The sequence below is a fragment of the Nannobrachium achirus genome (genome assembly GCF_963921795.1).
Source record: "Nannobrachium achirus genome assembly, chromosome: 5".
In the NCBI taxonomy this organism is placed as follows: Eukaryota; Metazoa; Chordata; class Actinopteri; order Myctophiformes; family Myctophidae; genus Nannobrachium; species Nannobrachium achirus.
This window is the reverse complement of record NC_137814.1, coordinates 36,520,015-36,641,910: the sequence shown is the minus strand read 5'-3', so window position 1 is coordinate 36,641,910 and position 121,896 is coordinate 36,520,015. Positions and strand designations below refer to the sequence as shown.

The 121,896-nt window shown below is 41.0% G+C and overlaps 1 protein-coding gene across 1 annotated transcript; it reads right to left on the bottom strand.

Moving 5' to 3' along the window:
* Positions 1 to 496: 496 nt before the first annotated feature.
* On the bottom strand, positions 497 to 112,244 carry asic1c (acid-sensing (proton-gated) ion channel 1c; the record flags this gene model as incomplete). Its single annotated transcript, XM_080726469.1, has 11 exons — positions 497 to 575; positions 1,909 to 1,961; positions 4,477 to 4,548; positions 4,998 to 5,077; positions 6,968 to 7,059; positions 13,295 to 13,448; positions 14,416 to 14,472; positions 15,184 to 15,334; positions 22,920 to 23,047; positions 26,415 to 26,565; positions 111,690 to 112,244. The coding sequence occupies 11 exons, from the start codon at positions 112,242 to 112,244 to the stop codon at positions 497 to 499; spliced, it is 1,572 nt and encodes a 523-aa protein (XP_080582595.1).
* Between the last annotated feature and the right edge of the window lie 9,652 nt (positions 112,245 to 121,896).

The following is a 121,896-nucleotide window of genomic DNA, read 5'->3' as shown; positions in this document are numbered from 1 at the left end:
GTAGTCACTACCGTCACTCACCATGGCACTATTTAGATACCTTGAGACTTTCCCATTTAAACTGATCATAGACTATAGTGCTATGTAGACTAATCCATGGCTATTCTCTTTGATTGATATACAGAAAAGAAATCTACAATTGATCTATGTACTGTAACTTATTTCACCACAGATTAGAATACCCTTTTTCTTTTACACTTTCACTTGAATGACTCAAAAATACTTGAGAAAACTAAGAATCCACAGCATGAGACACAAATGAATTTAAGTCAATGCCTTAACATGGCAGTTAAACCTGAGTTCTGTTTTGGAAGTGGTCATTTTCTTTATGATAGTATTCTATTTCTATTCAGGCATTGATAAAGTCTACTAAATGTTTGAGTACACACTCACCCTTTTCTGTAATACATAAATTATTTCACAGTTTGCTGTCAATCCCACACCCGCCCACCCGCCCCTACTTTATGTCGTCAACAAGCAAATTCCTCAAAGTTGCCTAGAGTCGGGTGACGAGGTAACATGTTCGGCGTGAATCCGAGACTGTCCGAGTGACTCCGGAGGGTGTCACAGGTGCTCTGCAAAACAAGGGAAGGGAAGGAGGGAAGACGTGTTCAACCATATTAAGGGAGGGGTGATGAGGGGGATGTTGGTGAAGGAAAGACATGAATCACAGATAAAAAATAGAGAGGGCAGAACAATCATAAATGGATATGGAAAGATTGATCAAATTCAGCCGGGAACAAAGGTGTCAAGACAAGATAGGCAAAGAATGAAGAAGAAACAATTCAAAATATGATTGTTGAGCATGGTAAACAGACAAGACGCAAGTTCAGAACATATCATTGGAGACAATGAATGACATAGAAATGTGTGTGATACCGATGGGCAAATGTTATGGAGATGATTATGATGGATTTGGAGGTTAAGAAGAGGGCAGCAACGTCAGATGAGTTTCACAGGTAGAGGTAAAGAGTGCAAAGAAAATGGAGAAAAGATAGTGTAAGATGAACAGCAGGAGGGAGAAGGAAGGAAAGAAAACAGCACATTTTAGTCCTGATTTTTATATTAGTATGTTTAAGTCTGTATAGGTACAGACATTATAACATCCACATGTCTGCATACCCTATCTGTGCAAAGGTGGTTGTTCAGTTGAAAAACATATTTTTGCCCTATTTGTGGAGATAAGAGACCTACGGTCGCTTATCTCCCGATTAGGGAGTCTTACTGGTATTGCTGATACAGTATGTGGATAAAAAAGCGATGCTACCATATCGTATGTATAGTCACATTGGTGTAATGTTTATTCCAGCAGACAAAGAACCATTTAGTTGACTTTGTAAACTCATTGCATGCAGTCCTGTGATAACATCACAAAGTAATGCATCTAGTGATGTTATTGGGCACAGCCTCTAATGCAGTCCCTCTAAAATGGACCTTTGTGCTGCGGGAAAACAAATACAATGTGTTTAAGATCACCACTTAAAATAAAATGTGTGTTTATTTGTTTTCACAGAGGAATACTGCAATTTATCCTAAAGGAAAGAAAGCATCATTATTCAATGAAAAGATGGAAGCAAGTTTTGTGTAGTGCTGCTGCCAAGAGTCAAAAGTTATGTTCTTGGAGAATCCAACCAACACACTTCTGTTGTTAAGCCAAGAAACACACTGAACTAACCTAGCCTGACGTTGTGGCAATCATTCAATTCAAAAAAATAATTCCACTGCATCCGGCTATGAGTCATATAAAGCACCCAATGTTTTGTGGAGAAGGCAAACTACGAAAAACCCAACCCAATCAGCTTCAACCCCATGTGACCATAGAGGAATGATGTATGAAATGATGTCTAGAATGTCTGAAAAAGAGGGACAGCATGGTAGGGAGGATCTATTAGCAATGGGGTTTGCTACCTGGGGGCATGATTAGGCGTGACACCAGGGCTGGTTGGGTTCTCTGGAAACTCCTGGAATAGACATGATGAAAAGAAAGATGGGTGAGGGTGACTGAAATGAAAATAAACACAATGCAATGCTATAGGGCTGCAACTATCCATTATTTTCTTAGCAATTATTCTATTGATTACTTTAACTATTAATCAAATAACCGAGAAGCATGTTTTTTTTTTTATATAATAATTTGTTTTAGTTTTTAACACAAAAAAAGTTTTTTTTATAATAATCTGCTAAATTGATTACTCTGACTAACACTTAAGTCCTATTTCATAATCTTTTGTACAACAGTGTCGCACAAATATTAGTCCATCTACAAGATCATAATACGACTACGAGTGAGCTTGTAGATCTGCCATTTTTGCTATTTTAAACACAAATTGAAAGAAAAAAAGCTAGATTTGAAGTCGATTACTAATTAAATCGATTAGTTTGAATAACTGTTGAATCTCTACAATGCTACATAACTAGAGGAAAAAAAGAAAAAAATATATATATAGGTCAGGGCACTTAAAAAAAATAATGTAGGATCTGTGAGAGCACTGTTAGACAATGCTTTTCAGATTACTGTCATCCAGAAACGTTGACAATCAGTGATGACTGATAGAATGAAAGTCAAACTCGCATAGTGTTAAGCAAGCATGAATGACTTCATTGCTGGGGTTGTTTAGATGTGAATGTCTCAGCAGAAATACGATTAAACCTATATGATAGCAAAGCCTAAGAGGCACAGACGATGATTCACTAATATGCAGATGATAATATGGTATGAATGATGAAGGATACTGTACATAATCACACTACATTAACTCCTTGTCCCTTGTAAAAGCATAGAAAACAATATTCTAAACACCCGACTTCTCAGAGAATAGTTTTGCTACTATGGCTGTTCTTAACTTCCTTACCAATTTAGTTTCTTCCATGAAATGAAATGCAAAACCGTATAATTACTGAATCACTAGTAAATAAAGAAATCCAATTAGTGTGTGCGTTTAGATTTACATATTCACTCATATGAGGCTGAACTTATTTCAATCTTTTCTTCCACACCAGCTGCTGAACCAAATTCTGAAAACTGAAGCAACCACATGCAACTACACAAATACTCATGCAGAGACAAAACCCATGGCCTTTTCGGTAACTTCAAGCAAAGTAAAAGATTTTAGGGTGTCCAATGCAACACATGGAATACTTTAACACTTTATTGTTATAGATGAAAAAACATGGGTTTGTCTGACACATAAGGGAGTGTCACTCACAATTTGATTTGTTTGGTTTAGTAGGCCAGCAACAAAATAATAATACATATATTTAAGGTAAAAAGAAAAAAAGAAAATGCCTGCACTCACAAATTTAAGTTTCAATTTTTTAAATGCACAGTAGCAGCAAAATCAAATACTGTCTCACAACAGCGCTTGTACATCCTACGTTAGCTATGACTGAAAGAGTTCACATATTTCATAATCTTTGGAAGTGGACAGAATCAGGAATACTGGTTTAATGATGGGGCTGGTTTAAGTGGTCATTACCAACAATTGGTAATTCCTGGACAGCTTCCCATGGACAGCTGTAATAACAACTGTAATATGGCAAAGAGTTGTGTTTTTCATATACATCTGGAAATGGAATCAAGGCCAGAGTTAAAATATGTAGTTAACATAATTGTTTATCTATTCAAATGCTCATGTGTGTGTGTTTTATTGTGGGGCGGAAACAAAGGGGGAATCAATTTCACATTCTCTGAACATAGACGTGGAATCATAATGAAAAGTCCTGAGGGATCAAGCTTTTAATCCTAATGGTCTGTTAGACTGAGGTTTCAAGGCACTCAGGCAGTAAATTCCCCTGAAATAGGATGAGCACAGGGGTCTGCTTAGCCTTAACCACATTAACCCTGGCCTCCCTAGTGTGGACAAATTAAATACATAAATAAGTGGATTCACAACATGTCAAATGTTTTCAATTATTATTATTATTAACAATTTCAAAAGTCTGCTCTGCAAGATCTCAATGTTTGTAGAGCGGCTATTTTTGCTATTTATCAAACAACAAAGTATATAAGGCATAAGTGGTTAAGGAGACACTTGGATGCATGTTTACAAGCATGGTTTCCAAGTCTTGGTTGAAGAGATGCTAAGCTGGTACGTAGGTTAAGTATCCACTAGTATAGTTTGGAAAGTTAAACACTTTCCAAACTATTGTGGCTTGTTGTTATCATATGGAAAATATAACAACCAGGGGTTTGCTTACATGTATGTGGATATTATTACATTACAAATATTGATTTGTATGAGTAATTGTGTAATGTGGCAGGTTACTGACGATAAATGAATGAATTTTGCCATCTCAAAATACGGGTCCTCTTTGCTCTGGGGGATGAAAAGTAATACAGCACTGCAGCGCTGATGCATATTTGTTTACTTAATTTCAAAGGCTTTACTTTAAAATTCACTGTGAGAGCAAACACTTTTCTTTTTTTGTGTGTGTATTCTTTTGTTTCAATAATGCAATGCATTGAGACAAAATTACCAGATTGTCGCTCTGACAACGCCGTGGCCGTTTCTTGCGCAAGAAGTAACCCAAAACCTTATCCTTAAACACCTAAATACAAAGACATTAGATTAGCACCACAGACAAATATGGTATCCGCTGTTCATGATTCAAGTGTGAGCAATACACTTACATATCCTCACTGTCGGGCAGAAACCTCTTATCTCCAAGTTTCATATTAGATTTTTTTCCCGCAAAGTAAAGTCCTGCTTCATCATACAAGGCCGTCGCACAAAAGTAGTGAAAACAGCAGATCTACAAGCACACAACGCCTCGCGGTGCGAGGCATTGTGTGATTGTAGATTGGCTGTTTTCACAAATTTTGTCTGTTTTCACTAAATTAAATCATTTTTAAAATGATAAATGCAAAACGAACGGTTTTGGACATACAAGGTTTTCACCCGACAACAACGATATCTTATCCATATCGAGGGAGAAATGTAATCTAATTGGATATATTAGTGTTTAATAAAAGGGCTCCAAATTTACCAACACTTTACCTCGTATAGATAGTCAAATATTTCCAGTATTGTTAGAACACTGGCTCCAATAAACAGCCCCATCTGACCTCCAATGTCACCTAGCCGAAGACAGATGGACAAATATGGACAAGTCATTTAAAGGACCACTTCACCCAGTTTAAAACCCATCTTCGTAGGATTGGTCCTCTCTAAAGCTAATCACAAGATGTTCTGTCTGATGTTCTGGCTGTGGACATTTCAGCTCAGGTATAAGCAGGTTTGATGTATTTATTTATTATTAACATTTCAAAATAAATAAAAAATACATATATTATTCTTTATTAATGCAAGAACAATGGCATCTATTTCAGCATGCTAACTTTCCAGGAAGAGGAATGGGTAGACAGCTAGGTTTCTGAACTGTCCATAGATAGCCCACCAATGAGACGCAGAGGGAGTAGACTAGACATTAATGGTGCCATCTTTTAATAAGCATTAGTGAGGACCAATTATACTAAGATAATATTGAAAATGGGTGAAGTGCTCCTTTAACAGTGATGAATTAAATCGTTCCATGCAGACAACTTTCTCACCAGCTAAACAACACATTGCCACGGTATGAAATCACCATAATGCATTATGTTTAGGTTTCACAGCTTCAGATGGATGGACACAAAGAGAGCTGACAGTACAGGTAATAACAGTACGGCAGTGGTTCTCAAACCATGTGCAGAGGCACTCAGGTGTGCCTTGAAACGAGTCCAGGTGTGCCTTGGGGTTTTGTGTCAACAACTCATTATTATTGCAATATAAACTATACAACAATACAAAAAACATAGGTGAATATTTTCATTTCATTTTATTAGGAGGCCAAGCACAAAAAGCGCAGGCACCCTATAATATCTATATATTATATAGTAACGCATTTTGAAGTTCTGGCATACCCGACTTGCTTAAGAAACTTCACAGAATGGTAATGGGCAAGAAAAAAATCTTACTCCCATTGGCCAAATGGGGGCGCTATAGCAATCAATTGAAAATGCAAATTTGAACAGGCATAACTCAGTCCCTGACCTGCTACAACCATGACACTTCATTACAAACGTGCATTCATAGCTTCATGGAGGCTTCTTTTTTAATGTACCAGGAGTTTAAATACTGGTATTTTGTGTTGAACCTTTTGTGCAGATTGCTCAAAAGTCCTTGGAGGAATAGGGATTTAAGTGCTATTCATAAAACTCATAATGTTAGAAAATCATAAGAAGCTTAGTTTATAAGCTCTTGAGGCCTCATCTGCCTAATGGGGAAAACATTGTGTAAAACATTGTGTGTATTTTTGACAAACGGGGCACGAGCTATGCCTATTCACACCTTGTGTTTTCAATCGATGGGCACAAAAGGTTTGAAAACCACTGCAGTACAATTTATGAATCTTTGAAACCGGGGCGGAGCTTCAGGGAGGACTGGAGGCTGCCCCAGCCACACTAACCATTATTTGGTTTATTTATGTTGGGCAAACCCATCACATGTAATACTGTGTTTGAAAGCTGATAGTACATTGTCACTTGTGAATTTTAAGACATTACGACCATACCTTCAAGTACTGAATGCAATTTTGACTTGTGAGAAAAATGTAATAAGGCTCGTAAGTGTTTGTTGTAAAGCAATGCAACATCAAGCTGTGATGGGGTATTATTTAGCACCATAATGCAACTGCATAGCGCTTTTCTGAACCTGGCTTGTCCACCACGCACTGGGACTGTATAATACAGCATGGTGCGCCGTCATGCACTCTGCCCCCCGGCCGATCGATCATGCACCTGGCCCGGCTTTGATCTTTTTCCGCCACTGAAAAGCAACAGTAGGCCTAATGCTTAATTCTTACTCCATCGCACAATGGTGTTGCTTGCCGTCAAGAATAGATTCTCAAATTAACAACCAAGATGTAGCGGCAAGCGGCACCGTCATACTACGGAGTATAAATTAAGCTCATGCAGCGTGAATCTCACCAAGGAGCCCTGCAATTTCATAGGCCTTCTTCTGCTCAATCTTCTCATAATTCAGTGCTTCAAAGAAGATGTCCAAAACCAATAAATTTTCTCTGGAGAGAAGACAGACAGCAGGTGTGTTACTTCTGATGATATAACATAATGCCAAATGACACCATAAACATTCCCTGCACAGCTAAATCCAGAGTGGTCATTAACTGTCATTTAAGCACAACCTTATGTCTCTATTTTGGGCATGTCACTCATTATAGCCTATGCCAAGTCTTTTCTTTTTATTGTAATAATTTTCACTTTCAAAATAGTGAAACTAGCCAATCTACAAGCTCAAAACGCATCGCTTCACGAGGCCTTGTGAGTTTGTAAATCGGCTACGTTTTACTATTTGTGGTACAACGTGCATGTATTTAAGTATAAACAGCTTTTAACTCATTTAATGTTAAATGAACCCTCTGGATGTAGGTCTATATTGTCTTTCATTTTTGTTACATTGAAGGTGAACGATGGAGACCAAAGTCATGCTACTGTATGGTCAGGGTACTAAAGTATCGTTCGATTTTCAATAGGAATTCAATTTTAAAAAATCATTTTTCTCTCAATTTTCTAATTTTCCAGCTCCCCATAAAATCAAATATTGGTTCATTTTTCCAATTTTCTAGCTTGCAAAAAAATCAGGAAAATGCTTCAATTTTGCTTCAATTTTTTAAATGTGTGATTCGTCTTTGTCATTATTTGATTTGGAACCGACAAAGGAAAAACATCTTTAAAAAAGGTATTTTTCATTTTTTACCACATTACGAATATCAAAAAATTGACCAATTTTTTAAATTTTCTAGCTTGCAAAAAAATCAGGAAAATGCTTCAATTTTTTAAATGTGTGATTCATATTTGTCATTATTTGATTTGGAACCGACAAAGGAAAAACATCTTTAAAAAAGGTATTTTTCATTTTTTTACCACATTACGAATATCAAAAAATGGACCAATTTTTCCAATTTTCTAGCTTGCAAAAACATCAGGAAAATGCTTAAATTTTTTAAATGTGTGATTCGTCTTTGTCATTATTTGATTTGGAACCGACAAAGGAAAAACATCTTGAAAAAGGTATTTCTTAATTTCTTACCCCATTACAACAATCAAAAAATGGGCCCATTTTTCCAATTTTCTAGCCCACAAAAAAATCAGGAAAATGCTTAAAATTTGCTCAATTTTTTGAATGTGTGATTCATATTTTGGCATTATTTGATTTGGAACCGACAAACAAAAAATAGGCCCATTATTCAATTTTCAAGTCCAGGAAAGAAATCGTCATCATGAATGTCACGTGACCACGTGTCAAGTCACATGGTACACAACTTCAAAATAAAAGCTGTAGGCTAGTCTAACATCCAAGTAATAGGATCAACATGCAGGCAGGCAGGGGGTCCATGAGGGGTTTACAAGGGGGTCCATGGCTGGTTCCCAAAGTGTGGTTTGCGGACCCCCAGGGTTTCTATGGCTGGTTCACAACAGCCTGGTACACGTACAGCCATGGCTGGTTCCCAAAGTGTAGTTCGGGGACCTCTTGAGGTCCATGACGGATTTCCAAGGGGGTCCATGGCTGGTTAGCAATAAATGTGGTTCGGGGACCTCTGGGGGTCCCTGAGGGGTTTCCAAAGGGGTCCATGGCTGGTTAGCAATAAGTGTAATTGCGACCGTAGGTCGCTACTTACTATCACAGCCTGCACAAACTGTCCGTCTGTCTGTCTGTCTGTCTGTCTGTCCCTTTGTCTGTCACACCTCACACGTCACACTATTGCCCTGCTCATATCTCCGCAACCGTTGGACCCCCGACCTCCAGGGACCCCCAGGTCCCTGGGGGACCCCCAGATGTAAAAAATGACCAAATATGCAAAAATGACCAAATGACCACCCCAACGGGGCTGCTCACGGGGAATTCCCGGGGACCACCGACTCCTGCTGCTCCAGAACGGATGCCAAAGTGGTGGCGCCCCCAGTGGAGGACCCCCTCCACTGCAGCTCACATAAAATGCCGTAACTCGGGCTAGGAGCGTCCGGGAGAGCCGGGGCCGGTACCTATTCGTCCGCCAAGGCAACGCGGAGACCCCACCCCTCATTTCTCACATGGCCCTCTTCTAGCGCCACCATGAGGCCGATTCTTGCTAAACACATTTTTGGACACTGCTCCTACAGATTTTGCCCTAAAATCACGCACATCGGTACACAGTATGTCTACACATTGCCCACACAACTAGGAACCAATGGCAGTTACAGCCCTCTTTGTGTATACATGTGACCTACGGTCGCTTATCTCCCGATTAGGGAGTCTTACTGGTAGTGTAATAGGTGAAATAGTGTAATAGTGCATTACTTGTAATATTGAAATAGCATAAATGTTATTGCGACCGTTATGTCGCAGTTACTATCAAAACCTCGACCAGCTGTGAGTCCGTCCGTCCGTCCGTCCGTCCGTCCGTCCGTCCGTCCGTCCGTCCGTCCGTCCGTCCGTCCGTCCGTCCGTCCGTCCGTCCGTCCGTCCGTCAGTCAGTCAGTCTGTCTGTCTGTCTGTCACACGTCACACTTTTGCCCTGCTCATATCTCCGCAACCGTTGCCCAGATCCATGCCAAATTTTGCACACATACTCCTTGCCTGCCAAACCACAACCTCCACCCATCAATTCACACATGACCCTCTTCTAGCGCCACCATGAGGCCGATTCTTGCAAAACAAATTTTTGGACACAGCTCCTAAATTTTTTGTCCTAAAATCACGCAAATCGGTACACAGTATGTCTACACTCGTGTCATCAACATGGATCTGTCCCATATAGCGCCACCTTCAGGCCGATTTTTGAAAACACATTTTTGGACACTGCCCTAAAATCACCCTATTAGGGAGTCTTACTGGTAGTGTAATAGCGCAATAAGGGTAATAGTGTAATATTGTAATAAGTGTAATAATATAATAGTGTCATTGCGACCGTCAGGTTGCAGTTACTATCAAAACCTCCACCAGCTGTCAGTCTGTCAGTCAGTCTGTCAGTCAGACTTTCAGTCACACTTTTTCCCTTCTCATAGTGATTTTGGCTGCCAAACCACTACCCCCATTTCTCCCTCTTCTAGCGCCACCATGAGGCCGCTTCTTGCAAAACACATTTTTGGACACTGCTCCTACAAATTTTGCCCTAAAATCACGCAAAGCGGTACACAGTATGTCTACACTGGGTTGACACTGTCCAAGATAGCGCCACCATCAGGGCGATTTTTCAAAGACATTTTTGGACTCTGCTTTTACAGATTTTGCCGTAAAATCACGCAAAGCGTAAAATCACAGCAAAGCGTGATTTTAGGATGCCCTGATGGTGGCGCTATCTCGGACAGATCCATGCTGATGACATGAGTGTAGACATAATGTGTACCGCTTTACGTGATTTTAGGGCAGAATTTGTAGGAGCAGTGTCCAAAAAAGTATGTGTTTTGCAAGAAGCGGCCTCATGGTGGCGCTAGAAGAGGGAGAAATGGGGTAGTGGTTTGGCAGCCAAAACCACTATGAGAAGGGCAAAAGTGTGACTGAAAGTCTGACTGACAGACTGACTGACAGACTGACAGCTGGTGGAGGTTTTGATAAGAATGCACTATTACACTATTTCACCTATTACACTACCAGTAAGACTCCCTAATCGGGAGATAAGCGACCGTTGGTCGCTTATCTCCACAAAAAGGCCAAAAGTTTGTTTTACCAAAATCGTCCTGATGGTGGCGCTGGATGGGACAGATGCGTTTTGATTACATGACTGTAGAGATACTGTGCGATTTGTGTGATTTTAGGGCAAAATCTGTAGGAGCAGTGTCCAAAAATGTGTTTAAAAAAATCGGCCTGAAGGTGGCGCTAAATGGGACAGATCCATGTTGATGAGATGAGTGTAGACATACTGTGTAGCGATTTGCGTGATTTTAGGGCAAAGATTGTAGGAGCAGTGTCCAAAAATGTGTTTTAAAAAATCGGCCTGAAGGTGGCGCTATATGGGACAGATCCAAGTTGATGACATGAGTGTAGACATACTGTGTACCGATTTGTGTGATTTTAGGGCAAAAATTTTAGGAGCAGTGTTTTGCAGAATCGGCCTCATGGTGGCGCTAGAAGAGGGCCATATGAGAAATGAGAGGTGGGGTCTCCGCGCTGCCGAGGCGGACGAATAGGTACCGGCCCCGGCTCTCCCGGTCGCTCCTAGCCCGAGTTAAGGCATTTTATGTGAGCTGCAGTGGAGGGGGTCCTCCACTGGGGGCGCCACCACTTTTGCATCCGTTCTGGAGCACCAGGAGTCGGTGGTCCCCGGGAATTCCCCGTGAGCAGCCCCTTTGGGGTGGTCTTTTTTGCACATTTGGTCATTTTTTACACCTGGGGGTCCCCCAGGGACCTGGGGGTCCCTGGAGCTCCGGGGGTCCTTCGAGGTTGTAGTTTGGCAGGCAAGGAGTTTGTATGGAAATTTTGGCATGGATCGGGGCAACGGTGGCGGAGATATGAGTAGGGGGAAAGTGTGACGTGTGACGAGTGACGTGACGGAGGGAAGGACAGGCTGACGGCTGGTGGAGGTTTGGATAGTAGAGAGTGTAAAAGTAACTGCGACCTACTACGGTCGCAATTAAACACACTTATTGCTAACCAGCCATGGACCCCCTTGGAAACCCCTCAGGGACCCCCAGAGGTCCCCGAACCACACTTTGAGAACCAGCCATGGACCCCCTTGGAAATCCGTCATGGACCTCCAGAGGTCCCCGAACCACACTTTGGGAACCAGCCATGGCTGTACGTGTACCAGGCTGTTGTGAACCAGCCATAGAAACCCTGGGGGTCCCCAAACCACACTTTGGGAACCAGCCATGGACCCCCTTGTAAACCCCTCATGGACCCCCTGCCTGCCTGCATGTTGATCCTATTACTTGTTGGATGTTAGACTAGCCTACAGCTTTTATTTTGAAGTTGTGTACCATGTGACTTGACACGTGGTCACGTGACATTCATGATGACGATTTCTTTCCTGGACTTGAAAATTGAATAATGGGCCTATTTTTTGTTTGTCGGTTCCAAATCAAATAATGCCAAAATATGAATCACACATTCAAAAAATTGAGCAAATTTTAAGCATTTTCCTGACTTTTTTGTGGGCTAGAAAATTGGAAAAATGGGCCCATTTTTTGATTGTTGTAATGGGGTAAGAAATTAAGAAATACCTTTTTCAAGATGTTTTTCCTTTGTTGGTTCCAAATCAAATAATGACAAAGACGAATCACACATTTAAAAAATTGAAGCATTTTCCTGATTTCTTTGCAAGCTAGAACATTTGAAAAATTGGTCCATTTTTTGATATTCGTAATGTGGTAAAAAAATGAAAAATACCTTTTTTAAAGATGTTTTTCCTTTGTCGGTTCCAAATCAAATAATGACAAATATGAATCACACATTTAAAAAATTGAAGCATTTTCCTGATTTTTTTGCAAGCTAGAAAATTTAAAAAATTGGTCAATTTTTTGATATTCGTAATGTGGTAAAAAATGAAAAATACCTTTTTTAAAGATGTTTTTCCTTTGTCGGTTCCAAATCAAATAATGACAAAGACGAATCACACATTTAAAAAATTGAAGCAAAATTGAAGCATTTTCCTGATTTTTTTGCAAGCTAGAAAATTGGAAAAATGAACCAATATTTGATTTTATGGGGAGCTGGAAAATTAAAAAATTGAGAGAAAAATGATTTTTTAAAATTGAATTCCTATTGAAAATCGAACGATACTTTAGTACCCTGACCCTGTATGCTATACTGTTACATCTTTTCATTTAATAATAAAGAAAAGAAAAAGAAGATTCATTCATCTACAATTACCTGACTACTAGGGCTGTCACGATATGACATTTTATATGACGATTAATTGTCACTCAAATAATTGCGATTAACGATTTAATTGTGTTTGTGTCGTTGATAATTACATTTCTGTTCGGCTTTAGGCTTTGAATTTGCACATGGTAGATATGACCTAAATATACAAAGAAATTAGGCTTACTAACATATTTGACAACTTTCTACTTAAAAAATAACATTGATAGTGGAAATAGCCGATCTACAAGCTCACAACGCGTCGCGATAAGACGCGTTGTGAGCTTGTAGATCTGCTATTTCCACTATTTCTGAAAATGTTTTGTAAATGTATGAACATTTTTCAACATTCACGATTATGACGATTATGACAAAATATTTGCGATTATGTCAAAAAATTGCGATTAGACGATTATGTAATAATTGTGACAGCCCTACTACTACCATTAAATACTTACCCAATATATTGCTCGGTTTTGTTGAATTTCTTAGCCAGATATTTGGCAGAGGCCTTACTGGGGATCCTAACCATGGACAGCTCCTTGCCATAGCGAGTCATGTTGCACGGGGTCTCACACACACAGTAATCGTTGTCTTTCTCTACCAAAAAGTCTGTGGATGATTAAAGTCATGGAAATGTTGTGACCACTGAAACACAAGGCTGCACACAGACGGTCTGGTATAATAGGAAGAAAAAGAACGAACGAAGGAAAGAAAAGAAAGCTACAAATCTGGGCCATGCACTCGACATAAAACTATTTGCTGCCATCGTTCACTTTCCATGAAAGCAAATAATGACTGAAATCGGAATTGAGGAAAAAGAAACAGCCCTAAAGTATATTATTCATTTGACATGAATCAAAAGCAAAGACAGCTCATAAATGAGCTTACCCTAAGTTTATGCATTTAGTTCTATAAAAAGGATGAGACTCATTAGTGTTATGCCACTACTGTGTGCAGAACTGACTTGGTTGACTGCAATTCAGAAATGTATGCAAACAATAAGCATTACAGCACTTCCATAAAGGAAGAATGAAGTCAGTGCATCCAAGTCCATAGAGCAGGGTTCCCCAATTAGTTTTCCCCAAGGGCCAAATTATGTCTAGGGTACCAAGCCGAGGGCCACAACATTGCAGGGGGCGACGGTGGCGTTCCTGCTCCTCCAGCGACAGTTCAGATATCGTCGGTGTCGGGTGAAAATCTTGTATGTCCAAAACCGTTCGTTTTGCATTTAACATTTTAAAAATGACTTAAACTAGTGAAAACAGCCGATCTACAAGCACACAACGCCTCGCGGTGCGAGGCGTTGTGTGCTTGTAGATCTGCTGTTTTCACTACTTTTGTGCGACAGCCTTGTTTGATGAAGCAGAGATTTTGAGATACGGGTTTTCCACCCGACAATGACGATATTGTTGCTGCTCTTATACCACCATTATTACCGGGGTTGGTGGGAGCCAGACAGTAGCCCGCGGGCCGCCTATTGGGGAACCCTGCCATAGAGTGTACTGCAGTGACATGTGATGTTCATCTGTGACATTTAATCAAAATGCAGTGAGTGCTGTATTGTTTGTTGCCTCACCTAATGCTGGGTCAGCACACTCTTTGTACTGCTCCGGTGTACAGACTGTGGAGGTCCCTGTTCCATAGAACACAAAAGAGATCATAATCATATTATATACAGTACCAGCCACATCAAAAAGCACTCTCTTTATTTCATCCATTATAGCGGTGTCATCTTGTTTTCTGATTGTTTGCTCATGACAGAAAACTAGGGCTGTCCCATCTTAGTCAAATAATTGAATGAAAGATACATCCTAAGATGTTTTGTTAGTTGATTGGTCTTTTTTTCCATGCTCAATGTATTTATTTCTAAATGATGAGCACATATCTTGTAAATAGATATATAACACTTTAATTCTACCAGGCTATACAATATGTCAATATCCAGTAACCACTGTTAAATCAAATTAGAATGTTCAGTTCTCAACCTCACCAACCTGAAAAGGCTGTTGTTGCAGTCCAATTGTTGCATCCATATATTGAGCATAGGTGAAAACAATTTCAACACCTTTTCAAACAGATTCCCCCAAATTCCCAACATTAAAAATAGCTAAAATAGCAGATCTACAGCTAATAATGCTGTAGATCTGCATCGTCTATTTTTGCTCTTCTTCCCAGGGCTTAAGTTTCAGTAAGTGGTTAAATCAACTCAATTCTAATGACTATTAATCGACTAACAATGTCTTGTTAGTCGACTTCTTGCCCTACAGAAAACACAATCAGGTTTTCTCTCTGCTTTATCCAATCAGGAGGAATCATGCTGGCTGAAGGTAGTCTGCGTGTGTACCGGGCATATGAACCATCCTGCAGTTGCAGTTCTCCACCAGATACCGCGTCTCACAGTCGATGCGACAGGCCGTGATGCTGTACGTGGAGAAGAATTCGGAGTCTATGGGAGTAGACTTGCAATCTCCCCAAGGAGGAGGGAGGTACTGAAGCTGAAAGAGAACAAGAGTGCATGTTTCCTCTCATGGGATTGCAGTCAATCGCACGTCACTCAAACCCAGCCCGGCGGAAAAACCAACACAACGGACGACCAAAAGCAGATAGAATCCAACACAAATATATGTCATCCACAATAAAATACTGAAAACATAATCAAATGAGAATGTGCATCCGGGTGCTACTGCAATCTCAACTCAGACAATACACATCACAATATTGCAGGTAATAAAATGGCTCACGAATAGCAGCAAGCAAACATCATGCATAAAATTACTGATGCAGCTCTAGTCCTGGGGAGGAAGCAGAGTACCATGGGAAATGGAGACAGACTTAATATATTCTATAAAATGCTGTATGTAGTTTCAGACAGGACACCACAATCACTGGACAAATTGTTTCGAATCCCTGACAATGGAAGATTGTTTTTCCTAACAGATTTTATACACAGCATACTTTCCTATTTAAGGTGAAATAAAGTTTCAGGTCGGTCACAAAATTAATGGATATTAAAGTTGTTGTCTACAAAACTTTATATAAAAATGTATTTAAGCTTACTTAGACAGAATTATCTATTAGCAACACGTCCCAGAGAGTTTTCCATGAATAAATAAAAAACTCTGATTGTCCAAAGCCGAGCAATTCAGCAGAATAAATGGAAGATATTGTCTCAATTTTCAGTCTCATTAGAGGTAGGAAGAGTTTCATTAAAAGGTGAAGTGTGGGTCAATTCATTCATGAGTACCTCAGGGAATTATAAGAGCGTCATCTAACTGAATCTTAAAATATACTTAATACGTTTTCTCATGACATGAACCCACAGTACTTGAGTTACACTTACAGGGCCATGATTCACAGTATACTTGACATTATTGCCAAAGCATTCCGTGGCTTTTCGAGGAAGCCATTGGATTTCATTAGTTTCAACACAGTATGTAAACACACTTTTTAAACTTGCTTGAGATAGGTCATTTCAAAAGTGTAGGCAATAAGGCAAATTAATCCCTGGAGAAATTACATCCATGACTTGTTTTTCTGAGCAATGGCATTTGGCCAACACAGACTCAGTAATTCAGGTACGTTTGAAACAATGTAATGTCTTTAGACTGATAAAATGTACTCTAAACATACGATAAATCTAAAAATGAAGCAACTAGTGGAACATTTTCTCTATTTAACGGTATTTATGTATAGTACTGCTAACCACCACCAAAACTTTCAGTTGCTGCTTGAAACCTTTGTTACTGCAATCTTTTGAAATAACAGATGACAGGACAAAAACTAAACAAAAAAACTATTATTTATAAAGACCACTATCACCAGGGATTGTGAGCATTTAGCACAAGCCAGCAATTCTTAGTGGAGCTAGCCTATAATTAGTGACAGCCCTGTGCAGACATCACAAACAAATGGTGCTGAGAACCACACTGAGGTCTCTTGTATTGTAATTCTTCTCAGTCATCTTCAACAAAATGTGGCCTCGCCAGCTCTAATAAACTAATGGACATTTACTCAATATCAAGTGACAGAGATAGAATGTAAGTCACTGAAGCAGTGCACTATAATACCAAACTTGATTAAGCCTTTTTGAACTCCTACAGTAGCTGCCCATAAACTTTCATAACCAGTCACATAGGAGATTAAATTCCATGCCTCATGCCGATGGCAGGTTCGAGCCTCATCCTTAAATGGGCAATACATGTTAATATAACATTGCCTTGTCCCACTAGACGACATTAACCAAAAGTACAGCAGATTGTCTTCACAGCACTTAAAGGTTAATTGCAAAACAAACAAAAACATGTTCAGAGAACTGCATGTTACTGAAAGCCTGAAGCCATACAACAGCACCGATGCCACAGGTCTAGGATGTGTTAGCTGGAATGGAATGTGTTCCAGGATCACTTTAACACATAAAGGACAATGATGACTAGGAAGGGATATCTGTTTTGCTTCAGTAACATGTAACAATGCAATACTTTATACTTTGTCTTATGGCCGCGTCGTTCACCTGATAGAAACCATTATGTGCAGTGAGCGACATCAGGGGCGTCACAAGGAGGGGGAAAGTGGGACTGGGTTACTAGGGCCCAAGGTGGAGGGGCCTTAATTATTTTATACTTTAGCTATTGAAAAATAGCAGACATACAAGCTCGGTGCCGCGCTGCGAGCTTGTAGATTGGCTGTTTTTGAAAAGTTGTGAAAAATGTGAGCAAATCTTTGAATATATGTATTTTTTAAGAGAACATTTTGTAACTCAAATTTTGCTACTGGGGGGTCCCTGGAACTAAATATTTTGAGATGGGGGTCCGTAGCCAAATACATTTTGGGGATCCTTCAAATGAAAAAGTTTGAGCACCACTGACATAGAAACAGTTTTTTCAAAAAACCTTAGAAGGATTTGAAATATTAAAGGACACATTTTCACGATCTTTAAAAAATAGCAGATCTACAAGCTTGTGAGCTTGTATATCTGCTATTTTTCAATAGTTAAAAGTACCCAGGTCCCAGAATTTGTTGCGACACCCCAGTGTGCAGTGAGCGACATGGTCATACGGCAAAGTATCAAAGTATAATGCATAATGAGTTATACTTGGTTGCGTGCCATGCAACTAAGTACTGTATTATCTTAGCTAAAGTGATGTCACACCCTAGCACTGTACGTGTGAATATGGCAAATGAATCGGCGTCACAAGTGTATTAGAGGTGCAAACAAAGGTTTTTCTTGAATGGACTTTTTTGCTTGAAAAATGAATACTTGCATGTCTCATCTTCATTTTTCATGTTGCAGGTCCCTGCGCTATGATACTTAAAGGGATGTATGGTCATATCTTGTTTGTTGATTTGTGTTAAATATCTCTATATTCCAATGGTAATCATTGCTATAGTGTTTTTGGTCAGTAACAGGTGCTTCACTACACCTAGCTCTTTAGTAAGCAGAAAATACATGTTCAGGTGGGGAGCATGGGGGAGAGATAACCCATACAGGATGCTGATACCGTTTCCCCAGGATGAGCGGGATACAGATAAACAAGTGAAATTGGAAGTGATGAAACAAAACAAAAAAAAACATGCAGACAAAATTGGAACACTATAAAATTTAAGCTGAAAAATGGATTCTCTCTCCTGAATGGATGATTGGTGACCGACCTGGAAATGTATTTTCTGATTATTAAAGCACTGGAGAGACAGGCAGACCAGTTGCTAAGCAAACTCTCTGTAGCAATGATTACAATCAGAATATAGAGCTTTAACTTTTGAACAAAACATAGTTTTGCGCTAGGACCGAAAAATACATCACTTTAAACTATCTAACTCAATGCTAATACCTGTGTTGTTTGCACCTCCAAACCAATGGCTGACTCGGCCACACTTCCAAATACCCGTATGTGTTTGTGTGTCAGGCTTAAAGTATAAGCCTAATGGACAGATGGATCCATTCCTAGGGGACCACAGATGGAAACGTGGGATTGGAGGGAGGGTGTATGTGAGTGGCTATTTAACAATGTGTCTTGGGGCATGCAGGCAGCAAACTCGGGACAGACATACGGTACCCTCTGCACTTGGGTGGAAACGAACGTTTGGAAACCGGGGGAGACCCCGAAGCCCAGCTCATGGAGGAACGGAGGCTCTGCCTGAGTGTGAAGTTGTACCTTTATCCCGGCCTCATAGGACATCTCATCTAGGCGGAGGATGAGGGAACATGAGGGATCATTACCATGATCAGCGTATACACCGTCACACAACGAAGTATAACCCAGGCTGCAGAGTAGCAACAAGCTGTGCAAGGGAGACATCTGTCAAACCCTTTAAGCAACCAACCCACCTGTTGTCTTCCAAACAGAGGCCAACAACAACTAGAAATCCCAGTGGCAGCCGGGATTTGACAACTCATGCAAACTTGAGCAAAAGGCTTATTGATTTAATGTCGTTCAGCCATGGCCCAACCACGTCCACTCGAGCTCGAGTAGAATTCTATTATAACGATGTTCCAAACCAAGGCATACGGTAGTTCTAGTCCAGAGTTTGCGTGGTCCTGCTGTCATCCCTGCAGGCCACAACTGTCCATAAGAACATTTAATCCCTCTGAGCATCTCTGTAGGAATGACAGGTCATCAACTCATAAGACAAATGATCCAGTGGTGTTTTCAGTATCATTTCAAGCATAGAAAATTGATAAATGTATTACATAGAGGTTCGCGGGCCTTCGGCCCGCTCACATCTAGTAAAAAAAAAAAATAAATAAATAAAAAAAATTAAAAAAAAAATTAAAAAAAAAAAAAAAAAAAAAAATGGGGCGGAACTATTGTGCCGCAGCGCACGTTTCCGGTCGGACATATTTGACCGCCGGACGCACTTCCGGTTTGGAACTCCGTGTGGCACGTGATCAGTCCTAGCCAATTGGAGTGCTGCATTTGGTCTGTTGGTGACAAATACCGCTGGCTGCAGTTCTAAAATGTAATATAAGATTTGAGATTGCCTCATTAAACACTTTAACCCTTTACTTGGTTGACCAAGTCCCTCTGGGGACTCACTAAATATCTACTCTGAAAATAGCACATCTACAGGATCACAAAGCATTGCGTTGCAATGTGTTGTGAGCTTGTAGATCTTCTTTTCTGCAAAGGCTACACCCAGAATACGGATGCTGGGGTTCAAGTGGTTAACCACTTCAACCCATCCCTATTATGAGCATGTCTTTATATAGATTGAACATTTCAGAAATTGTAAAACAAAATGTTTTGAAGAATTTCATACGTTTTCACTATTTTCAAAAATAGCAAAGATAGCTGATCTATAAGCTCACAACATATCGCTATTTACTTACAGTAAGTGGACAACAATAGACCGTTTGTCAGCCTTCTGATTGGTCCCTGAGACTCCCTGACTGGCCAACCAGAAAAAAACATTCACTTTTTGCTATCGGGGGTGGAGTTTGTGCAGTGGAGAATGTTGCTTCAGGCTTTCAACAACTGTCCGCAGTGCGCGACACGGAGATCGGCCGGTACGGTGATAGCGACGGCAAGCGTCAAGCGATCTCGCTCATCATAACGAATAAGCTTCAACAAACTAGTTCACATGTACCTTATCAATGGTCTAAGAGTCACGATTGGGTACATATAATTTAAATGGGCAGAATTACGAAAAGCCAGCCTATTATGTGAGGAGAAACATTCTCTCTGTCCTCTTCCTAGTACCCAAGATGCAATGCGCTTCTCTTTCTATCTCTGATCCAGAGGATTAAACTAATTAAAACAGTTATTTTTCGGGGGAAAACTACTGTTTTGCTATGTAATTACTGTACCTTTTTCTTCCCTTTTTATTAATATCACGTAGATGTGTTTTTTGTGGTACTTTATATAGCTGTAATGAGGCTATGAAGGGAAAAAAAATCGCATCCACTACCACTATAAAAGAATCTGCAAAGAGGATTCTGTCCCACTGGGATTAAACAAATTAAAACATATATTTTCGGGTAAACCCCCTGTTTTGCAATGTAACTACTGTACCTTTGTCTTCCCTTTTTATTAATATCACCTAGGTGTTTTTCCTTGGTACTTTATATAGCTGTAATGAGGCTATGAAGGGGGAAAAAAATCCCATCCACTTCCACTATAAAAACAATCTGCCCAGGGTTAATGTCCCATCATAGTAACAGGGCAGAATGGGGCGGGATTTGCAAAAGGGTTTATTACCTTTAGACTCAAATTACAGCCAAATTGATTCATTAAACCTTCAGGTTGTAAACACATTGTCATCACTGTCACATTCGTGGGTCCTCATGTCAGGATTACAGAGAACTATCAATGGCTTGCTCCCTATCAAAAGTAACTTAATTATAACGATTAATAGACCTACATCACATGAATTCAAAATAGCTGAACTAGGCTAACAGTTTTCACAATGTTCAAGTTTACAAAACGGAAACATTGTGTGATTTGTGGTGTCCAATATGTTGATTTATAAGCTCTGCCTCCATCACCCCATGTTAGTCTGTTGAATCAAAAATGAAAAATGTCAGTGTTCCAAGATCGTTCTATTTGGGAGCAAAATCTTTTCTTTTCTTTTTTTTTACCAGTTCAAGTTCAGACTGTCGTTTCTTTTGGTAAATAATTCATTTGAACTACCAAGGTATGAACGATTATTACATCAGATACTGTGTACAAGTGGAAATGCTAATGAGGAGCGTGTAGCCTGGCAACACACTGACTGCAGCAATATCTGAAAGGTGAAAACTCACTGCAAGAATGTATCCTAGTGATTAAAATGAGACTCAATGAGATATCAGCCTGTCTTTGGTTTCCCTTAAGCTAGTAGTAGTAGTAGTAGTTTAGTAGTAGTAGTAGTTTTATTTTGGTCATTGTTATAATGCAATGCATTTTCATTAATTTCATTCACATAAACATAAATAATAAACAGACCTATGGCATAATTATGCCATATATCTGTATAACATTATGTGTAGTCTACGATACTAAAACGTCACTGCTACCATGTATTATAAATAGATGCACAGGCCCTATGGTTTGAAGAATATGCAATCAGGTTAGTGTCCAAACTAGATGAGGAATCAGTGTTACAGGCCTGCACACAACACATTAATAATAATAATTAAAGCCTGCAGTATTTATTCCTTCTTCTTCCCCCTCCGGTGATTACAATTAAACAACGACCTCATCTAAGAGGTCTAATCATTTCCTTCTTACTATATGGTAGTAAATAGAAACCTTTTGCCTTCCTTTATAGCAATCAGTAGTTTATTATTCCGTAATAAACCTTATTTATTATATAAATGTATTATTCCATAATAAACCAAGGGAGTTGGTTTGGTTTTTAAATAATGGTTGTGGATCCTGCAGTTCATCACATGGTACTACATATATTATTCACAGTGAGAGGATCCTTTAACTGATTATTTTTTAAACACTTTCCGCAGTGGGAGTTAAGTCCTGGGCAACAAAATTTGCTCAGTCATCAATAGTCTGCAGTTTTATATTGGGGGGGAAAGCTTTGATGTGTAATGTAGGGTAAATACTGCTACCAGAAGATCATTTTAGCTATACCGCTGTGAAGAAAATAATTCACGTGCCTTATTGGACATTAATGATTTGATTTCTAACAGTTAAAATTATAGTGCCTCTAATGTTTTGCCCAAACCAAATTATAGGGTTTATCTTTTCACTTAGAATTCACTTGCTGTGTGACTTCTGTTAAATGTCCCTAAAGGTATAACTCTGCCTGTTGCTATGCACCACTGCAGACAATTTTCACCACATTACCAAAGCTAAAAGTAGTGATGGCTCAAAAATGTGAAAAACAAACTGTCAGATATTTATGCATCCTGTCTAGCCAAACTGTTGTTTGATGCTATGCACCCGGAATCATTGGATGATTCCGCTAACATCTAACAACTTGATTTCACATTTCATGCACAGTAAATTTCAACAGAACAGATTTTGCTCCAGGATATGAGACAAATACGCAATGGGGTTTGGAGGGGTAAAAACACAGGATGATGCAGGGTGAAAGGTTGAAGTTGAAGGGAGGAGGCGTCGGAGTGAGAGGCTAAACATTAGGTACCAGTTGCTGCTGACATGACACAAAAGTTTGAAAACCAGGGGCCACACCAAATCCCAGTTGATCAATGAAGGGCGGCTCGTCTTGGCTGTGTATCTGAACCTTGATGCCTGCTTCATATGATGTCTCATCTGTGGATACAGTAGGCCAGACATTGTGGATACAGTAAACCAGAAATGTGGATACAAAAGAACCAGACATTGTCACTTAAAGGAACCCCCTTTTTCTCTCTATCCATTCCAGGGTCAGTTCTGCCCTTCTTCCATTCCAGGGTCAGCTCTGCATTCTTTTCCCCTCTTCTTCCTTTTCTCCCCAATTATCCATTATGCCAATTCCTGCATTTTCCCCACACACATAGTAGCCTAGTAGTCATCACTGCTAACCCCTATCTATAGTTGGTCTTGTGGGAGGGTGTACGTGAACACTTGTCCGCTCTGATAACACATCCAGTCGCTTCTTTTCACTGCGCAGTGACGAGTTTCACCGGGGAGGACGTAATCGTGTGGAGGAACACGCCATCTTCCCCAGTCCCAGCCCGTGCTGAACCAACCTGCAAGAGTCATTAGTGCAGTGATAGAGCTGGCCTCCCTGCCTTCACACCCTCGAACACGGCCAATTGTGTTCATTGGAGTGCCGAGCCAGAGGCACCGCAGAGGATCTGTAGTGGTGTGCAACTGTGCACTACCCAGGTGCCCCTGGGGTCAGCACTGTTGAGACCAGGCTAGTGTCAGGAGTGGAAAATGTATTAGAATACTTGAGTAGAAGAGCAGCATATAGACTAGAGTTAGGGTTAGTCTTACTTCAATATTACTCAAGTAGAATTACATTTAATTACAGTATTTTCTGGACTATAAGGCGCACCTGACTATAAGGCGCACTGTCAATGAATGGTCTATTTTCAAACTGTTTTCATATATAAGGCGCACCTGACTATAAGGCGCACATAATAGACGCTACCGTTGCGTTATGCATCCAACAGATGGAGCTGTGCTAAAGGGAATGTCAATGTCAATGAATGATCCATATATAAGGCGCACTGGACTATAAGGCGCACTGTAGTTTTTTGAGAAAATTAAAGGCTTTTAAGTGCTCCTTATAGTCCGGAAAATACGGTACTTAAAACTACTCAATTACTCTGAGTAGTATGAATTACGCATAATCGCTGCTGCACAGTGCGCACAACCCTTGTATCTCCATTTCTTTTTCACAAATGAATGCCCTATTTTATACTTCCGTGACAGTGTTGTGCAAAAGTAGCAAATATAGCTGATCTAAATCACCTATTCATATTTTAAAAGATTTCATCTACAGTATAATAACATTCCCAAAATAGGGACGCCAGTTTGAAAGCGGTTACGTTTGTCTCTGGGTTTTATAAATATTTAACCAATGAAAAGTATTGACAACAATAATTACCATAACTAATTTTATGCATTGGAACACAGTTTTTAATTTTTCCATTACCTGAAAAGTAGCCGTTTAGGACATACAAGGTTTCTGCTAACAACAATGCTATGGTCACCATTAGAGGCCCAATATAATAGTCTTTATAAGAAAGATTTAAAGAAGTTCAAAGCTACATGAAAGTACATGAAAAAGCTACACAATTACAGTAATAAGAGCACCTGTAATTAGTCACTTTCCACCCCAAGGTTGCATAAGGGTAAAGCACACGGACAGTACCTCCACAGTATAATATGTACTGAATATTAAGAGTCTTGGAGCCTACATTAAATAGATTCATAAGTGTTATTACACACAAAGATGGACAGTATAACTATATTAATGCTGTACTGTAAGTGGGGGGTACATCAACATTGCAATCACCAATAAAACATTACCGCTAGCCTTGCCGTATCAAGTCAACACTTTTCTGCTGACGTACAACATTACAGTGAAGGATGAGATCTACCTCAAGTCTGGAAAAGGCCCAGGAGATCTGTTATGGCTCTAAGCATGCACTACAGGACAGTACATCAACACCGATGCTGCTCTTGGCTAAGAAAAGCTATTCAGACAATCCTAAAATGATGTTGGCATTTCTCACAATTGACCCCACCCGCCAACAGGGTATGAATTATGGTCAACAGATATAGATACTCGGGGCATGGGAATAAAACCTGCTCTATACTTTGTCTTACGAAGGTGTCCTGTGTTAAAATAGCTGTTCTAAATAGCTGATCAGTGCATCCAACGTGATGCATTGTGATACTTGCGACATGGAACACTCGTAAAGAATAAATTAAGGCATTATCGCAGGGCAATATTTAGATATTATATGGATATTGTGATGAGACTAGATATCGTCTGGGATTTTGCATATCCTAATATTATGATATGACGTAATAAGTGTTGTTTTTTACTGATTTTAAACCTTATTGCGACCGAAAGTCATCCTGCCCATATATGGAGGCTGACATGCCCATATATGGAGATCCCTGATGTCATGGACCTCCATACTGTATATGGAGCTGAACAACACTGACATCATCAACTCTACATCACCCGGATCTCCATATATGGCTATGGCTGACTCATTCTGACATCACCAGGATGACTCCCATATCTGTGAATGGCAATATACATACATGCCAGTCTAACCAATATGCCCATATCTCCATATACATGGATCTCCATATATGGGCATCAGGGATCTCCATACTGTACATCGCCCTTAGGCATCTTACTGGTTTTAGACTATGAAAAATTTCAAAAAGTTTCAGATGTGTGTTTAGTTTCTTGTCAAAAATAGCCAATCTACAATGATACTAACATACTGGACATGATACTGACCAGAATACTGATATGATAGGCCTACTGACATACTGTAATACTACAAGATCTGAGCTTGTAGATCTGCTTATTATTATTCACCATTTTTGAAAATGTTTAAAACATTTCATATGTCAAAATAAGGTATTATCTGGGCCCCCGCTGACCTAACGTTCCAGGCGCATACCACATAGGCTCTGATGCCTGACAGGGCGTCGCGGGTTTGAGTCCCGTTCCCGACGACCTTTGCTGCCTGTCACTCCCCATCTCTCTTCCCATTTCCTGTCAGTCTACTGTCCTATCAATAAAGGCATGAAAGCCCAAAAACAAATCCTAAAAGAAATAAGGTATTGTACTCTTAATATCAATTTAGAGGTATTTGGTCAACTCACAGCGCTGCACCAGGTGCCACGCTGAAAAATTGTGAATTGTTTTGCATTTGTAACTCAAATATTCGCTTCTGGGGGTCCCTGATACAGAATATTTCGAGATGGGGGTCCTTGACATGAAAATGTTTGAGAACCACAGACATAAAAACATGCATTTTTCAAAAACCTTAGAAGCATTTAGAAGACACTTGTAGACTAGGGTCAAAAACATTCAGATGTTCCTGATTTTTCAAAAATAGTAGATCTACAAGCTCGCAGTGCGGCACTCGGTGCCGCGCTGTGAGCTTGTAGATCTGCTATTTTTCAATAGCTAAAGTATAAAATAATTCACACCGACCTGTCTCTCCCCACACTGGCAGGTACTCGTCCTGCTGGATGTCCATCATGATCTCCAAGCCATTCCCTGTGCCACCCTTTAACGTGGTCAGCAGTGGGTTGCCATCCAGTCCCGAGTTGAAGGTGTAGCATTTTCCATAGCGAGTGTAAATCTGCAAAAGAACACAGAAAAAGACATTGTGATGTGTGGGGGGAATTAGCTCAGGGGTAGAGAAACTGTCAGGGGGTTTCCAGTTCGAATCCGGGCTTCCCCTGAGTTAATGTCGAAGAGTCCTTGAGCAAGACTCTGAACCCCAAGTTGCTCCCGGTGAGCAGGTTGGTGCCTTGCATGGTTTCCAGCGCCATCGGTGTATGAATGTGTGTGTGAATGAGTGAATGTAATGCACAATCTATGTAAAGCGCCTTGGATAAAAGCGCTATATAAATGCAGTATGCACCATTTACCATTTAATTTAAAAGAAAACTCAGAGATCTCGGGATTCATTTCAGATGGCTTCAGTGTAGATTTTGGACTTCATGTGGCTAGCCTGTCACAGTCAGTAGTCTATTATGATGCTGTTTCACAAACAGTGGGTCGGGACCCATTTGTGGGTCAGAGACCAATTTTTATACTCGAGTAAAATTCCCATTTTCTTTTCCTACATTAAAAAAATCTATCTATCAAAAGATGTATTTCTTAAATATTTTTCAAATACTTTTAGACATTTTAAAACACACATTTAAGAAATAGGGGGAAAAAGAATAATTAAGAACTAGTGAAAATAGACAATCTACAAGCTCACAATGCAGCGCGAAGCGACGCGCTGTGACCTTTGTGATTTGAAGTTTGACATTAGCTTTGGGCACACAGACACACTCACAGACGCTCTCATAGATGGCTAATAACCTCTTGCAGAACCATGTTGTGAAAATAAATTTGTGAAGTGTAATTTTCGATAAAGAACTTATGTACAGCCACATGATGTATTGCTTGACAGTCAGTACAGTACTGGAGAGGTAATTACTGTAGTCTTGTGACTATTTACTATATTGGAAACAGCACACAAACTTAATACATAATGCTGATCCCATCAAATGAATGACCTTTTCCTTGGCCACAACTAACAATCTTTACCCTATTCCAGTCAGAAATTCCCCTGAGAAACTTTGGAGTGTACTGTACAGTATGTACACTTTAGTTTTCTTTATGAGAACCAGACCTAGAACAAACAAATTAAATTAGCATACGGTGTCTATGTTAATAAAGCTCAGCGGTATTTAAGTATGGATGTCCAATAGCTACTCTACGATTTTCCAGCCACAAATGTTCACCTGGTTTTCTAATGCATCTCTCTGGAGTTATTTATGCTTCTTGGTTCAGTTCTCACAGGTTACATATTGATGCTTCTTGCCTTTTTTAATTGGATGGATCTTCTGGACCGGAATATGTTCCATCATTGTTGCCAAAGCAGAAACAAACTATAATCTTGGATGTTTCTCACAGTGTATCATCTGATTAGAACAGTCAATGTTTTAAGCTCAAACTCAGGCAACAAGTTTGGAAAGGCTATGAGAGAAATTAAGTTAAGCTCTTTGAAGCCTTGAAGTCAATTTGAGATAAATCCCAATATGCTGGGCAAATAGTAAGCAGCATTTCACCAGAACACTGCATTGGTAACAATTAAAATTTGCAAACGCGCAAGCGTGCGTGCGTGCGTGCGTGCGGGGCATTAACCAAAAAGTCGACTTTATTACACAAGTCGACTCCCACCAGGGAAAGTCGAAAGTTGAAAAAAAATGAAAAGAAAAAAGAAGAAAATCCTTTGCACGAACTTTATCCTGTTGGATCCAACATTAAATAGGAATCAGGATTATTATTATTCAGTGATGCTGGTTGCAGTGGAATCTATAATCAAAAGCCTTATTAAGGGAGAAAGGATCGCTTCAGGCTATTCTATGAAGTCCAGGGGTAAGTCATTTTTATGTTTTGTCCCCCGTCAATGTGATGATGTCATCAAACGATAAAGTCGACTTCAACTCAACTTTTTACTGAGTCGAGTCGACTTGCAAAAATCTCAATCTCAATACTAAGCATAACAACATAGTCTCACGTATCCAGATGATTAGAGCGCTCTGTTAAGTCAGGGTATATCTAAATTCCATGTATACCGCGTTGGCTAGAACGGCAGCAAAAACCACCACAGACAAACCTATGCCCACTGCTTTGAAAACCAATACTAATATGGTCCCAATATGAATGACCACCCTAAAGTCTTTGCATTGGTTCTGCAATGCAGTCATTTTTTAGATTTCATAATTGTGTCTACCCACTTAACCCATTCAGTGAATTTAGATGTCCCCAGACATATAAGTAGGCAGAGAACTATGATTATCTGAAGAGAATAATAGAGATTACTAACGACGTCACCAGTCTGCATGACAACAGTGCAGATACTGTAATGCTGATTGTGTACAAGACACAGTTGTATAGGTTCAACACACACTGAGTCAATACACCAGGGGTCTTCAACAGTGTTTCCGGGACCCCTAGGGGGTCCTCAGAGTTACTACAGGGGGTCCTCCAAATCTTTGTGTGAAACCTTTTTTTTTTCTCCTTTTTTATATTAACCACCCTGTAGTGTCCATATTCAGAGAACTTTAGCCAAAAATAGCCGATCTATAAGCTCACAACGCCTCGCAGCGCGAGGCGTTGTGAGCTTGTAGATCGGCTATTTTCGGCAAAGAGCTTTGGTGTAGAGGGGAAAAGAGCAGACTAAGTACAGAGTGAAAGGTACATTTTTTAAGTATTGACGGTTCAAGTGGTTAAATATCTGAAAACACAAATGTACATGAATCCAAAATACACTGATGAGTGCTGTCAAACGATGAAACAATGTGGAATCTCTGAAAAGGTTGTGGGGGTCCCTGCTTCATCTCTCTCTCAACTAAGGGGTCCTTTGCCTGAAAACGTTGAAGACCCCTGCAATACACCATGAATACATCCACATACATCTTTTTTCCAATATCTTATTTGGTGGTAGTTTGGACAAGGCGGCAGATGGTTCAGAGTCAGACAGTGTGGAAAGGCTGCTCTCTAAAGATCAGATGCAGTGTTCCATATCCAGAGTCAGACAGACCCCCATGCAGCACAGACAGACAGACATGACGGAGTGTCAGCTCCTCTCTCCTGCCACCCGTAATGAGACCCTTCAAGCAACTGGCTCATGACAGCACCTTCAAAGATTTCAATTTGAGCACAGAAAATATGCAAGTTTAATGCACTCTCTCTCTCGGAAAGCTGCACGGTGCATTGTTTTGAATTATGCCATAGAATCAATGTTTTCAAATCTGCTTGTGACAGGATGTCACAATATTGTTTCACATTCCTCGTTAGGATAGAAATATTTTCAATCTCCTTTTTACTGGAAATGGTATGAAGCTATACTATTTCGATGTTTTTTCTATAACCTGTGCTGTATATGTACTATGCATCATAATGCGATATTGCATTGTGAGGGGAAATAATTATGTTGATTAACAGATGAATGTACCTAAACAGAAAAGCCATTCACGTTTCGGGAGAGTGAACATAAATGGAAGTGAAGTATACAGTCTATAAGAGCCTCTAGATGTTTAATTAGGGATGCTGAAATTTTAATTTGCAGTGATCTACGACGTCTGAATTATTAATGTCCTCATCTATCGTCTCTGGAGTTGTTATCACGGAGACAAAAAGAACTAGGTGCTTTGGATGTTAAAGGATAGAGACAAAAAAGATGAAAGAGAAAAGCCACCTCCTAATGTGCTCATGTGCAAAACATCACATGAGTGAACATTATTTGTTGTTTTGAATGCCTTGTTAAACAATCAAAATGTACAATAGTATTGCACATAAAACAAGTCATGTGGTCATGAGATCAATTTTTACACTCTCTGAGTTAAATTAAAACTGTGCAGCGTACAATTCTGTAAACCTTTTACAGCCTATTAATGCCTGTTACAGAGAGGATCATTCAAAGCCTTACATTGTTAACCTGCCTTGTAAACAACATAACATTTCCATCATCTCCTCACAGACTCTCTCTCTCTCTCTTTACATACTGTGCTGAAGTTCTTGTAGGTGCAGTTTTCCCCACGGAACTTGCATTCCAACAGCATGTCCTCCAGTTGGTGGCCTAGTCTGCCAATCATCTCGGTGGTGTTTACGCTGTCACCAGGGGGCGGAGAGTAGCCGTTGAAGTCCAGGAGATTCAGCAGACCCTGTTTGTGGCTGTCCTTTAGGATAGCCAGGCTCTGCTCCATCACTGTGTGGTTAGGATACATCAGGTCCATCCAATAGCCGCTGTAGTAAAGGTCGGCCTTGGTGAGAGTCGAAATGCGGAACAGGTTTTTGTTGCATAAAGTAACAGCTGGGAATGACATGTTCTGAGCCCAGACCATGTAGATCTTGGTCACAGCCGGGTAGGACATAAGGTAGAGAATGCGGTTCAAGGACCAGGTGACCAGTAGCCCAACACATACAAAGAAGGCCAGAATCCAGAGGACCCTCTGGGGTCTCGACTTGTCCGGAGAAAACACAAACTTCAGGCCGTGGATCTTGGTCTTTCTCATGAAAGCGACTGTGATCTCTTTCCATGATGGCTGGGCTGTGCGGGTCTCTGCCCTCTGGACAGGGGTCTCCTGGGCACCATTTGACTGGCATGACCCGAGGGTGATTGATTCTGATATAGGACCTGCTGTAACCATTATTACTTATCCCCAGGCAGGTGCTTCTTACCCAATACAGTCTCCTCAGGTGTCAACCTTTGTCTTGTTTATTTTACACACAGGAATCATGTTTTCAGGATCATTCAACAGTACATAATCCAATGCAACAGCGAGTAAATGTGCCAGATGCGCCGCTATCCCTCTGCTCAGGCTTGGTAAACTGCCGTGAAGATCATAACAAAGGATTTTCACTCCTTCGGGGATGTAAAACTGATTTACATAATGATTCCTATAGGAGAGAGAAGAAAAAAAAAGAAGCCCTGAATCACTCCATTTAACAAAAATCATCAAGCGTAACTAGCGGCAGTCCTCCATCAATGGATAAATGGATGAGGAAATTGCAGATGTAAGCGACTGCTTCAGTTCCAAAGGCAATCACGTACTTTGAAAAGCCGGAGACCTGCCCCTGTTGCTCAGATCTTTCAGTCCACCATGTACAGCTCACCGACAGACAATACTTGCAGATTTCGTCTGGGTTTCTTTATGTGCTGTAGCTGCCCAGAACCCAACTCCTTCTTCTCAGCTGTTTAGTCTGTTGACTTGCAGGTTGCAGAGGGGAATATGGAGCTAGTTTCCCCCTCCTCACACTCTCTCTACAGTCGAATGGAGAATGAGGTGGAGCCAGTGGATGAAATTGTTTTCCTCCAGTGATGGAGTAGACCTCCTGTGGTACAGGATAGATGAGAGGCAGGGAGAGATTCCCAACTTATTTGTCAAAACTGAAACAATCTTCATAATCTTCATTCAGACAGCGACTAATGAAAACGCCTCTGATTCTTTGGTAAAAAATATGCTGTTTCCCCAGGGATTGAGGGGGAGTGAACTTGCAACTTGAAATAGAATACAGCAACTTGAACATGTATCTTATGCTATTGTTTCTGATTATTATGCTTGTGGTAGACAAAGTCAGTGGAGACTTTGATACAAACTTCATGCTATTGCCTTATTCCACCAGCGAGTAGGTTCTGTTTCTTGTGGTTTGTAAACACGGCAACATTCAAAGTTGGCCCCTCCCTCCCTCTATCCCTCCCTCTCTCAACAACACCTGTAGAGTACAGTATACTGTATGTAGTGCTCCGGTTCCCAAACACTGGGTCGAGAGACTCGAGACCCATTTATGGGTCCCTTTATTTTTTATTTTCTACATTTTTGTAAAAACATTTTCCAAAACTATTCCCAAAAAAAGCTAAAAACCCTTTTTTTTAAGTGATTTCGTGAATAAATCAGAAATTAGAAAAACACATTTTTAAGAAGTAGTGAAAAGAGCCGATCTACAAGCTCACAACGTGGCGCGAAGCGCTGTGAGCTTGGAGCTTGTTTTCACTAGTTTGGGTCTAATTTCTCTTTTGGGTCTCGAGCTAAAAAGTTTGGGAACCACTATAGTGCACAGCTACTGTCCAAAGGCCAGAATCGTTCCCAAACCCTACAGTTAGTACCAGCCATGAACCAGCGACAACAGCCCTGCTAATTGGGCTAAGCCCTATTAGCACGACTGGTTGTGCGTTGGACTGGCGAGTGGGAATCCCGGGTTCAATCCCCGCTTCCGCGCATTACTACATTATGCGCGGAATATTATTGAACTCAAGTCTCCATGGTGTGAGTAATCAATAGAAAAAAAAGTCATTTTGGGGGTGAACTACTCCTTTAAGTGACTTTGATGAGTACTTACTGAAGTAAAGTGCTATATAAAATATAGCACTTTAGAGATATTATTATTCCTATAACTAAAACCCTCCAGGGACAGTCACACTGACACTTTAATAGCCAACAGTGTACAGAGACCTTCTGCCTATCATCTATGTGATGCTTTCAGATCTGTTTTATTATGATTTTATTACTGGTATTTACCCCAGATTTTCACTTATAATTTATTTAGGTGTCTGTTTACTTTTCCCCCCTCTTTACCGTTTGTTTCAATTATTTCAATTTACAACATTTTGTAACAATAGTACTGTTACAAAAGGTTTGTACAGTAACTGTATAAATAAATACATATTATTATTATAATTATTATTATTGCCATTGTTTACTTAGTGTTTACTGTAGGCGTCCAACTAATGATTACAAAAGTCCACAACACGTTTGACAATGACATCCAAATGTCTTATCTTTTTTCATATTGCTTTTAAAGGAGTCTTAACATAAATAATAACATAATCCTAATAACACTCCTATAGAGTAATGCTATTGTGGAAAAGTAAGTAGGAAAAGTAGTCTAGTTCATGGTAGGAACAACATGATGAGCGCTAATCACGTCACCCTGACTCATTACAGGGTCATGGGTATGCCCACAAATTGTATGTCAAAGAGACCTCACACGTTGACAGTAAGACTCTCTTACTGTTTCATTGTGAGGTTCAATTTGAACTGTGCTCTCCAATTAGTCATCACTGAAAAATACAACTACTCCTGGGATGTCCATTTCAAACTCAATAATAATGAAAAGCAAAATACTATTTCAGAATGAGGACCATGCAGGCAAGTAAATTACTTGAGCAATAGCTTCTCAAACGAGTGAAAAGCTTATTGCCTGGTTCTTTATTGATCACCTGCCTCCATTTCCTTAGTTCTCAATTTCTTGGGAAAAATGTCAATATGCAGCATGGAAGGAGCACACTTAACTGCTATGTTAATTGCTAAAGCTCATTTGCAGGGTCAGGGGCCCATAGAGAGCCATGGTCTCAGAAATGTCTCTAGTCAGCAGCTGGAGTCAAATTGCTAATCTGTTTCTGTCATTCCCACCACCATATATGTATACTTTACTGCATTCTGTAAATCTGGATATTAACCCTACCCCATATATTCTACAACTGTGCCATTGTTGCGAAATGCACGTTTCCTTATCCCTAAATACGGAAACATTATAAGCAGAGGACAAAACATGAGAGCCTTGCACTGCATTTGTTTGTGAGATATGATTTCATTGATAAGCCATTTTATCGCCTTGAACAATCAAAGGCAGTGTTGGATGTACACAGGAATATTAACAGCTCTGGGCAACAGTTAATGACTTTTCTGGTCTATAAAATCGCTGCTGTGCTTATTAAGCATTTTTCTTGCCAGCACATTTCCACTGCTATCATTTCTGCTGTCATTTCTGCTTCATCTAATTATCCAAGCATCTAACTAGAAGGTTAGAGGATAATACGATTATGAAACGAACAGTTAGCTGTTGTTTATTATAGAATAAGAGAGAGAAAGAGTAGAAATATTTGAAATGTGGAAAATGTGTCTCATTTGTACATTTCTATCCAGAGTTTCAAGACTAGACTAGTAGTTCTGAAGAACAACAAAGACAGACAAAACCCTTCCTCTTTCATATCAAATCTCTGTTGAACCCCCAGAGGTCTCATTAGAGGTTTTGACTGAGTGGAGAGAGCTCTTTCAAGGACCAGTGAGAACACCAGGCACCAAAATATATCGTCACTGTCGGGCAGAAACCTTGTATCTCCAAGGTTCAAATGTATACGTTTTTTCGTAAAGCCGTGCTTCATCATACAAGACTGTTGCACAAAACTATTGAAAATAGCATTGTGAGGCATTGTGTGATTGTAAATTGAATATTTTCACTATTTTAAATCATTTTTTAATATGATAAACACAAAAAGAATGGTTTTGGACATACAAGGTTTCCACACGACAGCGACGATGTCTGCCAATAATTAGACACACCTCAGAAACACGCATGCACGCATACAGTACGTACACACCTACGCACTCTGTATCAAGGGCTGGATTGGGGTAAGTGTCCTGTGACCAGGGGGTGTACTATACAGTACATCAGGAGATATACTCCTGACCTATGGGCCACATGGCTCGGGAGTCTGGAACCATCAGTATCATGTATTTGAGTGTTTTCTTTGTTGAAAGGTGTAAGTCATAGTGTTCTCGCTCGCTCTCTCTCTCTCTCTCTCTCTCTCTCTCTCTCTCTCTCTCTCTCTCACACCCCCCCAACTGACACAGTGGGAATGTTACTATTTTGTCTGGATAAACTCCAGTCCCATGCACATACAGTCTACAGTACACATACACTCCATGTATTGAAGAGATAGTCACATTTAAGTAATTAGTGCTTATTATTAAACATAACTCTTTTGCTTCAGTCATCACATCAATTTCAGTAGGCTTACTTTTAGCTAAGTGAAATAATAATATTAGTATTACTAATAATAATAATAAATAATGTTAATTAATGACACACACACACACACACACACACACACACACTCAAAATACATGAAGAAACAGTGCTTTTTGTGGGCAACATGGCTTGGAGCAGTTGTGCGTGTGTGCATGTGAGCACGCGAAGCGTGCGAACACTAGGATTCGCCCGCCAAAGGCGGGCGATATTCTAGTACAGTACATCAGGAGATATACTCCTGACCTATGGGCCACATGGCTCGGGAGTCTGGAACCATCAGGGGAGTCTGGAACCATCAAGGCTACTTCTCTTCCTTGGTGGAGGGAGACATCTGGTGGCTTGTTTAAAAATGAGACAATCCTCTCACTGCACTCAGTATGCTACACCAGTAATGCAAGCAAAGCAAGAATAGATTTTCTGCTAAGAGCGTTCATACTGTGATATTAGTCATATAAAATGCATCAAAAAGGGGCAATACTGCCATATACTTCGGTCTTTAAGAGAAAAGAAAAAATGAGATATTTAAGGTTCATTAGTGAGTGCAGTCGATGCAATCATGTTTTGGAGTATTACACAATACTAAAATGGACCAAAAACACTTTGCTTTGAGTATGTCATTATATGCTAAAATGTATTATTAGCCTATACAGTTATATTATATTTACTATTTTACAAATATTTTCCAAGAATTAAAAATCATTCTGTGAAAGGAAATCATTAGCTTGTAGATCTGCTATTTTAGATCTACTATTTTCACTATTTGCCGTACAACGTACAATACAAAGTATATTGTAATATCAGATAAACCACCAAACAACTCACTCACTCACACACTCACGCTCTAACGCTCTAACGCTCACGCTTATCTACGTTTATCTATTCACTCGCTTCAGCAACTGATCCCAAAGTTCACATGGTATTGGCCATTAGCATTATACCAACGGTGACGGAGCCCGAATTTCATTTCTCCCAAAGTAAAGCTGTTTATTAGCGTTTTCTTAGCCTGTTGTCATGGTTACGGTCCGTTCCTCCAGGCCATGGGATCTGTAGCCCCACACACACACCCCTCTCTCACAGTTAGGAATGTGCATTCTCTCTCTCTCTCTCTCTCTCTCTCTCTCTCTCTCTCTCTCTCTCTCTCTCTCTCTCTCTCTCACCAGGTGCGTTTGATGTGTGTCTCATCTTCCAACGGGTATGAAAAAACTATGTGGAGCAAGCGCATTCATACTTCTATTCACCTAAATTTGCTGTTAAATTATTTGTTATCATAAATATACACTCCTCCATGAGCTGCTCCTTACGTTATGATGCTCTCACATATTCTCACGCACGCACCACAGTAACTTTCCCCACAACCCACACTCTGCACATATTTTGGAGCACATATCTTCGAACGGGTAAGGTCTAGTATATATTATAGTGTAATAGAGGTATATAGGTGTATATTGACTTATAACCTGAAATCAAACTGAAACGTCTCTGTGTCTGCCAGATTCAACGGAGAGCAGAGGCACTCTGTATCAATAAATAACAGATGGTGTCGCCAACACCCTCTTCTCCCCGGTCTCCAGTGCAGACCGAATCCCATCTGAGAAAACATAAGTGTGCTGTCACTCAAGTATTTGTTGAAGAGCAGCCTGCTTTTGCACTTTGATATATCCAATCCTTACATTCCTCCCTAATACCACCATTTCCTGGGATAAAATGTCATCACTTCGTATCCCCTTATATGCCCTCATTCATTCAGCTGAACATTTTAGGGATGTTGTATCCATTGTTGAAACCAATTTATAATTTCATAATTTGACTGAAATGAAACAGAGAGAGAATGCCCTGCAGTAATTACAAATGTATGCTTCATCTTACGGTAGTGTCTCTCACCGAAAAGAACTGATTTAAAAATAATCTATAATAAGAAAAACTAAGAAATCAATTATTTCCAGTGAGTGACATGGTTTATTGACGAAGTAATTTATAAATCAGGTTTATTCGATCAATAGACTGCCTCATGTCTGGTGAAATCTGGAAGAACTTGATGTGGACGGACATGTGATGTTTTTTTGTGGGAGTCTAGTTAATGCTATTTCAGTTGGCTCATTTTAGATTTAATTGTAACTGAAGCTTGTATTTACTGTGCTACTGTTTCCAATTTGTGGAAAGTACACTTTATATGAAAATTGACCATGTGCAGAATTATTTGACAAGGATAACAAATCAAATAAAGATTGTAAATCCACCATTGTGTAGATGGGTCATTCAACGAAAACGTGCCATTTTCCATTTTCAGTGTTTTTAACACGTTTCTTTTGGATGAAGTAGATCCTTATCTATCAGAAACAAACCGTGCCATCTCAGGCTATTTTTAGTATTTTTCCACACTTTTAATCGCCATGCATCTATGTGCATTTTGTCAACCCTGTTACCAACATTGAAACATGTTTTATATTATATTATATTTATTTAGAACACATATATGAAAGATCCATTCCTCCTGTTAGACTGTGTTTTTTATTCTTTTCTCACAGATCAACCTGCATTTTTGCAATTGATACCCCTACAGTAGCCTACCTTATCCTTTAAGAAAAAGTTATCAAAACAAAATATATTATATTACAAAAAATTACTGTTCACGTTTAACATATGAGAAGTATTGATTTTACATTTGCCTTTTAATTTATTAAGTTATACAATTTATAAAAGTAACAGGACTTACTCCTCTGTAACAGGGTTGACAACAGGATAGGAAAAGGGATGACAGGATAGTAACAGGGGTGATATAGGATTGTAACAGGGGTGACAGTAACAGGGTTGAGGGGAAAAGGCTAAGATTCATGTCCATTTTATTCCCACATGATGGAGATCCCTGATGTCATAAATATTATCTTGGAATGCCCATATACAGTATGGACATAAAGGGCTCTATTTTGATTGTCTTAGGTACCAGCTCTTATGCCTTAACTTAACTTAGGCCTGTCCATACTGTCTCTGATCACCGAACTTTTCGTCGGAAAGGTCCAGTTCAACTAAAAAATTACGTCACTCGCATCTTCTGAAAAGCATTACCCCGAACTAGAGTCGGAAAGTCGGAACTCTCCGTCGAAAGGTTTGTTGGTCGGAGACAGTATGGACAGGCCTTTAAGTTATGGCATAAGAGCTGGTACTTAAAGGACAACTTTGTTTTTTTACAACAAGGGTTCATATTTTAGATTGTAATTAAGAATATAAAAGATGAGTGTTAAAATGATTTCATTTACTTCTTTCTGTTGTTTAAGAGATTTTTATTTCAGTGGCTGGGGCATGCGTACAAGTGGCTAAATATGTAATTTTACACAGAATAAGCCCATTACCAAGATACAACACAACCTTTCATGGTTGGATGTGACCTATGGGGGCTAGTAGTGTTACTGTAAATAGCAATAAAGAAACTGCTGGCTTATTGTGTCTAAAAAGACATATTTAGCCACTTGTACGCATGCCCCCCATGCGTACGCATGCCCCCACATTTTAGCACGGTAAACGTGATAAAACGATAGAACGAAGCAAATGAAAACATTTTAAAACTCACCATTTCTTTTCCCTAATTACATTCTAAAATATGAACCCTTGTTGTAAAAAAACAAAGTTGTCCTTTAAGACAATCAAAATACAGTCCACTGTGTCAGTCTCATGTGGTCTATGACGTCATCTCCAGATTTGGGAAAAGTACATAAGATATTCACTAATAAATGAATATAATTAAACTATATAACATATCTCTTAGCAAAATGCAAGCAGACGAGTCCAGATGAAGCCGGTCGATTTAATATATGGCCCAAGTGCGTGCCACCATAACTGAGGGAGGAGTAGCGCGGCAAAATACAGTTTATCCGGAAAGATGGAACGAAAGAAAGTCGGACAAGGACGAAAGTCTGGTTGCCATGTTAGGTTAAACACACGAATGAGTCCTTTTCTAAAGGATGTTCTCTTTTTCGTTCAGGGAGAAAAGTGTGGGGGCGAGTCATCTCTGTAGGCCAGCAAGCTCTACAAGTCATTGGCTTGGTCAGCAGGGCTGCATACTCTTGTGCAGGGGCGTCACAAGGGGGGGGGGGGGGGGGGGGTAGTGGGACTGAGTTACTAGGGCCCAAGGTGGAGGGGCCTTTATTATGTTATACTTTAGCTAATGAAAAATAGCAGAAATACAAGCTCAAAGCACAGCACTTTTGAAAAGTTGTGAAAATGTGTGCAAATCTTTGAATATATGTATTTTTTAAGCGAACATTTGTAACTCAAATTCTGCTTCTGGGAGGTCCCTGAAAGTAAATATTTTGAGATGGCCAAATACACATCAATTTGGGGTCCTTCACATGAAAAGGTTTTGACCACTATAGAAACCTCAAAAGGATTTGAAATATTCAAAGACTTGCACACACTTTTAAGATCTTTTAAAAAATAGATCTACAAGCTCGTATTGAGCTTGGATATCTGCTATTTTGGATATCTGCTATTAGTTAAAGCACAACATAATGCGTTCCCAGTCTAAATGGGCTATGAAGAACATTCATGGGGGGCCCGCATGCAGTGAATCCTTGTACCCAGGGCCCAGAATTTGGTGTGACGCCCCTGCTCTTGTGCGCCAAAGCAGAGATAGACCACCTCCTCAGTCCAGGACCAGGTTGATGCGCGCTGCGTACCCATGATGCCATGTGACACTCATAGTCTTGTTTATCCTGTCTGTACAGCGTGTATACTTACTGCATCCCGCATTTGGCAAGACCCAAATTCAGAGTGAACATTTTTAACTCAAATATTTGCTTCTGAGGACCACTGACCCCCAAAACGAAATCCATTTAGCCGCGGATCCCATCTCAAAATATTTTGTTCCAGGGACCCCCAGAAGCGTGGGTTAAAAATGTTCACTCTGCGCACAGGAAAGAATTTCACTCAGGGGGCACTGTGGAAGTGGCTTGGACTCCTCAGGCATAGAAGGAAGCATGAGATCAGTCCATTGCTCTCCCCAGGTGGGCAGATACAGTATATAATTGTTTTTACACCAGTCGGCCTCATGGGGGCGCTATAACAGGCCACTTTATGTTTTGCTTATAACTCATTAACAGTAGGTCATAGAAAAAAAGGCGACAACAGCCGGCTCATTTGGGACACAAACACTGTGGAGAGTATTTGGTCCTTATAATGCAATCAGAGCTGCGGTGGACTCTGAAATAATCCTTTAAAACGAAATAAATGGCCATCCTGATTATCCAGGCCCTGAATCTGATGGCTTCTCACTGAGTATGGACAGTAACAGTTCCTCCACTATGAGTGCAAGAGCTACACTTTTATTTTTTGCGTAAGAGACATAATTGCAATTCAGTATTCAAACCCAAATACTGTCTTGTCTTCCAGCATGAAAAGGTACACTTAAGCTCCCAGCTGTCCATTTTCTAAATGTTAATGACTTCAGTTTAATTTATACTTCATAATTTGTAAGATGCTGTTGCTCTATGTTGCTTGGCAACAAGAACTGATCTACAAGCTCACATGTCGCATCATAAAGTAATAAATCAGCCTTTAAAAATCTCAGAGTGGGTTACATCACAGCCAAATTGAAAATGTATTTCAGCTTACCAGCAAATGGTTATTAAGGTCTTCCCCAGTTCAAGAGTCAGGGCGCCAAGGGGAATCTCAATTTACTTGAAGAAGGATACGCAACACCCAGGGAAGGTGCAGAGCACTTTTTCTATTGGTTAAGACTAGAGTGCATCATGTGCTATGGATCCCAGGCGCCATTAGTGAAAACCCAAGCTATCGGCATCGGATGCAACTCTAGATCAGACGATATTTGATATTAAGCCATTACAATTAACTAAGACTATATAGCATTATACATTACAAAGTTTATTCAGTATTTCATAAGGTATAACAAGGCTTTGCCCATCAGGCCATGGCAGAATACAGGTAATGTATTGTAATGTAATGTAATGTGTTGGTTTTGGCCACACAAGCTTACAGTATGCTCAACATCTAGCTAATTAGGTTAAGAGGTTCTGTCAACTGCCACCTCCAGTGTCTGCCTCTGAACTCGACAACTCCCGAACGTGCAAAGTCAGCAAAAATTGTATAAAAAAATACACCTCTGTATGCGGTGGCCTCCAGCCACAGATTCCTTCACTATTCCTCCTCAGCGCTATCGATTTGATTGCCAATATTGCACTTACTGTAACTGCGGCTCCGTGGCCCGGACCTTGCTGACATTGAGTAATGGGACAAACACATTAGGTATTTGCTATCCGGACTGCATGTCATCCACTGTCTCTGCTGTGGGATTTGTCTACTTCATTGTTTGCCCTATAGAGATTTATTCCATCTCTCCCCTTGTTACGCTCCAGGCGGCATTCTAATTGCTGAGCCCCCTTCGCACGTCTCTTCCCTTCAGCTCTCCTAATGCCCCGTTTCCAGCTGTGTGTTCGGGCTGCTGGCTAGGCTCCAAGTCAGGATGAGTCATAGCCGTGGTGTCACTCCTCAGCTAAAAGTCCTGGGCCCGCCTCTGTCTTAAGTCCCATTTATACTTTGTCGTATGACGCTGTTGTTCAAATTGAAATAAAAGATTTTCAGACAACCGATTTTCGGGCCACCATACAGTACACTGACGCATAAATCGGCTTAAGGCTCATACAGCTTCTCCTCCTACTCTTCCCCTGTATCTGTATCTCTTTCTGTGGCTGCCTCCATCACTCCCTAAAGCATGTTTTATACCTAGTTGAGTGCCAGGGTTGCACGCCGAAAATAGCAAGTCACATTGCAACGCGCTGTGAGCTTGTAGATCATCAACCCAGTATAAATCAGTCATAAGCTCTACTGACTCCACCAGTCTCTCTGTCACCCTGTCTTCATATCTCTCTAATACCACTCTATTTGTTTCTCCCCGTCCAGCCCTACTCCACACCACCATTCATCCCTGCCTTGAGTCTGCAGCCCAAGAGTCTTTCTCTGATCAGACATGTAATTCTTGACCTCATCTTTTCTCTTCCAACTCGCATTCCTCACTTCCTCCCCCCTGGGCTTCCAAAAGGCAGCACAAGCCTCTAAAAAGGGCAACAGAGACGACAACCACACAATGGGTGAACTGACAGAACACCCTGATTTGATTTTGGCAGACCTCAACCGGGGCGACAGAGAGTAATCTTTGTTACAGAGAACAAATCCACTCTCCACAACAGACAGACCTTAATTAAATTTACAAAAGCTCTCTCTTTGGCCTCCACATAGCCATCGGACAACACCGATCCCACACAGGAAGCTTAATCATGACACACAATATCAACCATGAAGGGATAAACGTGTTAGTATCAACCACCTACTGTGGTGCTGGCACACTGACACGCTAACTTGCTGATCGATAGCAATGATATTATGCCAACTACAGCATGCATCCTGCATATGCAGTAGCATTCAGTGACAGGTGATTTATTTGGCCGGGACCAATCTTGCAGGTTTAATCCAGAGCAGGGAGTAAGGCTAAGCTGGACACTTACGCCTTGTGTATTAATGAGGTTATCAATCATGCACTAGCTCAAACAGACGCTGTGTAAGGCGGGTGGGAAGCTAAAGATTCACTTTGATAATCAAACAGAACCTCCACATAGAAATTTGCTTAGCCAAGATTCTGATGAGGTCTGAAAACTCAAGTGACATGTTTTGTTTTCTTCTGTCTACTTTTGAGTGTCAAACATTGGAGAGGAAGATTAGACATTTCACACAGAGGTATAGTAGGGTTGAAAAATCGTACAATGACAGATAGATCGACAGATAGAAGGGGGCAGGGAACAACAATAGGCTACAATACAAAACAGGGGGGAAAAAATAACTAAACATAAAATAAATCTAAAATTGTAAACTATACGATCAATACCGGGTTGAAAGTTAAGTGATATCATTGGGCATAGATTTTTTGTTCTTGGTGCCCTTATACGTCTGATCTAGAGTTCTCATTTGGTGCACACAGATCCATCAGATATCACACACACACACACACACACACACACACACACACACACACACACACACACACACACACACACACACACACACACACACACACACACACACACACACACACACACACACACACACACACACAAAGGGCAATTTTATAATGCATATTGTATCCTAACAACTACAGTGTTTTTTGTGTGTAGTATCGTAATTCACAAGCAACTGCCGTCAGTCGTGGCTAGCACCTGTCACCAGAGTACTGGAGGCCAGTCTCTGACGCCAGGCATCGTCAGTAACATGACGTAAGCTCCCAGTTCCCGGTATTATCCCCAGTTCCCCCTAGCCTCGTAAACCAGCCTCCTCCTCCAGAAAGCTACATTCCAGAAATCGAATCAGAATTTCAGGAGGAGGCTGTTTTACGAGGCTAAGTTCCCCCTGGGTTAGTGTCGAAATGTCCTTGAGCAAGACACTGAACCCCTAACTGCTCCCGATGAGCAGGTTGGTGCTTTGCATGGTTTCCTCTGCTGTCAGAGTGTGAATGTATTCATGAATGGGGGAATGTAATGCACGTTGTAAAGCGCTTTGGATAAAGGCTCTTCGGATATGCACCATTTACCATTTATGGCATCATTCATTTCCATATTTGGGCATATCAAGAGACACATGCACACACGCATACAGTAATATTCCTGCAATTATGAATGTTAGGCACACAGTATGAGCCAATATGTGATGTGATATACAGGGAATTCACATAAAATAAGAATATTGAACTCATTTGTGTATAGAAATTGTGATAATAGGACAAAGTCATTCATTATTTGGGGTAATGTTGAATAATTTTGTGCTAGCAAAATATACATTTCAAGTATTTTCTGGAATAGTTTCCCTCCCAGCCCTACCGACTGCACAAACCAACACATCAGAGGATGTCTACATCATGAGTCAAACTGGTGCTGATGTTGTTACGACTACATAACGGTAATCTGAATTCTATCACATCTCTAGTCAGACCACATAGCTGTAAGCCTCCCACAGTCATAACAGGCCGAGGAGGGGAATTCAGGCAGCACCATGAATCTTTAATTAGACGCCTCTATACTTAGGCCCTCCAAGCTTCTCCAATTTCTGACATTTAGCTGAAATTTATCCTTTGTCCACGAGGACGTGATAAGTCAAGGTCAGCCAAGGGAACGCATGCAGCATCCAGCCTGCTTGCTGTTATTAGAATTTCATACTAAAATGTTAACACCTTGGCAGTAGCAAGTACTGTGACTGTTCCATCTTCATTGTTCGGCAATTCTCATCTTTCTTAACAGAATTTTGTCTTCATAAATTAGACGGATAGGGAACCACTCAGGATTCGTTTTGTCAGAGCTTGAATAACCAAACGTTATTTTTCAATTTAAAACGTTACGTTCAAAATAATTGTAACGGCCATTTGGTAACTACTGTGAAATATTATTCTTAGTCATTTGCTTCTCAATTTCCCTTTCTGCTGGCTTCTAAAGAGATGCAGTGTGACAAGCCCATCCTGGGGCTGGGTTTTCATCACTCAAATCAATGGCCCATTTCATCGAAATACAATCCTTCCCCTGTCTCTGCAGCAGGACGATTAAGTTCCATTCAAATTCTGCTGACGTGATTTCTATCTCTTCGGTAAGGGGGCAGGGAGTGGAGGAAAACCTAAACCTGAGCCCACATACCAAAATAAATGACGTCCCAATAGATGAGATAAATGACCTTACCTCTGCAAAAATGACAATGTTATGCTTTGTCTAAATCAACAATGCACAACCATGCCCCCACATTGTGAGACAAAAAAAGAAAAAGAAAAAAAAGAAAAAAACGTTTAGAGTGCCTGGCTGTGACTAATGCAGCTTTGTTGAGGATGAGGATGGGTTTCTGGTATTTTAAAAAGAATAACAGTAATGAATTAAAATCTCTATTGGTCTGGAAACCAGCATATGTTTGCTTCATAATGCATGAAGCGAGCGCTCAGTGGAGATTTGCTTGCACCAGATGGCATCTTTCTAGTGTACATTTCACTCAAGGCACATTTTGAGGAGATAGCTGTGATTTTGCCCTATAGAAAAAAGGACTGATGTGAGAAAAAAAACCAAACCTGGCAGGAATTAGCAAAAGTATAATATTGGCCACTAAGTTCTTAATGTGCCTCATTATGACAAAGCACATTTTTACAAAGAGACATGTCAGTTTCAAAACAGCTGCATCCAAACGCATCTCCCAGGGTGCATGATTACTGGAATCATAGTTGTTATGATACGTACCAAATGAAGCACTCAAATTATAGCCTTTAATAATCATTTGATGGTTCAACCTCAGTGTGTTTTTGGCACATATTCAAAACCTTCTAATTTTCCCCAAATTACCCAGTAAATTATGGTTTATCCTCAAAAAGAAGCCTTGGAATATTGCATGTGTAAATATCTACTGTCTAACAATGGCATTTGTGATGTTAATGTGTTATTTATTTATATCTAACTTTTTATTTATTCCATGAAATTCATCATACAAAATATTTCCCTATTTGATGATTCACAACAACAATTTCATGGTTAAAAAACTAAATTGAAAACGTAATTTATATTAAATGGCTCAGATTGTGGAACTTGTATACTCTGTAATTCCACAGGGCTACGCCTTACCAGCCAGCCAGGGATCAGTGACTTTACACAGCAGCAGCTGTCACTAGAGTATAGAAACCAGACAGAGCCACATTATGGAACCATACTTACAGTGGTGAAATTCTCAGGACCACACTCCTTGCCTCTATATCTGCAGTCCAGTAGCATTTCCTCTATATCGTGGCTTGCCCTTTGCACAAGCTCTAGCATGTTGAAGGTCTTGCTGGGGAAAAACTTGGTGTTGTCTGTGGGCTGTCCTATGGCTGCCAGGAAGTCATCAAAGTCCCCTTGCTCGACCCCCAGCATCGAAGCCATCCAGAAGAGGTCATTTCTACGAATCTGGGACTTTCGATAGCTGTTGTAGTTGCAGATGGTGATGGCCGGGAAATACATGATAGGGCTGTCCATCTCGTCCAAAATGGTGACATGAGGGTACTGGTAGTACGTAATCACCATACCGGCCACTTGATACAGAAAGCAAGAGAGGGAGCTGCTGAACGCAATGGCCCAGAGTATCCGTCGGAAAGTCACACCACCGGGCAGGAAGATGTGGCTTAGGCCATGGAGTGTGCAATTGGCACCGAAGACTGTGATGTCCGAAGGTGGACGTTCAGCCTCCTCTTCAGGGGTACCCATTTTCAACGGAAGGGAAAGGAAAAGGCTCCAAGTAAACTCCGTGTTCACCAGATGCCCTCCCGCTGCTGTCTGTGGAGACTGTATGAGTACTGATGCAGAGAGGTTTCGACCAACCTAATGGGGGCGGATATAGGATGAACCAGGAAGAGTGTAGTTTCCCAGAGAACCAGGGTGGAGGAAGAGGTGGGAAGATGGACTGTTAACTCAGCCAATCCTCGTCGAGATCTTAGAGGGCACATTGAAGCCAAGAGATTGGGTTTCAGTGGGATCTGAGACTTGGTCCCACAGTGGGCTGAGAGAAAGGTTCGATCAGAAGGGTGTAAGGGTGTGTATAGTATACACACTGAAGCATCCTCAATAGCCCATTAAATGTCACCCAACAAACGTAAGAATGAAACTAGAAAGATGGAATTGGAAATTGCAAGTCTCATGTGGTCTATATGACATCAGACATAGACCATTCGTCAGACATTTTCCCATTCAAGTCAATGGAGAAAATAACATATCAAATGCACCCCTGAATGTCCTGATGAAGCCGGTCAATTTGACATATGGCCCAAGTGCGTGCCACCAAAACTGTGGGAGGAGTAGCACTGCAGTGCAAAATAAAGTTTATCTGACATGGATGGAAACTAGAATAAAGTATGTACTATAGTCTGATCTTGTAGATCTGTTATTTTCACATTTTCATCTCTGTTGAGCACAGATCCTTTTTTCTGCTTCACATTCTTAGAGTTACAAACGTTTACAATGGGTACTGTTAGTAGCTCAGTAGTTCCCAATCGCTTTAGCCTGTGACCCAAAAGAGAAATTTGATGTTTACAGTACCTGGGACCCAAACTAGTGAAAACAGTAGATCTACAAGCTTTGTGCTGTGTTGTGAGCTGGTAAAGAAAAAAAATATAAACATTTGTTTTATAATTTATAGAATTTCTTAGATTTTTCTTTTATTTTATTCATGAAATTGCTTTTTTTTAGGAATGTTTTTAAATAATAATAATTAAAAACAAAATGTAGGAAACATAAAATTAAGGGACCCATAAAAATGTGTCCACGACCCACAAATGGGTCCCGAGCCAGTGCTTGGGAAGCAGTGCGTGTAGCTGATGAGTGACATTCACAATTTCTAGTCCAGGTCATCAAAGCTGGGCCAGGGATTCAAGGTGACCCTCTAGTCCTGCAGTAAGTCCACTTCTGTACACCTGTTCCGTCGTGATTATAACATAAAATATACTGCCAATAAAACACAATACATGGCAGTTAATAGTAAAGTGGAAATATCCCACAAATACAGTATATCTGCACATTCTCTAACCTTCTTCCAAGCAGCATCCATTCATCCAAAAAATGCAGCATCACAAGAATTTGTGAAAATATGTCAACTAGAAGGAGCTCATAAGTCTGCAGAATTCCACCGTATCTTCTCCTGCAGCAGCTCTAACGCAACAGTATGGACTATTAATACGTTTTCTTCATTGCAGCTGGGGTCATTTGGGGATATTTGCTGAATATAGGCACTGAGGTAATGGTAGGCCATGCTCATCAGCAGCGTTCTCTAAAAGACATTGATTGTGCATGCAATTACTAGTTTTATGCCTCTTTATTGTGTCATCCCAGGAAACAGAACAGCAATGTGCTCTAATTCTGCAAATAAAAAATCAGGCATCTGTTTAATTTCAGGATTATTTCTCAGGAAATTACGTTTTTAATTTGACTTTCGTTTTGGATTGAATTGAAATGACCAACTTAAGTATTATTGATGCATATTAATTGACTGCCATGAAAAACAACGCTTTTCACGTACCTTTGAAAAATCTATGAATATTCGGTGTTGCGCGGAAGCGCGCAACACCGAATATTCATAGATTTTTCAAAGGTGCATTCAAAGTCGACCGCGGGTCTTGTAGAATCAGAAAATAAACCCTGTCCACTCACGATGATACGCTCCAAAGATACAGGCTTCTGAGTGCAGCATGCGCACAGCCCTGTCTCCCATACACATTCATTTGGGCTATTTTTGAGCGGAGGGTCACACCGTCTCCTAAGAGTGACTTTGTCCGTAAGTATGTTTGTTACCATCTATGCATGTCTGTCCGTAGCATGAGCTGCAATACCGCTGGTGACTGACCAAGTGGCGCTGTTGAGTCACAGCACACACACACGCAACCCTGAAATGAACTGCTACACACACGGCCACACACACAGCCACGAACACACACACACACACACAAACGCACCACCGCTCACTTCAAACTTGGTTAGAACCTTTTCTTTTTATAAAAAAAAGGCTGTTTGGGTTCCGGTTACGTCATAACAATCCTGTAGCCATTTTCATCCGGGTCTTTTTCATCACATGCACAAACGTGACCATGCACGTCACTGCTACATGAGTCCCTGTATGTTGCAACGCTCCTCTATGAGAGGGACCGTGGCCACTCAACAGACTTTGGCGCCCCCAAGTGGCCCGGCACAGTATGAGTTAAGAGTACTGTAAGTAACTACTCGACACTAGTAGTCTTTGGGTATTATAGCGGGGAGATTTAATTATCCTAAACAGATTATTAACATTTGCATTATTATTGTCAACGGAGACTTGCCAAAATGTTGGGCTGCATGTACCATACTGTACCTTGGGTGGAAAAGGACAGATGTTTTTGTAACACAGTGGCAACCGACAATGGTGTTTCTGTCCACAAACAGGGAAAGGTATCGGCATGATTGAACACATTTTGAGAGATTTACTTTGATCCACCGCACAAGCAAATAATCATGCAACCTATAGGACCGCTAAACTCGATGAATTCAGAACCGGTTATGTAATAGAACCAGGTTTCGATCGCCATCACTAGCTAGTTATGATATTATAATATTATAATTAGATTTTCTTTTCTTGGCTCTGTCCAATTAAAACTAAGCTTCTAACACATATAGACACAATTACAGTTACAGTCAGAGGTGCAACATTTTAGAAGACTTTGGAAATCCCAGGCAAGATGGCACAGAAGACTGTGGTGTTGAATACTGGACTTGGATGTTCCTCTCCACATGTAAGCTCTGCTGCTGAAGTCTGTGGTGAACATAATAAGTATTGACGGATTCAACCAAACAAAGAGAGACAGATATAGAATGAACAAGGAAAGGTCTATAGATTCCAAGGGACCTGAGGCAGAGGAGGGGGTGCGATAAGGCCTGGGAAGATGGTTTGCATTAAAGGTGACATGGCATTCGAAAAGGTCTTAAACTTAATTTGCCCAAGGAAATACATTTGACAAGCACTATACACTTAAATAACTTCTGGCGACACAATTGTATAGGCTTTCAATTCAATACTTGCTTCAATTTATAATTGATCTCTCTGGGCTTGATTATATCTCTGCCCCCCACCCCCCAAAAAGGGGAAAACAAGTAAAGAATTGGACTGCATTTGAATAGTGAATAGTGCCTTCTCTTCAAGCAGGGTTTTATCGATCGTGATTGAGGACCCCCAAGCTACATATCGATCACGGGTTTCCATTGATTATGGCTGTGGACTGTTATTATAGCCATTATGGTAATACAGTAGTTGTTGCTGTGCATCATTGTGTCTCCTTCCCTCCCCCTCTCATTCTTTCTCCTCTGTCCTTCTCTGCCAACCAGTCATGGCTTGGGGAATTGTTGGGTCTTTGTGTTTCTCAAACGGGGCACTACAGACCTCTTAATTAGGGGGGTGCTAGAAGCAATATTTGTTAAAGGGGGAGCTTGGGGGTTAATACTGACCATGATACCGACCTTGATACTGACATGATACTAATAGATATTGCCATGACAATGACATGATACTGACATGACACTGACTGACCATGATACTGAACATGATACTGCCATGATACTGACCATATTACTGAAATGATACTGGCCATGATACAGTATCCAAGGTGTAGTAGAGTAGAAGTAAAAGTATATAGAAATACAAATACCTCAAAATAAAATGGGTACTGTCACCTAAAGAGGTTGAGGGACAGATTACACTGACATGAGCTTCTCTGAAAACGGTCTGAAACAGTCTGAAGCTCATGTCACAGTGTAATCTGCCCCTTGCCCCCCCAACAACAGCTGACCAGTGCAGTAAGTAGTCATACAGTCAGGCTATACAGACAATGTATTTGCTTGGCTTATAATTGCACATCCCCACAATGACATAAAAATATTAACTTGTTTTAAGCCGAAATAGAATGGGGGTTGGTAGATTAGCCGTGAAATTTCTATTATTGTATTGTGATCGAGACATAATATTATGTTTATAAACATGAGCCCGCAGCCCCTCCATCTTGAACAGCGCCGTTGTTTTTTCTTTTTTTTTTTTTCCCAGGTCAGTAACTCACCGTGATTTTCTCGATCTCCGTTGGGATAGAATGGGTGTTTTGGCCGATCATCGATCTCCCCGTGCGTTTCGCGTGCGCGATCCGTTCACGTAAATGTCCCCGCAAATAATCCATGTGTGACTCAAGAGCAGAACTGAAAATTTTCGCTAGCATAGCCCCTAGCATGGCTGCTGTAGAAGCACCAGGGTACAGACAGTAACCGAATGGGATAATGTGCCTTGGAAAAGGACATCACTTCTGCTTCATCTCAGCCCAGCCATGAGCTATCGATGCACGAGTGGTGACTAGGGAAGGTTAGACGATCGCCGATTTTCGGATGAAAATCATTTATTTCGGTAAATACGGGAAAGTACGGGAAAAGACGATTGGCTGCCCCTCCCCCCCTAGGAAGTTCGATATAGTACGGTTTTAACATTAAGGGGCTCCCCGTGGCTTGGAAAGGGTTAAGATGATTCTTAAAGTGACAGTAACCCTTTAGGTGACAGGCCCCCTTTTAAGTACAGTACTTACAGAAGTTAGTACAGAAGTTACTTTACACCACTGAAAATGAATGTGTTTCACTGGGATAACCAGTCAATAGGGCATGCAGTTTTTCCACATGCTTTAAGTAAGGTGCAGTGGTTAATATGCCCAGCCCTGCAAACATCAGCAATTCAGGATTTCCTGTTTGTTTGTTTGTTTGTTTGTCTGTTTTTCTTGTGGCCTGAGAATACTTTTTATTTTCCTCTACAGTGTGAAGCATTTGGAGATGCAATCACACGTGTCACGATTACTGATCTCTTCTGAGACTATAAGTATACCTTCTCAGCAACCACTTTGTATCCCAGCTACGTCTGTGAGGGAAATGTCAGAGCCATCATGCTGGGTGTGATGATGACATGTGTTGTGGGTATTTAAGGGGATTCCAATGACCTCTCATGTTTCTGAAGGCTTGGCTGCATCTAGAAAGCCACCCAACATGAGATATTACAATTACAAAAGAGGTGAGAACTATTTTCAATCATCGATGCGGCACAGACCATGTGAGTGACTGTTACACCAAAAGTGTTACTTACAACTTTTTGTGAACTGCATTCATGGATGGAATGGGAGGGAGGAACTATGGGAGGAAATAAAGTCGATAGGTAACGGGTAACGGAATGTTGTATTACCGTGACTCACAGTCACGGACATGTTGTGTATTAGCGTGACTCACGGACATGAGCCTAAGTCACGGACATGAGGTGGACGTTTTGTTACTAAGTGTGACCTGGCGGTCGCAATGACCAACAACTATAAACATAACTTAGACCTGAGTAACCAATCTTCTTTCCCTTTCTTACCACTTAGCATGGCAGCCAAATGGCTGCCGTGTTAAGTGGTAAGTGGTGCGCGTGCATCATAGCATGTTATGATCAATCAATTGCTTGGATTGATGGAGCTAAAGTAGTATACTTTAAGTTCCTTCAGTAGAGTCACAATGCATGAAAACTTAATTTTCAACAATTCTGTTCAACTTTTTTTTTTTTTGTGTAAAACAGGAACTCTGTGTGGCTCCTCCCATTGCTTAGTCAACTTCCACCCGATTACTTCTGTGGTATTCTTTCTTACTAACGTACATTAGGTGTTTAAGGCAGTGTTGCAGAGACAGTATACCCCTTAAACCTAGCTGGCCTGACCAACATGTAGGAGTCACTAGCAGCGACAGAGATTGCCCTCCCTGCCATGCTTCCCACCTTCAAACACGTCCAATTGTGTTTGTCAGAGTGCCCGGCCAAGGATTACCCCTGTGCTACCCGGACACCCTGGATGCTAAGACATTTTAAACCTCCGGACTTTCCCTGCCTATTAAAATGTGAAACTCTAAAGCACAGCCATGTGTATTTTTTTCCCGACCACCTGAAGGCAATGAATTACAAAATATATTGCTTTCTTTTCCTAGCACAACATTTCTGGATGTGTTCCAGAAGTGACTTCTCCTTGCTTAGGGCTTCTGCAATGTTTCCAAAAGGTTTAAATTGGCTCCCCCCCCCCCCCCCCCCCACCATCCACCCGTTGGTGACATTTTCACCTATAGGTTCTCTACAAGCATTCTTGAAGCATAATGTTACTTTTTATATACTGTAATAACTGCTGTCATTTCACTATTATAGATTTTCTGTTCACAATGATGATATTCTAAAAGTTGAAAGGCAGATAATTTTACTTCGGACTCTTTGTCAGGCCTCTGGGAATGCAGTGAGGGTAGATGGAAGCTAGCAAAGTAGTATGGAATGGCCAACAAATAGTCACTCAATATTTCAGCGTTTAACTCTAGACATGAGAATCCTTGATAAATAGGGTACTATAAAAGCCTCCTGAGGGCTGATGCAGGGGATGGTATACCATGTGCATGTACAGAAGTGGCATATAGATTTGCTTTGGTGAGAGCACTGTACATTGTTGTGCAAAATAAAACCTTTGTAATGCTTCAATTCATGATGAGAGCCATAAATTAGGAAAACAGTGACTTGATAAAGCTGCCAAAATAATACGACACAAGTAAAAAGTCTGGAAAAGATTCACTTTGAGTACTTCACAACATGTCCTTTTAAGGGCCCAATTAGCTGTACAAAGGTGAAAAGGGTGACTTTTTCCCAATACTAAGAGAGAGAGAGAGAGAGAGAGAGAGAGAGAGAGAGAGAAATAAAGTCTTAAAACCCAAAACCAGATATTTTTCTTATTTCATTTTATCCATGGACTGCAGAAACCTGCACTCTCCAAAGAATGAACTTTTCAGAAAAGCTAGTGATTTTATTGGCTTGGCTAAGACCTAAGGATCAATTGTGAAGCACTATCTTACATATAGCAGAAAGTGTCCAAGACACGAAACACCAACACCCGAGCCAAGCCTCCAATCTGCATTGTCATCAGGTGAACTCCATTACGAAACCTTACTATATCCACGAGTTTCCAACGCCCCATAGTGCATTGCGCAGACGTCTGTACCGAGCTTCCGGCGCCGATTTACAAGCTCACAACGGGTTGCATCTGCGACGCGACGTGAGCTTGTATGTCTGCTGTTAAACCCGGAAGTTTGGTCCCGATAGTCTCCAGTAAACTCCTGCGGAAACTTGTGGATATACTTTAGTTGACCCAGAGGTCTATACAGGTTCCCTTCCTTGCTTTTTTCCGTCTACACCAAATCTCAGACAAAAATAGTCAATCTACAGGCTCAGCTTGTAAATCTGCTATTTTCACTGAATATTCACCTATTTTTCAATGTTTGCCTGAAATTGAAAATGTTGACAATGTTTACGCCAAGTTGTTAAAGGAATAGTTCACCCCTTTTTTTCTCATGCCATGGAGACTTGAATTCAATAATATTTTAGTTTTTTTGTCGCATTCCTAAGACAAAAACTTTATTAAAATACATTTTAAAAAGAAATACCCTGATGGTTTCCGCATCCAGTGCCATGCATTTGGGTCCCCATCCAGGGACATGCATTCGGGTCCCCATCCGGAATCAATGGGGGTAAATTTACCATATTCACATTTTAGGATTCGGGTCCCCATCCGGAATCAATGGGGGTAAATTTACCATATTCACATTTTAGGAATGCGACAAATACAAAAGAATATTATTGAACTCAAGTCTCCATGGAATGAGTAATCAATAGAAAAAGTATTTTTTTCAACTACTCTTCCTTAAGATGAATGAATCATATACCATAATTTTAACTACACTAGCCCTTACCCGTTCAAAGATATGAGCTCCGAAATGATGTGCAGTGTGTGGATTATGGGATGTGCACTGTGCACACAGTATATGAGGGATGGAAAGTAACTTTAACTGGTGCTTGCATGCTAATATGTAGGAGCATCAATGTAAGAAATACCCGTTCCATTTAACGGCTACAGAGATACTGTGTACCGATCTGCATGATTTTGGACAACATCTGTAACAGGGCCAGAACCCCCCCCGCCCGCCCGCCCGCCCGCCCGCCCGCCTGCACACACCACCCCCCCCCCCGTGTGTGTGTGTGTGTGTGTGTGTGTGTGTGTGGGTTTGTGTGTGATTGTGCATGGCCTGAACAACAGCGCCCCTCCCTTAACATGTGTGGTCACAAAAGGTACTGTAGGCTAAATAGATATAGATACACCATAAAAATGCTAATCTACAGCATACGATTTGTGAAAGTGACAAACGGGCTTCACAGTTCTGTCAGGTGTGTTCATATGCTGATGGTGATGCGATTTCAGATCAATCGCTCCAGCCACCGAGGAGAAACGCTGAGACAGACAGACACTCACTCACTCACTCACTCAGTCAGACATTCGCAAAATTATAGTATAGATTGATTCAAGATCATAAAACTTTATGTTAAATGTCAATTTCACAGGGGCACGGTGGCACATCAGTTGGTAGTGCTGTCGCCTCACAGCTAGAAGGTCCTGGGTTTGATTCCCACCGGGGGACACTGTGGGCGCTGGGGTCATGTTCTCTCCTCCTTGTCATCAGCGCCCACACCCTAGTTGGCCAAAGGGCCTTTCTGTGTGGAGTTTGCATGTTCTTCCAGTGTCTCCTAGGCTAGGTACCCTCACAAAAACATGCAGTAATCCTGGTCTCTATAATGCCTCCCCCTGGCCAGCCGCCTCCCCTGGCCAGCCGGGGCGCCTGATGGTGGGGAAAGGAACTGGTTGGAATAACGTGTTCCTTCCACGCGCTACCAGCTGGGGAAACTCCCTCTGGTAGGACGATGATACACGAAAGAAGAAGAAGAAGAAGGTGATGAGAAGCGGTTTGCTCACTCCTCATGCACTGAACGAAGCATGAGCTCAGTTCGGGGCTCTCCCCAGGTTGGCAGAGGGAGCGCATCACCCAGGATTACAGCTTAGGCAATTGGCACTGAGTGAAAAATGGGTTACAAAATCGTGGGATAAAAAGTTAAGAGAAAAATAAATAAATGTCAATTCAATGTAGTGACAAGGAAACATAGCTTTAATGCTCCTAAGCATATAAATGAGTCAGTATATGCTTAAGAAGTATGGGCCTTAACCAGTGGTGGACAGTAACAAAGTACAACTACTTTAGCAATTTTTTTTGTATCTTTACTTTTTGTATTTGTATACTTTTGAATTTAACTCCATTATATTTCAAAGGCAAATATTGTACTTTTGTGAAAAAGTATATTGTGAATGAACCACTTAAACCCTGTTTCAAATAAGTGGAAAATTGCATACCGGTATGTACAAGCCCACAACGCGGTACAATGCCATGCACAGCTCGCACTCACTTTGCCGTCCTATCCTAAAAGGACCTTGCTGGATTTGCAGTGACGAGTGAAAGCCACAGCACACTTTTTGTCAATAAAAAAAGAATCCCTCTCATCGCCTCTTCATCTCATTTCCATCTTATTCCCTCATTTGCACAGCCATTAATTATAACTGCTTTGACCAATTAACAGCCTACAGTATCTGGCTTGATTGTTTTGACAGCTTTGGAAAAATAAGTTTCAGCGATAAAACAGCGTAGGACGATGAAAGGGGTGAGTCTATTACTTTGCCAGAGGCAATGATCACATTGTTGGATTTGAATTGCGTGATCATACAGTAGGGGTCGGTCCCAGTACACAAAACAAGAAAGATAATGGTATAAAAGTTGCATTTGACCTAGTGATCCTCAAGGTCAGTTTGCTTGCGGTCAAGTAAAATTACATTTATTTGGAGTTAACAACTTAAACCCTCTTAGTAAACTGGACCTTAGCGTTGGCGGTTGGAAGTTAACGCTGTACTTGGACCAAAGCTCTTTGCGAGAAGTAGCATATCTACAAACTCATAACATGTCTATTTTTGTCCAGAATATGATAAAACAGCGGAGGGTGCAGTTTTTCCATTTTTTTTACGATGGGGCCTCAGAAAGGTCGGAGTGATAGCTAGTGCTGAAATGTTGAATGCAGTTCCATTGGAAAAAGTAAGTAAAATCTACAATATCACAAGAACAAGAAAGATTTGCTCCTCGGAGCACTGGTTTCCGCTAGGCCAGGGATCAGATGTACATTGTACAAGAGCACAAGGAGAGTTGCTTAGGTTAAGTGCTATAAATGTTTTACTGCTGACAGATGGTATATTGCTCATTATACACCGTTGCTGTTGTACACTGTTGCTGTTAATTGACTGCAAATACACCGTATTATCCATGCACTCTGTGCAGGCTTGGTGACACAGTAACATATCAGCCTCATATCTAGTCTGTACACATAGCCTACTATATATTGATTTGACTAAATATGTATATTACTGGTAATAATTTGTACATAATGCTGAAGGCTATATTATTTAATAATTAATAGTTTATTCATTATGATAACTTGATAGTCAACCTCTTTTTTTACTTTATTCTTGTATTTTGACATTTCTGTATTTGCATCAATCTTGTTGTATCCCTCTACTCTTACAGTACCCTCAGGATGAAATAAAGTCTATATATCTACTTGATGAGCCACTGAGGCGCCAATTGCATTTTATTCTTCTTTATTCTTTATTTTTAACATCACTTCCTCTAGTGTAGTAAAGAACTTTTACTTTGCTAAAGGCTTGAGCTAACTAATTAGGCTATGCTCAGCCCTTAATGGCTGAGTAAATGGCATGAGAAATCCAATTAAAGTGGGCAAGTAAACATCCGCTTAGTTACAACCTGTGACATTAATCCATGGTACCACCCGGATGAGGCTCGCTTCCTTTACTCCCTCAGGATTTACTGAAATCAATCTTTCTCTTGGTTTAGCTAGCTGACATTCGGCACTGTAGGTACTCGTATGAGACATAATGCTCTAAACATATGTTCTACTGTGAATTACTATTTTTTTAACAATAAATCAATTGCTCTGCTTTTGAGACTAACCCTAACCCTCAGAAACAACAGGTCATTGCTTTGATAAGAATCAGCAATCAAACCAGACCTTTCCCCTCACATCAGCTTGTTGCAGCAGTGTATGCAGCAGCCCTTAGACACACCGCAACTCGTTTTTAATACATACTGTATTATGGTGGCCATGTACGATAACAGTTAACACTGTGTGTGAACCAGAGCAAGTTATGATTGCACTTACAGATGACCCCTCTTTTCAGGAGAAAACAAAACATTTGCCATAGCCTATATGATGAAGGCTTTCATGCCAGGGCCCATTGTGTTGGGTTTGATAATGGAACAATTATCTAGAGACCTGATAGCAACTGTTGAGGTAAAAGGCATTACATTTCTTCACTGTGCACACGGGCGTCACAAGGGGGGGGAAACGTGGGACTGAGTTACTAGGGCCCAAGGTGGAGGGGCCTTAATTACTTTACTTTACTTTAGCTATTGAAAAATAGCAGATATACAAACTCACAGCGTGGCACAGAGTGTCGCGCTGCAAGCTTGTAGATCTGCTATTTCTGCTAGTCATGAAAATGTGTGCAAATCTTTAAATATGTACATTTTTAACTCAAATTTTGCTTCTGTGGGGGTCACATGAAAAAGTTTTAGCACCACTGACATAGAAACATAGGTTTTTTCATCAAACCTTAGAAGGATTTGAAATATTCAAAGACACATTTTCAAGATTTTTCAAAAATAGCAGATCTACAAGTTCGCAGCACGGCACCGAGTGCCGCGCTGTGAGCTTGTTTATCTGCTATTTTTCAATAGTTAAAGCACAAAATAATGTGTAATAATGCGTCTAAATGGGTTAAACTCCCTCCCCCTATGAAGAACATTCACGCAGTGAATCCTTGTACCCAGGGCCCAGAATTTGGTGCGACACCCCTGACTGTGCATCTACCAAAGACTCTCCAGGGACAATCTCTCTCTGCCATCTTCAGTAACCCACTCTACGTCCATCACCTGGGAGACATTATTCCAGTCAAATAGTGTAGTGTACAGTAGATGCACTCTCAATATATGCCTGCATAATAATTTAAGTGCTGAAAAGGATGTTTTAGTTAAGTTTAAGCATTACTAAATGTGTGTTTAGTAGACCTGAAGTGAAAGGTATTGAATTCCCTAAGTATGTGCTTGGCATTTCTTTTGGTACAAGTAAATTGGCTACATCTCTCACTGTGAGGCCAATCAATACCTTTACACTAAACAAAAGCTAATTTAAAAAAAAAATCATGTTATATCTCTACCTGAATTAATATTGCCTGGCAGCAGGTGGCAATGTTTATTTAATCAGAGACCTAGAATTGTTGAGGACCTCTTTTGAGTTGAAAACACACTGTGGGGTCCCTTGGACAATTTATTCTAATAACTAATTCATTTTCATTACATTTCATTTCCCCTTCAAAACAACATTCAATCAGAATTCAAGATAACTATAACTCATTAGCATGTCACATCTACAAAACAGAATGAAACCCATCTAAAGCAGCTGTGTTACCTGGCTGTACACAGCTTATGGGTGAACATACTTCTAAAAACATATTATGGTATCTGTGTGATTAATAAGATCCATTTCATTCTTAATAGCAAAGCAATGCACAAACAAACACCACACAAGCATACACACCGCTCTAGGACCAATAATACTGTATTCATCATACAGCAAGTATTGAGCAACAAATCATTGTGTTAGAATTCACAAACACGCTATCTATCCTTGCCCAGAATGGGCTCATGTCAGCAGATGTGTAGATTAGACTGAAGCGTGCTCTGTGTGTATCAAAGCAGATGTTACAGATATATAATAATGTGAAATTGTAGTCTGTCATTTTTCTTCATTTTTATTTGGACAAACAATATTATTGACAAATTAGCTTAAACCTACTGACCTTACAACAAATCATTGTCTAAACAATTTCTCATAACTGACTACTGCCATTTGTCTTTTGAGAATCATTTTAAAGCCAAAGAAACAGTCTGGTGTGATGAAACCATCAGAAGCATGCAAAATTATTTAGCTATACTGAGGTGAATCCTGACATAAAGAAAAAGGGCCTGCAGGTAGTTAGATTGGTAGCTGTGGAGAGCACGCATTGATTCCTGACACAGAGGAATTTCAGTTTCATTTGAGTTCACTCATCTGGGAGATTACAGTGGGGTCTATGCGCCTGTGAGATTTGCTGGTACATGGGAGTGGAAGCGGGTTAGACTTTCTGCCTGTTCCTCTCAAGCCTGTGTGACCAATAGCATATAGGCAAGAAAACAAGCCTGTCCACGCTTGATAAATGCTCTGGGTGGAATCTCTGGGTGACAGAAACGACTGCCATTTACAGGACCCTGTCCACATGAGCACAGTCTGCAATTTGAAGGGTCCATCATTTTTCTCTTACACTACAGTATGTTCACTTCTCCTGAAGTGTGAAACCGTAAACACAGAATAGCTGCTGGGACTTGGTGCTTCGGCATGCATCTTTAGTTGCAGGCATGTCTGCACCTGATTGTTAAAAATGGACCCATTCAATCAGGACTTTACTGTGTGTCGCCTATAAATAGCCCTTGTAATACTCATAGTGAATGTCAAACATGCCACATCTTATGGTAAGCCTGTTCAAATTAATGATCCATTGGCCTTCTGATCGCTTTGTCTTAACACACAAATGACATGACTGGGCTGCAGGCAGAGCTGTCCTTGTCAGGGCAGAGACAGACAGAACTGGGGCCTATTTCAATACAGACTGGACCTGTGATAGACAGGCTCTGATGGATAGGAGGAGGATGTCTTTGGTCGCAGAGCTGCAGCTTTTTAATTTGTGGAGGATCATTAGTTGGAGATGGTTGTCGCCTTGGCTGTGGGGGCGGGGGAAGGAAGAGAAGCAGCACAAAGCGGAATCTCCTCATCCATCCATCCAGACAGCCAGCGTTATGACAAACAGAGCCAGCTAGGAGAGAGCAGTATTTCTCATGCATTTACTGTTAAATGCAAAAATCTGAATATTACCAGGAATACTTTTCCTGTGTGAATTAGTTCTTTCAAAATGCAGAGGAATAGCAAATGGGCTCGAGAACATAAAAGTCCCAAAAATGATATACACTGGTCTTGTCATCCGATCCTCCACCCACACACACTGCAAGGTGTGTGGGCATGAAGTGTCAAGCTGGGGTCTCACTTACTGCCGCAGTCACTATGCAAAGTAGACACACATGCAGTGAGAACAATTGATTTTGACGCGTCAAAGCGGCACAAATAAACATTTACACTTATAAATTGTGCATTATTTATGTTACGTGACTGTGATACTTTGTCATTGTCATTATCCACGTATACATGCATTTGTTTAGTTGCTGAGCAGATGATTTTAGCACAAAGGAGTTTATTCTAAACATTTGAATATACAGTAATACGATGAGTCAAGGCCAATTCTCATTTGATACAGTACTTTAGAGCATTGTAAGTTGTATATGATTTTAGCATCCACTCCACTGCTCCCCCTTCCTCAGTGAGTCAGTGACAGATATGCTAACTGCACTCTTCAGTTTATCCCCAAAGAGCGTAAAAATGTAATGTTACATTTGCACACCATCAGAATTACATTAACACTGATGATTTTTACTGTGTACTGTAAATGTGCATGGGGCTTTGTGGAGCACTGTATTGTGCAGTGAAGTACAGTAGGGATTAAAAGGAAGTGTTAACTTTTGCTTCCCGTTTTGAAAAGTAAATTATGCTTTGAGTCCATGCCATGGAAGTGTTTTTTTTATCCTCAAGCCTGCTCATTGGATAACTTTCGATTTCCCCCTAATCGATAGAATGGAAACACAACCAAATGCCCAAGGCTCCCCGCTCATTTTAATGAATCCAAGTTCTTCACAGTGATAGCTCTTGGAGCTAGAATGTATTCATACAGTAGCATAGCCAGGGTTGTTTTATAGCCAAGACCATCGCAAAAGGTATTGCAGTGTATGTGAAAAGGGTAAACATTTAATAATACTGTATGTTATGACCCTCTTAAAAGAAGGTCTTCTGAGGTGGTTCACTGATCAATGTGCTAGTTAGTGAAAGTAAGATATTCACCCATGTCTTGCAGGCTGTCCAGCCATCAATGTAAAGCCTTGGTTATAAAACCCAGTGGGCTATTTATAGAAACATAGTGATGGGCGGGTTGGTGATTTAAGACAGCATAGTGCAGAAACCCTTGGAGCAGATTTACTAGGGGTTGTTTCCAAAGGGTTTTCTGTGCAGAGCCGATGGGATAGGATTTTGCTGTGTCAGTCAGATTAGATGTAAATTGAAAATATGATGACTTGGAATAAAGGTACTAAAGTGAACAGACCTATGGTTTAGTGATAATCTTTAATGCTTTTGGCTCCTACAGCCACTTTTTAAAGGCAGATAGGGGCCACATATTATAATAAGGCACAATTAAGCCTAACAGATAATGATTTTTAACCAGCTACATGTGCTACTGTAAATGGCTTTTACTGTAGCTAGCAACTGAACAATAGAATATGTATAAATGGATTATTGTCTGAACAACAACTGAAATGAGTGTAGCTCAGGATTCATACATGCCATAAATTGCACATCGACAATCCAGCCATTACTTAATAATTTGTTCTTGTTCAGCTACTTTATAGCCGCTAGTCTCAATGTTTTTTAAAACCTCGGTCAAATATGTCTGTTGATTAAGATAAGACGTTTGTACAGTAGCTTAGTTACTCTCAAAGACGTTGGGTGATATTATTTTCTCCATACATTTTAGTTTCAATTTAGAGCCTATTCAGCAATTATTCAGCCCATAACCTATTAATACTCACAACAAAAAGCTAAATTAGTTATTCATGAAGAGGAACATATCCCCCAAGCTGATAACCCCTCTGAGGCAAAGTAATTATGCAAAACTCATGATTCATTAAATTGAACCTCAACAATTTTCACTCTTCTCCTCTTCTTGTGTTACCGCGGTTACAATAAACTTCCCACCTTATCTAAGAATTTACTTATCATGTTTAAACTATTGCCCTTTCATTCTCCAGTGAATGAGTCATTATTACCTTCTTGTCTGACACCCTTGACCTATCACTATAAACACTTTGTCTTTGCGAACTTCGTTGTTTAGACCTGTGTAGTTACTGCAAGTTACTGGCAGTAACTTGCAGTAATAAGACCAAGAATCACTCATCTTCAAATGCACAGCAACATTCTTAGTGGTAACTCAACTCCCAGAATGCACAAATGAAATTAAATGAACCTATGTGGGTCCATTTGGGCCCATTAGTACGTACCATTGGTCCTACAGCGCGCATTATAACTAAGCCTAACCCTGACCTCATATTAAACTAATATTTGTCTGACTATTGGGACATCAGAATAATGGGCTGTCTGACTAATCGCCCCCATTCATGTCTCCCAGACTAAAGAATACTGTGCTTCCCTGGAGGGCGGTTGCTACTGTGTCTGAATGAATGAATGCATGAAATTAGCAGTGGCCTTTACACTCTGCTTTAGTGGGCGATCTTTGTATTAATTAGATGATAAATAAGCCTAAGCCAAAGATTCACGACAGCCAACGAGAAAATATTTTTGAGCCTGATTTATACATTGTAAAAAATAAATCACAGGGGTCTAAATTACCACTTACAGAGAGAGGTAAGCTTTATTTTGGCCAAGCTACATGATTTCTAGTATAAATGAGGTTCAAGACCACAACTTAAATACAAACTGCGCAGGCAAATCATTATCATCATGATCAATTATAGAAAGATTATGTGCAAATGGTATGCCACAGCAATGCATTCACTGCGATAATTCTGATACCAAAGATTCACAGTCAATGCTGTGGAGAGGGAAAAGGTCATTACCATGGTAGCAATGGATGAATTAATTTAGGAAGCACCAGTTTAATCTACACAATGTGACATATGATGCAAATCCACTTGTTGTAGTGGAACAATTCCCACATGTCAAATGTGAAATGTGCAACAACAAAACCTAATCCTTAAGAGCAACAGCTAACAATTTAATGATTTTTCGTCTCCAATAAGCAGTAAAGGATCATTTCTATGCTCATTCCTCAGAGAATGGGTCAAATTTATGCTTTTACCTTAGATAACCATATTTGAAAAATCACTTAATAGTCAGCAGCAGAGCCACCATCGTGACCTGAATTTTGATCTTGGAGGAATTGTAAGGACTTGGCATTTGAACAATTAATTAAACTCGCACAAAATGTATGCCTACAGTATATACAGTATATGCATTCAGCTAAATATGTGCAACATAGTCGTTATTTAGACCTCATTACAATAATTATTTCATCACTGTGAGTGAAATTGTTTCTCAAGCTCTTCCTAATTATGAAGCAGGTCTCGTCCATCCTGTTCTCTCAGCACTACTTGATTGAAGGTTCGGGAAAGAATAGAAGCTCATTTTCTGATACAAGAGCACGTGGTGCTTCCATTTACTCCTCGACATTGAGGGAGAGCAGTGGTTTAATCAATTCTGGAGTAATTAAATATTGTTGAAATTTGACATTCACAGTCATACAGGATACACATTTAATCTGTTGTTCTATTGGCTGCGTGCAGTGGAACGTGTGTGGCTTGGAGGTGCGTCTATGGAAGAGAACAGTGTGATTTACATATGAAAATAGCAGATCTACAAGATCAAAATACGCTGCGACATGTTGTGAACTTGTATGTATTTTTGGTGTGCTACACGGCAGGTAACCAACTATAAATCAGGCTAAATGGTTTCGCTTCAGTGGAGCACAAATCTTAAGCCAGGAGGTGCTTTTGCTTCCAATTCTTGCTGCAGAGATAAACCTATAGAATTCGCCAGTCCCACACTCTAATTTAAATGCAAAGCTCCCAACAAGTGACTCAATGTACATCTGGAATGTAATACTAATGGATTATGGTCTTTTTTTTATTATCCCATTCTCATCACAGATGACAAAATAAAAAAGGTTAAACATGAAAAATCATCAGGCACAGCCTCAATATCGGCAGTCAGTCTTGACCTGTGGTGTTGTGCTGATGGATGTATTCTGTATTAATACACAGTCCACACTCACAATGAACTAATGAGCCAGCTGACAGTGATCCCATCTGATATGTGGTGGGCTGACTCATTCATATGCAAGACAGTAGGAGTATATCAGGTAGTCTGTCTACTAGAGTTGCTGAACAGAGAAGAAACAGAGTGAGACTCAGTGAGTTGATCAAGTGTTTGAAACACCCAGAAGAAAAAATATATATATGCAATGCACGGAGGAGGGTGACTCAACGCCCTTTGCAGTGTAATGAATATAATGCCCAAATACAGGTCATGACATGCAAAAGAACATTTGATATAACTGTAAAATTGCCATCGGGGGTTTATCTCCATTCTTTTGTTTTGTTTTTCCCGAGAGCAAACATAATCTTCCCACTCGGCTGACACACATCCTGTATAGTACGTATCCAAACACTGATGTGACGTCCCTTCGGAACAGCTATGAAATAAAATGAAATAGAAGAGAAAGGAGGGGGGAGGAAACAGTACAATGGCCTTTTCCATAGATTCAGTTAACTTGAATCCTTTCAGTTTTGACTAGACCTTACCCGTTCAAAGATGTGTGCTCCAAAATATGTGCAGAGTGTGGGTTGTGGGGAAAGTTACTGTAACTGGTGCGTGCGTGAGAGCATCATAATGTAAGGAGCAGCTCATGGAGGAGTGTATATTTATTTACCCGTTGGAAGATGAGACACACATCAAACGCACCTGGTGAGAGAGAGAGAGAGAGAGAGAGAGAGAGAGAGAGAGAGAGAGAGAGAGAGAGAGAGAGAGAGAGAGAGAGAGAGAGAGAGAGAGAGTGCACATTCCTGAGAGAATGCACATTCCTAACTGTGAGAGAGGGAGCTGTGTGTGTGTGTGGGGCTCCAGATCCCATGGCCTGGAGGAACAGACCGTAACCCTGGCAACAGACAATAGAAAACGCTAATAAACAGCTTTAATTTGGGAGAAATGAAATTCGGCTCCGTCACCGTTGGTATAATGCTAATGGCCAATACCATGTGAACTTTGGGATCAGTTGCTGAAGCGAGTGAATAGATAAACGTAGATAAGCGTGAGCGTTAGAGCGTTAGAGCGTTAGAGCGTGAGTGAGTTGTTTGGAAAATTATATGTTTGATGGGCTGCAGCCTGTATCACAATGCCAAAGTCTCTTAAAGGGGATTTAACTGAGTTGTGTTCTTCCTTAGCCTTAGCACTGTCTGTTTTAGTTGACATTCTGGTATGTAACTTTTAAAGGAGTCGTTCAGACCAAAACACATACGAAAATAATGATGCAAAATCGCAAACATTTAACTATCAATGTGGTGATGCCTCATTCATAAAGGTTGATGCTTTTGTGTGTGTGGATATTCACATGTATACAAAGGTTTGTGTCTCCATAGGGAACCACTGCTGGTCATCAAATTATTAGGCTTAGGAATGTGACAAAAACAAAACAATATCCATGACTTCAAGTCTCCATGGGATGAGTAATCGATAGGAAAAAAAGTCATTTCCCCGACCGGCTTCCCTCCCGCGAACACCAATTTGTGTTTGCATAAACGTCTGACAATTGCACCACGGTGAATTTGAACCCACACCCTACGTGGTGGTGGGCAGGGACCACTGCACGACCCGAGGGCCTCCTGCGGTAGATTCCTACAGGGATCAATTTGCTTCATCAGGTCAGTTTGCACATCAGTCTAGAATGGACATGGAAACGGTCTGGTTCAGTATGTTTGTGTGGAAATTGCCTGACAGTGATGACAGCATGAGGGCTCTAGACTGGATATGAACACTGAACAGGAACCCAGGCTTTTCACAGACACTGATGTGCAGTGCAAAGCCAAGTGACACCACAAGGTTATTTGATTCATCTCTAAATACAGCTAACCAAGTCAAGTGGCTGCTGATGCTGTAGCACCTCCATTGTGATAGTTGTCTCCACCAGCCGAAAAGAATGGGAGAGACTATGTTTTCGCCCCTGTCCGTCCGTCTGTCTGTCCGTGTGTCTGTGTGTGTGTGTGTGTGTGTGTGTGTGTGTGTGTGTCCGTGCGTCCGTCTGTCTGTTACCAGCTAATCTCCGGTGCCGTTGGCCTGGTCGCTGCCAAATTGTGCACACACACTCCCTGGATACCAATTCAGAACCTCTGCACCAAATATTTCACACGGGCCTGTTCTTGCGCCACCAGGAGGCCGATTTTTGCAAAACTAACTTTTGCCAGTACTCCTACAGATTTTTTCCAAAAATCACGCAAATCGGTAGACCTCATCTCTACAGCCTAATACACATGCACAATTGCACATTCCCACTAGGTCAAGGAACAAATGCCACTCTTTTCACATTGGCCTGTTATAGCGCCACCAGCAGGTCGACTTTAACCAAACTAATCTTTGGAACAAAATGCCTTAAATCATACATGCAGCGGCACATTGCCGTTAAAGGCCAAAGAAGACATGGCACCCTTTTCACATTTAGCACCACCAGGACCTACCTGACCTGGTGAGCATGTGCTCGGAAGAGCACTGCTTCTAGTTTAAGAATGCAGTCAACAGATCAGTTGTTTATACTGAACGCCAATTTAAATTCAACTCCAACTTAACTTTATTTGTCACATGACAAATATAATTTGTAAATGAGTGTGTGAAAATGTTTTTTTTTATACAAGCTACCCACGTACTGCAGTTACATAAATAATAAAAATAGAGGAAAGAAAATCAAACATCAGAACTGTATCAAATATAATTGTGTACTCAAAAAACAAAACGGCATACCTCTTATGCAAGTAATACGTCATGTGCTGTGAGCAGCAGCTGGTATCAATATGCAATGTGTGGGACTCTATCTATCATATGATAGCTACAATGTCAATTTAACATTGTAGGTGTAGCTATAATTCTTATATAAAGGTTAAAGTAACATCATGATACAAATGGTCCACGTCAGATGTGTGAGAGACATTGATCAAGAGATCAGGTGGCGTGGTGGACACACAGAGACTGCTTGTGTATAGGGCCCAGAATTCTGTGCACATCCTTGAGAGGAGATCAAGCATGCGTGTTTGTGATAGATGTCATAGCAATGTAGAGTGAGGTTATGGCTCAGGAGGTAAATTGGCCGTCCCATCCCTGTCTCCTCCTGGCTTTGCGTCGAAGTGTCCTTGAGCAAGACACTGACTGAACCCCTAAAAGCTCCTGATAGCAGGTTGGTGTCTTGGGGTGCGTAGCGTTGTTCCGACGTGTCATTAGTCTGAGGTCGCGTTCGCCCGTCTTTCCCCATTGACTAACACTATCTCTAACACTAACCGCACGCCGCCGCCGGACTAAGGAATCATGTTCTTTGATTTACATTTTTGATCACCATTGTTGCCATGCTATCCCCAGACAGGTATTTGTCAATAATACAGCCCATATCAACAATGAGGCTACACAATAAAATCCTGAATGTTAACGTTACGGCTTAAGCCATAGCTAGGTTTTAAGCGCAAAGGGGAGGTATAAAGCCTCTGAATTCATCATGGTGGTGTTTTGGGCATAACATAAATCAGATCAACCATGTCTTCTCGTTGGAGTACGTTTGAACCTTGGCACATTGGTATTTATATGACGGATTGGAAGAAATGCTAACAATCTTCTGAGGAAAAGTGAGTGTGTCTAATTATTTCAGAAGACGGAGGAAACTGACATTTTGTGCATGCAAAGAATCACACCTTCCTCTAGCTCATAACATCTCCTCATTTATGTCCAAAACACATCCATGACATCTTGACACATCAAGTTAATAGTTATGTTCTTCTTTATTTAAACCACCAATTAAAGCATGACATACACTGCAATACAGTATGTGCATGCCATTCGTCCTTGCATCGCAACTGTATGGATATTAACGACTGTTGACTACTGTCCATTGAACAGAGACAGATAAAGAAAGAAAGATATTATCAGTAATAAAGTGCAGGCACTTTATTACTGATATAATATATTTTTAAAATAAGGGCAATGCAAAGAAAACAGACACTTGCAATGCAATCTATTGATAATCTGAACTAGATCATTACGTTTTTTTTTACCTCAGAAATGTCATGTATCATGTTTAAAATGAGTGTTATTGTGTTGAATTCGGATGGAAATGGGGCCATGCTGTAACGTTGGTCAAAATTCACATCTTCCTAATAGCATAATGGCTAATAGTGTAGCCTAATATCTCCTCATGTCCAAGAGGCATAATGTGAAATCTTGATATATCATTATCAAAGTAATAATCATATACTCACTTTCAGTTACAGTAGGTTGTTTTTAAACCACTTATTAAAGCATGATGGACAGCTGCACACTCAGAGGACTTCCCATGAATCAGAAGTCCGAGGTTAGGTTTAGGCATAGTCTTAGTCTTACTGAGGTTAGGGTTAAGGTTAAGGTTAGGTTTAGGCATTGTTTTACTGAGGTTAGGGTTAGGCATAGTTTTACTGTGGTTAGGGTGGTCGGACCAACGGGAGGTCGAACCAATGCCATGTTACCCACACTCATTGCGTCAGGAAGCCACGAATTTGATGGAGCTAGGGCTGTCACCATTATTACATAATCGTCTAATCGTGATTATTTGACATTATCGCAATTATTTTGTCATAATCGTGAATGTTGAAAAATGTCCGAAATAGTAGCAGATCTACAAGCTCACAACGTTGTGAGCTTGTAGATCTGCTATTTCCACTATCAAAGTTATTTTTTAAGTAGTAAGTTGTCAAATATGTCAGTAATTTCTTTGTATATTTAGGTTATGTGTCATATCTACCATGTACAACTTCAAAGCCTAAAAGCCAAACAGAAATGTAATTATCAACGACAAAAACACAATTAAATCGTTAATCGCCAATTATTTGAGTGACAATCGTAATGTAAAATGTCATATCGTGACAGCCCTAGATGGAGCATTGAGCGTTGCACTGTCAAAATAGCAAGGAAAATATAATTGTGTTGGTCGGAAGATAGCAATGATAATTGAGCTGCCCTTTGGTGCCATCTTGCACTGTAACTATTAACGTAACTGCAACATCCTGGGTTAATTGGTTTCTTTCTCAAGGACCATATGTTTCATGTCATTCCTCTCCTCTTCCCTCACATTCTGTACTCTGTATCCAGTCCAAAAAAAAACACAAAAAAGCCTTTAAAAGTGTTTTGAGAGCTTCTCATGTCCACAATACTCACTGGGCATCTTCCCAGGACTCTAGGGTAGTACCATTGTATAGTCAGCCACAAACGTACTGAAAGAATGGTGTTCCCAATTCCCACTCATCTTGTGCTTTAGACTGACTCAAACCAGATCTCTCTTGACACCGGTCTAAAGTTCACCTCTGTACAGGGACGGACTGGGACTAAAATTCAGCCCTGGCATCTTGACCCAGACCAGCCCCCACAACCAGCGCGCGCGAAGATACTCTACCGGTTGAGGGCGGCACATATAAATACACAAGTGTTTAATACCACAACTTTTACAGACAACATAAATGATAACTACAGAATTCATAAATTGTATAAGTTAGCGTACAGTTCTCACCACCAACAAGTGGAGTATGAACATGATTAGTGCCAAAATGTGTCAGAACTTTGGCTATAGCTAATGAATGGAAAATAAGCATATTGATCTGAGAATTGGACAAACAAGTTGTATTTGATTGCTCAATATGCAGTAGGCTTGCCACCAGCCCCCCCAGCCCCCTAGCCTACCAGCCCACTGGGCAAATGCCCTGTATGCCAGATGGCCAGCCCACCCCTGCCTCTGTATAAAGAGTATACTGCATACGTGCGGTTCAGGAAGTATCATTGTTATTGGCCGATAGCCTTTTATTTTGGCGATTGGTGAGTAAAAACCCATTTAACTTGGGATAGTGGTCTAGCTTTGGGCCAATCAGGGGACAGGCACCATAAACCTGTTTGCAAAGCATGCTGGGAAAAGCATTTGTCTAGGTTTCTAGAGACATTTTCTAAGCTTTTAGGAGCTAAAAATGCTAAATATGTTATATCCATGTGTCTGCCTCGGCAAGCTGACTGTCATTATGTCTGAATTTGATTTGTCAGTATTTGAGCCTAAACCCTAACCCAACTGCTAGGCTGCTAGCTTAGGGTTGAGCTCCCTCCCCCTGCTAGTCTGAAAGAACACTCTGGCTCATGGTAATTTTGAGATTATTTTGTTAATCTTCTCTAAACTATTCTGATTATAGTATTATCAACATTATTGCATATTCAATTATGTACTTTTATGTTGATATTACTAAACTTTGAACAAATCATCTGAGAAGAAAACCTGAAACATTCCTGATCTTATGTTAATGTCAGATAATATTGACATGGTCATTCTCCAGACCATGCACCTGCACATTTAGGTTGTATTCATTTAGCCCACTCAACCCAAAACTTGGGTTATATTGACTACAATCTTGGGTCATTTTAAACAAATAATTGGGTTATTTATTTAACCCAGATTATGGGTGAAAATTTATTAATAACCCAATTCCTTGCATTAAAATAACCCAACAAGTAAATCGGTCCCTATTTGACCCGGGGCTTGGGTTAAAAATAGGTTGTTTTTAACCCAGTAGTTTTTAGTGTGCAGGAAGAACTGACCTGAATCCCTATGGGGGCATGTCTACAGCAGTGTGCAGAAGTTCCTGCTATGCCTCAGTGCAGCAACAAACATCCACCACAGTGTTAGTGGACAGGACACCAAGAAACAATACAGTTACAGTATTCTGCATCATCTCACGTACACAGCCAAACTTCCTTGTAGTGTACATTTGCATCCAAGTGAGCTTTAGTCTGTAACCGCAGCCTAACGCCATCGATATGTATCAATCAACAGTCACTTTTGGTGGAAACCTTCAATCTCCATCTTTTTATAATTTTATGTATTTCTTTTATACACAAAAGTAGCAAAAATTGCAGATCAACAAGCTCACAATGTGTCACATCACAAGGCGTTTTGAAAGATTTCACCTATAATAACAAATATGGATGCTAGGTTGAAAGAGGTTTAAGTCTGTCTGTTAGTTTTATAAATATTTAACCAATGAAAAGTATTACCAAGCACTAAGTAATAACCCCATTGTCTCCTATTGGAACATTTTTCTTTTTGCATTCCCTTAAAAGTAATTTATGGATTTATAAAAGGTTTATGGATACAAAAGGTTTCCACTCAACAGCGACAATATAATACATAATGTATTGTAGAATTTCTCCCCAACATCCACATTTGAATGCTCATACAATATGAAGAGGGGTGATGCATGGGGTGGAAGTAAAAGTCTCCTGGGCCAACAAAGAAAACCTCGTCACATAATAATGAGGCGGCGAGATGTGAGAAATAAGTGCTAAGCCACAGTGTGAGCAGAGAACAAGGGACAGCTGCTCACTAGATCGGCTTCAGCAGGGGTATCTCACTCCATCACCACTGCATCAGTGAACACATCACCCAGACGGAGAGAGGCTCCATCAATCACCATGCTACAGTTTCAGCCCCTAGGGGGAGAACTCTGGAGACAGTGCAAAAAGCCACAAAACATCAACAAATGAGTCTCGGGCTCCAGCAGATTTGGAATATAGAAATACTGAAACCAAGGACTTCCCACTGAGACTTGTGGATGTGTACTGCAACATGCAGTGACACTTCTTTTCCCGGCTTAAAACCACAACTGTGCGATTCTCTAACAGAGAGAAGAAAAGAGACAAGGTGAACAGTTTTTAAGTATCGATTGCGTGGGTAGGTGGCAGTGTAAAGTAGGATAGATAGATGGATGTGGTAAAACAGTGGGGCGCTGGTTCGGTTCCACCCGTAGAATTAAGATGATTCATGGGGACCTGTCTCTGTGACACAGTGGCTGATTAACAAACGTTTCTGCTAAACAGAGATAGCAGATAGAGCTGCCTGCGCCTCCAGCAGCTATAGAGGGTAGGTGAGGCCCGCTTTTGCAAATGGTAAGTGGTAGTCTTGAACCTCTGAACTCTGCACTCTTAAACCAGAATACAAATGACATACCGGCTTGCATCTAAATGATAAGTCATTGCCAGTCAGACAAGAGGCCTTGGTTTCTCCTGGAAATGCTGAGAGAAAACTGCCACGGTTCATAATATTTAACTCATTCACTGCAAAGAATATTTAACCAAACAACTGACCAATACCAGCTATCTTTAGTTTTTCAATACCTTTTGAAGTAGTCAGAGAATATTACTAGTAAGACGCCTCAGGGCAACATGCGACCTCGCCAGTGATGTATATTGGACCAGTTACCCAATCTCAACAGTGCCTGTTGAGATTTGCAGAACATGCCCATATATGGGCATTCCCAGATATGTCCCTAATTATAATATGGATGACATCGGGACAGGGATCTCCATATATGGGCATAGAACGGACAAGGACGTAATTAATTTGCAAGTGTGATCTGGGTATGCCCATATATGGGCATGTCAGAACATGCAGGTATTCCCAGATATGCCCTTAATATGATGACACTGGAACAGGGATCTCTATATGGGCATAAAACGGACAAGGATGTAATTAATTTGCAAGTGTGATCTGGGAATGCTCATATATGGGCATGTTCTGACATCACATTGTCGTCTATATATGGGCATAAAATATATGGGCATAAAAGGGACATGAAGCCAGAGTGTGATGTCAGAACAGCAAACCCATTCTGTTAAGAGTGGTTCCCCTACATCACAGTGACATCAGAGCATGATGTCAGAGTGGTGTCACAGTGACAAGGGAACCAATAGACTGTAAAAATGTGTACTGACTGAAGGAAGGACAGAGGCCGCAATCACACATTAAACTATTTGCACTTAATGATGCGTGCTCTTTCAAAGTTGGATCAAAGTCTCTTCCAAAAAAGAATCCATTTCCCACAATGCTTTGTGGGAAGTGGGCAGTTCCACTAGAGGAGGAAGCGGATGTGGATTTTGGCCATGTAGTTCTCTTGGAGTTGTCATCGGGTGAAGGCAGAGTACTACTGCTTTTTGGTGACACATAAAATGGATCTACAAGCTCACAGCGTGCCGCCATGCGACACTTTGTGAGCTTGTAGATCTGCCATTTTAATGTTGGCAGTTACTTATCTTATTATCCTAAAGCTTTTATAATGTCAATCAAATAAATATGTCATTCTAATACACCTCAAACATGATGACACTGAGGGCCCTATTATGATCCAGGTCTTATGCCTTATGCCTTAACTTCTTTGCCTTTTTATTTAAAAATGTTTTTCAAAATAGTGAAAAAAGGGTAAAGAAGTTAAGGCATAAGGCATAAGACCTGGATCATAATAGGGCCCTTCTGTTAACCTCTATTAAAGCACCTCTTTGGAACCAATGTCCTCCAAAGCTACTGTGTTGTTTAGGTAACATCATTTACTCCAGGTGTCATCCTTGCAATTGTAATCTTTATATCTCAGCATGCTTTGTCACAAATGTGAGAGGCAATTGCCTCCTTTTAAATGTATTCAGTGGCAGAAACGGACTTCAATATAAGGGAGATACAAAACAAATCATTTGTTTAAACAGTGTAAATGGCAGAAAATCTATATCTTTTTGCAGGCATACAGGCAGAAATCAACACAGAGCTCAAACTGCTCAATTAAGCTTCAACACTATTGAACAAATGTTTAAAAAATAATAATTAAGACTTTCACTACGTAACCCTCTTCGCACACATAACCTCAAAAGCACACAGAGAAACACATTAACTTAACAATGAAAATAAATGAGAAATTATTCAATAAGGTCTCACTTTTAGTTGGCAAAGACCAGCAGAGCTTTCTTTGAAGAAAGGAAGAAAGTGAAGCTTCAAAAGGCTCTCTGATCCAGGATTTAATGACACGTTGGAGTCCGCTATATGAAGGTTCAGGACGTGATGGCTTTGCTGCTGTGCATACATTTGTGTGTGTGCGTGCGTGCGTGTGTGCGTGCGTGCGTGTGTGCGTGCGAGGTTTAAGAATGGTTTTATTGTCAAAACTTTTTAATTAAATTGGATAATTGACGATAATCGCGAATATCAAAAATATTCGCGAATATGAAAAATAATCGCGAATAGACGATTATGTATTAATCGTGACTGCCCTAGCTGGGGCGCCACCTGTCAGCTGGGATTGTTGGATGGAAGGAGTAGGACGAAGGCTCTACGTCCTCCCGATGGGGGCTCCTCACCGACAGGAGAGTCAGTAGGCTAGAATACAACAGCAGTGACAACACATAATTTGTGAGGGGAGGAGCCATACCGACTAGACATTCTGTACAGTAATCTTGTTGTAAAGCCTAACTTATATTTTGTACGGAATGCATTAGGGCTGACCCCGTTATTATTATTCAGACTTATACAGTACAGCTCTTTTCTAGGTAGGGTATCTTATAGAATAGAATAATAAAACCTCAGTCAAACTACAAACCTGTCCATATACTTCAGTTTTGCGTCTCACTGCACGCAGGTGTTGTATTTGTTTTAAGGCACTGGAGGCACTCAAGCATTTAACCAAGATAAAAGAGGCATCAAAAGATTTGACCAAAGTGTTATAATACCTCTGTTGTTTGCAGAGCTTCAGTCAATATTCCACTTGGTTTTATCTAAACTAGCTGAATGGCTGCAGCTGACTTATAGCCCCATTTTAGCCACAGAATGCAGCTCAAGCTACTCCAGTCTGTACCAAATTTGTACACAAGGACATTCTGGCAACAAGCCACAGAGAAGGTACAGCAAATCTTCTCTGGGCCACCACTCTAAATTCTGTCAACAGGTAACAGCTGTCGGCATGTGAAATAATCCCTCATGCAGTCATCATGGCCTGTCCTTCTTTAAAAGTCTTGTACACGCGCGCACGCGCGCACAGTCACAGTCACAGTCACAGTCACACACACACACACACACACACACACACACACACACACACACACACACACACACACACACACACACACACACACACACACACACACACACACACACACACACACACACACACACACACACACACACACACACACCTTAGCTGTCTTCATCACTAGAGCATTTTATTTCACTTCTTTACTATGACTATGACCATAAATAAGAAGCATCCTGTGTCCTTGTCTTTGATGATGGATAATGATCATTTAATCCATTAATTCACAGGAGTTTTCTGAAGCAAAAAGCCATCCTTTATTTCTGCCACTGGGAAAATGAAGAGGCCAGTCTATGATGTCAGTTACCTACAGTATCCATCCATATTTGCAGGTCATGGTCATGGAGTTACTTCCTTGGCCTACTGGCAGCATGCAAGAAATCTATTGGTAATATAAAGATCTTTGTTACTGTTTCTGTACAAGCTACTGAAGCTAGTATGTAGCTACTGTAGGAGTTTATGTTAGGACGGTTGGCAGCTAAATAAAACAAACTTCAAAATGGGTGCTGTAGATCAGCGGTTCCCAAAACGTTTAGCCCGAGACCCAAAAGAAATTAGACGCTCGCCTGTGACCCAAACTAGTGAAAACAGCAGATCTACAAGCTTGTGGATGTTTACAAACTATGTAAAGTAGATTTCAGAGGAAAAGTTAATCTAAGATTATTATTTTCTTGTTGCAACAGCATGATGTAACTCACAACTCAACATGTTTGTTGTTAGTTATTCATTTGAGAGTGGACACAAAGTGCCAAATAGAGTTTTACAGAGGATAAAGGGGTGTGCTGCCAAAATGGTGTTCTAGTTTTGGTTGAATAAGATTGTGTTAATCTTACTGTAGATGAAGATGAGGCCACATTTCCACAGAAGTTAATGCAGAAATACAGGCAATTTCAAAGGGCTCACAAGCTTTTTCTAGCAACTGCTGCACAAGTTCTTATGATTATATACAGTAGGCCTACTTTCACAAACAAATCTAGGATACATATTTTATTTATTTATGTCAGGTAGACTGCCAAACTGCATGCAATGAATAAAGTGAATAAATACATAAATGCAAGGCAGACTAGAGAAACAACGATGGCTGCATGTGGTATCCTGATTTGAAAATCAGGGTTAAACTAGAAGGTGATGCTCTAGAGCAGTGATACTCAAACTCCGGCCCTTTTGACTGGGCCACCAGCTTACACGATGATGGGGTTGCGCATCCAACAAGCTTTAAACTGAGCAGATTGGACCTTGCGTTCCAGAGATAATGGCCAAAACATTTTGAAAACTGCCATAGAAATTGCCGATTTTCGCAGTTTTTTTTTCTTTCTCTCTTTTTTTTACCGGTGTCTCTGCCTCTGCCCGTCAGTGCCCGACTAATTAGCATACCCAAAATGTTATTGTAGGCCTAATTCAAATGAAGAGACGTACTGTAACAACTGCATCATTAGCCATTTGGTAGCTAAACAGTCTGGGTAATCTATTTTAAGTAGATTGTTTTATTTTTTTATTTTCCTTAGCTATCAATTTTCACAAGTTTATTTTCTGTAAAAAGCCATTTGTGCTGAATGTGGCAACATCATACATGACATTGTGAAGCAATTGAAAGAGTTGTGCTCAGCTATCTTTATGTTATCCCACTCGATAGCAGGCAGACAGATATCAACCCAGACAAATAGCAGACAAACGTACACTAGTTTGTTTTGGTGTTTTTGTGGAATATGCTAATTTCACAGAATTATTAAAAAGAGAGAAAATGTAGCAAATTACTTTGATTACAAATGTTGTCATTGACAGAATATAAATGGAATTCCAAGCCATAAAATAATGCACATTGCACTTGTCTTGAGTTATATGGAAATAAAGTAAAACGTTATCAAGTAATGTAATTTTATCAACTGGTCCGCGGCCCCTTGTCATTTTTGTAATGTGGCCCACCGGTTCAGAAGTTTGAGTATCCTTGCTCTAGAGCAGCTCTAAACCCCCAGCACAAATCTTTGACTAGAAACAATAAGTTATGGAAGCTAAAATGGATGACTTGCGTGCATTTTTTGCAAGTTGAGGAGCACATTACTTTCAACTTCCCTTCCATTTTCTGTGTGGATTGTTGACAGCATGCTGGTGGTTATAGTGCAGGCACACACCACATTGTAGTGCAGGGGTGTCGCACCAAATTCTGGGCCCTGAGTACAAGGATTCACTGCGGGCCCCCCATGAATGTTCTTCATAGGGGGAGGGGGTTTAACCCATTTAGACTGGGAACGCATTATTTTGTGCTTTAACTATTGAAAAAATAGCAGATATACAAGCTCACTGCAAGCTTGTAGATCTGCTATTTTCTGAAAAATCACGAAAAGTCTTTGAATATTTCAAATCCTTCTAAGATTTTTTTTTTCTTTTTTTAAATGTTTCTATGTCAGTGGTGCTCAAACATTTTCATGTCAAGGACCACCAAAATGATATGTATTTGGCCACGGACCCCCATCTCAAAATATTTGCTTCCAGGGACCCCCCAGAAGCAAAATTTGAGTAACGATTGTTTGCTTAAAAATACATATATTCAAAGATTTGCACACATTTTCACGACTTTTCAAAAATAGCAGATCTACAAGCTCGCAACGCGGCACTCAGTGCCACGCTGTGAGCTTGTTGCGACCGTCAGGGAGCAGTTTACTATGAAAACCTCCACCGGCCGTCCGTCCGTCGGTCGGTCACACGTCACACCTTTGCCCTGCTCATATCTCCGCATCAGTATATAGGGCTTGTTTGTTTATTGTATGACATCACGCCACATCATCAGCTGTGGACTCTGTGATGTCATCGTATCGCATCAGTATATAGGGCTTGTTTGTTTATTGTATGACATCACGCCACATCATCAGCTGTGGACTCTGTGATGTCATCGTATCTCCATATATGGCCATCTCCGTATATGGAGATATAAGTCGTCCATGCCCAAGTATGGGCTGGTGAGGTCAGACTTTGTGTGATGCGTAGGTTATCTCCATATATGGAGATTCAACATTCCAGGCAATGCTCTCTTCCCTGGTGAGAATTGCCCCTTTATATAGGGCTTGTTTGTGTATTGTATGACATCACGCCACATCATCAGCTGTGGACTCTGTGATGTCATCGTATCTCCATATATGGCCATCTCCGTATATGGAGATATAAGTCGTCCATGCCCAAGTATGGGCTGGTGAGGTCAGACTTTGTGTGATGCGTAGGTTATCTCCATATATGGAGATTCAACATTCCAGGTGTAACTATGGCTACCCGTATGACGTGAGAGGTGGAGGTTGTGATATTTGTGGAGATAAGCGACCAACGGTCGCTTATCTCCCGATTAGGGAGTCTTACTGGTATATCTGCTTGGGCCCTAGTAACTAAGTCCCACCCCTCCCTGCTACCTTGGGCCCTAGTAACTCAGTCCCTAGTAACTCCTCCCCCCCACCCCCCCGCTCCCCCCCTTGTGACGCCCCTGTTGTAGTGATTGTACACAGTGTACACATCCTCTGTGTTTAAGCCAAATAGCCCTGAGCCGTGTCGCCATGTCAGTCTTGGCAGCACAGGCCGTCACACGGGGCATTATCACTTTATGTATTGTACGTACGGTATATGACTAGGATTACGCTACATTGCTGCAGGCAGTGGCACTATCTATGTATATGACTATGATTACACTACATTGCTGCAGGCGCTATCACTTCATTTGATATCTGCTGCTAAGAGATGTCTCTACCAGCACAAGTAACTGATGCTATTTATATCTGCTGCAAATGTTTCTCTACTTGCACAAAAAGCATTCTCTGCCTCATTTTATTTCTAAATTATGTTTCCAATCTATATTTTTACATTGTATATTTGACATTATGTATTCTTTTTTATCTGGCTTTGTTTCCCTTGTTTCTTTCTCTACTCTTTACCCTTATACGTCTTCTCTTGAAACAGCAAAACATTGATTGTTAAAAAATATATGTAACTGTTATACACATAAAGTGTTGTGATGTGACATTAAAGTGGACGTTTGAGTTGGAAGTAAATTTTACAAACACCCCATCATCATGTCATCTTGTACTCTACTCTGTTATGTTGATGCTCAGGGGTGTCGCACCAAATTCTGGGCCCAGGGTACAAGGATTCACTCACATTTTGTGCTTTAACTATTGATAATTAGCAGATATACAAGGTCACTCACAGCGGCGCTGCAAGCTTGTAGATCTGCTTTTTTTAAACATATTTCTCTATATGTCAGTGGTGCTCAAACTTTTTCATGTCAAGGACCCCCAAAATGATATGTATTTGGCCACGGACCCCCATCTAAAAAAAAACATTTAGTTCCAGGGAGTGGGACCCCCCATAAGCAAAATTTGAGTTACAAATGTTTGCTTGAAAAATACATATATTCAAAGATTTGCACACATTTTCACGACTTTTCAAAAATAGCAGATCCACAAGCTTGCAGCGCGGCATTGAGTGCCGCACTGTGAGCTTGTAGATCTGCTATTTTTCAATCACTAAAGCATAAAATAATTAACGCCCCTCCACCTTGGGCTCTAGTAACTCAGTCCCACTCACCCTCCCGTGACGCCCTTGCTTGCGATTAAGGCCACCAACGGAGAGAAGTGCTAAACAGTGAGATTCATGTGAAATAAGGTACTCTCATGTGTAGCCTGACTGAAATATACAAAAGCACCTTAATGGAACAGGTTACAGAGTGAAAGTAGCTCTTATGCCTAAGGCCTCTGTAAACAATGGTGACACCTGAAGACAGATTGACGGTACAGGCTGGTTTCAGCCGTGTGTCCACTGCAACAATACAGTCCATCACGAAAATAACAATGCAGCATCACAGCTGGGGCGAGTGCATATAAAATGCATCAAGTGTAGTGTCAGTGAAATCCTGCTACCTTACAGTTCACCCGCCCACTCGCACAGCACAAACACACATGCAAAGACCCACCCACACGCGCACACAGCCACACACACACGCACGCACGCACGCACGCACGCACGCACGCTGTTCTGATAATGACATTGCTACAGTGTAAACACTAATGCTTGATTTGTCTGAGAGTATCTACTCTATTCCCCATTGCCACCTGGGCTATTTTTAACCTGATCATAATTCCACCTACAGCAGCCTAGGTAATTACTGATGTTACAGCAGTGGGTCCACACACTGCAATATAGCAGGAGAGCTGAGCCGAGGACCAGCAGCATTATGTACTGTGTCTGTTTGGACTTCAGACTGGAACAAAGGAAAAATCCTGCTGCCTCACCATTTGTTCCTTCATGCTGTTCTATGTCTGATAGTGTTCGGTGAAATGAATGGCGCAGTGACTCAACAAGACACCCTGGATTCTTCTAACCCCATAATAATAATATATATATATATATATATATATATATATATATATATATATATATATTATATCACAGAGGACTGACGTTCTTAGATAGATGCATTTGGATTTTGTTGCATATGACAGAGGCATAAGGAGTATTGTATGGAATGAAATCAGCGATTCATTTCCATGACAATGCAATTCACCATCATCGTGTTTGTCACGTCAAGTGTCAAGTGTTTGCTGGAAAAAAAAAAAAAAAAAAAAAAAGGTTCTTCAACCTTTTAAAGACTGTAGGTAAATAGTATAACTACAAAAAGAGTGATCCATCACTGGAATGTAGGTGACAAAGAACACATGAAATATGTTAGCGTTGTTCTGCAATTTGTTCAGAATATGTGTTACTTAAACACCTTCACTGGGCACCCAAACGGTCCATTAATCTGGTGAGTGTGTTTTCTAACTGGCTGGCTGATAACTGATAGTGGTATCTCTGTGATGGATTTTGTGTGTGTGCGAGCGCGTGTGTGTGTTTGTGCATGTGGCGAAGCAGTAAAGCAGTGCTCCCCAGGCCGTGCCAGACCCCAATGGCACAGAGCCCAGAGAAATTAGTTAAGTGTGTCACAGATTTGTTTTTGTTTTTTTTCAGGCGAATCTGCAGGTCCACTCCCTGAAACAACTCAGATTGAGATGAGAAGCAAGTGGTGTGACTCACCATTCTTTGCTTCTCTTAACGGAGCTTGGCAGCGTTACTGTAGTAGCCTGGGTGACCTGACATGCATGGCTGCTCCACAATCAGAGAAAAGAGGCAATGGATGGATATTGCTACAGGGACCTATTCTGGAATTAACATTTAATTAAAAGGAAAACACTATTTGAAGCCAAGTGTGTTTCCTGAATGTGGGCATGTTGTTTACAATATCATCCAACCAAATGAGTGAAGAAAGCCAACCTAAATGGACGATTTAAAACTTGCCAGTGACATTTTTCAAACCGCTTTTGCCTGTGGTAATACATTTGTAATAAGACTTGGTGATAAATTAGGTTTCAATTTCAATAAGACTTGCATACGTTGGTCATTGATAATCCACCAGATTGGGGTAGTTTGTGTCAAGGTCAGTGACAGAAGGCTCAGCTCATCCATACACAATGCTAATGTTCTGTGGTCTCACCCAAGACAGTAGGGCAATTTACAAACACTAATATACTGCATGCTTTTAACATGCTGCTGAGAAAGACAGGCTACCTGCACTGGGAGTCCGGGACAATGATTTAGGCAAATGCTGTGGCCGTTTAAATATCACCTATCATTTGTATTCAGCTTCTGCACGGCACTAAAGCGAGGCAACAAAAGTAGGATGATGGCCGGGAATCAACGGCTCACTAGGTCCCCGTGCTTGACGTTTGCTCAATCAATGAGATAAACATAACGGCTCTGAATGTCAGAGTTTACATCTACAAGATTGAGGACCTAAATTTGTTTGAATGTGACCGCTCTCGGGGAAAAATCCATTTAAAAAGGTCAGCTTCAACTCTCTTGCTGAATAACTAAATGTCTAAGTCCCACTGCCGCTGCTCTGGCCTCCAATACAAATACACTGACCTGGCTTGAATATGATTTCCCTAACAACAACTGAAAGATCAAAAATGATCATGTCATTAATGATGCCAGCAATAATCTATAATATGACTACTGTATCTAAAAACTATGTTTTGTTCAAATCTAGTGTATACTTCTTTATGGTAAATACAATAGGCATTCAGCATTGAGCTGGAGGCACAATCTACACTAAATTAATCTGCTGCCCTTTCATTACTGTAATTCAGACCCTCCTGTAAAATGCAGATTAGCTAAAAACTTGGCATTGCTGGGGGGTTATCCATATGAGCTCTTGTCAGGGTCAAGTCTAAGGTCTAACAGTGGGAGTATAGTATCAACCTAATAGTAGGGTGATTGGAGGGACGGATGGGACATGGGCAACAGTGGGCCAGGTGGCTGTACGGTGGGAGGCTCTTGGCAGGAGATGGTGTAGTGAGACTGGAGGGAAGGAGATTGTTATATCGCTGGCCGTGGAAGCAGTTTCTCAACCCCCCCAGTACAAGCTGAGCACCACTGTGCCAAATTCATGCCTGTAGTGTGTGGGCCTGTGTCCAAGTCTGGAAGGGACTGAGAACTTCTGTCTTATCAGGCAGATACATAGGCTTTGGTGACACTATAATTTTTCTTCCAACATGCTTAAGTATCCAAAAAACAACAAAAACTACTAGATGCCCGAACCATCTAAGCTGACAGAGACTCTGTGGGTTCCTTTAAGTCTGTAACTCTGACAGTGTACAAATGGAACCAAATGAACCCTGACAGGTTCATTTAGTTCCATTTGTACACTGTCAGAGTTAAGGGGAGACCTTTTTGAAAGTTTGAGAAACAGTGATGTACTGTAATAAATCGTTACCCAGGTAATAATTCGTATTATCACATACCCAGCCAGGCTTCATTCGCCCTGGGTGAAGACGGTGATGAAAGGACAGATAAGCCATATCAGCTGTAGGACTGGTAAAGCTATAGCTGACCAATCAGCACAAGCTAAAGTGCCATTGTGCGCCGTCACTGTGAGCGACCTTGTTTGACACTTTAATAGCAAGAATTAACTCATCATATCAAAGTCAAGAATTGTGCTCCCGAACACAAAAGCTGCAGATGATGTGGTAGAATTCACAGCTGAGGAGACCTAGAAAAAAAAAAAACCTTTCTCACATTATTATATTTTCACCAAACTACTAAACAAATATTATACCAGCCATTACAAATAAGTGGCTGCAGTGCATCAATTTAATTGCTCCCTTTTACATTCATTGCTTCGTCCACACAGGAACACTGAGGCCAACTCTACAAATTAGTTCCTGTCTGCTCAGGCAAGTCTGCGGAAATGTAAGTCTTCTGTTTGATTGAAAAAAGCTGAGGTTCTTCAAATAAAATATGAGAGAGGACAGATGTAATGTTACCCGTCAGAATTCTTTACACGCAGCTTGAAAAATTGACTCAAGCCTTTTTGACCTACAATCCTTCAGCAGATATGTAGCAGTCTAGACACTCCAGCTTTAAACTGAACAGAGACAACTAGGTGTCCATTTCGATTCTGACCTCAATCTTGAACACCACGTCAAGAGGGTCATTCAATCTTCATGTTATGGGTGTTCATTTGAGAAACATTTCAAAAATAAAATGGTTCTTGACTATCTCTGATCCAACAAAAGTTGTTCATGCCTTTTCACGTCTATACCAATGGGTTTCAGGGACTCTCTAGGTTCCTTTATGGGGGTCTAAATTGACCCTTTAAGTCAGTAAGTCAGAGTGTGGATCACTAGCATCCTTTAAAAATGCCCTGAAAAACCACTTACAGGCAGCAGCCGTTCGCAACTGGTAAAAAACCTAGCCCAACCCTACCCTCCCTGCCCCTTCCTTGTATATACTTGTATACTTGTATATTCCTTGTATATACTGACTGTTTGTTTAGATTTACTGTATATTCCTTGTATATACTTACTGTTTATTTAGATTTACTGTTTTTCTTTTCTTTTTTTTCCCCCCTTTTCTTTACATATCTACTGCATAGTACTGTGTTCTATTTGTCTGTCATTCAATGTTATATGAGATACTTAAATGGTTTCCTGTTGAAATAAGCTTAGTCTTTTCATGGATCTCCTTTTAGTAGACCTTGTACCAGTGAACTGTACCGTCATGAATCTGTACATTTTCCTATGCAAACTTCTAATAAAGCCTTCAATCAAATCAAACTTTGACAGTGTACAAATGGAACCAAATGGACCCTAACAGGTCCATTTGGTTCCATTTGTACACTGTCAAAGTTAAGGGGGAACCTTCAAATTTCAAAGTTTGAGAACCACTGGTCTAGACTACTTCAACTCTCTGTACACTTGCCTTTAAAATAAGTCTATTCGTTGTGTCCAATTGGTTGAGAATGCTGCAGATTACCTTTTAACTGGGTCTAAAACATTTAATCATATTTCACCCATTTCAGCTTCCCTACACTGACTGCCAATCACTTTTATGTTCAAACTTGCAGGGATCAGGGCATAAAAGGGACAAGGATTGATTTGCAAGTATGTCTTGTGTCACGGTAACCACACTTGCAATTTACCATAATTGCATTTTTCTAGTTATTAGTAGCAGTAGTAGTAGAGTAGTAGAGGTAGTATAACTGCCTCCGATTCCATAATACTGCATAAAACTGTATTATTAACTGCAAAAACTATAGAATAATCTGTTTTCATTTCATCATTTTCATAAGCTGCATCCGCATATGCCAAATACTTATCGGAGGAAACTTGTTCAATCAGTGTTATAAAGTTAATTATTGTGTCTTCAGTCTGTATTATAAAGTGAATTCTTGTGTCTTCTTTGAATCAATAATCTTCTTCACTCAATTAATCTATACCTGTATAATACTGATGAATAATAGGATCATCTTCAGTGCCTCTTTCCAGTTTTACAATTGCCTGTGTAAAGTGTGGGTTCAATATGTCTGATTATCGTTAACTATCTGTGCTCTGAATGGTACCACTGAATCACATGATAGGCTACCCCACAGGTGCAAGCAGCTGCAAACAAATACAAATAAATGTACTGTGATTATTGTCTCCACCAGCCGAAGGCATGGGGGAGAGTATGTTTTCCCCTCCGTCCGTCCGTGTGTCCGTCCGTCCGTCCGTCCGTCCGTCCGTCCGTGCGTCCTCGCAGTTTGTGTGCAGCTAATCTCAGTCGGCGTTGGCCCGGTCGCTGCCAAAGTGAGCACACACATTCCCTGGATGCCAATCTAGAACCTCTGCCCTAAATTTTTCAAATGGGCTTTTTCTAGCGCCACCTAGTGGCTGATGTTCGCAAGACACATTTCTGTGCACTACTCTTACAGATTTTGTCCAAAAATCCTACAAATCGGTAGGCAGTATCTCGACAGTCATGTGATCGACACGGATCTGTCCGATTTTTCATATTCCATCCTGATTGGCTAAGATTGGCTTCCAAAGTTTGTAGGATTGAGCCGTTTGGAACAAAATGCCTCAAATCCCAAACGCAAAGTGCAATTATCATGAAATCGCGCACAAATGTTCCCACTAGATCGAAGAGGAAATGCCACTTAACATTTTTGAAATCAGCCTCATGGTGGCGCTATAACAGGCCGATTTGTGGTTTTACCTATAACTCCACCGATCAGTTTCAAACTTTGTAAGCGCATTCCCTAGAGGCTAAGGATAAACCTTTGCCCTGCATTTTTCACATCAGCCTTTTATAGCGCCACCTTTGGGCCGACTTATGTAAAACACATTTTTGGATATTACTCCTTGAGATTTTATCCAGAGATCACGCAAATCGGTACACAGTATCTCTATAGTCATGTGATCAAGTCCGATCAGTCTGTATTTCATATTCCATCCTGATTGGCTAATATTGGCTTCCAAAGCTTGTAGGATTGCTCCGTTTTTGAACAAAATGCCTCAAATCATCAACGCAGCTTGCGATTACCGTGAAATTTGCCACACATATTCCCACTAGGTCAAGGAACAAATGCTACCTTTTTCACATTGGCTTGTTATAGCGCCACCAGCAGGTAGACTTTAGCAAAACTCATTTTTGGAACACAATGCTTCAAATCATGCATGCAGCATCAGATTGCCATGAAAGATCTAAGGTGAAGAACATAATGCCACCCTTTTTACATTGGCCTATTATACAGTAGCACCACCAGGACGCACGGCCTGGTGGAGACCTGTGCTCGGAAGAGCACTGCTTCTAGTCTGGTTCTGTGGCCTTCCTCTGATTTAAATGTTTAAAAGTTCTCCTCACCTGCTAAACAGAAGTATCAGTTATACAGTATCTGACTGCACAGATATAACTGAATTAAGAGGATCTGAATCATTTCCTTTATCAAACTTGGAGACCTTTTCCCCCCCCATTAATTTGCAAACTGTGTGCCTCATTATCTGCCACAAATGCTTTTCCGAGTGGTTGACAGTCTATTCATGAAGTCATCCACTTCATAGTGTACCATAACAGTTATGGCATTGTTGTTTTTAAACGCCTTTTCTAATTGTACACAGTAAACCCCTTAGTGATAACTTAACTCTAACTAATTCCTAAATTATTTTAACACTGAGGTTTTTACAATGTGTCTTCTTTGCCTCTAGTAATTTCCCCTTTAAATCTTTTTCTAACACACTTTAATGCTCTTGTGTCTCTTGTTCTAGACGGCTGTTCTAGAATCTTCCTCAAATTCATTGTATGCTTAACATTCTTAATTATGTACATTTAGTTATTTGGATAGACTTGTATCTCCGTGGTAACATTGACTGCACATAACACTCTATGTACAGTAGTCTGTTATTACTGTTGATGTTTCTTCCCGAAGGAGCCATGATTAATCTCCTCCCACACAGTACAATCAAAACGTTTTCTATACCGTCAGATGACAGACACAATATGGGCATTTTGCATATTAGATCTTTGCGCGAAGTTACGGCGTCAACTCTGACAGTGCCTGCCTGCTGAAACACATTCGCAAGAGGCAAGGATACAGTATTGACTGCAATTGGCACACAAGAGAGGAAACGGGTCTGGTAAATGAGATTGGGTGTGAGCTATGAGTTGGAGGAGTATATGTGTGTGTGGGCTCTCTCTCTCTCTCTGTGTGTGTGTGTGTGTGTGTGTGTGTGTGTGTGTGTGTGTGTGTGTGTGTGTGTGTGTGTGTGTGTGTGTGTGTGTGTGTGTGTGTGTCTTTGACTTAAATCCTCTTAAAAAAGGGACACGACAAAGACAGTAAATGAGGAGGCTGAATGAAGTGAGCTTTAACACAACCAATTAGGAACAAACAATAACAGGAACATGGAGAATTGCCTATGTTCAGGGAGCCCGGAGATTGATTTGAGCATAAATGACCCTGACAAGAGGCGACAAAAACACAGGTCCTGTATAGGAGGCGTTTATGGTAAATGGCATCGTTCTACAGTCAAGCGCTGTCTGCCTTTAAGCTTTTCTCCACCCATTATGTTGAAACAGAACCACACCTCTGGGACCATAGCGTGTACCTCTATGATGACCCCTGTCTGATACATGGGGTAGGGGGAGACTGTACATGTAGACAGGGCTGGGGGGAGGTTTTCATTATCATTCTGGATTGATTTGGCAGACGCGCGCCTCTCTGGAGAAATGTAACCCTTTTGTTCAGACATTTTAACATGAATCTTAAGAGCCTCTCTTTTCTTTCCTTTGAATTATTTCTGTTAATGTGAACACCGGGTTGCAAATGCTGCATGCAATGTGCTATATAACTACTGTTTGATTTGTCATACTCAGATCTCATAGGCAAAGATCAATTTTTTCATATATTTCATATTTCATTTTCAATGACTAACCACATGAACCCTAGCATCTCTTTAGTAGGCATAATCATCTTTATATACAAGCTCACAATGCATTGCATTGTGTTGTGAGCTTGTTATATCGTTGATTTTCTGCAAAGAGATTTGGTGTAGAGGGAAATACGAGCGTACTAAGTATAGTCCCAGGGAGGGGGGGTTATGTGATTAATGCACAAGAGTGCAGAGTGAATCCTACTCCATATGATATTGCAAGCATTGCCTAGAAATGACATGTCTTGGAAATGAGTCATCTTCCATCTAATAGAACAGAATGCCACAGTGCAGAAGACAAATTAGCTGTAAAATATGATCTGTCAACGTTTTGCCTGTCAAACAGTTTGGCCAAAAGAGGATACCGGTAGTTACACTGAGTTAGTTGATAATGGACCCACTCTATCTTAAACACTTAAGCATTTATAGTTTCTACACTTCGCAATTTAGATTAGCAAACCCCAACACAGGTGACATGCACAGGGCAGATAAGAGCCAAAATGCATTACCTCCAACGCATGGAGGTTAGAAAACAGTAACTGCTGAACGTTAGAAAACGGTAACTGCTGAACTTAACTAGTTCACAGCCAAATCGCCAAACGTCGCCATTTTGAGGAGGCCCAGCCAGCCAGATCGCCAAACGTCGCCTTCCTGATGATTTTCTGATTTTTTGGGTATTTTTTTGACATTTTTAGAGCCATAAATGACCATTCTAGCTTCATTTAAGCTTCAGCAATGATAATGCGATGGAAATGATGTCATCGATGACGTAACCCGGAAGTCATTTGCATATAGCATAGCATATGCAAATTTTAGCATTGAAAGCCAACGTTTTTCTTATCAAACTTTACCATATGTAGACGGATTTTCATTCGGAAAAAATGAGAGGCTGACAGAGTGGTCACCCAGCATCATGGTCGAGTGTTTGAAATAAACTGATTGCGCCCGTGAGGGCGTGCACGATGCTGTTTGTTTGGGCGCTCCGGCCGGCCGTCAGTTCCATTATAAACACAGGCTGCAGGTCATTCTCATTCAGTCTAATGAGTCAGCCTGATCACTTAGTCGTTGGCGCACTCTTGTGGTATACAAATAGACTGCAGTTTACAATTATATTCTGGTCATTGATTGTTGTATTGTAGGACTGAAAAAATAATAATAATCCTGGCAGTATAGGCGCACAAGCATATTGTAAATGGCTGGGAGTTAACTACAAAACATTTGGAAACTAAAAAGGTGCGCTCCTCTGGGTTCAGATCTCTGCCCCTAGAGCAGGGGTCTTCAATGTTTTCAGGCCAAGGACCCCTTAGTTGAGAGAGAGATGAAGAAGGGACCCCCACAACCTTTTTTCATAGATTCCATAGTGTCATCGTTTGATTCATGTCAATTTGTGTTTAGATATTTAACCGCTTGAACAGTCATTAGCCTACTTTTAAAACTTGACCTTCTGCTCTTTTTCCCCCTCTACACCGAAGCTCTTTGCCGAAAATAGCCGATCTACAAGCTCACAACACCTTGCAGCAAGTACTCCGAGGACCCCCTGTTGAAGACCCCTGCCCTAGAGTTTAACTTCCAAGAGTCCAACTCTAAAAGGTTATACTGTAGGAACAATTTCTGGTGTGTGTGTGTGTGTGTGTGTGTGTGTGTGTGTGTGTGTGTGTGTGTGTGTGTGTCTCCCTCCGCTCAAGTCTGACCACTTGGGCAGCAATCAACTGAGTAAAGCTGAAACTCAATTTCCGACGCAGGATCAAATAGGTCTATAAATATTATTAATTCGAAAGAATTGGCATGACGGTTCTTCCTTGGCCTTCTAGGAGCGTTACATGCAAAGTGTCACGGCAATTGGTCAAGGTGTACCTGAGATTAGCTGCTTTCAGACAGTCAAGACACATGGACAGATTGTACACACGGATGAACAGGGGCGAAAACATAATTCCCACATCCGTCCGGAATAACAAACTTGATATCCATGCATAGCTACAGTAAATATCATACATTGTTATATAGAAATGTCAAGTAGAATAGTGACATTAATTCCTTACAAAATATGACCCTTTTGCAAAATTATACCTATTTGAAAAACTCATCTGTATTGCTTTGAAAGTGTAATTGATCACAACTCGTCAACTTGACACCGCACAAACAGTACCTCGGGTAAACAAACCATTATTACTTTGCAAATGGAATATTGACATGTCCAAAAGTGGAATGACAATGAATCACTGAATCATGCGTCAATCAATACACTGCGCTTGTCATCATTACTCATCCCCAGCTTGACAAATTAGACTAGTTCAAAGCTCCTGTCATCAGCCTCACTGGAATGAACACCAGCACTACACCACTACACATGTAACCTCCATCCCTGCCTAGAGAAAAGTCTGGAAAAGAACTACAGTCAAAAGCGTCTATGGGGCGGACTTCCATTGTATGTACTTCCACTGGAAGCTGTCTTCATCATAACAGTATTCATGCCTGGGGAATGTAAACAGATCTGCACAAAATCAACGCAACTTACTTCTTGTCAAAGTATCTATTACTGTTCCATTTGGTTCTGTTTGTACACTCTCAGAGTTAAAGTAACACTGTGGATTTTACTGCACACCAGGTTAAAAACAGCACTCAGCAGCATACCAGATAATAAAGCTTGAACAAGACCATCTCCTTTAATGTATATCCAGTAAAGAGAGGGATGTGCCTCGGGCATGTTAGGCCTGACTAAGCACGGCGAGAAAGATTCTGACTTGTCTGCATAGAACCTTCTCAGCCCCCCTGGGGAAGTACAAACTTTCTCATCTCTGGACCTCCTGGGTCAGCTTGCAGACGAACAGAGACATCCAAGGCCCACGGAGAAGTGATTCAAGCAGTATATCATAAGGTGTTGGCTTGTACAATAAAATAAACAGTAACTCAGCATCAGGCTCGGTGTGGGAGGAATTTTCAGACCTGGGATTTGCATCAGACCGGCCCTATGCTCACGCGCGTAGCGCGTGAGCTTAAAAAATTTTGAGCATTATTTATTAATTAATTGTCAAAATTGAGCATTATTTATTAATTAATTGTCAATTTTTCACTTGAGCACCCCCTCCTCAAAATGAACGGTTCCAACGCCACACTAAAAACGGACCCCAAAAGACTGTGAAAATTGATGACTCATCACTAAACCATCATTTTGAGTGGCCATTTCTTGCCCAATGAATGTTTTTCGTGCAAAACAAATGCTTGCAATGGATTCCGAATAATTAAAAACCCCTAGTTTGATCCCTCACATCCCACTTAAAGCAGATTTTTTTGGGAGTCATTTTTTCCTTTATATTATAGTGTATAGTATGTGAAGTTAGGTAGGTCGTTTTTAAAACTTTGCCCTGATGGGATTCCTTGGGACTTTTTTTCTCTCACTAAGGATATAATGAGGATACAGAATCAGTTGAGTTTGCTACTATTGCAATTTGTTTTAGGTTTGGCCTAAAATTACTGGACTATAAGCATTATGTTTTGGATTGAACTGTTTGAACATAATGCATAGGCTATCCACAAATGTAGGGCCAACTTGCACAAATACTGTACATTAATTACTGTAGGCTACCCACATTACCATTTGCGCATTGGCGTGACATGTTAAGGTAATAAATTAGGATACTCACAAGTTATATTGTGGATACAATACAAGCAGTGGATGCTGTCCCAGCGTCTGGTTTAATAAGACAGGACAGCCTTTTGGGGAAGTTGACATAATTGCTCCTCAGATATATTCCATTCAAGGTAACGTTTTAACGTGTCCAGCTGTCCACATGACATGTTTCATCTGACTGGATGCGACCATAGGATGCGACAGACCAGTGTTGCGTCCATGTTTGTTGTTGCCATCTTAAAATGAGCGTGCATTCTTGTTAATTAGTGGTTGAACAACTTGCCAACTTTACTCACAAATGCTCTCTCGTTTGAAAGGCTCTGTGATGTATTCTAACTAATAACAACTTGTTTTGACAGTCCATCCAACAACTAAACCGCGCGCCTAGCTCGTATCACAAAGTGAAGCCAATCGGTGTGCAGCGTCACAGCTCACAGGCACAGCGTGATAGAGGGGGCCCATTGAGGGGGGCTTCCGATAGAGTGTCATTCACATATGAGCGTCATTTATTTGGACTGAGATTTACTGGCAGTCGGAGTCCCCCCTGGCAACAGGACATAGGCAGAACTAGCACGTTACAGAAAGGGGGCCCCAATGGGGGTTTCTGATGGACGACGATCATTCGCATTGACGGCCGAGGCCCGTTTCAATTGAAACACTGCAGTGACCTGCAGCGGCCCGCTCGCCGGACTCCCCCTAGCGGCCCAGCGGGGAAATCCCCGGTTTCCCAGACGCTCACGCCGACGGTGCTCAGCATGTACAAATCAAACAGAATGGACCGATTACATCTGTAGTCTCCGTGCGTAGGGATATGACCGATTATTGTAGTAATCAGGATTCTTTTGTTAAAACTGTATTATTTCTTTATTTTCAATTAACTGCCAGTGTCTGCCACCATCATGTTCAGAATTTGTGTCAAAGCCCTATTGTTTCAAAGCCATAGTTTAAAAATGAAAGGCTATATTTACAATAACGATTACTTGACAATTCCTAGCCATGTCTGTTCATAGTTATAATAATTAGTTGTTGACTTGTTTATGTGTTGCTGAAATGAGCATACTGCACAGACAGCTCACTTTAATAATGCTGAAATCCAGGGCGCCCGCTGGCCTAGTGGTCAAGGCGCATACCACATACTAGGCTATGATGCCTGCTGGCGTCGCTGGTTCAATTCCCGATCCAGATGACCTTTGCCACATGTCATTCCCCATCTTTCTCCCCATTTCCTGTCAGTCTACTATCCTATCAAATAAAGTCATAAAAAAAGAAAAATGCTGAAATCCTTGTCTACACAGGGCTGCAAATATTTAGCTTTAAATAGTGCTATATTGCTTTAAACACAGCGTCTCAGACAGAGACGGTTAAAATGGAGTTTGAAGTTACAATGGGTTTGTATAGGAAGGGGGCGTGTCTGATAAAATCAATACTAAATATTGAAATATTGAATCAAGCAACTTAAAAACTGTCCTGGGTGTTCCCAAAACCCTGATCAAACGATAAAATGACCCAAAGTTCTTCTTAATTAAAGTGAAAATTACCTTTAGGTACCAGCTCTTATGCCTTAACTTAAAGACCTGTCCATACTATCTCTGACCACCACATTTTTCGTCGAAAATGTCTGAAAAGCATTACTCCGAATTAGAGTTGGGAAAGCTGCATGTCAGAAAGTCGGAACTCTCTGACGAAAAGTTTGGTGTTCGGAGACAGTATGGACAGACCTTTAAGTTAAGGCATAAGAGCTGGTACTTAAGACAATCAAAATACAGCCCATTATGTCTCATATCTCTGAGTTACAAATGGATAAATTAACTGCAGGAATCTAGACATGAGTCACACTATCATGACGACTGCGTGTAGGGGGACATAAAGCCTAAATCCAGCCATTAGGGACGATGGAACAGCCGGTGCTTTCTTAACAATAATTATGTTATAACTGGCTCTGTGTGAAGTGTCTCCAAAAAAGAATGTTCCCCCACGGCTGAGATGCAGAGACTCTTAACAGACTTTATCGGCAGATAAGACAGAGATAGAGATTCAGAGAGAGAGGGAGAGGGAGAGATTCCCTTTGGGTATTGCTGAACTTTCTGGATGTAGGCTACATAAATGATCTGACTGCAGGGGCGTGGTGCAGGGGTACGTTTCCACCACTGTGGAGAATGGGGTTGGTTTTCTCTGTGGTGCCTCCGGATTGGCCCGGCACTCCAGCGAACACTACTGTCCGCGTTCGAAGGTGGGAAGTCAGCAAGGCAGAGCGTTCCCTGTCCCTGCACTGCACTAGCCTGTTCCTCGCCACGCAAAGTGGCTGGCAACTGCATGTGGCTGGCAACTGCATGTGCGATGGAATATGTGGTTGTCTACACCCTCCCCAGACCAAAAAGTAGGGTTTGGCAGTCACAGACTGCAGACATGTCATATGGGGGAAATTGGCAATGACTAAATTGAGGAAAAAGAAATACACACACACATCACTCACACAAAGTTAGTCCTAAAAAGTGGATATAGTAATAGCAGTGCTACATTATTTTAGTTATCACTGTATGCTGAGACAACCATCCATCCATCCATCCATCCATCTTCAACCGCTTATCCGGAATCGTGTCGCGGGGGTAACAGTTCCAACTGAGACCTCCAGATTTCCTTATCCCGAGCAACTTCCTCCACTCCCTCAGGAAGTATATACAAGGCGTTCCCAAGCCAGTTGGGAGATATAATACCTCCATCTGGTCTTTGGTCTGCCACGGGGTCTCCTCCCAGTGGGACACGCATCGAGGACCTTCCTAGGAAGGCGCTCGGGGGGCATCCGTACTAGATGCCCGAACCACCTAAGCTGACTCCTTTCCAAGTGTAGGAGCAGCGGTTCTACTCCAAGTCTCTCTCGGGTGACTGAACTTCTCACCCTATCTCTAAGGGAGATACCAGCCACCCGTCTGAGGACAACCAAGCAATGTCATAAAATAGAATTAGGCACATCAAGTTACTGTGTTTTTACTGCAGTAATGAAATCATGGCTACAATATGAACACAATATTAGCCAGCAATTTATTATATATACTGTATGTGATATCAAGTTACAAAAATGTAATTTGCAGAAAGAAACTGCAGTTGGAACCATTTAGGGCAGTAGTTCTCAAATGGGGTATGTATACCCCTCTGGGTATGCGGAGGTACTACATGGGGTGCGTGAGAGAATGGAAAAACTGAACTTAATAAATGTGCTCAGGATGCTCTAATTTCAAGTCTTTCACTACTTTTCTTATTTTTAAGGTTATATTCTTCACAAGGTGGGTTATCGTTCATTCATAGCATCGGGTGGATACCAAATATGTCCAAAACGTCTACTTTTCAGGATTCAATTTCAAAAGTAGCTACTTTTGTATGACACTGTAGTATGCAAAGTAGGGCATTAGGTAAAATATGGAGATATGAGGTTTTTGCCTGACTGTTACAACATGCTAGATATAGTTTTCTAAGCAAGATGTTGTATACGGGTAAAGGGGGTACTTTGATCCAGAGATCAGGAAAAGGGGGTACTGAAGCCAAAACAGATTGAGAACCACTGGTTTAGGGTACTATGATCTATTCAAATGATTATAGTCCAAGACATTTTCTAAGCTGTGAATAACATTGTGCAAAGGCTGAATGGGTTGATCAAGTTCATGGAGAGGTGACACAGACAGACACGTACTGTGCTGCAGGATAGAGAGAGACACTTGGAGATAAAGCACAGTTACAGAAAATGCAAACTAGATGACTCACCACTCCTCCTCATAAAGGGTCAGAACAACATATTTCAGGTAGGGTCATTAACAATTACAGATAATACGTTGCTAGATTTCAGAGCATGATTTTATCCTGCTGCCTTTTGCAGGCTTGCAATGCTATTTCATTGCACAAATCATTAATCTTCCCAAGTCTTTCACGTTGCTTGGCAAGAAGCTTGGCCATTATGCATTGTTGTGCAAAACGCCTCAAATTGGAGGTCTTTAAGCCAGCTGTTATTTGTAGAACACAGTGACAAAAAGAACAAACACATTCCTCTGCATGGTGCTCACAAGTGACACAACACCGATTCCGATTAAATCGGAATCGGTATAGGCTTCTAACCTTTAAACCCTATACTCCATTGACCAGAGTCACCCAGGGTCTATAAGCCCTCTCCAAAATATCTTTGCCGAACATAGCCGATCTACGCTAGGGTTCAAGTGATTAGTCAAACCCATTCAGATTTCTAAAACAAAATTTAACACTGTTTAACACAAACCACACCACCCATGACAACAGTCATCCATGATATGTGGTAATGTAGCACATTTCACTGTTTTCTCATCATGAAAGCAGATTTGCCAACTGAGTATCAATGCCGTGACAGCCATTCACCATGAAAAGATGAGCATACTGTACATGTATGCGTACAGTAGGGTAACTTAGTACTTTAAATTCAGAGGTGCAACTGGAGATGCTGACGTCTCCTGTGAAGCCATTATTTCATATCCTCCAGTGTCTGAGTCATAATGAGTATCTGGGGAGCGAGCAGAGTCGCATTCCTCCAAACACAAAAAGATGCAGGAAAGGCTAATAAAATGGTACTTGTTACAGCTGTCCTGCTGTGTATCGTTCACATGCTGTGCAAACGAGCATGAACGAATATACTATTTAGCATCCGAAATTCACTGTACGATATTTAACCATAATGCCTACCAGAGCACTTCTGAAGATAACATTTATCATGAGATATTAGCAGGCATGTGTGAAGAAAACCAGACAGAATATTTAAACTGCTAAGATCATTTTGTTGCCTTTTGTCCACAAACTCGAATGACTGAATATATTAGGTTAACCTATCTGTATCTGAAATCTAAATTAATTGCAGAGTGCCATTGAATAAGAATAAATGCCACTAGAATTGCTGAGACATTATTTCTTTTTCTCTTCTCTTCTTTTTACAGCCCCTTCAGATGCTCTGCACCATCCCATTAGTCTTAAGGTGAAATATTGATTTGTATTGAATGACAACAGTGTCTTTTAAGTCTTCAATGTCAGGTGCTGATCAATAGTGTAAAGACCGATGTTATTTGTATGTCATCATGGATGTCCATTGTTCTGAATAATGCAAGAGGGGAAATGCTAGACTTTTTTTTCCTTTTCTTTATTTGTGCATGCTATCCACATGCAGAGTGCTATTGCACGATGAGTGTTGAATCTACAGTATAGTTCTTGATAATGCCAGCGGAGCTTTTCTTCACAGAAGAGACTGCCATGGCAACAGGCAGGCTCAAGGTAGCGAGTTAGAAAGAGAAATTAAGAGAGAAAATGGATTCATTATAATTTCAAATGATAACACATTATCTGTTCTATCTTTGAGTTGATAGTGATCTGTGATTTTACGCTTGAATGGTGGAAACCTTTGTTTAAGTTCCTGTCTGATTTATTGGCTATATGACAGATTTAGACTACTAAATGGTCAGTAATGGACCTAGTAACGGTCAGAGATGGTAGATGTTTCACTTCACTATGGTGTATTGTTAATACAATATAATAAATATTGTAAACACTTTATGGCAAGGACTCTCTTTCTTCAAAAGTAATTCCACAGGTACACACACATCTTAATGCAGTGGTATTAAAACAGCTAAAATTATTGTTATCAACTGGAAACACTGGTGCTGAGACTGAACTTATCACACTTGACACAATCATAAAACCTTAGCACACCACACAAGCAACAATTCACAGAAGTAAGTTTTCATAGAACATACAGTATAACCTATATGCAAGGGATATCTACTGCTTAGTCAATTAAATGATTTTTCTTTCACTCTGAATATACCAAAAGCTTTAGGTGATCAAGCTGGGTATACATACAGTACATACAAGGGACTTAAGGGAGTACTGCCCGGGATGGGATTGAAAGAGACAGTGCCCACGATACCCTCACACCTGTCGATCTACTTCTCCTGAGTGAAACACAGACAACACTAGAGGGAGCAACCACGATCTGGTACCACCCAAATTTAGAACAAACATGAGAAAATTAGTATTCTATTGCGTAATAGTGAATTGTAGTACCCAGAGCGGTCTAAGGAGAGTGGCGACACTTCAGTCGACTCCCATAGTAAACGTGGAAAGCCTATTTACTCTAAGCTAACTTAGCCTAGCTTACGCATGCGCACACATGCACGCATGGAGCCCGTCTCATTTGCCCCGTCCGCCCCCATTCATTTTCACTCGCTGGTAAGTAGACTAAATCACGTCTTTTTCACCCTTCTAATAATGTTATCTAACTTAGAGAGGCCCATGAATGCGTTAAAATGGTGAAAAAGACGTGATTTGGTCTACTTCCAGCGAGTGAAAATGCCTCGGCTAGAATGGGGGCAGATGGGGCAGAGGCTCGCTAGGACTCCATGCAAAGCCACTTCCGGTCTGCTGCGAGTTCAAAGCGTGTCGTCACTCTGCTCTGGTAGCGCCCTTCTGGCAAGCGCCGCCCTCCCTGCGTTCTCATTGGCTGAATGCAAAAATAAGAAAACATGGACACCGCTATTACTTTTTTGAGAAAACAAGGATAGTTACAGTATTAACCAAACAATGGCGGAGGCGTGCCGTCTCAAGCGACTTGAGCCATGTGAGACACCGCTGAGCGAGCCAAAGCGAGAAATAAAGAATAAATAAAAAAAACATGTAGGCAGGAACACGGCCTCATCACTCTGACTCAGATACTGTATAACCATAGACAAACTTGATACACTATGACTATATAGGCAGGAACGGCCACATCACTCCCGATATGCCCATATATAGTTATATATGGAGATCCGGTTGTCCAGAACCACAGATCCAACCGCCATGCAGTTGGTCATGTGCATACAGTATATGGGACCAACAGACAGACTTCAAACTCAACTTGCGCATGAATTGGCACACATCTAGACAACACTTGAACTGGGATGACTTTATGGAAAACCCACACAATCATTTATTTTTTTATGAGAAAGTAGCAATTCATAAAAATTAATAATTAATTAATGTACTCACTAATACACTTTAAAGGTCTCTAGGCTATATAATATCTGTTCTTTCACACTCAAATGGGTTGTAGTTTGATAAACCAAATGTTCAGACTCAGACATTTGTGACACACTTATCAGAAAATAGACTTTCCCTGCTTATCGTGTAGTATGATACTGACTGTAGAGTAAATAATACAAAACCTTTTCATTGCTAAAAGGTCAAATTGTTCTCATGTCACTTCTGGTATGAAGTCATCAGTTGAAAATTCTGACATTAGCATCTCATGTTTAGTTAATGGTTATTGTGGACACAAATAACTTATTAAACCTATTTAATTGAAAAAGTTACACACTCAGTATTAATTTAAATGAAATGAAGCTATTAACTTTTGTCATAAATAGGGCACATACAATAGTCTATGATTTGGCCTCCATATTAGCAGTGCAGCCTAAGCCTTGGCTAAAGATAAACCCAACGCCACAGCTCATGAATGTTAATTACTTTAGTACTGCAACTCGGTTTATGACTATACAAGACACACTGCAATCAAGGCAATGACAGGTGAAATGACTTCTAGCACAATTCTGTCATTAGTGGTGCATTGAACTCGGGTCTAGGGAACTGAGAAATGTCAGCTTTTAAGCCCGGTAAATGAGTCATCAAGTTCCCTGGGCAAAATTTGGTAGGATTTAATGAACATTCTGAACATGTAGGAGACCAAATCGATTTACAGACAGATATATTAATGTGTGGTCTCTGGTTGTGTTTATGCAGTTTAATGGAAAGTGCACTCATGTGTAACTAGAGGGTGCAACACACTCTGTGCCCAAACAACACCAAATACATGGTGTTTGTCTTGTAAAAGTAACATCCTATTCCATTAAAGGTGATACACCATGCATTTAAAAAGTATTTATGTCATATTGTTTATGTCCCAAAGACGTTTTTCAAAAGGTTTGAGGCTAAATTACCACTCCTGAATAGAGAGCCTCTCTCATTTTTGAATGGCTCTCAGAGCATTTCAGCCGCAGTACCACCTTTGGCCTGAACTGCGCCACCCCCCCAAAATCCTTTAGAAAAAAAAGAAAAAAAAAATGAAAACAATTTTTTTTTTTTTGAAAAAAAAATAATAATATTTTTTTTTATGACGACGTCACAATCGGCAGATGACGTCACAATCGGCAGCAAATCTGGATAGCCTGTTTTGAGAACCCGTGGGATACTTTTAACCTTCGCCTTCTCAAAACCAGAGAAAGACACAACGGTCAGAAATGGGACTTTGTGAGGATAGAAGGTGCTAGCGGGACCCCAAAAAAAGGTTTTAAAATAGGAAAAGTGAAATTTCATGGTGTATCACCTTTAAAGCGGTTTTATGCTATGACGCTGTGAAGTTAAATTCAACCTACTTGTCCTCAGCTTATCAAAGATCTACAATCCAAATACCACATAATCATCTCATAGCTCCAGAAATGGCAAGCTTAGTAAAAAACAAAGGAATCGCACCAACACCTACATTATGGAGGTCAAAGACCACAACGTTGTATGAGACGAGTCAAGCAGCGGTCTATTTAAGCTCAAATCATTCATTGTACACGTGTCCTTTTGTTATCTTCACCTCTGAACATTGTACAGTATGCGCTTTGTTTGCTCCCACCCAGCACCACAAGGAGGCTCTGCTTTCCCCAAGGGGTCCGTTTTCCCCCTAGGATCTTGTTATAGATGTCTATATAGATGTCTATTTCTGTCAGATGTTTCATATTTCATTATGCTATGACAGAATTCCAAAGTTTGCGGGCCCTGTGTAGGCATTAGGCAACCTGGCCTGGCAGAGACCTAAGCTCCAAAGAGCACACTTTTCTAGTTTATTTATTGATTTATTTTTGTTCCAGCAGTTACCCGGCAACATAAATATAAATCCATGCTCGTTATTGTATGCCTCAACATACAATTTATTCATGCTAATTGACATTACATTGTTTCACTGACCCATTGATGAGGGTGAAGGATCTTAAAGATTAATTACGATGCTCATGAGCTACTGTAAAAACTATTGTGACTATTAATGGAATGCTGTTTACTGCATCCCACTAGCTATCGGCCCAATTGCTGGTTTATTTGGAATAGACAAGGCTATCAAGCTTAATATTTCTTTGTGTAAAGCTATGGAAAATATCTGAGGCTAAATGTTTAATTTAAGTGCTTACATTAACTCCAAACATTTTTGTGCATGAAAAAAAACACACTCTCAGTCTCCCAACATCCATTAACCCTCTGGACATTGGCCAACTGTTAAAGGATTAGTTCTTTCTATCAGTTATTATGAATAATTTCTCTCCACAAAGCCAGCCCATCCAAAACCACTGAATAACACCAATAACATGCAATAAGACAGTTTGCAAAGCGTGTGTGTGCGCGAGCGAATGCTTGACATGAGTGCGTGTTTGTGTGTGTGTGTGCATGCATAATGGTATCAGTAGGAGTACTGACAGTTACTGGTTCACCTGCCATTGAGGAGCCCCCACCGGGAGGATGAAGCGTCTAAACCCAGGCAACCTACACCATTCGTCCCCTGCTGACAGTCGCCACTCCAGCCTATAGCAGTCGCTTGTGCAGCAACAAAGATTACCCGCCCTGACTGGCTGCCCTCCCTCGAACACGGCCAATTGTGGACGCTCAGCAAAGCCGGATGCACCGTGGAGGATTCAAATTGCCCTTTAAACATCAAATCACCAATGCTGCCAATCTAGACCCACAAGCCGTAGAGTGTTAGCCTCCTCACAGCCACAGACATGCTTCACCCCTTGGTACCTGCTGTCAGGTACATGATGAGATGAAAGCTGATTCCCATCTTAAAGACTGAGCTCCAGTTAAATGTGGTGATGAATACTGATTTTAAACATTGCGTGAGAAAGCTGCAAAAGTGTGGCCCAGAGGAGCCTGCATGACTTGCCAGTATTTAAGTATAAGGCTTTACATCTACATCCGATTATGATAATCAATTGTTCATCATTCAATTCACTAGCTGCAGTGTATCAATCAAGCGAAGGACAATTTAAAATTTTCACATGTGGTTTTAAGCATGGGCTACAACCTCAGTTTTTCACACTAACTAAGGCTAAACAAGACTAAAGCCAAATGTATTACTGTAGTTTTGACAGTGTCGCTTGCATACAAGAACTGCTTGCATAAATATACTGTATAAACTAGAAGCCCTGTGCTCTTCCGAGCACAGGTCAGCTAGGTTATTGTGACCTCCTGGTGCTGCTATAATAAGCTAATGTGAAAGGGTATCATGTCTTCTTGGGCCTTTCGTGGCAATCGGGCGCTGCATTCATGATTTGAAGCATTTTTTAGAAGCATCAGATTAGTGCAAAAGTCGGGGGGGGGGGATCTTCCCCAGTTGAACGTAACGTGTGGAAGGAACACGTTATTCCAACCAGTTGCTTTCCCCTCCATCAGGCGCCCCGGCTGGCCAGGGGAGGCATTATAGAGACCAGGATTACTGCATGTTTTTGTGAGGGTACCTACCCTAGGGGACACGAGAAGAACATGCAAATTCCACACAGAAAGGCCCTTTCGCCAACCCCACCTAGGGTGTGGGCGCTGATGACGCAGGGGAGAGAACACGCCCACAGTGTCCCTCGGCGGGAATCGAACCCAGGACCTTCTAGCTAAAAAGGTTTTAACTGAAAAATCTACTCCAGTGAGCCATGGTAGGTTATTTTCTCTGTGTTCTGAGGCCTTTTCAGCTGCAATAAAAAAAAACTATTTGCCTGCGGGTGTTGCTGTTGAGGGATTTTGCACGTCAATCATTGCCTCTGCTCCCTGAGAAAGAGCGGGAAGGGGAGGGGCTGGGAGGAGAAGGGGGCGGACTGTGACATCATAATCCACAGGAAAATCACAGCACTTTTCTGATCCTAGTTATTCAGAAAACCCCAGACCACAGAAAATCCACTGAATACATTTTTTAGGGGGTGTAATTGAGGTCAGAAAACAAAACAAAGAAATGTATAAATATACATTTGAGGTCATTCTACCTCTAAGGATCCCCATTAGAGACAGATGAATTACAGATGAATTGTCTCCCTGGGGTCCTGGACATTTGTAATGCACCGTCCGTCCGTCCGTCCGTCCGTCCGTCCGTCCGTCCGTCCGTCCGTCCGTCCGTCCGTCATCTTGAATTTGAATCAGAACAGAGAAGCAGCCTGGAATGTCTTCATAATAATTATAATCAGTTGTGTGTGGAGGAACATGGGACTATGGGAATCATACAGGTGAATGAAATCAAATCATAATTCATTATTTTAAGGGGCTTGCTGATGCAATCACGCATTTGTTTTTGTTTGACAGAAAGTAATTGAGATTGGACTTTTAGTATAGGGACTTTTGACATAGTAAAATTACTTGGGTTAGGGTTACTTGGGTTAGGGTTACCCTAACCCTAACCCATTTTGCATAACTACTTAGGACAGGTGCATGGGAGTGAAAGCCAAAGCATAGGAAGAAGAAAACATTTGTACACTGTCTTAAAGACGTGGTGCCATAGTTTTGTATTTTTTTTTTCTGTTTTGTATGTGTCTACGGAGTTAACACATACAAAATTATTATTATTAAAGTCGAGCTGAAATGGCTTTTTTGGGCATTTTATTTTGAAGTATCAGTCTGAAACGGAAGCCTTTGATATTCTGAACCAATCAGAAGGGACCAGCCCTTCAGGGGATGGGATGGTCACGTGACGCGTGTTTTCGTTTGTAGCTTCATTAGTTTGCAGACGGCAGGCAGAGGGAAACATTGTCTGGGGCTGCTGTGCAGAATGTTTGTTACCAAGTTGCTTATTATTCTAACCTGTAATGTTTTAAGATACATATTTTAGTGTGCTGATTAAGTTTACAATGACTAATAAACAGTCTGGAGTCTGGAGTCGGACCTCATCCTGAATGACATTTAAAATGTAGTAGCTCTATAATTAAAAACAGCTGTGTTTGGAGGAATGCCAGCAATGGGAATAAAACAGGTGAATGTAATCAAAGGTTCATTTATATTCAAAAAGTCGATGTCATCACGTTTTTGTTCACAGGAAGTAATTAAGATTTAGCTTTTATGGACTTTTGATAGGCCTATAAAAATCCATAAATGGTTTCTTTTCTTTTTTCTTTTTTTTGGAATCTAGTGTTAAGAATGCCCATATGATTACCACGGATAAGCTCTAAAAGTGTGAAAAACGTATTCACTGGGTCTTTAAGATTAGGGGAACATGTGTTGTGTGGAGACATAAGTAGAGTTGAGTTTGTTTACGATAAAAGCCTATATTGTTGGAATAAAATACAATTAATACAAATTGCTTAAAATGTTGTAAAATGTAACAAATGTTTCATTTCAGTCTGTCATCAGGCTTCTGGTTCATTATATTTGTGCAACAGAAACTGCTAAACATTTCAGCAATCAAATCTGGGGCACCGGATTGGACCAGGAAGTGGGTCTCGGAATTCATTACATTGAAAACGGTTCAACATCACTGGAAGAGTTGGCATTTCAGTATGGAGAATTGGCTTGTGTTGGCATATTGCATGCCTGATTAACCAATCAACCTGATTAACCTGATTAAACGTATCACATGAACGTGAGGTACAGGAGCATCGTTATTGGCTAGTAGTGTGGGCAAGGAAAAGCAAGGCAAGGCAATTGTATTTGTACGCACATTTAGCACAGGAGTTAATGGTGAAATTTGTCTTCATGTGGTATTGATTGCATGCATCATGCAGCTACTGTATATGCTCCAGTAGAGAATGCACTTGAATGCACTAAAATAACAGGGAAAATTTGCTTTGTTTTAGTCAATGTTTTGTAAAGGCTATAAGACTATTATTTTGGGTGATATGACATCTTATCTTTAAATATATGTAGGCGTGCAAGTTTTAAGCCCAGTTGTGAGAGGTGCCTTTTATGAGTTCATTTCATTAAACATCCCGCACATGTATAACAGACATAGGGACAGACGGCCATACACACAAAGCCAGATGTAGGAGTGGTTAGCACCGCTCAAAAACTATAATACCCATGGTCATCTATGACGTCAGTCCATATTTTCACCCCAAGCCACCTTATGTTCAGCACTTGGAGTTTCATCTGATGTACAACTTATTGTTGGTGTTATATGAAGGGTTGTGCTATATGAATGAATACAGTTTGATAAGTGTGCCTGTCTCTGACTTGGAAGAACAGGTTGCTCAGAAGCAGTGCTGTTTATCACTGTGTACTAAACCAAAGTTTAACTGCAGGGTGCTGCTTTCCACCAAAAGAAGGCGTAGGTAGACAGTGCAGACAATGCAGTCACACTAAGGCCCAAGAGGTGGAGAGCCCGTCTGCGGTGTATTGAGTGGAGAACAGGCCCTTTGCCACCTCTAGTAGGCTACACATGTGTTCAAAGAAGTTAATAACTCACATTAATAGGGGTCGCGGGTCGCTCTGGGGCCGCGGTTCACTCTGGGGCTGCTGTGTGTGTGTGTGCCTCGGCTGCTCAACAGCGCCACTTGGTCACCCAGGCCTGCCACTGGTCACCCAGCGGTATTGCAGCTCATGCTACATACAAACATATTTACATACCTACACACACAGTCAAGCATTGGAGACAGTGTGCCACCGCTCAAAAATGTTTTGCAAAAATCGGCCTCCTGGTGGTACTATAAGAGGCTGATCTGTTTTGGAGCAGAGGTTCTGCTCTGGCATGTGGCGGTTCCGGAGATTAGCTGCTCACAGACGGACGGATGGACGGACACACACACACACACACACACACACACACACACACACACACACACACATGGACGGACAGACAGACAGGGTGCAAAACAGTCATGGCCACACCTTCGGCCTGGTGGATACAACTAGAATCAGCACCATACTGCCATTTGCTATGTATGAGTATACCCTCGAAAGCGCAACCCCAATACAGTAATGGTTTTGTTGATTTGTTGGTAAAATTGTCTGGTCATAATAGCCAGCACTGGAGCCCCACCTTAACTAAGTTAAGCCACTGACCAGAAGCCCCCAGAAATAGGAAGTAACCACATAATCTAGGCGACAATGTGGTTGCCAGTTTTTAATTACTTTAGCTTCCATTTACTTCTACTTAGATTTGCATCCAGTTTACAGCAAAGTTATTTTTATAAATGACTTGCATGCCATGAGATGACCACTCCTTTCCCAACTCCACTCTGGGAAATATATTTAACCTAATCCCAAACTGTCTGTCTTACCTACCCAGGTCAGGTGCAAGGATAATCATCAGATAACCATTTGCTGATGCTGGAGATCCCCGTGATAAATCTGTTCTCAAACCCAGTCTTAATTTAACGAGACAAGCAGTTCTTCAGAGCATTGGTGCCATCAGCCCCAGCTAGTGCATTTCACCGTTTCAAAAAAATGTCCATGGAAGGAGGTCATGCATACAAATCATCTACGTATATCCACTTGTTTTGACATTTGGCTGATAAAACATGAAATTAAAATGGTTTCCCAGGCAAAGGCTGCCAGGGGCTGTAAAGCTCACTGCTTTGATAACCCCCCTAGTTTTTAAATCAAGTAAAATGCACTCTGTCTGGTGGTTATTTTTTATGTCATCAAAATGGCTTCATCTCTAGTTCCAAAGTTTTAATACAGTGCAAAATGTTACCTGCTTAGACAGGTAATATCATACGAATTGCCTCACTCCTTGAAAATATAAGTGCCTGGAATGTCAAGGTTTAAAGAAGACAACAATTAATTATGTACATAATGCCAAGAAAGGCTTGTTATGATGCAGGATAGGGAATCAATTTGTTGAATGGCATTTGAAATGTAAATTATGACCCCCCCCTTATCCACCCATCCATTACGATACAAAAACGCTTTGCATGTTTTTTTTTTGCTTTCTAAGCTGCATCATGTTCAAGACTTAATGGAATTCTTCCTTCATTTATTCAAGGTCAAAGCTCATCACTCCCACAGTCCTTTGCATTGTAAATCTTCCCCTCTATACTTCTTTGGGAGCATTTGAATAATGATAATGATAATTTCCTGATATATCCATCTAAGGGCCCGTTCACATTGAGCCGATCCCGGGGCCGAGGATCCCCGACCAGATTTCGGGAGGACCCCCCGGGAAAATCGTTTGGTCGGCCCCAGAATCGGTCTTGGGCTTGAACAGTACCCCGACACGATCGGATTATGTTAATTAGCTTTTTTATGACCTCGGGACTCGTCGGGAGCACTCACGATAATATCAAAAAAGCTTGATATTTTCGGGTCATCGGGTAGGAATCCTTTACAATTATTGTCGTCTGAATGAGCTCACGGGATTGCATCAGATTATATGAAGCCAGCTCCTCCTTTTTTTAGGCTGCGCAGAGTGTAGGCTATTCTGTCACAGCCTACACTTTTATTATTATTATTAGCCTACTTACTTTTTACTTTAGCCTACTCTCTCCCTTGTTGTAATCACTTGTTCAAAAACGTTATAGCCTATAGCGTTCTTTCTTCTTTTTTCTTCTTCTGCGCAGTCATTTGGCAACAAGGCAGTGTCTTTTTTTTTGCTGCGCAGATTTGGCTAGGGCAGTGCTGTTCTATCTGTGTATTATAAGGGCTCTAAATACCTTGTGCAACTTGACAGACAGACACCCTATATATAATATCTTATTCATATAATGTAATACTCAAAGTCAGAGACATTCCATTGCATTCCTTTATTTTTTTTTACTTTTACGCGCGGGCTGCGGGCACGTCATTGCGTCTCTCGTGCTGTCAGTTTGTTCATTGGTCCTCAAAGAGGACCGCCAGTCCTTGGGGAGTTCCAGGGGGTCCCCAGCTAAATGATATTGAGGAACCTAGGCCTGTCCCTATTCTATATGCTTGGATGAGGTGGTGGGACAGTAAAAAAAAAGCGAGAGGGTTAAACTTTTTTTTTTCTGCGACTGCACGCACACAACGGCGAGGTTTGGACATTCATAATTGCTATTAGCTGATTAAGCTCATGTCTGTTTAATGTCTGGCTGGTTGCCGTTAAAATGCTGGTTGATGCTATATGCCACATTATTATTCATATAATGTCATCATACTCAAAGTCAGAGAGACATATTCCTTGGGATTTTTTTTCTTCTTTTTTACTACGTGTGGTCTTTTTTCTTGTTCTGTTTGGTGTTGTACAACTCATTAACACCACGCAATTTAGGCTATTGTTCAAATCCCCTTGATTACAGATTCACTGTTTGGAAAAGCAGATGCGCTTGCAAAATAATGGCATAGCAGATAACATCAGAAAAATAAAACAAGCAATGATTTTGTACTGTTTTCACATATTCAGTAACTGGGTTATTCAGTGTTTTTTTTTTTTTCCTGTTTCAAAAATGTTGCAAAGGTCATGAATTAAGATTCTCTATAAGTGGGCATGTCCACTTATTCACATTAGATAGATAGATAGATAGATAGATAGATAGATAGATACCTTTATTATCCCAAGCGGGAAATTTAGTAAATTCACATTCACTACAGATACAACACTGCATACTCTGCTGGATCTGTATGGCAACTCAGCCCACCCCTCATGAACGCATTTGTGACTAGTGAATGTAAATTATAATGCAGTACGGAGTACAATGTTGTAGTGCTTCACCTACTCCAACAAAACTTCATACTATGTCACCAGAGTGTACATACTGAACCTGCTCACAGCATATAACTGTCTTTGAAGACAAGGTGAAAGGTTACAGTGTGTTTGACCACATCTTCCTACTGCTGACATGCCTCATAAGTGTAGTTCAGACTCACAAAGATGAAAATGTTTTAAGCCCAAGTCATACAACTGTGTCACGCACTGAAAATAGCCTTAAATTAAGCATTAGCCCGTAGTGATGGCCTTATCAGCAGACTTCCATCAGCTTTCTGGAAAAGGAAAGTATTTTCAACCGGGAAAATTGGCTAGTAATGAATAATTAGTTTGCAAAATACAGGCTAAATGGATGTTTTCATCTCATAAAATATGCTACATAAACTTGCAAAACTTGAATTCTACCCTTAACCAAAGCTAAAACCACACCGTATTTGATCAGTTTTGAGGATTGTGGAGTCAGTCACTGCCTGGCCATTTGTATAGGATTCCTCCAGGTTTAATTATGTGGGAAGGAAATTGCACTTTACAAAGTGGCTGGATAAAATAGAGAAATTAAAGTGGTGAAAACCAGGCTCATGATAATGGCTCTGCGACATACATTGCAGAATCTACAGTGACTCAGAGTTTTACTGAATATTTATTCAGATATTTTGCATATACTGTACACATATTTATTGTAAGAATTAAAAGTGTATACATCTTGTGGTACTAATAATCTCTGACTGATTAAAATGGCACTCCAATCTAAAGAGAGCTTTTCCTAGTACCGCTGCCTCAGTAAATCACCCTAATAAAATAATGTCAGTGACACAGCCTGATCAAATTCAAGTTTGTCAAAGGGTCTAAGCTCTTCTGGTTGTGCATACATACTGTATAAAGACAGCAAGAAGGCATAATATTGGGTATATAACACATGGCTGAGGTGTCAGTGATATCGTCAGTGATTTATCTCAATTGGTTTATTTGATTTAAACCTGAAAGTGGTTTGCAAGAACAAACACCTCTTCAGCTTCTAGGAAGTGTGTTCATTTGATTTGGGGAAAATGTTGGAGTAGCTACTAGCTAGAAATAAAACATCAGCTCATTATAAGCAGTCACTCAACAACTAAGATTTAACAAGCAAGCAGATAACTTACTAGACACACTAGTCTAGTTGTAGAATCTAGTCACAGTTGTATCAGTCAGTCCAAATTGTCTCCCTGTCTTCTCTGTGCAACGTCCACTGGTTTGAATGTAGCTTAGGTCAATGTGCCAGGTGAGTGTGATACTGTTGTATTAACATTTATAGAGGGATGCAGTCTACTCTGCCTCAAATTGTTTTTGACCCCATTATTCCTACGGCACAAGTGGGACCGATATCCACAAACTTTAATAAGCAGTGCATGCTCAAGTTACTGTGTAGGGTAGGGTGTGAGATCTTTATCCTAAATCTTTCCATTTTAATTTACTTACTGCCTCAACATATGTTTTAATTTCACACTGCCTAAACACATAATGATGATACTAATGTGCTGTGGGATACATTTCCACCATCATTTGGAGTAGCCTATTCATTATGAATGCATAAAAAAGGGGGAAAAACATAGTCGAGTTCAGTGGATGGAAGATTGCGATAACTCACCATGAAAGAGTCTCTTCTCTATCTCCAACTGACTGACTTTACACGAGTCAGCAGTTTTGATAAGGCTTGATATGCACAACAAACATACTGCTGTGTGTGATTACTGATTTCTTAAGAATTGCTGTCATACATACATAACACATGTATAACAGAACCTTCCATGAATAATTAACCACTTGAACTGTGTGTGTGTGTGTGTGTGTGTGTGTGTGTGTGTGTGTGTGTGTGTGTGTGTGTGTGTGTGTGTGTGTGTGTGTGTGTACTTAATTGATCAGGTCCCCCAGGGATCTATCCTTGGCCCAATCCTTTTTGAGCGGTGCTAACTGCTCCTATGTCTGTCCCTATGCGTCTCCATGTCCATAGTACAAGACTGACATCACACGAGACTAACGTCATAGAAAGTATGCAGAAACCGACATCACCACAGCGGAACGGCCAGCAGAACGGCCCATACAAGGAGATGCACACAGATATGTCGTATTCGATATCACAGGTGAGATTTTTTCTCTCTACACCGGATACCTTCAACGAAAAGTGACGCCCCCAGAATAGGGCAGAGCCATCATACAGAAGTGACCTGATCAAGGGTACAGGTGGAAACCAACCACAACATACTCCACAAAAACCTGAGAACATCACTCAAGGTATGTATTATTGTGTAAGCTTTGCTTAAAGCCTCATATTGTCCTGAGAAAGACACCTCATGGACAAAGTATACAGTTCTGACATGTTGACTTCCTTCCCTCCATTTTGAAAGCAAATATGTCTTGAGATACCACTGAGCTATCAATATAGGAACTGCAAAGATTGACATTGACCTGATGTCAACTCAAGGCTCAATAGCAACTCTTGCAATATCGTCACAGGAAGCAACAACTGAGAGTTAGAGGCAACGTACAATTTAGAAATTAAGTATCAACACACTTTTAAAAACAAAAAAAGTTTTGTTTTATACTACAAACTTTGGATACACTACTACAGTGTACAACTACTCAACACTGATTGCAGCCATAACCGTATGTGCCTCCAATTCCAGTGGTAGCCTTTTGTGAGTCCTGGAGGCACTGAGACCCCCAGTGCAACAAGTGAACAATAAGTGCTACAGTCTACAGATATCCGATTAAAATAATCTATAATGCATAAACCACAAACAAATAAAATGTAATTTGATCTGAACACACACTGCACAGCCTGCAGTCTCTGACAAGGAATACATACTTAGTACAAGTATAGCATGTGAATATATAGCATAAAAGGCATGGAAGCATCAAGGTACTTACAGTGGTGAAGTTCACTGGATAGCATTCCTGTCCTCTGAAGGTGCACGCCAGAAGCATGTCACTAATGTCATGACCGGTTCGGTTGTAGAAATCAGTCATGTTAAACAATTTGGGCTTAAAGTTCTGGAAGTTGGCCTTATCCTTCAGGGCAGCCAGCACCTCTGGCTCAGCCAGATGTGGGTTAGCTATTTGGTAGTTGTTGTTGAGGAGGGCCAGCAGCTCGCCGACATGATAGAGGTCATTCCTGGTGATTTGGGAGAAGCGGAACTCATTGAGGTTGCAGAAGGTAACTGCTGGGAAGGTGAGGTTTGGGGCCGCCACCTCGTCCAGCTTGGTGACGTGGGGATACTCAAAGTAGTACGACACCCTGTCCATGCACACCAGCAGCAACAAGCCCAGGGAGCCCAGGAAGGAGAGGGACCAGAGGAACCGGCGGAATGTCATGTGCCCATAGGCAAATATGTGGCTCATGCCATGTAGTGTGGATATGTTGGCAAACGCCTGCAGGTTGGAAGGCCTGATGCTCTCGATGCTTTCCTCCGAATCTCCCTTCATGACTGCTCAGCGCTGTCCCCCACCCCCCCACCACAGAAAAATAACTTCAGCTTAAAGACTTTGCTCAGCAACAGAATAGCAGAAACCAACCGCCAGCGTTGGGTCTGTCACAGCTGCTCCTCTACTCCCGCAGAGAGGTGTCAGTCGTCTACATAAACCGCTATCATAAAATGCTTGTCAGAGTTTGGTAAATTTCCCTTTCATTGCAATTCATCCTCCAGTGGTCGTCAGCTGTTCCAGCAGGTCCAGCCCCCACCCCCCTTTTATTTCAAGCTCTTCTTCTATTATTTCCAAAGCTCTTCTCTCACACTCCCTGTACAGCTGTCTTTTGTAGCAGAACCAAATACAATGACAGCTCCAGAAACACCCACATCTACTAAAAGGCAATGCCTCCTGATTCCCGAGTGGACAATGGAAAGGAAAAAATAGAGAAAATAGACAGAGGGAGAGACAGAGACAGAGAGACAGAGAGAGAAAGAGAGTGTGTGCGCGGTGGGTAGGGGGCTGCAATGGAAAGGCTTGCGTTTGGGGAGAGGGGCTAAGCCTCGGCAGTCAATGGGACCCTTCCTCCTCCAATCGGGGAGAATGCCTCTACATCGCTGTGATAATGGGATGCGGTGGATTTGTGAATGGAGGTAATAAAGAAAGAAACGGCTCACTGGTCCCTTTCGCTGCCACCTGCTTTCTGTTTCCTTGTGCGTGTATTTTCCTCTTCTTGCTTCTCCCAGGGTCAAAATGATGGGGAAAGGGTGAGGGGTGGTTGGGGTGGGGGTGTGGGAGGGGGGGGTCACAGACCTCCGACCAACCCAGCCCAGAGCAACCAGCGTTTGCAGGTTTTCCGCGGGTCCCCACTTCCTCGTCAGCGCTGGTTCCACAGTTAATAGGGGAGACCACCTCTTGCTGCTTTATGGCCACCCCTGCACACACACAATCCACTGACGCTTCTCCTAGAAAGACCTCCAGTTTCACTCTTTATGTTGTCTACATGCAGGTTTATTTTCTGCCGTCTGGAGCATTTCAGGCTCATTCGCAAGCTCGCCTCCTCTCTCTCTCCCTCTCTCTCTATCTCTCTCTCTCTCTCTCTCTCTCTCTCTATCACAACGCCCCCCCTCTCTCTTTCACTCGCTCTCCCCCTTGCTCTTTAGTAGTCAGAATACATCCCACTGCCGAATGGCTGCTTTGCCTGCCTGCGTGCATGCGTGCGTGCGTGCGTGCGTGCGTGCGTGCGTGTATACGTGTGCGTGCCAAACATTAGTACCAGCTTTTATACATCTATACATCTGGACACCACCTTCTTCAAACACGCTCTGGCAGTCATTGTCATCATTGGTGCAATTGTGCTCTCATATTGTCTGCAAGAATGCCACAGGTTGGGTGTTTATTCCCTTGACAAGCATCACTGAATAATGAGAGCCAGGCTCACAGGCATAATCTTGTACACGTTTTCTTTCTTTCATTGCACACCTAATCAATTGATCCATAAAATCAGTGTAATTTCTTTGTTTTCTTTGTTCAATTGATTTTCATGCATTGATGATTTCATTGATCACTATATAAAAGGCCACAAATGAAAATAACAACAACAGCATATGGTGTTCTAGGGTTCTTTCCAATTCACTTATCTTTTCTGCTTTGAACGTGATTATGATTGTTAATTGATGTGAATTGTGAATTGATAGTCAAATCCCAATGGCATGTCTCTCTTTACTTTTCATTATGTGTGATGACACAAGCATTTCATTCCTGATCAGAAATGGCCTTGGTTTTGTTACTGGGGTTAAAAAGTTCATCACACCCTTCAGAAAAACCTTTTCATTTCGCAAATGGGATTATCACCCATTGGCTACCCTGGGAAGCTTCATTATCATAACAATGAATTACTGAGGATAGATAAATCAATATACAAGCCTAGTAACCAAGCACGGTGAACATGCTGTAGCAACTATTACCCACAACACAACAGTGACACACTATTGAGATAAAAAAATAAAAATAAAAAAAGACACAATTTCATCCATCAACTTCAAAGAGAGAAAGCAATGTCAAGTGAATGTTGCCACCATAGAAATGCAATTTGAAAAATGCTCAGCGAAGGAAGGGCAACACCATGACTGAAGTGATATACCACTGTGATGTTACGTCCACATATCACAATGCCTTTTCCTGACAAGCAGTGTTAAGACTTATCTTCCAGAACCATTTTTGAGGAATTGCAATTTTGGTACTACAAGACAGCAGCACGCCTACACCAGCTACTAACAGAAGATATGCATGTATTCCAAAACCAATATCAAAAGATAGATATGCCAACTCACAAACTTTACAATACATTGGACAATGGTATTACTATTTCATTCATCTTATGACAATCTTTGCCGTTTCTGTTAGATTTACAACTTGGCCTATCGTACACAATACTCTCATGCTTTTTAGAGCTTAGCCTCACTCATATTTATTTGCATTCATGACCAATAATGGTTAATGTTCTAAAAAGCACTCTAGGAGGATGGATGTCGTTTGGCCCATGGGTGAGACCTTGGCTAGGATTTGATGTTTTTCTTTACTAATAGGACTTCTTTTTTTCCACTAATAGGACATAAGTATGTGTGTATATGTATGCTACTTTAACATGTGTGTGTTACGCAATGTCACATAGCCTGCTCACCTTTTACTAAGGAACCGCCTCAAGGATTTCGCCAATTACTGCACAACATCGTCTCTGCTCCTCAGGGTGCATTCTGCAAAAAGAGATTAAGCAAAACTAGTAGACACATACATAAATTAGCACACACTACAAAAAGTATGGATGCACCTCAAAACCTCTGTGGATACACACTGTGTCAAATCAAGACAGATGTGACATGGAACGGCGCTTGTTATGAAGCAGCAAACTAGAAGCAATGAACAAGCTCACAGCAACAATCATAGTGGAGTCGCCTTGTAGTAGTCTTGAGGGGGTCTGCAATCAGCGATTACTTTCACACAAGATATCACAAATTATAATGGCTAGATTGCCTTGAAACTTGCTCAGTGTAATTGTGTTTACTCCCTGGAGGACGAACCTTAAAGACCAGCTGAAATTATAATTGTTTATTTATTTTTGGAGCTGTGTGAAGCACAGGCTCCCTATACGTGGCCGTGTGGGTCTGTGTGTGTGTCTGTCTGTCTGTCTGTGTGTATGTAGCCTGAACTTCCTAAACTTCGGCACGCCACTAGTCCCACAGTTTTGCCACCACACACTCGCGCCATATGTCAAATCGACCGGCTTACTCGGGAATCGTGGGCTATTACTTTTCTAAGAGAAAGGTTCTATAGTTTAATTGATATTAATTTATTAGTGAATTAATTTTCCCCATTGACTTATAATGGGAATTGCAAAAACTCACATTCAATTATTTGTCTCTCGCAAACCATAGGGGCTAGAGTTTCAAGACTTGGAGAGGAGGTTCATAATGATTTCAAGGATTAAATAAAAAATAATTGTGTCATTTGGCCGCATGGTGGCGCCATAACACCCCACTTTACGTTTTGGCCTGTAACTCTTGAACCGTAGGTCGGAAAATTAAAAATATTTTTTCCCTGGATTCCTTGGGTCATGACGCATCTCCCCATATAGGCCACGCCCATTTGCGCCATGATAGATTTTCCGCCATCTTGAATTTTCTCCAAAACACAGTTTTTGCTCCTTTTCCTACATATTTTCTTCAAATGTCACAAAAATCGGTACACATGATCCACACACACACACACACACACACACACACACACACACACACACACACACACACACACACACACACACACACACACACACACACACACACACACACACACACACACACACACACACACAGCTCCACTTTACACTTCTAGAGCATATTATGAGTACCCGTATTTTTCGGACTATAAGGCGCACTGGACTATAAGGCGCACTGTCAATGAATGGTCTATTTTCGAACTGTTTTCATATATAAGGCGCACCGGACTATAAGGCGCACATAATAGACGCTACCGTTGCGTTATGCATCCAATAGATGGAGCTGTGCTAAAGGGAATGTCAATGTCAATGAATGATCCATATATAAGGCGCACTGGACTATAAGGCGCACTGTAGTTTTTTGAGAATATTTAAGGCTTTTAAGTGCGCCTTATAGTCCGGAAAATACGGTAATAGAAATAGGTGCCCCAAAAAATGGAAAACAAAAAACAGGCCGTATGTCACAACTCACAAGATTCATTACCATCACAGACTCAGTCATTCATTGAGCCTAGCTCTGGTCCAGAGTGCCAGCAGCTGCACTGACGCTCTGACAGGCGGGTGACTCAAAGACTGGACCAGGATTTCTCAGTCCCTACGACGGCTCAACTTCAGTCCAAATAAACTAAACTACTTCGCTACTCACCTAACCAAAGGTAGATTTGCGTTGTTGAAAGTCCATTCTCTGCGGTGGGAAACCTCTCAGCAACCCACCCACTCTGTAAAATACATTATTTTAGTCGTGAAATAAAATGCATCCAACTCGAGTTGAGCCCTCGTAGGGGGCTGAGAAATCCTGGTCTAGTTTTAGAGTCAGCCGACTGTCAGAGCGTCAGTGCAGCTGAAGCTCTGGACCAGAGCTAGATTGGGCCATGCGTAAAGAAGCCAGAGTTGAGTAGGTACAGTAGGCTTATGTGGAGAATGCTGTGGATACCGATTACAAGAAAACAAGCCAAAGCAAGCTTGCATAGGCTGGCCCTGTCTATATGGGCCTTCTACAGAGGCACCACAGAGAGCATCTTGAGTGGGTATATCACCACCTGGTATGGGAGCTGTACTGCCCTCAACTGAAAAGCGCTGCAGAGGGTTGGGCGGACAAACAGCGCATACTGTATGTAGATGAGAGCTTCCCTCCATCCAGGATACAGTACTGTATATTGTGTTAGTAAAGCACGTAAGATTATAAAAAACACTCTAATATATAATAAAAAGTATATTGCACGTCTATATATTGCAGTGTGTGATCCAATGTCACTGATCTGTCATGCAGTCTGGATTCTGGAAGCCACAACAACTTTAGACAGCCGATATCAAGAAAGACAGCTGTGTAGTGTGAACTGCAGAGCCATCTTATGACTACCTGGTGTCTAATAAAGCTTGGCTGTTAGCCTGGTCTGGACTCCGGAGCAGGCTAACTAACTAATGTGGAATTGCTCTCATGAAACCGAGTCAAGGCTAAACATATCCAGGTTAACTGGCTAGGCTAATCAGACGAGATAACTCAGCTTTCATGAAACCGATTCATCGCAGATCCTGGATAATTTAAGCCATTGTTAGCATATTATTCCAAACAGGCACATTTAAACACAACGGCTATTTTTCTATCCAGCAATGTTATGTATTTCCTGTGGGAAAAGGGGCTTTAATGACTTAAAGGGATATTTCACTTTCAAAAAATCTTTTAGTCATTTTATCGTCTATTCAGGCTTTTATGAACACCCTGAACAGTTTTTAATTTGCTTGTTCAATATTTAGATATTTGAAGTAAATGTTACCAGGCCCTCACCATTGTCAGTGGTGTGTTCTAGACTTTTTTTGAGGATATACTATAATCTATGATCGGCGGCTATTCATGTGACCAGGGCAGACGCCAGTGCATAATGCCTATCAAATACGCTACTTTGAAAGGTTCACGAGGGCAGACGCTATTCATATTTTTTTTTTCAGCAGACGCCGTATAGAGATAGAGAGAGAGATTTTTATATTCATATTTTATGCTAGTCTCTTTCTGTATAGGCCACTAAAATCCAGTGTGGTAAATATATAAGCAGCCATGCATGCTGTTGCAGATTGCAGGAAGGAAGTGCTGGACTTTTTGATGGTAATTGCTTTTCAAGTGTATGGTAGTGTGCACAGCAGAATGCAGAGAATATTAATTTGGGGGGGGGAGGGGGGTTATTGGTGATGCTGTCTTCTAAGCAATGCATAAATGTTTCAATTTTCAAGTCTGTGATTATGATTGTCTCTTTTGTTTTACAATGTAAAAATATAAATGTGCAGTACGAGTAGCCTAGTCTATATAGCTTATCTTATCTTAGTTGGACTATAAGCCGCACCTGAATATAAGCCGCACCAGCTAAATTTAGAACAAACTAGAAGCAGTGTTTCCACAGGTCTCCACCAGGCCAGGCGTCCTGGTGGTGCTACTGTATAATAGGCCAATGTAAAAAGGGTGGCATATGTTCTTCACCTTAGACCTTTCATGGCAATCGGACACTGCATGCATGATTTGAGGCATTGTGTTCGAAAAATGTGTTTTGCTAAAGTCTACCGGCTGTTGGCGCTATAACAGGCCAATGTGAAAACGGTAGCATTTGTTCCTTGACATAGTGGGAATATGTGTGGCAAATTTCACGGTAATCGCAAGCTGCGTTGATGATTTGAGGCATTTTGTTCAAAAACTGAGCAATCCTGCAAACTTTGGAAGCTAATATTAGCCAATCAGGATGGAATATGAAATACCAGACGGATCAGACTTGATCACATGACTATAGAGATACTGTGTACTGATTTGTGTTATTTTTGGAGAAAATCTAAAGGAGTAATATCCAAAGATGTGTTTTACATAACTCGTCTCAAAGGCGGCGCTATAAAAGGCTGATGTGAAAAATGCAGTAAAAAGGTTTTTCCTTGGCCTCTAGGGAGTGCGTGTACAAAGTTTGACACTGATCGGTGGAGTTATAGGTAAAACCACAAATCGGCCTGTTATAGCGCCACCATGAGGCTGATTTAAAAAAAGAAAATAAGTGCATTTCTTCCTCGGCCTAGTGGGAATGTGTGTGTGCGATTTCATGATAATTGTCTCCACCAGCCGAAGGCAGGGGGAGAGTATGTTTTCGCCCCTGTCCGTGCATCCGTGCGTCCGTCCGTCCTCCGAGTTTGTTACCAGCTAATCTCCGGCGCCGTTGGCCCGGTCGCTGCTAAAATGAGCACACACACTCCCTGGATGCCAATTCAGAACCTCTGCCCCACATTTTTCAAATGGCCCTGTTCTAGCGCCACCATGAGGCCGATGTTTGCAAAACACATTTCTATACACTACTCCAACAGATTTTGTCCAAAAATCACGCAAATCGGTAGACAGCATCCCTACAGTCATGTGATGACCCGGATCTGTCTGATTGTCCATATTCCATCCTGATTGGCTGATATTGGCTTTCAAAGTTTGTAAGATTGGTCCATTTTGGACAAAATGCCTCAACTCACAAATGCAGAGTGCAATTAACATGAAATCACGCACACACATTTCCACTAGGCCGAGGAAGAAATGACACTTCAAATTTTTGAAATCAGCCTCATGGTGGCGCTATAACAGGCCGATTTGTGCTTTTACCTATAACTCCACCTATCAGTTTCAAACTTTGTAAGCGCACTCCCTGGATACCAATTCAGAACCTCTGCCTTACATTTTTCACATGGGCCTGTTCTAGCGCGCCGCCACCAGGAGGCCAATTTGGGAAAAACAACCTTTTGGCCAGTACTCCTACAGATTTTGTCCAAAAATCACGCAAATCGGTAGACAGTATCTCTACAGTCATGTGATCGACATGGATCTGTCTGATTGTCCATATTCCATCCTGATTGGCTGAGATTGGCTTCCAAAGTTTGTACGATTGGTCCGTTTTGGCAAAATGTCTCAAATCACAAACGCAGAGTGCAATTAACATGAAATCGCGCACACACGTTCCCACTAGGCCGAGGAAGAAATGCCACTTCAAATTTTTTAAATCAGCCTAATGGCGGCGCTATAACAGGACAATTTGTGGTTTTACCTATAACTCCACCGATCAGTTTCAAACTTTGTAAGCGCACTCCCTATAGGCCAAGGAAAAACCCTTTCCTTGCATTTTTTTCACATCAGCCTTTTATAGCGCCACCAGGAGGCCGACTTATGTAAGACGTATAAAATAAAAACATCTAAATTGTGATATTATCATATATGTCACAATGAATGTTTAAGTTTCCCAAAAGAAAATGCATTAATTTAATTCAGACTGGCCAAAAGCAGGAATAAAACGTATCCCCACTGGCAATGAAAATGAATGACCAGAGGAAGGCAGAGGCATAGATTACCCCCATCATTACCCCCAGGGAGCCAGCTTCAAGTCTTATAGGAGCTGTATCTCATTGTACTGTACTGTATGTTTTTGAATAATTTAATATAAATTATGTGAAAGCAATCACAGATTGCTGTTGTACCACTTTGCCCCTCTGGCTATACTGTACACATAGGCCTACATACAATTACACATGGATGGGTTTTTACATTGCTGTGTTGTACAAAATAGGCACATCATTGAAAATCACACATTTTAAATGCCATACGGCCAGTGGTTCTCAAAATGGGTTCTGGGGACATTACTTAAAATAAGAGCTGATGTGAGGGCAACAGGTCCCTTATACATATTCACAAGATTGTGATTCACACTGCTAGTGGCTGTAGTTATGATTCATTTGTCTTGTGTTCCTGTTAGAAGCTAGTGTCACATACTGTACAGTAGTAATCATCATCATCATAAAATAATACAAGCTTAGAGGATTCTGCTTTGGTTTTCATTTTAAATAGTCTAATCGACTTGGTTTGATGGTAAAACGTCTTTATTCAGTGAGGACCGGACATGAGTTCCAATGCCAATTTCACCACTGAATTTAACATGTCTCAAGTATCATTGAACTCATATACTGTAGCTGACTGAGTGATGCTGTCTATGTCTGTGTCACAATTTGTCCACCAGAGGGTGCTGGTGCCATGGCATTGGTCCGGAATCTCATTGTTCCTACAGCCCATTAGTCAGAATCTGGTTGACTGATTGATTGAAAAATGGATTAGAAGTTTGCAATAGAAAAAGAAAATCACTGGTGCAAGGTCAACTAAAAGGAGATCCTAGAAAGCACTACGGCTTATTTCCACATGAACCGCACTTATTTTTTTTTTGTGACCCCTGGTGAAAAATACTATGCCTAAACCTAACCTCAGTAAAAATATGCCTAAACCATACCTCAGTAAAACTATGCCTAAACCTAACCCTAAAACCTAACCCTAACTAAATTCGGACTAATGAGATTTCGGACTTCTGGACAGTCCCCAGGGTGCTGAAGAATCTCAAACAAATGATGTCTCAATATATTATGCACACCTAAAGTTGCCTTGTATGTTCATTTTTTCATCCCTGTGTGTGTGTGTGTGTGTGTGTGTGTGTGTGTGTGTGTGTGTGTGTGTGTGTGTGTGTGTGTGTGTGTGTGTGTGTGTGTGTGTGTGTGTGTGTGTGTGTGTGAGAGAGACCGTGAACTACCATCACTACAACCTGGCGTTGTCGGCAGGAAGAGGAGCGTGGTATCCTCGCGTGAGGGACATGAGGGACGTTGTGTGCGGCGTGAAGCGCGAGGACACGCTCCAAAGATCGGGGGGTTTACCAGCCATGAACTAGCGAGAACAGCCCTGCTAATCGGGCTCAGCCCCATTTAATTAGCACGACTGGTTGTGCGTTGGTCTGGTGAGTGGGAGTCCTGGGTTCAAACCCCGCTTCAGCGCATCACTAGATATATTTAGGCAAACTTTGAGAATAAGACAACCACACTAAAACAGTTAAAAAGTGTCCAAAAAGAAAGACTCAA